The sequence below is a fragment of the Armigeres subalbatus genome, chromosome 2, assembly GCF_024139115.2.
Source record: "Armigeres subalbatus isolate Guangzhou_Male chromosome 2, GZ_Asu_2, whole genome shotgun sequence".
In the NCBI taxonomy this organism is placed as follows: domain Eukaryota; kingdom Metazoa; phylum Arthropoda; class Insecta; order Diptera; family Culicidae; genus Armigeres; species Armigeres subalbatus.
This window is the reverse complement of record NC_085140.1, coordinates 72928592-73072770: the sequence shown is the minus strand read 5'-3', so window position 1 is coordinate 73072770 and position 144179 is coordinate 72928592. Positions and strand designations below refer to the sequence as shown.

The window sequence follows — 144179 nt, the reverse complement described above, 5'->3', positions numbered from 1 at the left end:
TCCTTCTGTGGCCAACGACTCGGCACCGAGCAACTCTGTTCGCTGCGGGCTTACTGGTGCACTATGGTCCAGGATACAGATTTACGCGGAAAGATGCATTTTACTCCAAAACTATATTTTTTAGAAAAAACTGTTGTTCTACAAAATTGTTCGAAATAGTAAGGCCATTATTATGGTTCTACCGAAAAATAGGGTGGCCCATCATTAAAAAAAAATTAGAAAATATTTTTTTTATTTCTCGGAATATTGACATGTTATGTTCTACAAAGTTGTAGCGTAGCTTATTCCAATCAATTTCGCTAAAAAAATTTTATGTAGTTCTTAAGTTGGCTGATTTAGAGCAATTTTACCTAATTGGATTAGGGTGTACCTTAAAAAAACAGTATTTTTGATCTACTTTTTTTGTTTTAGATTTCTCGAAAAAGTCGTGTTCAGATGACTTTTAGAGCTCAAAAAAATGCAACTTTTGATGGGTAAATATGCTCAATATCTTTTTCCGATCAAAAGTTATAATCGTTTTTCTGTCAAAATTACATTTTTTTCATAAGTTGATATCTCCGGTTAGGGCAGACCAAAAAAATATTTTCACACGGCATTTGAAGGAGAAATTAATATTCTTTATTATGTCAAAAAATTGGGGATACGTTATTTTTTTATTTCAAGTTTTATCAATTTTACTTTCTTATAGCAGAACACGCGTTTTGAAAAGCCCCAAAAGTCTTTAGAACATGACATTCGTGAGAAATGAAAACTAAAAAATCTACAGCTTTAACACTTTTTATAAGTTTTATCATTATCATCGTATTGCAAGATTTTCGAGAAAAGATGCATTTTCGGTCTGAAGCATACTTTTAAGAAACAAAGTTTGTTCTACAAAGTTGTTCTGGATACTTGGGCCCTTATTATAGAGTTACCGAAAAATAGGGTGGGCCATTTTATAAAAATGTGAAATTTTTATTTTTTTTATTTTGCGGAATATTGACATAAACTCTTTTACAAAGTTGTAGCGCAGCTTTTTCCAATCAACTTTGCTATATAAACTTTTTGTGTAGCTCTCAAGCTCACTTGTTTAGAGTAAATTTACTTACCAGGATTAGGGTGTCCCTTAAAAAACAATATTTATGATCTGCTCATTTCAATTTTTATTTTTCACGTATGTCACCTTCTGAAGACTTTTGGGGCTTTTCAAAACGCTTATTTTGCTATAAGAATATCGTCTGTATCTTCTTCCGTTGTCGAGTTAAATCAATTTATTTGAAAAAACATGATTTTAGTAAAATTGGTTAAACTTGAGATAAAAAAATAACATATCCCAAATTTTTTGACACAATAAAGAATACAAGTTCCTCTTTCAGATGGCGTGTGAATATATTTTTTTTTGGTCTGCCCTAACCGGAGATATCAACTTATGAAAAAAATGTGATTTTGACAGAAAAACGATTATAACTTTTTATCGGAAAAAGAATTGACCATATTTACCAATAAAAAGATGCATTTTTTTGAGCTCTAAAAGTCACCTGAAGACGACTTTTTCGAGAATTATAAAACAAAAAAAGTAGATAAAAAATACTGTTTTTTTAGGTACACCCTAATCCAATGAGGTAAAATTGCTCTAAATCAGCCAAATCAAGAGCTACAGAAAAAGTTTTCTTAGCAATATTGATTGGAATAAGCTGCGCTACAACTTTGTAGAACATAACATGTCAATATTCCGAGAAATAAAAAAAAAAATTCTATTTTTTTTTATATGATGCGCCACCCTATTTTTCGATAGAACCATAATGATGGCCTTACTATTTCGAACAATTTTGTAGAACAAAATTTTTTTCTAAAAAATATAGTTTTGGCGTAAAATTCATCTTTCCGCGTAAATCTGTTTCCTGGACCATAGTGCGGTGGTATCGTCGCACAGTGGCGGAAAGCCGGACAAAACCCAAATTTTTTTTCGTGGTTTTCGTAAAGCCTCTTTTTTTTTAACATATATATTGAATGAGCTAGTTCCCAAATTGTTTGATTGTAGCATGTAAATTACATTTTTGGTGTCTTGTTGAAGTTTATTCCGTAAAGTGTCTCCCAAACAAATATGGGAATATTTTGGGAAAGATTCGAAAAGATCTGGTATTATGTATCAAAATCTATTTTTTTGTCTACTTTCCGGCGGTTAGTGTGGTGAATTGCGCATAGCTGCGCCAAAGCGGGAAATTGACTGGTGCAATGTTAGAATGAGGACGCTGTCTTTGTTCTAGATCCTGGGGCCTGGGCTTACGGAAGCCCTTGGATAACATAAAGTATGTCGGATAACCATTTTAGCCTCAAAATGAATTCAACGTTTCAAAATGGTGAAGTTTTGAACGCAATCTCAGGTTTTGTCCGAGATTTGTATGAGAGCCCGCCACTGTGCGCCGGGATGGCTTGAGGTATTTCTCGCTCCTTGCTTCGTTGCAACTTGACCAATAAGAAGGTCGATCGACTATCGGCGGAAACAATGCCGGATTAGTCCGACTACGGAACCAGTGAATGATGGCGGTTCTTGCTGGGGTTTTCAACCTAAAAACAGTAGGGCGTCCTTCTCTTGTTCCACACACTTTCTTCTCTACTCTTCAACTTCCAACTTTGGTAACTTTGTAACATCCGTTCGCTTCGAAATACTTTGGAATAATGACCGTATCCGAGGGCCATGACCTCTTTTTCCGTCCATGACTCGTCTCATAGTATCAACCCATTAGTGGCGTTGAGAAATTCCAGATGGCACAATTTCAGAAAGAATTCTTGAAGGGATCAAGGAAGGAATTAAGGAAGGAATTTCCGAAGGAGTTCCTTTAGAAATCTAGGAATTTCTTCACAAATTCTATTTGGAGTTTCTTCCTAGATTCATTTAGGAATTGCTTAGAAATGCATTCAGGAAACTCCTTCGGAAATTTTTTTGGGAATTCCTTCAAAAATTTCCATTGGAAATTCTTTAAAATATTCTTCTAGAAATTACTTTACGAATTCGTTTTGAATTTTTTTTTTAATGACTTCATGAATTCAATCAGTTTTATTAATCAAGAATTGATTCGGAAATTCTTTTTGCAACTTTTAGAAATTCCTACAAGAATTCCTCCACAAAATTCGCATGCAATTATTTTTAAAAATAATCTAGTACACATCTAGTACACACACAGAAAAAAATAATGAAAAATAAACAGCGCGTAAAACTTGACATGCGGAAATTTACGCTTCTACGCTGAAATGGCCCTCTTCCTAACAATATTGCTTACAACTTGTATGCAATATCGATGATTCACGTCAAATATTGTATATATTTAGTCTACTTCTCGTGTGGAGGTACGCGACGTTCCATTTATGTGCATGATTTTCAGCGTAAATTTCAGTGGATTTTTCTATCTGTGCACATTCAAGCCTGGATTTACAACACCAATACTTTACTCGACATTGGCTGACTTAAGGCTTCCCCAGACCTAAGCGATTTCATCGCCGCGACGGCGACAACTAGTCGCCGCGATTCTGGCGATAGCTGGGTCGCTGCAGGCAATGTTCTATTTACGCTTCCATACCAATGGCGACAGAATCGCTGTCGTCAAGTGATAGAATCGCGTCACGACTGTCGCGTCGCGTGTGTCTGGGGGAACCTTTAATCCTGAAAACTACCCATCATCAATTCTGACTTTGACTAATATCAACTAGACATTTCTCCATAGACTATGCGTAAGACCTCATTAACTATCATCCAATACCTCGGGAGAATTCTGAGAATGGTGCAAACTGGGGAAAACAGTAATTAATGTCTCTAGCTGATAAAATTAGACTCCATACAATAACGTCATCCCTACATGAATGATCATAATAATTTAGTAAATTATTTTGTAATAACTACCCACATTAAAATCATGTACATTATAACGGGGAAAAATGTATGCTATATCGAGTGACGTTATATCGAGTGTACGTTATATCGGGGGTACGTTATATCGAAGATTACCCGTGTTACGTGCGGCACATCAAATCAAGGTTGTTAACGTTCATTCAGTAATTTGCGTTCGATCATTTAGTAGTTTGTCAATAACACATTCCAGAAGCTGAATTTCAAAATATCTTGTATGGTGGACTTCTAGTACGAAGGTTTTTCTACAACTCTGCCTAATGGTTCGTTGTTTGAATTCCACTAGTAACGGAGTTATAGCTATAGTTTCAGTAACTTAGACTAAATGATAACAAAATTCCAATCATTTAGTTTGAGTTACTGCAACTAGCGCTCTAACTCCGTTATTAGTTGAATTCTAATAACGAACCATTAGTCAAAGTTGTAGAAAAACCTTCACACTAGAAGTCCACCATACAGCATATTTTGAAATTCAGCTTCTGGAAAGTGTTATTGACAAACTACTAAATGATCGAACGCAAATTACTGAATGATCGTTAACATCCTTGCATCAAATGTCATAATTTTGTGATCAGGATCTCGGAAGTGACCTACGGGAATTGGTATGGCCTAACCTGGCCACATTGACATGGCTCTAAGGCGTCCGGAATCCGCTCCCGGTAGACACCTTTTGCCACAATTCCAAAATTGAGTTGCGTCATATTATGTCATAATTTTGTTATCAACAGTTTGAAAGTAACTTCCGGGAATTGATATGTCCTAATCTGGTCACTTTGACATGGTTCTAGGGTATTCGGACTCCGGTCCTGGTTTACCACATTTGGCGAAAATTCCGATGATTTGCGACACATGATGTGTCATTACTGTGTGATAATTAGTTATAAAAGGACATCTTGGAATTTGAAGGACCCTACCTGCCCGGTCCCGGTGGATCATTTTTGCGAAAATTCCTAATATTACTTCCGGTATTTGATATGACCTAGCCAAACCACATTGCAATCGATTAACTACTAGCCCAAAACTATTATAAACCGGACCGAGAATTGAAATCGCCATTTTCAAAAAGTGGTCCTCCGGGTCCGGATTCCGGGTGCCCCAGGATCATGTCAATGTGGTCAGGTAAGGCCATATCAATTTCCGGAGGTCACATTCGAGCTTGAAAAAAAAAATAAAAATATATCAAAAAATTTTGAAATCAGCGTAACGCAATCTTGTCAGTTGGGTGCCCGCGAAGCAGCTGAAAAAAAAAGTTTTTTTTTTCCAAAAGTGTAAAATTTGTGTGATGGCCATCCGCCGTCTCCAGGCAGTCCAATTTCGAAAAACAAATTCTCCCCGCTGCAGTCGAATCCGAATCGGATAGGGGTTAAATCGTTTTTATTTCTCGATTGTATAACCAAATTGTGTTCTTGTGTACGTGAAAAGGAAGTGTCTCCTCTTTCTAAATAATTTTATTTGCTAATTATCTAATACATGCATTCATCTCTTAGACTAGGTGTTCCGTGTTTTCTTAACACTATCATCCTTATTTGCTATGTTACGCTTTTAGTTTATTATTAATACATTTCAATTGCCTCTGGCAGTTAGAATTTTTCCTCTGGTTGAATTGAACCATGTAGGAATTACAATGTTTTCAACTTAAACTAAACTTAACCTATTTTATACTAAGGGTACAAGGAGTTAATCGTTGCAATAGAAGATTGCAACGATTTTTGTCTAAAATTGGAAATTATTTTGTTGGACATTTGTTGCAATGTCTCAATATTAGAAATTCTATGAAGTTCATTGGTACTATACCACGGAGGCAACTTCAGAATCATTTTCAAAATTTTATTTTGAATCCTCTGGAGTGCCTTCTTTCTGGTATTGCAGCAACTAGCCCATATTGGCACAGCATACAACATGGCAGGTCTAAAATTTGTTTGTAAATCAAAAGTTTGTTCTTAAGACAAAGTTTTGATTTTCTGTTTATAAGTGGATATAGACACTTAATATATTTGTTGCATTTGGCTTGAAGGCCTTCAATGTGATTTTGAAAAGTTAATTTTTATCTAGCAGAAGTCCTAAATATTTAGCTTCGCTAGACCAATTAATTGGAACCCCATTCATAGTGACAATATGTCTGCTAGAAGGTTTCAAATAAGAAGCTCTCGACTTATGTGGGAAAATTATAAGCTGAGTTTTGGAAGCATTCGGGGAAATTTTCCATTTTTGCAAGTAAGTGGAGAAAATATCCAAACTTTTTGCAATCTACTACAAATGACACGAAGGCTTCGCCCTTTGGCTGAAAGGCCCGTGTCATCTGCAAACAAAGATTTTTGACCCTGGTGGTAAATCAGGTAAGTCAGAAGTAAAATGTTATACAATATGGGCCCCAGTATGCTGCCTTGGGGACACCAGCCCTTACAGGTAATCTATCAGATTTAGTATTCTGATAGTTTACCTGCAGCGAGCGATCTGATAAATAATTTTGGATCAGTTTAATGATGTACAGAGGAAAATTAAAATTCATCAATTTTACAATCAAACCTTCATGCCAAACACTGTCAAATGCTTTCTCTATATCAAGAAGAGCAACTCCAGTCGAATATCCTTCAGATTTGTTGAGCCGAATTAAGTTCGTAACTCTTAATAACTGATGAGTGGTTGAATGCCCATGGCGAAAACTAAATTGCTCATCAGCAAGAATTGTCATTAATATAAACCATCACTCTATTTAAAAAAAATCTTTTCAAACAGTTTGCTTATTGAAGAAAGCAAACTGATTGGGCGATAACTAGAAGCCTCAGCTGGATTTTTGTCCGACTTCAAAATTGGAACAACTTTGGCGTTTTTCCATTTATCTGGAAAGTATGCCAATTGAAAACATTTGTTAAATAAATTAACCAAAAACGATAAAGAGCTCTCAGGAAGTTTTTTGATAAGTATGTAGAAAATACCATCATCACCCGGGGCTTTCATATTTTTAAATTTTCTAGTAATAGATCTCACTTCATCCAAATTGGTTCCCAACGAAGGGTCAAAAACATTCTCTTGATTGAGAATGTGAAAAGGAAGTGTGATTCTTCGTTTTCGGTCTGAAATCGAATCGCGGAAGTGTCTGGTCCCGAGCCATCATTTTGTGGTAGTGAAAAGGGAGTAACATAGCAGGAAACGACGGGAAGGATGGTTAGGAAACCTCCTTCACTGTACAGTTCCTGCCTACTGGCCTATGTGCTTAACCTGGTGTTGCGATACTGCTAATGAAACACTGCGATTTTGCTAGCTGCTTGTCAGTTTCAAAGCTAAAATATATTTGTTCGTTGAGGCAATGAATTTATAATTTCTGATGTAATTATTTGTGTACTCACATTTCAGTGTAATTATAACTTTTATAATAGTCAATTTAGCAGTATGCTATATTATATCCTGGTATCAACTGTAAATTTATCAATCAGGAAGATCAAATTAATTACCAATTAAACTAATTTAATAAGGTTTAAACTCACTGAATTTCATATTAAGGAAGCATAAATTCATTTCACCGATATACTATTGCCAATTAGAATTCAAATCAACTTTCACTTTAACCACGAGATGTTCTTTATCAAATCTATTCTTATCAAATCTGCTTATCATTGACATTGACGTTTTCATGTCAGATATACATTCTCCAGAGTAAAGGTAGTGCGTGGTTACACACTTCTTCCTTGCCGACTCGCTGGTACAGTGGTGGTCGCAACATCCCCCGACCCGTGTGATCTAGGACTACCTTCTATATCTAACACTGCTATCTTTACTGCTGGCCTAATCAGCACTCCCTTTGCTGTTTTCACTTTCACCTTCCGCACTTGTCCGTCTGGAGCAGCGAACACCTCTACAATTCTTCCTTTTGGCCACTCGTGTCTATTCGCACTGCTATCAACAACGATCACCGTGTCACCAACTTGAATAGGTTTTACTGGTTCGAACCATTTAGCTCGCCTAGTTAAAACCGGCAGATATTCTCGAGTCCACCTGCGCCAGAACTCGTCGATCTTCCATTGCGCTAAGGCCCAACTATTTCTAAGAGTGCAGCGATACTCCAAAGGTTGCACTGCTGGTTGGATAACTCCTTGTGTTCCGTATAACATAAAATGGCTCGGTGTAAGAGCCTCTTGATCAGACGATTCGAGTGAGATGTAAGTTAGTGGTCGTGAGTTGACTAAAGACTCGGCCTCCAGAACAATTGTTGCAAAAGTCTCCTCGTTTGGATGCCGTTGTTTTTCCCCAATGGCCTGCATGGCCGTTTTAACCGAACGTACCATACGCTCCCACAGGCCACCCATGTGCGGGGCTGCGGGAGGATTGAAGATCCATTTAGTTCGAGCATTAGTGAAGGTACTGGCGCATTCTTCGTTAATCTTCTTTATCTCTGTCTTCAACTGCTTATTAGCGCCCACGAAGCACGTGCCATTATCGCTATACACCTCGAGAGGTGCGCCACGCCGGGCAATGAACCGTCTAAATGCCATGATGCACGAATTCGTCGACAAATTATGTACGATCTCCATATGGACTGCTCTAATGCTCAAACAGGTAAATAACGCTACCCAACGCTTAGATTGGCTTCGTCCCACCGATACTAATATAGGCCCGAAGTAATCGACTCCGACGTACGTAAACGGTTTGACGAAAGCAGTTAACCGAGCTCTAGGAAGCGGTGCCATTTGAGGGGTTCGTGGTATGGTCCTCAAGTTCTTACAATATTGACATCGATCCGCCACTTTCCTGATAATTCGTCGTAGAGCAGGGATGTAGAATCGTTGTCTCATGTCGTTGACCACAGTCTCATTATTAGCATGTAGTAAACGTCGGTGATAGCTGTCAGTAAGAAGGAAGGTCAGCATGTGATTTTTCGGCAAGATAATGGGATACTTAGCTTCATAGGGGACAAAAGGGGCAGCCCCTATTCGGCTTCCCATCCGAATTACTCCATACTGGTCCAGAAACGGCAACAATTTGTGTAACGAACTTGATTTGCTCACTAGTGGTTGGACTGCTCCGTCTCCACCGGTCATCATCAACTGGTATTCTACAGGAAATACTTCTTTCTGCACTTGCTTCCACAGCAACGTCTCTGCTTCAACAAATTCTTCAGATCCCAGCCACGCCTGACGAGGACCACCAATTTTCTTCCATATAATAACTGCTCTGCAAACATAGGCGGCTGCCCGAAGCAGTCGATTCCAATTCGAAAAGCGTCCCACGTCGATCACGGTATCTCGTATTGTTTCGTGATGAGTAAACACCTGACGTACATGTTCTTCTGCTGTCACTTGCGGCTTTGGTTGAATTGGCCACGATGACTCTGAATGGCGTAGAAACTTTGGTCCATTAAACCACGTACCATCGATATTGAAATCAGGCTCACCTTTCCATTTTGTCGCGTCGTCAATCACATTCAGTTTTGATGGTACATATCTCCATTCATTGACTTTGGTTAATGAAAGTATCTCAGAAACTCTGAATGCCACATATTGATGGTAGCGAAAACTGTCTGAGTGGAGCCAAGAAAGCACTGTTGAAGAGTCAGACCAAAATACTCTTCGTGTAATCGGTAATGTAAGAGCCTTGTATACGTGATCCATAAGTCGTGCTCCAATCAAAGCTGCCTGCAATTCCAATCTAGGAATCGAAACGGGTTTCAATGAGGCCACTTTGCTTTTAGAGATGATGAGGGAACATTGCACCCCTGACTCTCCTACGGTTCGTAAATAAATGGCGCACGCGTAAGCTTGCTGACTGGCATCAACGAAGGCGTGTAGCTCCGATGATCTGCACTTATCTGTACGTGTGCATCCTATAATGCACCAAGGGATGTGGATCTCGTGCAGGCGAAGAAGACAGAATTTCCACAAGTTCCACTTCTCTTGTAGTTGCTCCGGAATTTGTTCGTCCCAGTTTGTCCCAGCTCTCCAGATATGTTGCATTAATATTTTGCCATGTATGGTGACGTGGGCAATCAGGCCTAGGGGATCAAAAACGCTCATAATAATCCGAAGTACTTGTCGTTTCGTTGGAGTGTGAAGCTCGTCTCTCACGCTGGACACGTGTGAATTGGATGGACATTTGAACGTGAAGGTATCGAACTTAGGTAACCAGAACATTCCAAGAACGCGTTCAGAATCGGAATCCAAATTCAAATTTATGTTTTCAGTTCCCTGCTGCACTCCAAGACACCGCAGTACTGTCGGTGAATTTGAGACGAACTGCCGTATTTCAAAACCGCCATTCGCGTGTATGTACTTCACTTGATGCATTAGGTCGACCGCTTCTTCCACCGTATCCACACTATCGAGATAATCGTCGACATAGTGGTTATCTACTATGGCTTTGGATGCCCGTGGAAACTCTGCTCGAAACTCTTCCGCATTTATGTTCTTTACGAACTGGGCTATACATGGCGAGCAGGATGCACCGAATATTGCTACGTCCATAATATAAACTTGCGGCTGTTCGTCGGGCTGATTTCTCCACAAGAAGCGTAAGTATTGTTTATCGGCTGCTCTTATGGCAATTTGATGGAACATTTCTCGCAAGTCTCCACCGATTGCAATATTCCTCTCACGAAATCTTATCAGCACAGCCACGAGTGACACCATCATATCTGGACCTTTCAGCAGAAGGTCGTTGAAACTCAATCCTTGAACTGTTGCAGCCGCATCCCAAATGAGTCGGATTTTGTTTGGCTTTTTGGGATTTTGAACAACCCCCAAAGGCAAGTACCATGTATGTCGCTTGTCTACGGATTCCAACTCAAACTTGCTGGCACGATGAGCATAACCCTTCTGTACATATTCTTGAACCAAATCGCGCACTTTTTCATATAGATCCGCCTCGCGGAGCAGACGTTTTTCAAGACATTTTAAACGACGAAGTGCCATGTGAAAGGAGTCTGGGAGAGTTTGCTCGTCCAACCGCCACAAAAGACCTACTTCAAATCCTGTAGAAACTCGACAGGTAGTGTTGTGCAGAATTTGTAAAGCCCTTTTGTTCTCCTCTGTTTCAGGCTTGATTGTGACACATAATTCATCTATTTAATTCATCATTTACAGATCATGTAACGCAACGTTGTCTAGTTCTTCTCTTTCCTGTCCTACATGGACATACAACCGTTCCACTCCTTCCGGATTTAAGTGTTGCCCATAGATGCTCCACCCAAGCCTGGTTTTAACTGCAGCAAGACTTCCATGGAATCCATCTCTGGTTTTCATCGAACTAATCAACTTTACATTATCGACGCCAATGATGATGCGTGGTACGGCAGCCCAATAGTTTTTTATAGGAAGACCCTGAAGATAGGGATGTACTCCACACAGCTCCGTATAATTAAGCGTCTGCCTTGGTAGCTTGAGTTGACTAACGGTTTTCACGTCCTTCAATTGGTACTCCTGCTTTATTCCAGTCCCAGAAACCATCAGTTGTATTCTCTGAGATTTCAGCTCGGTCCTGCCAATATCTCCAGTCCAATGGATATGCAGTGGTTCTTCGGGTCCCTTCACTCCCAGATAGTCAGCAATCTCCGCTTCCATGATTGTAGATGATGAGCCGTCATCCAACAGTGCAAAAACTTGAATTGCTCGCCCGTTTCCATATAGAGTGATTGGAACATACCGCAACAATGTACAAGCTTTCATGAAATGGTGGTTCTGATGCACCGCATTGTTGGTAGTTTGGGTACCAGAAGAGTTGTTGAAGTGCAGCATTGTGTTGTGACGAAGTCGGCAATTCTCATATTCGCATTCTCGTTTAGAACGACATGGCCATGATTTGTGTGGTACAAGGCAAATACGACATAAACCTTTATCCCGAACGACTTTCCAACAACCATCTATGCCCAAGCTTTTGAACGAAATACAGTCTGCTATGCGATGACCCGTCTGCCTGCAGCAGGTACACGCTTTCATTGGTAGAAACTCAGCGGGAATAATATTCGGTAATTGAAGTTTGTTTTTTCTGCGTAGATGCGGAGTCAGTATGGTGAACAAATAATTTCTCTTTGTTAAGTCTCTCATGCTTGTTTCTTTCCTCCTTTACTTTAGTTCCGTAAGTGGGATCCACATGCAATGTAACGTCGCTAGCCATCGTCACCAAATCAGTCATGAATTCAGAAAATGTAGCTAAGCTCGCTTCCAGTCTATTTCTTTTGTAACTTGCCCATTCAAGTTTGAAGTTTGGTGGCAATCTATCCACTAATTCGTAGAGCAACATAGGATTTGAGAGATGTTTTTGCTGTCGAGCTATGACCATGTGTCCAACCAAATTTTGAACCGCCATACCAAACCTTATTAGTGTTTTAAGGACATAGTTGGAAGAGTACCACGATGGCAGTCAAGATGGCACCGGACCTTCCACGGGTCAACCCCACACCTAACGCACCCCTCTCCCACCAGCATTCGAATGCTTCGAACAGCATCGAACAAAACGTTTATTATTCAAGTTGCTAACCTGTTCGCAGCATATTTATTCACTTCCCGTGATAATGAACATGTTTATCCAAAGAGTCCTATGTATTTCGGCTCGAATAATATCATAAATCAGCAGTTCCGTGCCAAATTATTAGCCGTTCGCGATTTGGTGGGTTTATCACTGCACTTCACTTCTTCTCAAAGGGCACTGAAAATATCAAGTTTTTACTCACTTCTCCGCACATGAACACCCCGAAATGTTGATGGAATGCAAATTGAACATTAATTTTCGAGATCAGTCACTTGTTTAAACCGAAAACTTAATATAAACTGCTATTCTTGCCCGAAAAAAACGATTAAAAACTGATCGCGAAGCGAATGTAAACAACGGCGCCGGCAGCAGCAAACTAATAAACAGGGCGGTTCAAAAAATATTTTTTCTCCCATGATTTATAATTTGGATGTTATCCGATGGTTTGGGCTGGTTTGATTAGAGGCTTACCGTGCACAGGTCGTTTCAGGTTTGTATGACAGTTGATATGGAAAGGTTGAATTCAACATTATTCTGATTCTGGCACTCCGTCATTGGGCGATGGCAAGGGGAGAGACCATATGACTGGATAAAATATTCAAGAGCTTCAACTCCATAGACAATCCATATAGAATGGTCGTTCCAATAGTTGGGAGTCGATTTTAAGCGAGGTTGTGAATCTTTAGCATGATAATTAGGCTTCTCAGAAGGCATCAGTGAAACGTGCAATTCAACAAAATACCCAGAATTTGTTTGTGATATCTATCTATACACCAGGGGCAGATACAATACACAATCGCGCAAAGGGCAAATGCTTCATACAAAAAGTGTGACGTGGAGGTGAGTGGGGTATAAAATGCTATAAAATGTAATCAATGGATCTTTCCTGTGGTGCGGTTTTCGTTCAGTGAAGTCTCAGGAATGTTGCTTTCAGCTATGTGGGTTCTCTTTTCGCCAGCGTTTGGAGGGGAGGCACTGTAGCCAGTGTAATAAAAGGTTTAGTTTCTCATACTAGTTTTCATTCAAACTTGAACCGGCTTGCACTCAACCAGTTTTTGTTCAAATCGGTTCTTGGAGGACACTCGAAGCATGGGGCGGAATCGAGTGAGCGTGGTGGTGCTGGGACGTTTTTTGAACCACCCTACTAATATTCTTTGTTTTTTTTATAAATACGACACCAATACTACTACAGTATATGACAGTTTTTATTGTACCAATACTTTCAAAGCTTTGTTTTGGTACTCAACCCACCTTCACCTTAAGATCGTCTGGTCTAGGAGACGGAACACTCCGCAACTGCTTGAGCAAGGCGTTGATGATAACTTCTGGCCTTCCATACATTCGCTCCAGTGTGCTTATTACATATGGTACTGAATCGGGCATCAGTAGCTGACTGCGAACGGCTTTTAGCGCATGACCCCGTAAACAACGTTGCAATCGCGCCAAATTTTCTGCGTCGCTGTAGCCGCAAACATTGGTTCAATTTTGAAACGAGGAATAAAAAAGCGGCCAATCTTGGGGGTTCCCAGAAAAAGGAGGTAACTCTCGAGGAATAACTTGTCGGGCAGCAATTTGTACCGCATTGGGCCCCGAGGAAGCTAATCCGTTGTGTCGCCCCGACCCGTCTTGTGATAACATGGGCGGAACCACTGGTTGTAACTACATTCGGATGAGGATTTGCATTGGTCTGACCCATTTGCAGGCGATTCAGCATTGAATTCATCTGAAACAGCTCCTGGCTTTGTGGCTGATTGACTGAATACGAAGCCGATGATGAACAATTTGGAACATGGGATGTTGGTTGTGTCATACTTAAAGGCAATGTTGTCGGGTTAACGTCGTAATTCTGACTACTATATATGGCTCCTACCACCGGTTGTATTTGTGGAGTAGGATTCTGTAATCCATACAGATTTGCATTCACTCTCGGTGTTGTTGATGAATATGTGGTGGACACAATGTTACGTCCATACGATGATAATTGAGCAGAATGAGTTCCACCATACGACGATCACTCTGGTGGTCTTGCCAGAGATCCAAACTGCGGTTGCGAGTAAGTAGTTCTCCACATCGTCTCTCCACTGCTGGAGCGACTAGCCGACATCGATGTTTGCGCATGAGAGAACGTACTCGGTGCGTGTGACGAACAAGTTACTATGATGTTAGTGGTATCAACTCTTGACGAAGCACCTATCGTCGCCGTGGCTAATGACCAAGACGTACGATGTGACGGGACTGCGTCCACTGAACTCGTGTTTGGTTTTATTTTTGGATTGCTCCCGACGCATGCTTATTTACTACGAAGCTACTGTAAACTGGTGGTATAGACTCGGTTGGTATGAAACCCGATGCACTGTTCACATTGGTGTTGATCGTTATACTCGTTGGAAGTATGCTTGTCACTGAAGCATCGGTTTGTAACGGTTGGGATACTTCTGTTTCTTCCCAAGATGGCGTTGCCGATGTTTCTAGTATGACTGAGTGATTGTCAGACACTGTTGTAGTTGTTCAATGAACACTGTTTCTCCTGTCTCACCTAGCTTTTTTACCCACGACGCAGTATTCTGCTGAACTCCGTGTACTTCGCTTTCCTCACTCAACTGGTCCTTATCATTAAAGCCCGCTTGCAACAGCTCGTATTTCTTCTTCATCATATCCTCTTCAGCCTCCAATCTCATCCTCCGGAATCGTTCTTCCTCGTCTATTCTCTTCAGCCGCAGTTTATTTTCTTCTTCCAACTTTTTCAAGCTCAGCTGAAGAAGCGCAGATCGACGACTGCTTCCTGAGCCCTGTGAGCCCTTGCTTGATTTGTTCGATTTCCTCGATGCCAGAGAGATTATTTCATCTATATCAGTGCATTTTTTTCAAACGAAACTGCGATCCGGCCCTGATATCGAGTCGTCAACACCAGCACAACTGTAATGCACGTAGCTGTCGCAGCGATCACATTGCACTAAATTGTCCGCGGAATTCGGTCGATCACATAGAAAACACTGCCCAACGGTATCTTCTGGTGCATTCCGAGAATTTTCTTTCTGACTGTTCATCGTAATCCTACTGTACGATGAAATCTTTGAAGATTGTTGCGATACTGCTAATGAAACACTGCGATTTTGCTAGCTGCTTGTCAGCTTCAAAGCTAAAATATATTTGTTCGTTGAGGCAATGAATTTATACTTTCTGATGTAATTATTTGTGTACTCACATTTCAGTGTAATTATAACTTTTATAATAGTCAGTTTAGCAGTATGCTATATTATATCCTGGTATCAACTGTAAATTTATCAATCAGGAAGATCAAATTAATTACCAATTAAACTAATTTAATAAGGTTTCAACTCACTGAATTTCATATTAAGGAAGCATAAATTCATTTCACCGATATACTATTGCCAATTATAATTCAAATCAATTTCCACTTTAACCACGAGATGTTCTTTATCAAATCTATTCTTATCAAATCTGCTTATCATTGACATTGACGTTTTCATGTCAGATATACATTCTCCAGAGTAAAGGTAGTGCCTGGTTACACACTTCTTCCTTGCCGACTCGCTGGTGGTGGCGACAGTGGTGGTCGCAACACCTGGATTACAATATTTCCAAAAGGATGAGCACCGTAGTCGATTTACGGATGCTGCCAAGTACTGGCAAGCGTATTGGAACAGAAGTGCAACCGCGATTCACTCAAACATACTCCCGAAATCAATATCTTCCAAATAGTGATCCGATAGGCCTCCCTCAAACACTATGGAACGTGTACTATCAGAAAAACGTTCCGGCACTGAAGGAGGCACGCCTGGAGGACTTTCATGACCTTTTTTCATGGTGTATTTTCATAACATAAAAACACACATGTTTCTCGATATCATGACTAATTTTTCCACTTTTTGGTTCCGGATTTTTTCCCGTGCAGATGGTGCCAAAATCGGCACCTCCTGGAAGGCCCTTGGAACCTGCTATAAGGGTGGCAGTGGACTCTATCATTCTGTAAATGTTTCTGTAATCATTGCCTCGCAAAGCCATGAAGTTAGATACTCGTATTTGCATTATTCCAATCTGTTAGCATTTCATCATGTTCCCGGAACCGTTTTTACGGAAATGGCCATATCTCTGCGTAGTTTTGATGGATTCTCGATCTACAGCCACCATTGGTCGGCATATTAGTTCTAGTTTTTGGAGAGAGCATAAAACAGTATAAAAGTAAACGTCACATAAAATGACAAGCAGTGGAAAATGCATTTTGAATATACCCTCGGAAAACCCGGAACATCTCCGGTGACCAAGGACCAATCTCAGGTTTTGGGGACCGGGGTTTGTAAAGAGTGTCCGCTTCTGATGGTCCTGGTTTTATCAAAATCGGATTATTCTACGCGAAGTTATGTTGATTTGAATTTTGACATAATTTTACCTATCTCAACCTTTTTGTCTAACCCCTGTATGCCTTTCCCGCCCAAATGGGAACAACCTCAAGAAAAACAACGCACATCTACCCCGTTCAGAGATACAATGCTTATTCTAAGTACAGCTACGTATGAACAATCAATCTGCAATAAACTGTTGGATACAAACAAAGAAACACGTGCCTGTTTGCCAATCTCAAAGTGTAATGAACCACTCGTCCGTCTCTAGTCATAACAGCAACAACAACAACAAGAAGAAGACCATCAAGCTTTTACGACCACTCCTCCGTCCGATTGCCAAAGTTATATTTCTTCATTCTGTAGACGACAGACGCTTCAGTGAATAAAAAAAAAGTACGAACTTTAATATGCAAGTGACAGTGTTATCATTATATTTTACTACCTCACCTTAACCGGGCGATGAATCGTCGTCGCTTGTCCGCTCGGTCAAGCATCGTAGATCGCTATCGTATTGCGATCATGTTGGTGGTGCTGCTTCTGATGATGATGGTGATGATGATCATGACTTGGCCGACCCGGCGCTGATGGTGATGGCTCCTGCAGCGACCTGGCCGGAGTGCATTGCCTCTTTGGTTGGTTGTGCGAATCCAAACAGGTGTTTCCTCCTCCCATTATAGAGCTAAGGTGCCTCAACTTAGCGCGATGCCGGTAGCAGTTAGCAGCCAACGAATTCTGCACAATGCAACGCACACGGTGGCTTTCTATCGGAAGCGAATGAGTTTTAATTCAAGTCTTGGTACAAAACTTGGCCCGCAAAAGAAAAAGAGGTTTCACTCGGCCTCCGGCCACTGGACACCGTCTCAGCACCAGCTACTAAACTTCGGTGACGAATTGCGTTGTGCTGCAAAAGTGCACTGGATGCAATAAAACGAGATGTCCAATGGTCATTCGGTTGAAGTTCTGTTTTTATGGCTGGTTATAATGACATGTACACCGGGTTTCAAACGGCAAGCGGACATCGAGACAGGCTGGATTGCTGGTTAGCCATTAACTGAGGTCTGCTTAATGAGCAAAACGATCTCGAGGATCCGCTAATGCGAAACGATTCGGAGGCAGTATAACTTTGCGTGGGGTTTCGGGGCATTTGTCACATTTGATTGTGCACATGCAGATTTTACAACCCTTATTACAGGTAGTGTTTGTTTCCTGCCATTACGTTTACGTTAGGACTTCTAACACTATCGTTCTCTGACCATTACCAGCGCCAGCACTTGGCATCCAGGTGGAACGAACGCAATCATTTTACGTCAATTAAAGGCTTCTTAATGGTTGACGGGTCAGAAAAGTACGCCCGATTAATTAGTTTCCGAGACCTCTCTACTGCATGGTGTGGCATTCCGTGCGATCATCAATCCGTTTCGGAGATCCCAATCAGTTGATGACTAAATAACTCAGTCTCGTGCGACATAGGCAAGGGAAGGGAGACATCTTATTTTCTGATACCCAGATCTGAGCAGATAATTACTAACGATTTTGTTTCACCGTAACTGGCACTGGTGTGTCGTTGGGAGATTGTGGCCAGCACCTTACTATAATGGTGGGAATGTTTTCGATATTTATTTATTTTATTTTTTGAAGGGGTTTTCTCAATTTCTACTGTTTTTCGGCCAAACAAACCTTGATTATTCAAACTAGATGATCTACCATTCTTATGCTTCTTTTTTCTTTGCTTCAACGCAGCCATTTTCAAATTCAAACGCATTCTCAATAGTTTCAAAGTTCTATGATATCATAAGCAATAACCATTGAAGATCTATTCATGTTAACGATTTTTTTCTCAAAAGCTCTGAAAAATTCCAACTGACGTACTGAACTTCATAGAAAAAAATCGACAAAATGCACAGGTGAATAGATATAAAGAATACCGTAATCACGAAAAGACTATCGAGAGAGACATGCTGAGACATACTCAATTTTTATTTCTACAGCTCGGCAACAATCCGCACAGTCATGATATGCCGCCAAAAATGACGTTGATTTTCGGCAAATTATTGGTTTTCAGCAACTTTGACAGAAATCTCAGCAAAAAAAAACATGTTTGCCGGGGGGGGTGAAACAGCTGAGATCTCGGTAGAACAAATTAAGTTTGTAGGAACTTTTTTTTTCGAAAGGGCCTAATTGCTCTTAACCCTTATGCGGCCGGCGGGGTACCCGTGTTCTTTTTTCAAATTCAAGTGGTGATATTTCAATGAATTTTTATAGCTGAAAGCTGAAACTCGGTGACATCTAAGAACTCTATAAAATGTAGCATCTGTGAGAAAATTGGGGCCCTCCTTAGCCGTGTGGTAAGACGCGCGGCTACAAAGCAAGACCACGCTGAGGGTGGCTGGGTTCGATTCCCGGTGCCGGTCTAGGCAATTTTCGGATTGGAAATTGTCTCGACTTTCCTGGGCATAAAGTATCATCGTGTTAGCCTCATGATATACGAATGCAAAAATGGTAGACTGGCTTAGAAACCTCGCAGTTAATAACTGTGGAAGTGCTTAATGAACACTAAGCTGTGAGGCGGCTCTGTCCCAGTGTGGGGATGTAATGCCAATAAGAAGAAGAAGAAGTGAGAAAATTACGTTGATACAGTGAGGAGGGACGTGATGAGGGGCATCTGATTTTTTTTTACCACGTGGATGGCCGACAGGGTGCCCGTGTTCCCATAAATTGATATTTTCATAACTTTAACAATTTTCAACCGATCTGGATAATTTTGACAGTTTTGGAAACAGAAACTCATATACTTTATGCCCATTGTCAAGGTTTACAATTTTTGTCCATGGTTATACAAGAAATCTTTGAAGTAAGGCTTAAGAGTCTACACACGTAACCAAAGGACTATCAACCAGTTTCAAATATATTACATGCTCATTGCGCTTCTTAGAATAGTCGGTGTTCACAGTATATATTCTGGGTCTCCAAAAACCCCTGGAGTAAGGCCTAAGTCATCCAAAAAATCCCTGGAATAAGATCTTATGGACTGCTAACGTAACCAAAGGTCTATCGTGTAAATTCAAAAACGGTATATGCTCTTTATGGTGCTTAGCATATAATGCTTTCACAGTATATGTTCCGGGTATCCAATGATCTTTTCTTAAAACATGTTTGCATTCCAAGTAGTTTTTGTTGCTGTCATTGATTCCAGGTAGTCTACGAACTCCATACAGTCAAGGTCTTCAGATCAATCTCCGTAATGGAGGCAGTTAACGAAGAATAAAAAAGTTGCGCGACCCCTTCTTGGTATATGTTTGTATTCTAAGTAGTTCTTGTTGTTGTCGTGGGCTCCAGGTAGTCTAAGAACTCCATAGAGTCAAGATCTATGGATCAACCTCAGTAACGGAGGCAGCTATTGAAGAATAAACAAATAGTGTGGCCCCTTCTTGGTATTTAATTGTATTCCAAGTAGTTCTTGTTGTTGTCATTGGTTCCAGGTAGTCTACAAACTCCATAAATTCAAGGTCGGTGGATCAACCTCCGTGATGGAAGCAGTTATTGAAGGATAAACAAGTTGTGTGACCCCTTCTTGGTATATGTTTGAATTTCATGTAGTTCTTGTTGTTGTCGTGAGTTCCAGGTAGTCTACGAACTCCATACAGTCAAGATCTTCGGATCTATCTCCGTAATGGAGGCAGTTATTGAAGAATAAACAAGTTGCATGACCCCTTCTTGGTATATGTGTGTATTCCAAGTAGTTCTTGTTGTTGTCGAGGACTCCAGGTAGTCTACGAACTCCATACAGTCAAGGTCTTCGGATCAATCTCCGTAATGGAGGCAGTTATCGAAGAATAAACAAGTAGCGTGACCCTTTCTTGGTATATGTTTGTATTCCAAGTAGTTCTTGTTGTTGTCGTGAGCTCCAGGTAGTCTACGAACTCCACAGAGTCAAGGTCGGTGTATCAACCTCCGTAACGGATGCAGCTATTGAAGAACAACTGGGAGGGACAGAAGCTAGCGGTTTTCCTCCAATACCTTTTCCGAACTTAATCTATCACATGTTGTGCATATGCATAATCGAGTTTCAGACATAGTAATTAATTTCCACTCCGGGTGGATCAATACCCGGAATATAGGCAATTAACTTTGAATGTACTGAACTCGAAAGGCGATCTCTCTTCGCTTATGTGGTCGGGTTGGGATCTAACGACCAACTGGCACAATCTCACACAACCTTTCTTCATCGAGCGCCGTTGGTGATGAAGCAAGTGTGTAGGAGCCAGATAAATACTAAATACTCATCCTACTTGGTTGGCATTGTACAAAAACATATATGAGAGAGTTAGTTCTGAGAATGTATTGCGAGAGTTCAGCTACATGCCCGGTGCTGTGAATTTGGTTTCATCAGTACCCGCTAAGCTGCGGAGGACGACGGAGGTCCTTCGCAGCTTAGTAGGGAAAACACCTGTCTAGCGTACTGGTTTCGTGGGATCAAACCCTACCAAAGTTCTGTAGATCAATCTCCGTAATGGAGGCAGTTATCGAAGAATAAACAAGTGTAGTGACCCCATCTTGGTATATGTTTGTATTCCAAGTAGTTCTTATTGTTATCTTGAGCTCCAGGTAGTCTATGAAATAGAGTCAAGGTCGATGGATCAACCTACTTAATGGAGGCAGTTATTTGAAAATAAACAAGTTGTGAGACCCCTTCTTGGTATATGATTGTATTTTAAGTAGTTATTTTCATTGTCGTGGGCTCCGTAATGAAGGCAAGGCAAAATACGTGGATGGAATCCGTTTTTTTTTTGTCGTAGAGACTTACAAACTTATTAACAGGTACTCATAAATGATTCATAATAAGCTACAGGCAGTGAACGTTATTTCATGAAAATCTTCATTGTTTGCGGCAAATTGGGTCGAAAACTTGATAAAATCGGGTTAGGCAAAATCAGGGGTAGACAAAATCTGGGAGTGACAAAATCGTGTCAACCTCATCTGAGTACGCATTCCTAGTACAGTAGCCGTTCGATAACTGCAAAATGTTTACTTTTTACTGCAACGCACTCTAGACGTCAAACGGTTGTCAATCGACGTCAGATGCAATAAAAGTGCATCTAAATGTGCAGCGCAATGCTGCTGTCATTGAGTCTGACGTTTTGGGGGGCGCACTAATCGATACGGAGGCGGCGCACAACTGTCATTTTTGTTGATTTAGATTTACTGCGTCGCAGCATGCGTGAAATAATAAAAATTACAGTTGTGCGTTGCTTCCGTATCTAGTGGTGTGCCCCCGAAAACGCGAGCACTTTGAAACTTGGATTCCGTAAGGAGTGACCTTAAAGACCCTCTAGATATTCGTGTAAGCCTAGAAGTTTTACTCCATAAATTTCAAGGATGACCATTAGCATATGCCTTGAACGCATTTTATTTTAGGTTTTTCTTGGATGACCATCAACATATGCAATGAAAGCGCTCTTTTCTATGTACCACAAAGGGCATGCACCACTTTTGAAACAATCTAAAAGATCTCTGGTTACATGTGTAGTCCTGAAGGCCTTCTCCAGGGTTTTCTTGGATGACCATGAACATATGCAATGAAGGCGCCAGAGGACTTATCCGAGAGATTTCTTCGATAGCGCAGAACATATTTAGTGATCATATTTGATTTCAAGATGCGCAAAGAGCATGTACCACTTTTGAGACAAGTCCGTAGATCCATGGTTACGAGTGTAGACCTTAAGGCCTTACTCCAGAGATTTCTTGGATGACTTGGAACATATACTGTGAACGCATTCTATGCTAAGTACCACATAGAGCATGTACCGTATTTAAATTTGCATAATAGGCCTTTGGTTACGCGAGTAGATCTTTAGGCTTTACTCCAGAGATTTCTCGGATGGCTAAGACCTAATTTCAGGGATTTTTGCATTACCCGAAGCATATACTGTGAACACCTTCAATTCTAAGAAGCGCAAAGAGCTTGTAGCATATTTGAAATTGGTTGAATGGCCTTTGGTTACGCGTGTAGATTCTTAAGCCTTACTTCATAGATTTCTTGTATAACCATGGGCATAAGCTGTAAACCTTGACAATGGGCAAAAAGTAAATCATATGTTTCATACAAAAAGATCGACATACATGTATGAGGCCGGCTGAAAGTCGCAAACTTTTGCGTTCCGTAATCAATCTTCTTCTATTCACTATGGAATTAAAATAGAAAACGAGCATATATGACCTCACTTGAGAAGAGGGAAGATTTTTGGATGTTGATTGTCCAAACACAATTTAAGGTGGTCATACAAAAACATGACAGGATGATGATCAATTGGATAATTTCTTTGTTGGATGATCCATAAAATAGGTTACGATGGAATATAATCACGAGTAAGAAAATTTTCTTCATATTTTGTAAGGGTGTCCATTAGGGCAGTTCACATTTCAAAAATGTTCGAAAATTCCAACTCCCATATGTCTATTAGCATCATTTTGATAATATAGGAGTCCTGGCAAAATTTCAGGCAATTCGGTGGCCATTTAGGGGTGGCGCGAAGTCAATTTATGTTTATATGGAAATTTGTATGGGAAAAACTTAAAATTTATTCAAATCCCCCTACAACTCTTAAATCGTGATGAATTCAAATACACATCCCGAACCTCCATTTTTGGAATCTATTTGAGCTCAACCAGTGGGTAACTCATTAATTTTGATTTATATTTCCACTGCTACGTTGAGGCTAATTACACCATTTTAGCCATTTATCCCATATTCACACTGTCAATAGAACCGTTCAATCCACTCATTACTAATATGTTATCCGGAGGTCTCATTCACATAGATTCCAAAAAGGAAGGTTGGGAATATTTATTTGAATACATCACGATTTGACAGTTGTAGGGAGACTTGAATAAATTTAAAGTTTTTCCCATACAAATTTCCATATAAACATAAATTGACTTCGCGCCACCCCTAAATGGCCACCGAATTGCCTGAAATTTTGCCAGGACTCCTATATTATCAAAATGATGCTAATAGACATATGGGAGTTGGAATTTTTGAAAAATTTTGAAATTTGAACTGCCCTAGTGTCCATCCATACTGCCCCATGGGGGTGTCCAATCTGCCCCGCTACCTTCCCGAGAGTAGTGAAAAATCAACTATTACAAAATCGTCTTATTAGATTGAAATTGCCTTATTTTGATATGATTCAGAACAGAACTGGTAGTTAACGAGTAATAGTATCATGCAATTGCTAGAAATCCGAATTATATTCAATTTAAATTACCTAATATTGATTAAAACCTTAGGGTGTCCATATTGCCCCTTGTTCCCCTATCCACCTCTGAAATGGATCAGCCAATGATCGGATTCGCTATAGAACCTTTGATAGCTCGTGCTGATTGTATTGCGGATACATTCTGCCCATCTATAGGACGATATGGAGTATGCTTATGCAATTAATTTTAAAGTGAAATAAGAATTTTAACAGAATTATATCCATTAAGTGCCTATCACGAGAAGAATTGCAAACTGAATAAAACTGTTCATATTCGGAGGCATACGCTTCACGACCAATGAATTTGAAACCGCTTCCATAACCTGCTTCTTCTGTTACTAAAGCTCTATTTGTTGCCTAACAGTTGGGCCAATAACAATATTAAAAAAAAAACATTTTGTCATCCCCCCCCCCTTCAGATTTTTTTGTCTTAAAATAAGATTTTGAGGGGGCGACAAAAAAAATCGAATAATTTCGAGGATTTTCAAAACATTCTTCAACAAATCCGAGGAAATTTTAAATTTTTATTTTTTTTATTATCCATCGCTACTCCCGGTCACCCTCGACCTTTCGGAGACCAGTAGGAAATAATTTAAATTAAATCTAGACCAACATTTGAAACGGGCGTAACAGCCAAAATTTATTCCTTCTGATTCTTCGTCTACATACATAGCTACATATGTGGACAAAGAATCAAAAGGAATAAATTTTGGCTGTTACGCTCTTTTCAAATGTTGGTCTAGAAATATTTGTAACAGCCTTTTTTGAAACTTAATTTAAATTGCGTAAGCAATTCAACAAACTTTCCGCGGAAAAATTTAAAATTTCTTTTCGTTTCGAAAAATTTTGAATTAAATAGACCTTAATTTCGTATCGTTTCGTAGTCTCTAAAATAAATCTTTATTTCGTTTCGTTTCGTTTCGAATCAACATATACATTTTAAATTTCGTTTCGTTAGGAAAAAGTGTATTATCGCATACCCTTGGATATGACAAAGGACTGATTTTGGGGACTGTTCTTTATGCTAAATGCCTTTAAAAAAGGATCAATTGTGGAGATCACCATTTTTGATGATGCATTCCAACTGTGTGGAAAATATGGCCCCCAACCTAAAATTAGTAAGAACGAAGTTTCGTTTCCTCGATGGAAGCTGTTTATCCGATTCTATTTTTTCGCATTTATACACTCTGTGATCTGTTTCTCAATAGAGAGGATGTACCGGTTTGTCTTTGTATTAGGCTGTCTGGCCTTAGGTCAAACATAATACTGCAATAGCCAGAAAATTTCAACTCTCTGGCAGAATATTACATAGGCTCCTTCTTCATTCCTTTTTCCTCTCTTCTTTATTGCTGTCGTCTACCTCCCTTCTAATTTATTAATTTTTCCTTCTATCTTCTCTCTTCTTCTTTGTTTTTTACATTCTTTCTTATTTCTTCTATCTTCCTCCTCTCCTTTATTTTTTATGTCTTATTCGGCCAAATGTCCTATTCGGCCAAATATCCTATTCGGCCAAATGTCTTATTCGGCCAAATGTCCTATTCGGCTAAATGTCCTATTCGACCAAATGTCCTATTCAGCCAAATGTCCTATTCGACTAAATGTCCTATTCGGCCAAATATTCTATTCGGCCAAATGTCCTATTCGGCCAAATGTCCTATTCAGCCAAATGTCCTATTCAGCCAAATGTCCTGTTCGGCCAAATGTCCTTCTCAGCTAAACGCCCTATTCGGTCAAATGTCTTATACGGCCTAATGTCCTAATGGAGCTAAAATATGAAGAAAGGAGAAGGAATGAAAAATAAGCAAAAAGGAAGAAGCTAGAAGTAAGAAAGTGAATTGAAAATAAAAATAGAAAGATGGAAATAAGGAAGAAGGAAGGAAAACGAAGAACGAATAAAAACCCAGATTAATCCACCTAGCGGCGATGATGCCTTTCTCGTGCATCGTAAAATGTACTGAAAAAATCACCTAGGAAAGGTCAAAAAAGCACTTTAGGGGGATAGATCGCATATTTTCTATCATTTTGCATGTTTTTGCATTAATTACTATGCATTCCCACCATTCTTGAAAAAAAATTTTTTTTTCGATTTTGAATTTTTTTTTCCAAGGGGGACCCTTGGGAAAAAAAACAATGATTTTTCAATAATTCCGAAATGCAATGTCCGATCAGGCCAATTTTCAATAGCAAACAATGGGACCGCATTCCCCGTCGAATGCGACTTGTTGCGAGTAAATCGGGTAATGCTAAGTTCCAAAAAGTGTGTCTACAAAATTTGTACACATACACACATACACACACACACACATACATACACGTTATGTCGGTTCCGGTCACCATCCAACGCCAACACATTCACCTGGCCATAGCAACAGCGAACACCCAGAACCAGCCCATAGCAAGCGCGGAGCCGTAAACGATGAGCCACGCAAAATTCCACAAGCCGTGGGAACAAAGGTTGCATCGGAATCACGCCACCCGGAGGATTGCGGAATCAGCAGATTTAATTAATAAAAGTGATCGATAAACGAGTGACAAGTTTAGTTTTTAGTGTGACATTGTAGAATTCAGTTTAATTTAGTGAATAAATTATTTTTTTATAAAGTCTCGGCGAATCAACGCTTAGCTGGCGCAGTCTACGGAAAAAAGTGGAAATTAAGTGCATCGAAAAGTGTTCGGAGTAACGAAACCCAACTTAGCAAAGTTCAGTGCGAACAACTGGTACATCGGGAAACCATCGGCGAGGGCATATCGTTGAGTTGCATGTATCCAGAGCGAAGGCGGATCCACTTATAGAACCAACCCCCAGGAAGATCTACACTCACCTAAAACTCCAGGAGGATGCTGATTATCCTACTGTAAGTAATCATTAAAACATTTTTACAAGTGCTTATTATAAAGTGATCTATTAGTGAGATTATTTGAGCGAAAGGGCATATTGAGCTCGAATACAATCTTCCCTAATTTACCTCGACAAGTGCACAAATTGAACACGCTCATAAGTGAAATAACGGTGCGGGGAAACAAGCTAACAGGTATCATATCATTCGTGTGTGCATTATTCGTTGCTCAGTGAAAGCTTAGGAAATACAACACCATGACAGACACCCAGGGCAATCAAAATTCAATCACCCCAGAACAGCTGATTGCGCAAGTGCAACAGCTAACCAACATCCAAGCAGAACTCGTTTCAACAATTAATGATTTGAAAAGAAGGCAAATAATCCTTTCACAAACTTCCACATACCCGACCAAATTAAAATTATTTCCGAATTCAATGGAAATAGAAAAGAAGCCATCGCGTGGATTAAGGACACGCAAGAGGCACTAGATCAATTTGAAGAGTTCGAACTAGAACCTTCATACAAGCACATAATCCGTGCAGTAAAATCTAAAATAGTGGGAGAAGCAAGAGAAGTGCTGATAGCTTCGGGAAACCCCTCAGAATGGGAGGAGATCAAAGAAATTCTTCTAAACGCATTCGGCGATAAAAGGGACATCACGTCCCATTTGCAATCATTATTTTACGTAAAACAAGGAAAAAAATCACTTAGTGAATATTTCCAAAAAGTCAAAGCCATTGATACGGCAATTAAAACCACAGCCGTCCAGATGGACGACTATAAAGGCTCAATCGAAGCGGTGAACAAGCTTATTAGCTTAATCACCTTAACTAGGTACATTGACGGACTCAATGGGGAAAACCTAGCTATGTATGTCAGAAGCTACCGACCAAAATCCTTGGAGGAAGCTCATGACATATAGAAAATGGAAACTCGGCAAGTCTCATCTAGCTCATCGGGATTTAACACAAACACAAAATACCAGAACAGAAATGAGAACCCAAAAATTCAGAATACTAATAATCACAATACTCAGAATCCAAACCAACAGAAACCAAACTCTGGAAAATTCAGGAAATTCAATAATCATGATGAAGATGTTTCGATGAAATCCCACATTTCAAAAATGCAAGTCAATAATCATGAAATAAAACATAGTAAACATCTAGATGAGCATGACGAAGAACCGGATGCAGTCGAAAACGAAGCCAACACATCTAAAATCGAATCGGATGATGATGACTATTTCGTTGGAGACGAGATAAATTTTCAGATAGCCGGTTGCAGAAAAACAAAGGGATGAATAACTTCATTCCATATATTACAATACAAACTACGAAGGGCGAAATGAAATTTCTGATAGATACTGGTGCTAACAAAATTACATATCCCTGAACATGTAAACTTGGAAAACGCAAAGAACGAAGAATGTCTCAAAGTGGTAAATATTAACGGTACTTTCAAAATCAATAAATCTGTCTCGTTTGACCCATTCTCAACAAAGAAAAAGTTGAAATTTTACGTATTTAAATTCCATCAGTTCTTCGACGGACTGATTGATATGAATCCTGCGCGATTTAAACGCACAGTTAGACATTGGAAAAACAAACTAAAAATTGGAAGGAAAACTATCGAATTGAAAAGAGGTTCCCTGAAACACAAAAATTAATCTTAATGAACAAGAAGTCCAGTTCATTAAAATTAAAACAGAAAATGATGGGGATTTTATTATAGGAGAGGAAAGGAACATGGGAAATTTTTCTATCTTGCCAGGTATTTACAATAGTAGAAGGAATTCCGCTTTCGTAGCCGTAAAGAACCCCAACAAGACAAACTTAGAAATCAACATCAATGAAATCAGTTTCAATAATAATGACTTCACAGAAATTGAACAGCCGGAAAACACAAAGAGAAACAAATTTAAAATACAAGATGACTCATTAAACAAACCAGAGAAAGAGGCTTTAGAAAAAATCATTTCGGATAACTCAGAGATCTTATACTTTGAAGATGAGAAACTGTCATTCACTCATCAGATTAAACATAAGATCAGAACAGTCGATAACATTCCGATTCATACCAAATCGTACCGCTATCCACAAGTATTTGAAACTGAAGTGCAAAAACAGGTACAACAGATGTTGAGGGACGGGATTATTAAGGAATCTATATCGCCCTATACATCACCTGTTTGGGTAGTCCCTAAGAAAGCTGACGCATCAGGGGTCAAAAAGTTTAGATTAGTCATCGACTATCGCAAACTTAATGATAAAACAATTTCCGATAGATATCCAATACCGGAGATATCGGAAATATTAGACAAGCTTGGTAGAGCAACATATATTTCTACCATTGATCTAGTATCTGGATTCCATCAAATTCAACTAGATAAAAAGACTTCGAAAAACGGCTTTTTCTGTGAATTCGGGAAAATACGAATTCACCAGAATGCCCTTCGGCCTAAAAAACGCCCCAGCGACGTTTCAAAGGGTCATGGACTCCGTTCTTAGGGAATTTATTGGGGTATGTTGTCTCGTTTACATGGACGACATAATAATTTTCTCAAGTTCGTTCGAAGAGCACGTGAAGGATATTCGAAAGATACTTCAAAAATTAAAGGAAGCATGTTTGAAAATACAGTTGGACAAGTGTTACTTCTTTAGACCAGAAGTCCAATTTTTGGGTCATACCGTTACAAAACAGGGAGTCAAACCGAACAGTGATAAAATCGAGGTGATAAAAAAATTGGCCCATTCCGAAAACTGAAAAGGAATTAAAACAATTTCTTGGAACCATTGGTTACTATCGCCGCTTTATTAAAGACTTCGCGAAGATGGTAAAACCTCTCACACAACTACTGCGGAACGATACAGACTTCAAGTTCACTGCAAAAGAAACCCAATGCTTCGAAAATGTAAATCCTTCTGATTATGGACCCTATTTTGGCCTACCCTGATTTTGAGAAGGAATTTATTTTGACGACAGATGCAAGCGATTTTGCGATCGGAGCAGTCCTATCACAAGGACAAATTGGCAAAGACCGCCCTATTGCCTATGCATCTAGAACACTTAGCAAAGCCGAAGAAAATTATTGTACCACGGAGAAGGAACTCTTAGCCATCATATGGGCGGTAAAACATTTCCGGCCCTATCTTTACGGGCGACGTTTTAAGTTAATTACCGATCATCAGCCATTAATATATTCCATGACAAGTGCTAACCAAAAATTATACGTTGGAAAATAGACCTCAGTGAATTCGACTTCGAAACAATTTACAAACCTGGACGAGAGAACGTCGTAGCAGACGCCCTTTCAAGAATTAAGCAGACCGACCTCAACGCCAACAACCAGAGTAATACAGAGGACGAACACGACGAAAACAACAGTGACGGAGAGACTGTACACTCAGCAGATACTAGCGACGACCATTACATTTGGACGACAGAGAAACCGACTAACATGTTTAGAACACAACTGATATTCAAAATCCATTCACAAGAACTCGACTTTCACGAACAGATTTTTCCCAAATACCACAGATTCACAATCTCAAGACCAGACTTCAACGAAGAAAACATTGTCGAAATTCTCAAAGAAAAACTTAACCCAAACGGAACTAATTGCATTTACTGTCCCATACCATTAACCCAGATCATCCAAGAAACATACCGAAAACACTTTTCTCACAGCAAAATTTTCAAGATCTATATTTCACAGGTACTCTTACAAGATGTTAGACTCCCGGAGGAGCAGGACGAAATTGTGCGGAAAGTCCACGAGTACGCACATAGAGGAACAAAAGAAAATAAACAACAAATCCTTTTGAACTATTTCTTTCCGGAAATCGACAAAAGCTCAAAATTTACATTAGCAACTGTCCTATCTGCAAGAAATGCAAGTACGACAGAAAGCCCCCAAAATTAATTCAAAGAACCAACAACACGATTCGACCATTTCAAAAATACATATCGACATATTTTCATAAAAGGCAAAAAAATGTTAACAGTAGTGGACGCTTTTTCAAAATTCGCAAATGTGATCGCTCTGGAAACCAGAACAATTATTGATCTGAAAAGGGCAATCACAGAGCATATTCGGGTTTTCGGTAGACCAGATGTTATAGTTTGCGACCAAGAACCTGGTTTTACTTCTATCGATTTCATAGGCTTCTTACAAGACTTAAATATAGAGATACACCACGCAAGTTGCAGTAACTCGAACGGAATAGTGGAGCGTTTTCACTCCACGTTAATAGAACTTTTTCGGACATTAAACCACAGACACAAAGATTTGGAACTACATGACAGAATGAATATCTTGGTAGACATCTATAATAATACAGTCCATTCAGCTACAGGGTACAAACCAAGACAAGTTATCTTTAACCACCAAAACCAGACTAACGCTGACGATATTTTTCAAAACTACAAGAAGACACAATCAGCTATTTTGGTAATGATGGAAAAAAGGAAAATCATTACCAGAACAGTTGGTAAACGGTAAAGACGTATACATCAAGGTTACACAACGTATCACAAAAGACAAAGAACCTTTTAAGACCTCACGAGTGCAAGAAAATAACGACCTCACTTATAAAGATTCATTTGGAATAAAAATTCACAAAAAACGAATTAAGAGATAAATTTTCTTGAACTCCTTTCAGACTTATACCACTGACTACAGCGACGACCTTTCACGATGTATCAACAAGAAATGGACTACTGACAATCAAATTAGACACTGCCAGAATACGAGTAGGCTATGAGAGACTTATCCACAAAGTTGATTTAGAACACATCAGGCAAAACATCGAATATATAGAGAATCTTGCCACTAAACTTAATATCACAGACCACTTAGAACAAACCTTTCAATTCAAGATTAGGAAAGCATATGAGAAAATGAATAGTTTTTACCCTAGAAGACACAAAAGAGGACTTGTAAACGCTCTAGGAAAAGTAGTTAAATTCGTAGCCGGCAACCCGGATCAGGACGATTTAGATTTAATCAACCAAAACTTTGAAATTCAGGATCAAGTCAACAACAAAATTATAGAAAACCAAGCGAAACAAATCAGAATAAATAACTTGCTTCAATCAACAGTTAACAAGGTTTCCAAAACACTAAGGTCAATTTCTATCAAAATAGATGAAGATAATTCAAGAGTTAGCAGAGATTTAGAACAGATCAACCTTATTTTAAATCTAGATATTTTGATTAAGACATTAGAAGATCTGGAGGAACAGTTAGTTTTTTTCGAAATCTAATCACTTGAACAAAAACATTCTTAGTCCAAAAGATAAAGAGTATATTTGGAAGTTCTTAGAAAATCAACAAATCAACATGAAATTCGAAGACGAAATGTATAGGCTTGTTTTATCGATCGCCTCTTTACAAAACAACCATATAATCATAATCATCAAAATTCCTATCATCGAGCAGAAGCAGTACAGACTGATGCAACTGGAACCCATCAACACAAACGGAACACGAATCGATACAAACATCCGCTATGTGGCCTATCATCAACACACATTTTACGAGCAGAAGGAAAAGTGCTTCATCTGCGACAATACTAATCCAGTAAACGACGATTGCGTATTCAACATACTCACTAACCGGAAAGCCAAATGTTCAACATACAATCAACCGGAGCAACCAATCATCAAAGAAATCAGCCTAGGAACCATACTGATCGACACAGACACAACAATATACATAGAAGATTCATGCGGGATTCACGTCTAGTATCAACACCAACAATCATCGAAACAGGTAACTGCACAGTTACAGTGCAGAACTTCACATTTAAAAGCAACCCCAAACCTACCGACCAACAAGAATTTTTACACCAATTTTTGGAAAAGAGATATTATTAACCAAGCAAAATACGGACGTAAAAGAACTGCATCTGATGAATCTCAACAGTTTGGAAGAGATCAGAAGGCTTAAATTTCACATAATTAGCTCACAGACAATTGGAGGAGTGCTCATTGTCCTCCTCGTTTCGATAACCCTAATCATTTTCTGCATTCGCAGATACAGAAGTCAACCTTGTACCAAAGATGAGGATACAACCACTTTACACATATCTTGTAGCAATTCAGGTTCGGCGAACGGAAAATTAACAGACAAAACGGTTAATCAACAAAAGGACAACCCATCTAGTTTGGCCAACCTATTCTTTCCGGCCAAATTCACATTCACCGATGACTCTTTGAGGTCAACCGAGGACGCCTGACACTTAGGGGGGAGACGTTATGTCGGTTCCGGTCACCATCCAACGCCAACACATTCACCTGGCCATAGCAACAGCGAACACCCAGAACCAGCCCATAGCAAGCGCGGAGCCGTAAACGATGAGCCACGCAAAATTCCACAAGCCGTGGGAACAAAGGTTGCATCGGAATCACGCCACCCGGAGGATTGCGGAATCAGCAGATTTAATTAATAAAAGTGATCGATAAACGAGTGACAAGTTTAGTTTTTAGTGTGACATTGTAGAATTCAGTTTAATTTAGTGAATAAATTATTTTTTTATAAAGTCTCGGCGAATCAACGCTTAGCTTACATATACAGACATAATCTTAATTCGTCGAGCTGAGTCGTTTGGTATATAACACTGTGGCCAAGTCTTCTACCAAAAGTTTGGTTATGGAGTGAAATTATAGCCTTTACGTATACTTAGTATACGAGAAAGGCAAAAAGGAACATGGAACAAATGAGAAGAAAATGAAGAAAAAGGATGAAGGACAAAAAAGAAGGAAAACCCTAATAAATCCAGTAAGCAGTGTGAATGCCTTTCTCGTGCGGTATTAAAAGTAACTCGTACAAAAAAAAATCAAAAAAGCACTGTTAGATGAAAAGGCTTATTACACATAACATAAGTGGATCTTCGAACAAAATCCAATCCAAAAGTTGACCCCCTTTCGATGAGCCAAAACTGTTATAATTGGGAACGGGAACATCGTTCTGTCATTTTCCAGTGTAAACAAATACCATATGATCAGAAAATTATAACACTTTTTTCCAAGACTACAAAGAGCAAGATCTGTAGCCAAAGTATAATGATATTTATTTTTCTATCATCAATTTTTTACATTGTTTTTAAAAATGATGGATTGCATCCAGAAGAAGGTCCCTCCCATGCTGTTACTAACCAATTTATATTTGATGAATACTAATTTGATTTATTTGTAAAGTAAACTTCTATTTTCAGGCGATTTTTGCTGAAATGTTCGTCTTTTATCCATTTCAACTTATTTATCATACGAAAATAAAATTCCTCTAAAATTGATATAATATTTTCGAGTCAGCAAATCTAGATTTTATTCAACATGTGTTAAAAAGTATATTCCTTAGAACTGTCCTACATTGGGAACGAATCTTTATATACGCAGTCTTCGGTTTTTCCAAAGGATGACGAGGGATACACCAATGTTTGTCTACGATGCGTAACAATCAAAATAGACAACAACAAAATAGATAGATTAGAAGCAACATTATAAATTATCAATCGTACGAAAGCAAACTCGCTTATCATAATGCAGGAGAGCATCGCAACTGTGAGGTGATTCCAATTTGGATATCATATTAAATGAAAATGTGATGATTCAACATTGAAATCAAATTATCTTTATTATGCCATGAAGCACGTAATTTGAATAGGTTATTACGATGTACGATATTAATGTCATCTCTTTTCATGGCATTATTTTCATTATTAGAACATAGCTTTTGGGTTGATAGTATTCCGAATTCTCTATACCAAAAGTAGAGCTGTTCAACGACATGTAAAAACGAAACAGAAAACACCAAAACTGTGCATTGAACATTTAACTGAGGGTAAATCCAGGTGAGGCATCACCTTTTTAAAAATCAATATTTCTTCAAAATAATCCGATAAATTAAACTCTACTTGTTGTTATTGATAGTTTAAGGAAACATAGTGTAGAAGACTTTTGAAAGACAAAAAGTCGGTTACATGCATGTTAGAAAAAAGTCAAATTCGGGTGCGCTGCCACACTACTGGGAGAGACAGCACACATGGGAAATGTTTGAGAAATGCGGATAATAAATATGCTCATAGCAATGAATGAGCATTTGATAGGTTTTCGAATAAAAACATAATATTTCATGAAATAATTAATATTGAGCGTCTCAGGGGAAAATGTTACAAGGTTAAAATACTTCAAACTTCCATTTAGAAATGAATATAGCGGAAGTAAATGGAAGTTCGAAGTATTTTAACCTTGCATAATATTTCAACCAAACATCAAACAAATTCATCGTTTACTGGTTAAGAGCCCGTGCGCGGCGTACGAATGGATTTTGTTCGAGTTATCAGTTACATACCCTAAACTCCTTTCTTTTCTACTTTAATATTGTTTACCCCAATCTCCAATTAATTATAAAAAATTAATTTCAGCTCCTAAACACCCAACGCCACTAGGAAAAATCTTGTGTATAATTGCAACGCGAATCGTATTCAGATATACAATATAAGTCGCGTGACCCCTTGTTAGATCAAATACTGTTATACTATCTTCTGACGTTTCGATGTTCCGTATAACAAATAAAAAGTGTTATAAGGGTACAACTTTTGCTACCCCAGTTACACATATGTTATGTGCTTATTATCTACACATTAAGTTGTTGTCATCCCAAACAGAGCGTTAATGAATAAAGCTTAAAATGAATGATTAAATTTCTTATGATTAAACCATTCAACTCTATGATTAAAGATTATGATTAATGATTTATCCATTTTTGACAATGATTAATGATTATGATTAACGATTAAAATAATTTTTGACAATGATTAACGATTATGATTAAAGAATAAAACGATTGAAGTATGATTAACGATTACCGATCGTGATTAAATGTTGACACAATATGTGTATGATTAATGATTAACGATCGATATGATTAATGAATAATGATTATGAATAAATAAATTGATCGATTTGCATAGTGATCAATAATAAAGTAACCTTTCTACCAAATTATGTTATTAAAGGTTTAAAAATTGTATGATTATGATTAAAGAATAATGAATAAAAGCAATGTATGCAATGATTAAAATAGATGATTAATGAATAAACTCAAAACAATCATGAATACGATTAGTGATTAATGATTAAATGCAAAAATATATGAATAACGATTAGTGATTAATGATTAAATCGCATTTTTTGTATGATTATGATTAATGAATAATGATTAAATAACCCATTATTCATTAATCATGATTAAATCTATGATTAATCACTAATGCTCTGATCCCAAAGAACTCCGTCGAACGTAACTTGTTGTGAGTAAATCGGATTAGTGCAAAATAAAATTACCTAAATACGTTTTAAAATCAGTATTTTTACCATAACTTTAGATCGCGTGATCCGATCCAACTAATTTTTATCAAAAAAAGTGAGGCAGAACTCCCTGTTAATTGCAACTTGTTGCGATCAAATCATTTGAAGGTTAGTTACTCAAAAACAGGCTACACTATTTAACGCGTTTTTGTTGTAAAAAAAATGTCAGGCCATAACTTTTGATTCCATAGTCCGATGCAGTAATTTTCAATAGAAAACAATTGAACAGAATTCCTCGTCGAATGCAACTTGTTGCGAGTTAAGGATAAGTGCCTGTAAATAGGCGCAAACACAGACATCACCCCAATTCATCAAACTGAGCCGCTTGGTTTATAAAACTATGGGTTTTCTATAAAAAGATTGGTATATATAGCACTATGGGTCTCCGGGCCTCTTATAAAAAGTTTGTTTTTGGAGCGAACACAAGAATATGGAAGAAAAAAGAAAGCAGAATAACGAGAAAGGCAAAAATGAGAGGTTCAAGAATTATCATTAATATTTATTTTCTCAGTCTGAAGCCGGAGTGGCATGTCCAGCTTGATCCATGGCTGCACGTGGACGTGGCCACGCAGTCTACGGAGGGTCCGCCAATCGTCTGAAACAAGGTTTTCCGGCAAAGCTTATAAGGCTGATTCATGTGACGCTGGATATATTCAAATCGAGCGTCGGAATATCTGGCAAGACATCCGATTCGTTCGTAACGTTAGTTGGCTTGAAGCAGGACGCTGCGCTCCGTACAGCGTGTTTTTGTCTAAACACTTTTATTAAAGCATACTGAATGACTGTTTTCCCTCTTAAATGAAACTTATTTACATGAACATGGATAAGATACATTTTTCATACATTAATTACTTTACACCCCCTTGATTTATTTCAATGTCGGCTTTTGGTTTCCCCCGGTACATGAGACTTTCCCTTTTATTTTAAGAAGAGTGAAAATCCAAGAGAACTCTAGAAACATTTTCCGTGAGACTTCAGGAGAAATTAACAAGAAAATAAAAAAGAATACTCCGTAAAACACTAAAACAAACCGAATCAGCTGAATTCCAAAATCAAAACAAAATTCCAAAAAGAATACATGAATCATCTGAATTGTTTCCCTCATCTCATTCATTCACATTAACAATTCGCATTCAGGACAACAATTAAGCTTTATTGCAACATATCTATCGTGACTTTTTAAAAAAGACCTCATTCAAACACCTTTGCCAAACTCACAATGCATATTTTTAACACAAAAAAATACCACTTGACCGACCCCAAAAGGTGTGAATACCTGCCAAGGGTTGCAATTGCTGCAACACCAAGTACCTACCAGCAATGTCTCACAACCAACAACACCACACTGGGTAGATTGGTTGGGCCGGTTGGGTCGGTTCAGTTCAAGCTCATATCTTGACGGGCTGCCATGTCCATAAAAGGAAGATTAGTGCACTGGCGCGGATCGCCGCACTGACTGCCGGGAGGCGCAGCGGAGCAACGCGGCGTGACACTCAAGAAAGGTACAAAAGCCAACTTCATTTGGGCGGTCGTCGTCGTCGTCGCCGTTGATCGAATGGCCCGGGCCGCGCGCCGATCTCGTGAAGGTGTAAAGTGCATGCTGCCATGTGCAAGTGCAAGTGCAAAGTGGCATGGGAGATACAACAACATGGATTGGGAGGACAAGATAAAAGTGTGTCACATTTGGCGACAACGGGCAACGAACGGCCGCAGTAATAGCATAGAGCAGCCGTTTTTTCGCGCTAGGTCTGGGCGCGACTAGTGCAGTAGGACAGCTGTTTGGGTGGCTCGTTGGCGGGTGTGAGATTATGTTTTACTATGAGCAAAACAGGTGTAAAGTTCGATATTGGACATGGTTTTCATTTTGAAGTGGGACGCGTTAGCCCTGGGACTAAATAGGTACTGCAGGTGCTGATAAGTATGTTAAGAAACGAGCCGATAGTTTTCTTCTTTATTGAAAACAGTTTGTGTTTAAGTAATAACATTTTAATCGAAGTTTGTGAAGAAGTCATTACTTTGACAGCTGCTCTAAACTAAGACTATTAAATATAAATTGTTCGTAAAAATAAAACAGCCATTGGTGTTCGTCGAACTTTTATAAACTATACGCTAAATAAAAATCCCTTCTTAACGTAAATTGGATATTTTATTACCGTACTTCATGTGGTAAAAATATTTGATAGTATGGGACAATTTTTTCGACTTGCTTGGGTATAATAGTACATTGTTAGCAGCATGATATTTATGCTTCCGTGTTTCATTGTAACTTGACTTGAGATCTTTGCAGTTAATCCTTATGATTATGTTTTATGAAAATAATGAGGCTACAATGTCTCCTCTGTGAGAGGGCATCAAATCATAACTAGTAGTGGTAATGATGCCTTTCTTGTGCATTATTACGTAATGATAAAAGCAAATGGTTATATATTATCGGACGGGTCTTCTTTTGCCAAATATGATCCTAATTTGACAAGCTTATGAAAAAAATGATAGGGGAAATGATCCAACATTTTCTAATGCAATTAGACAAGAGGTCTTAGATCTGACACTGTGCAACGGTGCGATTTATGAAAGAATTGCAAACTGGCATGTCTCCAAGGAAACATCATTGTCAGATCATAGACATATTGTGTTTGAATGGAGTTAGGGAAAACAATCATCAACTTCATTTAGAAACGCTAGAAAAACGAACTGGGAGCAATATGAGCAATATTTAAATTCAGACCCATTTACAAAAGGAGGAAAGATTGATTTAATTCAAGAACTGGAATGTTTTTCCCAAAAGGTTAATGATAAGATTTAATAATTCTTTCTACAACAGTGTCCTACGAAACAGTCGTCCTCTAACAGGGACGTTCCGTGGTGGAACTCAAAATTGGAGAAACTGCGGAAGACTTCTCGTAAACTTTTTAATAAAGCAAAAAGAACCTCGAATTGGACTCCGTATAGGAGTGCACTTACTGAGTACAATAACGAAATAAGAAAATCCAAAAGAAGATCTTGGGTTCAAACGTGTGAAAATATTAGCAATACTCCAGAAGTCGCGAGACTTCAGAGGGCACTTGCAAAAGATCATACTAATGAACTAGGGAATCTGAAAAAAAGGATGGATTTTCCACACAAACTTCTGGTGAAACATTAAAGTTGATTATGGAAACCCATTTTCCTGGATCGATTATGTGTGTAGACCCAACAACAAGTGGTTCGTTTGAAAGTCAAAGATGTTCAGCAAGAACAACTAAAATGTCTGATGATGCGAAAAATGTTGCACAAACCTTGGCTGACGATATCTTTACGAAAGCCAGGGTAGAGAATGCAGTGAGATCTGCCGGACCGGACGGAATAATTCCAGCAATGCTTCAAAACGGAGAATCAGTGCTGATTCCGCCGTTAATTGAGATTTTCAAGGCAAGTCTAAGACTCAATTATATTCCATCTTCATGGAGAAAAGTAAAAGTTATCTTCATACCAAAAGTAGGAAAGCGAGATAAGACGCATCCTAAATCATTCAGGCCCATTAGTTTTTCATCAGTTCTGTTGAAAACTATGGAAAAGGTGTTGAGTGATTATATCAACTCAAATTACATAATCAAACATCCACTGTCTTAGTTCCAGTTTGCTTACCAGTCCGGTAAGTCAACAATTACGGCACTTCATTTCATACAGTGGTATCTAAAAAGGAAAAAGCGCTTTCGGTAAAAGAAAAAGCACTTTGTTCTTTCTTGTACATTGAAGGAGCTTTCGATAACGCTTCTTATTCGTCAATGGATCGTGCCATGAAGAAAAGAAACTTCGACACGAACATTATCAAATGGATTCACACCATGCTTGCAAAAAGAGAAATCTCTTCAGAGCTGGGAAGCTCGTCTCTTACAGTATGGGCAACAAAAGGTTGCCCTCAAGGAGGGGTCCTCTCACCACTAATGTGGTCCTTAGTTGTAGACGATCTTCTAGGAAGCTTAGAAGAAAAAGTTTCGAGGTTGTAGGCTTTGCTGACGATATTTTAATCATAGTTAGGGGGAAATTCGACAATATCATTTCCGAAAGATTGCAATGGGCTCTAAATTTTAACCAATCGTGGTGTATTCAGGAAGGCCTAAGCATTAATCCGTCAAAAATTGTAATTGTACCATTCACTAGAAGAAGGAAACATGATCTAAAAGCTCTTAAGCTTGGAGGACTAGAAGTTCAGCTTAGTGAACAGGTCAAATACCTGGGAGTCATTCTGGATTCTATGTAAACTAAACTGGAATGCTCATATTGAGTGTGCGATCGGAAAGGCAACTAGTGCCTTCTGGATATGCTCTTAAACATTTGGAAGAAAATGGGGCTTAAGACCAAAAATGATAAAGTGGATCTATACTTTCATTATTCGTCCAAAACTGACATATGCTGCTCTTGTATGGTGGCCAAAAATAAAAGAGGCTATTGCACAGAAGAAGCTGACAAAACTGCAAAGGTTAGTGTCCATTGCTATAACGGGTCAGGCGATTTAGTGGGCCAGTGAGTATCTCACAAAATTTCCAATATGGGCCAGTGATGAATATTAGTGGAGACTGGATGAAACCTGTGGAGAACTATGACATTCCTTATAACATACGTGAGCCATCACGTATGGACTGGGAAGTCGGAGGTCCCACTGTTCGAGACGGTTCCATAAAATTCTACACAGATGGCTCAAAAATAGGAACAAAAACGGGAGCAGGAATCTTCGGCCCTGGGATATCGATCTCAGTGGCAATGGGAAACTATCCAACGGTGTTCCAAGCGGAGATTTTTGCTATAATGAAATGTGCTAATATCTGTGTAGAGAGGAAATATAGATATGCAAATATTTGTATCTTCACAGATAGTCAAGCGGCACTCAAAGCATTGAGTAGCTTTAAATGTACATCAAAACTTGTCTGGGACTGCATTCTTTCATTGCGAAAAGTGTGCCAAGAGAACTTCGTAAATTTGTACTGGGTTCCAGGACACTGAGGCATTGAAGGTAATGAAAAGGCAGACGAGCTTGCAAAACGAGGTTCGAACACACAGTTTATTGGCCCAGAACCTTTCTGCGGTATATCATACTGTACTATAAAAATGGAATTGAAATCCTGGGAAGCACAAAGGTTGATGACCAACTGGTTGGTTGCCGAAAAGTGTGCTCAATCAAAGAGATTTATAATTCCCAATGTTAAAGTAACCGAAAATCTCTTGGAGCTCAGCAAGAGAGCTCTTTGCACCTTCACTGGCCTAATAACCGGACACTGCCCGAGCAAATATCACTTGAAAAATATTGGCCAGATTCAGAATGATATCTGTCGTTTCTGTAACATGGAACGTGAAACCTCGGAACATCTGCAGTTGTGATGCATTGTACAAGGGTAGATCTAAATTTCTAAATAGTGGCCTCATGCAACCAGGAGTTATTTGGACTACAAATCCTGGAAAGGTAGTGGGTTTTATTAACTCAATTATACCGAACTGAGAAAAGACGCGTCTTAGGTTGTTTACTTGACAAATGGTGATCAACCTAAAAGATGCGAATACATAGTTAAGAGTAATCAGGGGTATACCACAAAAGTTCAACTCAATGGACGCAGTGGTTCTACGCCCCAACAAAAAAAATCGCCATCCAGGACATAATTTGAGACACGGATGATGGCTTTCTAGATTTAATCTCATGAGCAGTTTTCTTAAAAATCTCCAGTATTAGCCCTCAAAGCTAAAAATAATGGATTACCCTCCTGAACTCCGGGGACAAAATTTTGTTTGTTTAATAGATTAAGACCGCTTGATAAATCATTCTTCGAAAAAAAAATCCTAGCAGGTTTTCGTGAGGGTCTATCAACGACGGATCAGTATTTATCAAACTGATTAGACTGAAATATGCAACATTTGATGGTATTTAATTAAGTCCTAATCGGGTTACAGACGTAGTGGCAACCTAAATGTGTGACATAAAGATGGATTGAGGAAGGATGATGCGTTTTAGAATTCTATGTTCAAATAAATCTACATATGTGATCAGTCAGACCTTCCAATGGAGCGGCATTATCATCACATGGTCTCATATGCTCCTGTGTCCATTGTAGACGACATCAACCTGGTTGGAATCGATCGTAGGGTTGGTGAATGCTCTAAATGTGTAAAACGGCGAGGATAAGCTTGATCATTCAATTTACCAATACAAAATACATGGTTGCGAGCAGAGAAACAATTAAGTCTAGTTCTTGACGGGGTGTTTGAAGTAGTGAAGTAGTTTAAAGAATTTAATTACCATCGATCGCTTGTGACATGCAACAGTGTGACACTGACGCTTCCCGTGGTCGTGACCAGTCCCGTAACATACAGGTAAGAAAAATGGCTCTGAATTTCCGGAAATTTCTTCCAATTTCGAAATTTCCCGGAAATTCGTCAGACCTGCCACAAAAATATGTTCTGAATTTTCCGAACAACTTTCTCTGAATTTCCCAAGCTTTTTTTTCTATTTGCACAGTAGAACAGTAGAACAATTACTCCACCGTATTCTTTGTCGAACAAACAACAACGAAGGACGCGACCAGGCTTTACACTAATAACCCAGTCAACATTTTGGTACCTATAACCAGGGCTGACAATAGTCATTCTCGTCGTATGAAGAAAGCGAAAAAAATTTAGTCTTCGTCATAACATTGCACGACGCAACACCTATTCGTTTTCTTCGCGCCGCATGCGTACCACGACGATAGTCGCGCAGCCAAAAGTTATGACGATTTTCGTCGTCACTTCTTCACACAATTGATTGCACGTCATTATAGACGGACTGGTTAAAAACATAATAGCGTCTCAAATTAACAAATAGTAGGAAATTTGGTAACATAAATGTATCGATAACATTCATAACGCTTTCATACGTTGCTTCAAATTCATTATTACAAAGAATTAGTAAAAATCTTCGCATGGCAGCTGCCGCTTGAAGAATAACGGTATGAAGTCTTCGTTCTTCGATGTCGTCAGGACGATTTGGTTACACGACGAAAGTTAACGTCGTGCGCGTTATTGACGATGTGTAGAGTAGCAGTGAAGACAATGCAACTCGTCGCTACTGTGGCATTTCGTGCTATGACGATGACGATTGTCAGCCCTGCCTATAACTCATGATACAGGTTATTATATAAGAACCAACTTTATCGTATATAATGCACAGATTGGCTATATACGTACCAAAGTGGAGGCGATATAGGTACATACGAGTTTTATTTCACGATTTTTCCCAACATCATACTAATAGTATTACGATTAAACATTAAAACATATAAAAAAAAATTTACCATCACCAAATCTTGAGCCTGCGATCTTCGGATCTGCAGGCGGATACTCTACCACCGCACCGTAGTGTACATTTTGAAAGGAATCGAATTTTTGTCCAACATAAACAACACAATTTAAATCTTAACAACTGCTTGAATCTTCTACAAGCCATTTGGACTAAAGTGATTTCGACTATTCACATAGACATTCATTCGCACTGATATAAGATATTGCAAGGAATATAAGTCATTACGAGTTTTTATTCACACAATAACGATTGATTTTCACTTTGGTAAAAATTATCGTATACGATGCATTCAATACAACATTTTTCGACAATAATCTGACAAAGTTTAATATGCAATGCGATTTAGATCTTTGATGGATCCCAATGCGACTTTATTTGCTGTTTGTTATACGATATGTGGTTTACTGGGAAGGATCGATAAGAGTCCAAACGGGGTCGCACATTTGAAGATCTTGCCAAATTGGTTCCTTAACGAATTCCTACGGAAGTTCCTCCAGGAATTCCTCCGGAAGTTCCTCCAGGAATTCCTATGAAAGCTCCTCCAGGAATTCCTCCGGAAGTTCCCTCAGGAGTTCTTCTGGAAGTGCTTCCAGCGATTACGCTAAAGGTTCTCCCAGAAATTCCTCCGGAAGTTCCTCCAGGAATTCCTCCGGAAGTTCCTCCAGGAATTCCTCCGGAAGTTCCTCCAGGAGTTCCTCCGGAAGTTCCTCCAGAAATTCTTCGGGCAGTTCCTCCAGGAATTCCTCCGAAAGTTCCTCCAGGAATTCCTCCGGAAGTTCCTCCAGGAATTCCTCCGGAAGTTCCTCCAGGAATTCCTCCGGAAGTTCCTCCAGGAATTCCTCCGGAAGTTCCTCCAGGAATTCCTCCGGAAGTTCCTCCAGGAATTCCTCCGGAAGTTCCTCCAGGAATTCCTCCGGAAGTTCCTCCAGGAATTCCTCCGGAAGTTCCTCCAGGAATTCCTCCGGAAGTTCCTCCAGGAATTCCTCCGGAAGTTCCTCCAGGAATGCCTCCGGAAGTTCCTCCAGGAATTCCTCCGGAAGTTCCTCCAGGAATTCCTCCGGAAGTTCCTCCAGGAATTTCTCCGGAAGTTCCTCCAGGAATTCCTCCGGAAGTTCCTCCAGGAATTTCTCCGGAAGTTCCTCCAGGAATTCCTCCGGAAGTTCCTCCAGGAATTCCTCCGGAAGTTCCTCCAGGAATTCCTCCGGAAGTTCCTCCAGGAATTCCTCGGAAGTTCCTCCAGGAATTCCTCCGGAAGTTCCTCCAGGAATTCCTCCGGAAGTTCCTCCAGGAATTCCTCCGGAAGTTCCTCCAGGAATTCCTCCGGAAGTTCCTCCAGGAATTCCTCCGGAAGTTCCTCCAGGAATTCCTCCGGAAGTTCCTCCAGGAATTCCTCCGGAAGTTCCTCCAGGAATTCCTCCGGAAGTTCCTCCAGGAATTCCTCCGGAAGTTCCTCCAGGAATTCCTCCGGAAGTTCCTCCAGGAATTCCTCCGGAAGTTCCTCCAGGAATTCCTCCGGAAGTTCCTCCAGGAATTCCTCCGGAAGTTCCTCCAGGAATTCCTCCGGAAGTTCCTCCAGGAATTCTTCCGGAAGTTCCTCCAGGAATTCCTCCGGAAGTTCCTCCAGGAATTCCTCCGGAAGTTCCTCCAGGAATTCCTCCGGAAGTTCCTCCAGGAATTCCTCCGGAAGTTCCTCCAGGAATTCCTCCGGAAGTTCCTCCAGGAATTCCTCCGGAAGTTCCTCCAGGAATTCCTCCGGAAGTTCCTCCAGGAATTCCTCCGGAAGTTCCTCCAGGAATTCCTCCGGAAGTTCCTCCAGGAATTCCTCCGGAAGTTCCTCCAGGAATTCCTCCGGAAGTTCCTCCAGGAATTCCTCCGGAAGTTCCTCCAGGAATTCCTCCGGAAGTTCCTCCAGGAATTCCTCCGGAAGTTCCTCCAGGAATTCCTCCGGAAGTTCTTCCAGGAATTCCTCCGGAAGTTCCTCCAGGAATTCCTCCGGAAGTTCCTCCAGGAATTCCTCCGGAAGTTCCTCCAGGAATTCTTCCGGAAGTTCCTCCAGGAATTCCTCCGGAAGTTCCTCCAGGAATTCCTCCGGAAGTTCCTCCAGGAATTCCTCTGGTAGTTCCTCCTGGAATTCCTCCGGAAGTTCCTCCTGGAATTCCTCCGGAAGTTCCTACAGGAATTCCTCCGGAAGTTCCTACAGGAATTCCTCCGGAAGTTCCTCCAGAAATTCCTCCGGAAGTTCCTCCAGAAATTCCTCCGGAAGTTCCTCCAAGAATTCCTCCGGATGTTCCTCCAAGAATTCCTCCGCAAGTTCCTCCAGGAATTCCTCCGGAAGTTCCTCCAGGTATTATTCCGGAAGTTCCGCCAGGAATTCCTCCGGAAGTTCCGCCAGGAATTCCTCCGGAAGTTCCGCCAGGAATTCCTCCGGAAGTTCCTCCAGGAACCCCTCCGGAATTTCCTACAGGAATTCCTCCGGAAGTTCCTCCTGAAATTCCTCCGGAAGTTCTTCCAGGAATTCCTCCGAAAATTCCTCCCCGAGAAGCACAAGTCAAGCAAATCTTGTTGCAGCAACTGGAATGCGACTAAATCTGGTAACATATGAGTTGCAGTAACCTATATATAATATGTGAGCTGCTAGGCTCCAGGAACTCCTCCGGAAGTTCCTTCCCCCGGCAGGAACTCCTCCGGAAGTTCCACCAGAAACTCCTCCAGAAGTTCCACCAGGAACTCCTCCGGAAGCTCATCCAGGAACTCCTCAGGAAGTTCCTCCAGGTTTTCCTCCGGAAGTTCCGCCAGGAACTCCTCCGGAAGTTCCGCCAGGAAGTCCTCCGGAAGTTCATCCAGGAACTCCTCAGGAAGTTCCTCCAGGAACTCCTCCGGAAGTTCCTCCAGGAACTCCTCCGGAAGTTCCTCCAGGAACTCCTCCGGAAGTTCCTCCAGGAGCTCCTCCGGAAGTTCCTCCGGGAACTTCACCGGAAGTTCCTCCGGGAACTTCTCCGGATGTTCCTCCGGGAACTTCTCCGGAAGTTCCTCCGGGAACTTGTCAGGAAGTTCCTCCGGGAACTTGTCCGGAAGTTCCTCCGGGAACTTCACCGGAAGTTCCTCCGGGAACTTCACCGGAAGTTCCTCCGGGAACTTCACCGGAAGTTCCTCCGGGAACTTCACCGGAAGTTCCTCCGGGAACTTCACCGGAAGTTCCTCCGGGAACTTCACCGGAAGTTCCTCCAGGAACTTCACCAGAAGTTCCTCCGGGAACTTCTCGGAAGTTCCTCCGAACTTCTCCGGAAGTTCCTCCGGAACTTCTCCGAAGTTCCTCCGCGAACTTCTCCGGAAGTTTCTCCGGGAACTTCTCCGGAAGTTCTTCCGGGAACTTCTCCGGAAGTTCCTCCGGGAGTTCCTCCGGGAACTTCTCCGGAAGTTCCTCCGGGAACTTCTCCGGAAGTTCCTCCGGGAACTTCTCCGGAAGTTCCTCCGGGAACTTCTCCGGAAGTTCCTCCGGGAACTTCTCCGCAAGTTCCTCCGAGAACTTTTCCGGAAGTTCCCCCGGGAACTTCTCCGGAAGTTCCTCCGGGAACTTCTCCGGAAGTTCCTCCGGGAACTTCTCCGGAAGTTCCTCCGGGAACTTCTCCGGAAGTATCGCATCCGGAAGTACCGCATAACTTTTAAGGAATTGAATATCTGATAACCTGAACTCATGAACGTTTCGTATGATCTTCCATGCATTGAAAAGCAGGATAAAATGTTTTGCATATCTTGACAGGGTCTGTTGAGAAGAATTTTGATTGACATTGCTAACGTTTCGATCCGGGAGTTCGTATCTTCATCAGAGCTCAAAATTAATCAACATTTGTAGTGGAGTGTTAGTGACACGACGGGCTGTCAAATGGGTTGGGATAAACTGCACTAGCCTCATTTGCTTCAGCACCATTAACAAGATGATATGTTGGTGGTGAATGGTGCGTAGTAACTTACTATGTAGTGAACCTCATTTTTTCCCCTACCATTGAACTAGTTAAAGTTTCAATCCTGCTACTAGCTACTTCCTACTTGATTAGGACTCAGTTTTTTTACGAGGGATACGTACCTCGTAAAAAACAGTATGTAAAAAAATAAAAATAATGCCAATAATTTTCGGATTTTGGAAAATGTCCTTGCGTTAATGAAAATTTTGCATTATTAACCTTCCGGGACTCGCACCGTTGTGAAAAGTACAACACCTTCGAAAACAGCACGATTGTCATTCACAAGAGTGGCAGGAATGCGTGGGTGATCCAGGACTAAGCGAGTTCCGGAAGGGTTTTTTTTCTATTTATTGGAAGCTTGATTTTTTTGGAACTTTAATATTTTAAATTCCTCGTTTTTGGGGAAAGATGAAATTTTTGGAGGAACTACTGGAGGATCTTTCGAAAAACTTCTTGACGGATGTTTGGAAAAGCTTGTGTAAGAATTCCTGGAGGTATTTCCGGAATAATCTCCTGTGGAGCTTTCGAAAAAAAATCCTCGAAGAATTCCCGAATGAGTTCTTGAAGGAATTTTTCAAGAAACTGCGAAGAAAGTCCAGGAGGAACTTCTGGAAGAATTCCTGGAAGAACTTCCGCAGTAATTCCTTTGAGGAAGCTCCGAAAGAATACCTTTGAGGAACTTCCGGAGGAACTTCGGGTTCCTCAAATAAATTTCTTCAGTGATTCCTGAAAGGAATTCCTTCAGAAACTCTTCAAAGGAATTCCTACGCAAGTTTTTCAAATGAATTCCTCCATAAGTTAATCAGAGGAATCAATCCGGAAGTTCCTTAAAGTAGTTCTCTCGAAAGTTCTTCAAAGGAATTCCTCCGGAAATTCTACAAAAAAATTCGTTCGGAAGCTTCTCGGAGGAATTCCTCAAGTCTTGTTAATTTTATGTTGGGAACTGCACAGCTGTGTAGAACAAGTTTAAATGCATCATCAGAACCAGTGCTCCCCGCGTTTGGAGCTTTTTAAAAGAAATTTATCATGGGGTATGGCCTCCCGAATCAGTTTTTTATCATGACAGCTTGCGAAAAAAAAGTCTCTCACGGTATGCTACGTATGGCGTTTTTTTTAACTATTCATAAGATTATGAGAAGTTTGATGTGCCGGAAAGCTTATTTATTTCTTGGTTCTATGTTTTGTACCGGAAATTCCGGGCTTCCGGAACCTTTCTCGTGGCCATCGCATGGCCATTACCACACTTCAAAAAAAAATTATGGCGTTTCTTGAACTTTTCATAAGATAATGAACAGTTTGAGGTGTCGGAAGGCTGATTTATTTGGTGGTTCTATGTTTGCAATTTGTTGTTCCAGGTTTCCGGAACCTATTCGGTGGCCATCCGAAGTCCAACTTCTGTCTATAGAGCTTTTGTTTTTATACATTCATATTGACCAATAAATTTACATACTAAAACACTTAGCATTGCGCAAAAAATTTCGATTTGCTAAAAAAAATGACTCATGCCACACTTCAAATTTTCCCCCTCTAAAAGAGGCTGCCACCCAATCACGCGTCGGCGCATTTTGCCCAGCACTATGAAGCCGATCCCCAGCTCGTTGGCGGAGCCACAGCTTTGGTAGAAGCTAGCCGTGATTCTTTATTCGTCGCCTGGGTCTTTGCCGATTATAACGAATCGTATCATCTCTTATTTCGTTCGTAATTTGTGGTTTTACATGCGGCTTATTGGGCCCGCGCAAACCTCCTGTCTTGTTAGAGGGCTGACGTATCAGGTCTGTTTAGTGTTCCACCTGACACCAGGACTTGAGCTTGTGCGCTTTGCGTGGCACACGGTCGCTTTGGCGAAGCCTGCTTGCGGATACATGCAGCTTTTTATAGAAGTTTAACAGGTCCCACTGTTAAACCCCATCACACTGGGACAGAGTCGCCTCGCAGCTTAGTGTTCATTCAGCACTTCTACAGTTATTAACTGCGAGGTTTCTTAGCCAAGGTACCATTTTTGCATTCGTATATCATGAGGCGACGATACTTTTATGCCCAGAGAAATCGAGACAATTTTCAATCCGAAAATTGCCTAGAACGGCACCGGGAATCGAACCCAGCCACCCTCAGCATGGTCTTGCTTTGTGGTCCACTCCTAGAAATAAATTAGATAAATTAAATGTATAAATTTAATGAAAGGTGGTTCGACCAACTCAATAATTTAGAATCGATTGTTACTAAACACTTGTTAATAATTCAGTTTAGAAGCTGAATTTCAAAATGTGCTTTATGATGGACTATTAACGCGATGTTTTATCTGCAAATCGATTATTCGTTCAACACATTCACAAATTACTAAATGCTCGAAACCACCCTTGTCAAGAATGATCTTTTGGAGAAATACATGTTCCCAAGATTCGGAATCAGTATCCGCGTGAAAAATATTGAACAGAGAGGGACCAATGCAAATGTGATGCCAAAATATGTTGGTGGTTGCACACTTTTGAGGTTCTAGTGGAGGATTGCCAAAAAAAGTCGCTTACGTAAATTCTTGATAGAAAAGGGGGAGAAAGACCTGTCATTTTCAACTGTCCATACAAAACTTTATTTTTATAAAACCAGTCTTACAACTTACGGAAAAGGGTAAAAAATCCTAACATAATTAATGTCACGCCTAACTCAACTTAAATTACAGCACCACAAAATTCGGTATTTACTAGTTCCAGTATACCATAATATATATTTTTAAAGCATATAAAGCTAGACTAGAAATTCCTATGTTGAAAAAAAAAATATGAAGATATTTTCTAGCATAAATTGATTTCTGAAATAATTCAATATGCCAAGTACAATCTTTCCCTTCAACGGCGTGAAGCTCAGGGCTGTATAAAAATTCACAACTGAACGAAGCCAAGAAACACACTTTTGGTATCAATCTCAACATTAAATTTCTATGAACTAGAAACATTCCTGTTCTCATCACATCCTAGATCAATCCCCTCTAGGATATCATCTTCTTCTGTTCCCAACTGTTTCCACTCAGCTTGGTACCGATTCCGTCCACCATACCCATTGGCAGCACCTCTCTAGGTGAGAACTAATCGCCACCGCACTTTCAACCACAGTTGCGCTATCATCCGCCAGAGGCAGCACCAGCCAGTTCTCATCGTTAAATTTGTCAGTCCGCTTTGCTGTACTCTCCTCGTGCGCAAAATCCCACTGGATTCCCCTCCTTACTACCGAAACCCGCACCCTTCGCGTAACCCTCTGCCGCTCTGCAGTAAACACAGGTAATTTTGTCACCGACCATCGACGCAATTGCACAGTTCGACGACAACGACGGGGTGATAGTGGGCGTGGTCAACACTAAACAGCGTATGCAATCAACAATGCGATGGTGTGCGCTGCCTAGTGGAGTGCAGTGAAGCGCTGCGCCCTTCCTTCAAATACAGCACAACACGGTCATATATGTTAGCGATAGGCGGAAGAGGGGTTCAGCATTTGCATCAACAGCAACGGCTGGTTGAAGAGCGGAAGGGTGCACGTGTGTAGTTGTTTGTTGTGCTGCCGCTGAATGGCTGTAGTGCTGAGTTTGACAGTGCGGAACGATCCGTCAACGACGCGTCGCGTTGTCATGGCCTTCTTCGATGATTTTGATACCGACGGTGGTGGTTGCTCGCGAGGATAGGGGGTGTGAAAGATTGCAGCGAGCGTTGGAAAATAAACAGCACAGCGGGGAGCTTCTCGAACGAGCGCGGGGAGCTTGAACGTATGTGTGTGTATGTGTGAGAGTGTGTGTTGGGTTGTTCGGGATGGTGCAGTCAGAGTCAGCGTTGAGCGCGAGGACGATGATGTGCACTGCGAGGAGGAAGTGATGGCGCGGTGTAGTGTGACTAGAAAAATAAGAACCAAGTAGCGTGTCATGAGTGAGTGCTTGGATCTGTTCTTGTTTTTTTATAGCCAGTAATCATGCTGATTCCTGGCGAGATATCGCGTTGCTTGGACGGAGAAAGACAAAAAAAAGTATAGTGAGTTGCGAAATAAACATGCGCGGGATGGAGTTCTTTCCTTGTTTGCTTTCAAGGGGAAGAGTGAGCATCATCCCGTGTAACTCGAAAGCGGGGGTGGCGTAAGCGGTCCGTCAGTCGAGCGGTCGAGGTACAGCTAGATGACAAATACAGCACCAAGGCGGGTGCCAGTACATCACCAGAAGTCCTTGCGAAACGAATCGTTCGGCGGAGCTGCCCGTGGACTGTGTGCACCGGGACTAGAGAAAGACAAATCGGTTCCAAGCATGTGAGGAACGAAGTGCGAATGTCGTGAGTCAAGCAAAGTTGGCAAAATTAGTGACAATTGCGGGAACTTCTTCTTTTGCTTGCAAATTTGTCATCACAAAAAGTGGCACATTTCGTGGAGGTCTGGGCAGAACTGGCGCCACCTGCACACGCGTTGGACAACTGTCGCCATCCGGTGGAGAAAGTAGCAAGCTCCGCTCCTTCCGCACAAGAAGAAGTCAGAGTGTGTCTTATTTGGAGAACGGTGGCCGCCCGGCCGGTCGGGTGGCTGTGATAAGACAGCTGTTGTGGTGTGTCAAGTGAAAGCGAGTCCAACCTTGTCTCGTCTCGAATGTTTGTTGTCGATATGATTCATATGTGAGACGCTTGATCAACGCCGCTTCGTGTGAAGGCTCTAATGGTGGGCACGTGTGAGTGATTTTCCAGCGCAGCGGCGATAAGCGACCGATGGCTACTGTCGAGTGTGCAGAGTCTCTGATAAGAGCGCAGCAGCGGCTTCGGAAGGTCTGTTCTGACAAGTGAATGACTTGTTAAAGTGACAACAAAGCACAGTAACTGCCGGCTTTGGAGGCTTTCACAGCAGAGGAGGAGCAAGGTGGGTTGATACTTTTTTTCTGTTTGCTTGGAGGCGTGAGTGGAAGGGGGAGTTTAATCACTGTGATTGAAAATAAATATGATTTTATGGGACTGATAACAGTGGAGGGGTGTACCTCTGCAAAGGTTACCTGGCTAGGTGTCAAGTGATTTGTGTGACTTGTCGATGATGCAGCACCAGTTTTCGATACTCGGCAGAGCAATGACTAACGGAAAACGACCATCAACTGATAAGAAATGGGTGATTGGAGCTTTGGAGATTTTGAAGTCTAAACAAACCAGATGATTAGAGGCAAATGGATTTGTACTGCTTCTTGGAAATGTATTGCGTTTTAAAGTATATCCTGTTTGAGGTTACCCATTGATGATTGTTTTCGTGGGTGATTTTTATGGGCTTGTTTTTTTATTGCTTATGATAAGCAAATATTTTGATACGAGCGGTTATCATCGTCGTTTATCGCATTTAAACGATCTCTCGCTTGTTTGAAATCAAAATTGTAAGGAAATAACCGATGAATCCCCTTTCCAATTTTGACGCTCGTAGAGACATCTGCTTATCTCATGTTGATTTTTTTTTCCCGGACGCTAGAAATGATCGCAAATGTGCTACATATGATAGGTCTTCTACATGTAATCTGTAAAAAAAAAATTACGTGCTGCCTGTTTCAAATATTACCGTTGAACTATTTTTTTCCGTTCCTCATGAAAACTTGACATACAATTAAACCTTAACTATGACCAGGAGGTCGACCCAATAGGAATAAAGGCCGGATTGGAAATTTAATTCGAAAACTTTGAATTTGGCATTCTACCACGAATTCTACGTAATTCTACCTAGTCACGCAAATTTTAAGTTTCTTTTTTCATTCGTGGATTGCCTTTTTTTATGCTCCTTGCCTGTCAAAACAGATCTAAAAAATATCGGAAAAAGAAAGAAAAGTCTGAAGGGAACAGCACATGGCAGACTTGTCAGTTTTGACAGATTTTACTATTGAAATGGGTGTGAAGGTGAAAATTGCGATTTTTAAGACTGTTCAAGAAACGACTATTTCCAAACGATACAATAAAATTTGTCGAAAAAATATGCTCTAATGCTCTGTAAAACTATGCGTGAAATAAAAATAAAATTTTGAAAAATCTCCCAAATAACGTAATTTTTTTCACACTTACAAATAGACTCGCAAATAGATAAATAAAATTAAAAACAATAAAGAGCAGCTTTCAACGAATATGTGAAGTTTTGTGGGATTAAATTTAAATTAATTAAATATCTGGTTTGTGTTGGTCTTGGTAATGAAAACAATATGGTGCTTAACAAATTTTGAGGAAGATGGAGATTGAACAAAAAAAAATCTAAAAATAAATATCTCGATAGCCTTCTCAATACTTGATACTTGATAAGCTGAAGCTCCACCACAATAATCCTACGTCGATCCGTGTATCCATTTCCACTGGACTTGATTCGATTTTGGGGCCATCCGCTTCCAGTCGGCCTGAATGGTTAGCGCCGTCAGATTCTCTGCAAAAAGCCATCAACACGATCTAATATGAAGCGAACAGCTTCTTCCGGGTTCCCTATTGAATATTATTCTCGCCAAACACTCTCCCAGTGTACGAGCAACGTGCTCAGCCCAACGTAGTTTGCCGTGGTGTATAAGCTGGTCGAGGGAGCAGCATTGTCTCGTAGTTTGTCGTAAATAAGAACATTCACTCACAACTATTTCGTCTGGTGATTAATTATTTTAGAGCGTCTTAAGGAAAATGTTACATATTTATAAGACTCCACAATTCTTTCATTTACTTGCACTAAAATCATAGTGGAAGTAAATGGAAGAATGTAAAGTCTTGTAGCTGTCTTTTTTCTGAAACAAATTTGGACGATAAAATAAAATTGTGTCTAGAGTTACGGCATGTTTATTTTATTTATTTACTAGCAGACCCGACGAACTTCGTTTCGCCTAAAATTGATTTATACTCTGATTAGTTTTTGAGTTATGCAGAAATTTCTGTTTCATTTGTATGGGAGCCTCCCTTTCCAAAGGTGGGAGGGGTCTCGAACCATCTTAAGAACCTTCCCGGACCCTAAAAACCTCTGCATACAAATTTTACACTGATCGGTTCAATAGTTTTGGAGTCTATAAGGTTCAGACAGACAGAAATTTATTTTTATGTATATAGATTTATTTATTGACACCGTTTTCGTTTAAACTATCGTCAGTCTGAAGTTAATTAATAAACCTACTTATTCTCCCTTTGAAAACATGTTTGGGCCAGGGTGGTCTAACCGGTAGTACCGAAACCGGTAATACCGGTATTACCGGCCAATTTTGAGTACCGAAAATTCCGGTATTAGAAATGGCAAAATACCGGTATTTTCGGTATGTCAAATTTTACTATCTGTTTAAAAAATCACGAATAGTTTTCAGCTACATATATCAGCTAAAGACCCACCGTGCAACAACCACTTAGCCAAGTGCGTGAAGTGCTCAAAAGTAATTAAGGCTCCAGCACAAGCGGAATTAAAACTCATCAAATATTGCATAACATTATCCTGACTTCAACATTATTAACTTCAACCAAATTCCAAAAACCCACGACGGGATTACACAAAAAGTTTACGGGAAAATACTTCGAAGAATAATAGAATCGATGGATGCGGAATACTGTGTTACATTTCTGGAGCAAGATTTGACGGAGTTCAACCGAGACAAAAAATGACTGATCGATTTGAAGCTTTAATCCAAATTCAAATTAAGTGAGGATGATTTTTTAGCGGTAGGTGAAACAATTTAAGCTTTCGAACCTTTTCAAACTGCAGTGAGACTACAGACTGCAGTTGACATGGCACTCCAATTTATTTGTAGCAATTATGAAATCAAGCCACAGAAATTGCTGCTAACTTATTCGATGCTTTCAAAGAACGAATCTAAGAGAGACTTTTTTGAATAATTCTGCTGAAAAGCACTTTCTGGCACTTTCTTCAAAACATCCAAAGCCACTTTGATAACGCAAACGGAGGATCTTGAAGCGTTGATTTCTTTGCTGATGCTACCGTCGAAACTGGGAAAACGACCACACCTGACGAACGGTACGAAATAGTTGTCTCGATGGATGATTTTTCATCGGATAATGAACAACTCGTGAAGAGACTGCTGCAGAGCAAAACACTTGCGTTGCCGGTGATAACTACGTTGACGCCAGGATTCAGGCCAAGTACTTGACACTGATTTTCAACGCTGTTGAACCCATTTGTCCAACTTCGGTTGAACCAGAGAGGGCATTCTCATCAGCTGGCAATATTGCCAACAAAATCCGATGCGGATTGGAAGATGAAACGCTCAGTATGATATGTCTACTTAAGTTTCACTTTGTTCATCTCATTAGCAATGATTTTAATTTTTGAAGTTTGTCAAGAAATATTGTTTTCCCCCAAAAATACAAATCAAAAGTTTTTATTCTATTTCTGAAATTTTCACAAATACCGGTATTATACCGGTATTACCGGTATTTACTCCACCAAATACCGAATTCCGGTATTTTAGAATAAAGGACAATACCGACCACCCAAGTGGGCATACTACATTTAAAGAATGGATAATCGAATCAAGAATCTATTTTTCATCGTTCTTATTATTGTTTGTTCATCCTGATCCAATGTACAATATTTAAAAAAAAAAGGCTTCCGCTGTAACAAATGTCAAATATTCTTCCCTCATTAGGACATTGCCGATATTGCATTTGGGGATGCCGGACCGGGAATTGAACCCACCCACCCTCAGCACGATCTTGCTTTGTGGCCGCGCGTCTTACCGCACGGCTAATAAAAGCACCATGTCAAATATTAGTATGGCTGAAATATTCTTTCCCAAAATAGTTGACCCTGAGTCTGTATTTCGGAGATATATTTTCTCCCACAACCCTATACCATGGAAATGACCAGCTTAGACAATAAATATCGACGTTTCCAGAAAACCATCCGAAAAAGGCCGGGAGCTTAAATAAAATCGATGTATTTTATCTTCAAACCGTTGTATCTCAGAAGCGACAGCACTTGGAAAAATCGAATTGATAAAAACGTAAAAATAATATTTTAACCATTTTAGAATAACCAATTTAGTTTGAAAATTATAACTTTGTTGTCTATCATTTCTCCATTATGACCCATAGTGCAAAATAATACATATATTATCTGCATCTGAAAATCGATTTTAGAGTTTTAGTTTCAATGTTTGAAAAATTGCTTTTTTTTTCCACAGGGTGTATTTTTTTCACATAGCCCTATTGATTTACCTAAAACTTTGCCGAACATTTCGAAACGATTGGACATGCCGTTTTCGAGTTACTGGAAGTGTTCAAGGTGTTTTTGCTTAGGCAAATTATGTTTTTGTTCATAAAGAATGGATACACAAAATTTCAGGGAAATCAAAAAATACAAATAAAAATCGACCTTCGATTTCACAGAGCTCTTTTATTTACAATTTCGGCGAGCAATCATCACAAAAACCACACACCTGCACTGCAAAAAAAACGAGAAATTGTTATCACCCATCCAAACGTTTTACTATTCCCGAACACGATTTTTTTGCGAATTTATAAGTGAGTGAGCATCCTTTTACTTGTAATATTTAGTGAAAATTATGTTATCGTGTTAGCCTTATGATATACGAATGTAAAAATGGTAATTCGGCTTAGAAACCTCGCAGTTAATAACTGTGGAAGTGCTTAATGAACACTAAGCTGCGACACTAAGGGCGACAGTATCCCAGTGAGGGATGTAAGTCAATAAGAAGAAGAAGAAACCCTGGTCAATTATAAGCAAGATTTTGCTTAAGAAGTATGTTTTTGAAATTATTGTAGGAAACATTGCTTCAGTCATCATAAATAAATATGTATAAAATAAAAGATTCCGTTTGAACTTTAGTCCATTCAACCTCAGAAGCTTTTAGAAGTTTGTATGCATCGTAGCTATCCACTTCCAGGAAATCGTATGATTATCTACAGGGTGTCTGCAAATTATCCGTACAACAAAATAGGTTTACAATTATTTTTTTAAATGAATTAAAAAACCAACATGCATGTGTAATGCATATGTTATTATAATAGGGTTGCATGAAACAAGCTGCATTTAATCATATCAAAATGACCACCATATCCTAAGTTAAACGTCTTTGAACGTGTCAAGAAATTATCCCGATGGCTGCACGTTATCATATCGATACTCTTGAGATAATTCTGATAACTATAAGATGATTTCGAGTTTCAGTGACGTATTCGGTGCTCTGTTGGTTCTTGTTTTCAAGATGGGCCGAATGATGAATTTGCTTCAAATCCGGTGAGTTGGAAGGTCTTGTCTTTGTTTTCAAAAATCCTGGAAAAAGCATCCACAAATACTAATAGTCCTTATTGCCTTTTATCCAAAACCAAGTATTGCCAGAAAATACATTTGTTATAACTTGCTGAGCTGTAGAACCGACAGAACTACTGAGTGAGTCTATTATTACTTTTTTTTGAACATGTACGTCCAAGTTTGGAAGATGATATTAGCATTTCCATATCATTGTAAATCGTTTAACTTCACGTAGAAGTAACACACACGAAATCATTAATTTAGTGTACTACCCTTGGTGGGGGCATCCATCAATTAAGCTGTTATTGGTCGACGGTACAGCAGCAGTGCCTTTCTCTGCTTTGTTCTCTCCGAGGCAGCCAAGTTGGTTGCGACGAGACGGACGCAATGAGAAAACAGAACTGTGCAATAAAATCCTATTCGACTAAATGCTGATGTCATATTAGAAATTTGGGGACAGTACTCGTCGATAGCAAATCCTTCCGCACGCGATGGCATATGAGCAAGTCAAACCACCTTCCTTTTGCCAGTGGAGATATATCAGCTTCCACACTGATATTCTTCCTTCCCCCTTCATACGGGAGCTTGGCAGAAGGAAGGTCGTGCGATATGTGCCATCACAAATATTGCCCTCCGCTCGCTTTCAAATCGACTTCTATAAAAACATTCTTCATGCCTGCCGTATCCTAACGGAACTATCAATTCTATACCTTCGCCTCTAATGCTATCATGAACATGTACGTCCAAGTTTGGAAGATGATATTAGCATTTCCATATCATTGTTACTTTTTTTTGCGTTTTAGAAGCAAACTGCCAAAACCTGTACGGATAATTTGCAGACACCCTGTACTTATCTTTTAAGGAATTCATAAAAGGGGATTGCACCAGATTTCGGACTCAATGTTGTTCAATTTGTTTGCTGTTTGTTTGTTTGTTTTCAAATCATTCAGACTGATAACTCTTCATTACTATGATAACATTCTTTTAAACTTTTTCAAACTCATTTTTCAGGCTAATGAGAGTTCAACACTATGATTACAAACTTCTTTCAAACATTCCTTTTGCCTTTCTCACATGCTAAGTATGAGTAAGGGCTAAAGATCCTCTCCAAAAACATTTTGTAGGAAGCCCTCAGACCCATAGTGTTATTTACCAATCGATTTAATTCGACGAATTGAGGTACTGTCAGTAGTAGTATGTGTGTTTGTGTGAGCGAGTGTGTACACCTAAAAAAACAATCTTTCAGTTTTTGTATAAAATATTGGCATATAGGGGAAATGTTCCGATCTCCATCTCACTGTACATATATCCATCTCATCGCTAAACAAAGAAATACGGCACCAAATTCGTCGCTTCTTTTTGTCAACATGCGTGCTCACTGCTGAAAAAAATCACAAAAATAATAAACAAACCGAATTCCTTATCATTGCTTTGTTTTTGATGGGATGGAAATAGGAGCTATGAGATGAATTGGCGAACCGTTCCCCTATAATTCTGCAAGATTTGATTACAAAGAATGTAAGCTTTTCATACAGATACTGTATTGAAATAATACAAAATTATTAGAATACAATGGTTGTACTCGTTCGGAACGTTCTTCTTCCCTATTATGGAACCCCAACATATTCCTATAATGGATACTCTCGAGTTTATTTTTTATAGAATTGTAAAAAATCATTTAATTTAACTTTCCACAGCATTTCCAATGCATGTAATCAAATCATAGGACTGTAAGGTAGGTTCTCCCGATGGAATTCCATAGCAAAATGTTTACATTGTTGTAATAATGCAAAAATGACAGGAGGGGTCCACTATTGGGCACTTTACCCTATTTTTAAATTATTTTGGTGTATGAATGCGTCATTTTATCTACGTATCAATCCACTTTGCAATTATGAATTCTGATATTCTGAAGTTTCTGTTTGGCTGAAGAAGCATTTCTGCGAGATCCTCGTCCTCTATAGTTTATTACCTCTATTGTTCGTATAGTTACATTCCGTCGCTGACTCGCCAATCGTGTTTTTTCTCCTCCTTCATCCTCATTGTGCTGACATAGACCATGCAAACTATTAGTCCTTTCTTCGCAAACCAGATTCGATAAGCTTTATTTTTGAACCACATTGTTTGGAGATGGACACAGTTTCCGTTTGTTCTGAACGTTGTCATTGACTCAGAGTCTAACTCAACTGCATACTTTTGAATTACTTCATTTCTCGTTTTTCCATTTATGATTGCTCGGAGCAATTTGCTCCGCTTTTACAGACATTTGTCATTTTTGAAAACTTTAGGCTTCCAATGAGAATCCTCTTTGGCTCTCGAACGGAACCATTTTGGCTTTTTAAATGAAATCCTTTGGGCTTTCGTATGGAATCCTTTTGGACTTCCGGGCGGACCCTGAACGCAATTCTATTTGGGTTCCGAGCAGAATTCTCTTGGGTTTCCAAACGGAATCCTTTTTTGATTCCTTTCGGAAGCCCAAAAGATTACATTCAGAAGCCCAAAAGAATTCCGTTTAGAAGTTCAAAAGAAGTCCGTTCGTAAGCCCAAAAGATCTCCGTTCTAAAGCCTTAAGCTATCAGTACACTGTTTGTCATAATGACAAATATTTGTCAAGTGAGTCAGTCTGATATCCATGTCGTTTGCTAATCTGTCTGATAGATATCAGGATTAACTTGACAAATATTTGTCATTATGACAACGGAGGACTGCGTGCTTTAAAGACGTTCGTTTCGTGCTTTTAGATTTTCGCTCGATATTGTGTGGGCTTCCTAATGTAATACCACTGGGATTACAAACGCAATTTCTTTTGATATTCTGTTCAATTTTTTTTTCTTTCGAAAGGATTCTTGTTGGACTTGCAAACAAAATTATTGTGGGTTACGAACAGCATCCTTTTGGGTTTCCGAACGGAATCCTTTTGGACTTTCGAAAGGAATACATTTTTACTTCCGATTGGAGCCTTCTGGACATCTGAATGGAATCTTTTTCGCGCGCTACGAACAGAATCATTTCGGGATTTCGAACGGAAATCGTTAGCCCAAAAGCTGTTTCGTTCTTTGGGACTTCCGAAAGGAATTCTTCTATGCGTCTGATCGTTTCTAACCAGAATTCTCCTAGGCTTCCGAACAGAATTATTTAGTGCTTCCGGATGGAATTCTTTTGAAATTCCTACCAGAATCTTGTAGGGCTTCCGGACAAATTTCTTTGATTTCCAAACGGAATTTCAAAAGGAATACTTTAGCACTTCCTTGTGGATCATTCTGGACTTCTGAATGGAATCTTTTTCTACTTCTGCATAGGGAACACCAAACAGAATGTTTTAGGAAATCCGAACAGATTCTAATCGATCTGTCTAAGCAGTGGCACATGGCGCTACTATTCTTATACTGCCGTAATCTGAGAAAGTGACGTTAGCGCTAAATTACAACATGCATGTTTGCCATTTTTCTGTTAAAGAGCTCAATGAGTACTACTCGTTAACACCTGGGTGGTGCGGATAGAATCGATTTGATTGTCAAACTGAAGCCAAAAATTTCTATTGTGCTGGAGCCAAACATTGAAGATTGTGGTTATGTTCGTTTCTGATTTAATATTGAGAAGAATTGTTATTATTTGGAGAAAAACCCAGATTAATCCACCTAGCAGTGATGATGCCTTTCTCGTGCATTATAAAATATATTGAAAAAATCACATTAGAAAGGTCAAAAAAGCTCTTTGGGGGAATAGATCACATTGTTTCGATCATTTTTAATATTTTTGCCTTGCCACCATTCAAAAAAAAAATGTTCTTTGAATTTTCAAGGGGGACCTTTGGGGAAAAACAATGATTTTTCAATAATTCCGGAAAGCAATGATCGGGCCCATTTCCAATAGCAAACAATTCCCCGTCGAATGCAACTTGTTGCGAGTAAATCGGATAATTCTAAGTTCTAAAAAGTGTGCCTACAAAATTTGTTCACATACACACACACATACACAAAAAAAAAACAGACGTCACCTCAGTTTGTCGAGCTGAGTCGATCGGTATATAACACTATGGGTTTCCGGGCCTTCTATCAAGTTTTTTTTAGCAATCATATAGCCTTTCGGTACAACTTTGTTGTACGAGAAAGGAAAAAATGCATATGTTACAAATATGCGATCGTGTGATAGTACAATGATTAGCGATAGTAAATACAATGATTAGCGCAACGGCGCGTTTTGAAAAATACATATGGATTAACTTTTCAGACGCGTTGCTGCGCCTACAATTGTTTTAGGGCTGATTCCCACGTAGTGTTTTTTCACCAATGCAATATTAAAGTTCAATAAAACTAGTTGTATGTCATACATTGATTTTGCATCCCTTTGTGTAATAATTGTACAAGTACATTTGTGAAAATGAAACCAACAATTCACATAAATATAAATGAAAAAAGCCGCATAATATGGAAATAAGGAGGTGTATGAAAATGAACGTTATGTTCAAATCACCCATATGCCCAAACTACACCATCATTCCACACAAACCAAAAAGCAGTTAGCCGTAATGACATGCCTCTTCTTTCCTTCCAAAGCATGAAACAAAATGGCAGCAAACGTAACGAGCGCACGAGAAAGCATGTACGTAGGTATGCGATTTTTATTTCCAACGATGAAACTTTTACAGCTGTGTTGATGCGAGCGGATAAAGTCATCAGCTTCGGGTCTCTAGCGCGTGTGTGTTCGTCCATTAGCTTTCGTGTTCCACATTTGAAGCTTTGGAAAACTTTGCTGGAGAGGTTAGCATCATCAATAAAGCACGAAAGAAGCAACACAAACATTCATGCTGTCAGTTATATACACGGTGCGAAATTCATTCACCGTATGCGGAAATGCTACACCCTTAATTTGTTTTACTCAATATTGTGCGGTTACTTCCTAAGTTTTTTAAGTTTATTAAAGTGTTGTTTTAATCTCCAGATTATGTTCAACACCGTACTTGCTAAATGGACACGGTCGGTTAAAGTAGCTGTTCCTTAAATAGTTCTTTAAAGTAGTCGCTAGATTATTCGCTGTTGGTTTGAGCGAGACAGAGTATATGTGAAAAAAAATTAACCAGCAATCTGCGGTGGATTGTTCGAAATGAACGTTTATCAGCAATGGACTTTCTGTTGTACTATAGATCTCGCATAATTTATCAAAGGACCTAAGTCACATTTTTCATGAATTAATTTGAGTACTGCAATCAACAGAACAACATGAAAGCTATTGATTGCAGTATTCAAATTAATTCATGAAAAAAAAATGTTACTTACGTCCTTTTGAAAAGTTAAGCGAGAATTCATGAAAAAAAATTACTAATGTCCTTTTGAAAAGTTATGCGGGAAATGTAATAAAATGCGTAAAGCCAAAAAAGAACTTTTTGGGAACTTGCAAGTGTTCTGATTGTTTAAGTTGACTTTTTGTAAATTTATTGGTCAATATTTAAGAAGTGCTGTAAAAAGTACTTAGTTTTTCCAAATTTGATTCAGACTATCTTTTGAAAAGGGTCAAACTTGTTTTTACTGATCTTTTCAAATGGATATAATCGAAAAACGACCCTTCCTACAAAAAAGTGTTGTATGGGTGACTATCGCAAAATCAGTCAAAATTTCTAATAAAACTTTTTGAAAAACTCAAAATTGAACCCTACACTAAAAATAATCGATTTAAAAAATAAAAGTCGATTTGCAAAAAAACGCCCTTTTCGACTTGAACGAAATTTTGTCACAAGATAGGTGATTATGTTCCTACCAACCGTCCATACATCGTAAGCTGGGCACTTTGAAGGGAAAAAAATTTTTCTGACAAAAACTTTTTCTTGACGGAATTGATTTTTTCAGTGTCTTTAAGGGGTGGATTTAACATATGTATACATATATACTCATATTAAGTATTCCTGTACAGTCAGGCAGAGTACAATGTTTTGGTCGTAACTGGTCGCAACTAAAGAAGCTAATAATGGAATATAATATTTTTTTGAAGATATAAACCCTTTTTAGTGTTACTCTTAATTTAAAACAAACTATATTTAGTGCCTAAATTAGACAATGTATCCTAAACCTAGATTTGCTTGGTGTTCTATAACGATGGCTTTCATTGGTTTAGTTTCAGATGAAAATACACTGAAAATAATTCTGACAAGAAAAAGTTTTTGTTAGAAAAACTTTTTTTCCTTAAGAGTGCCCAGCTTGCGATGTATGGACGGTTGGTAGGGAACATAATCACCTATCTTGAGTCAAAATTTCATTTAAATAAAAAAGGGCGTTTTTTTAAATATAAAATAAAATAAATAAAATAAAAAATAAAATTTTTAAACTGATTTTTTTCAGTGTAGGGCTCAATTTGGATTGTTTCCGATATTTTCACTAGAAAGTTTGACTGATTTTGCGATGGTCACCCATACAACACTTTTTTGTGGGATGCGTCGTTTTTCTATTATATCCATTTGAAAATATTAGCAAAAAAATTTCAGCTCTTTTCAAAGGATAGTCTAGATTAAATTTGGAAAAACATTTTTGTTTTCATTTCGGATCATCTGGTGATTTTTCATTTCTCATTTTTCATTTCTTACTTCTTACTTTTCACTCCTCACTTCGCACTTCTCACGTCTCACTTTTCACTTCTCACTGCTCACATCGGCCCATAGGGGAAAGAAATGGCAGAAATGACGCTTAACTTTTAAAAAGAACATATGTCACCTTTTATTCATGAATTAATTTGTGTACTGCAATCAAAAGCTATCATATTGGTCTGTTGATCGCAATATTAAAATTCATTCATGAAAATATGTTTCTTAGGTCATTTTGAAAAAATAAACGAGAATTTTCAGTGTATACATGAAATCTTAAAATAGGTACTTTTTAACTCATTAACAATAAGTTTTTTCTTCCGTGTAAGCTGTGTATTCTATGCTGTCAGTGTGCCGGTTTCGAATAAATTGTGTCTTGGGAGAACATAAGTTAAACGAATTACTATCCTAAATCTATTTTTAAAAAATAACTTTATTCACTGTCCTAATCCTAAGCAAATTATAAAATGACTATCTAAGTCCTAAGCTAATTGCAAACTAAACGTGCGCATTCCGATGGCTGCTGATATTTATAGATGGTGAAATGTATGTTGTATGTTTTGATTCGATAATGATAATTATCGATTGTTGATGTTTGGTCTCCGTGTGGCTCGATGATATCGTTGACTGGATCGTGTATCGGGTCGGCGTGTTTTGGTTTTGCAGTTGTTTTGAATTGGCGGTAACTGTGTTTTAGATTGGTGGTAACTCATAACCTAGAAAATCGATAGCTTATTTGTTACGAAATAATGATGTCTCATAACTCTTTGAATATTTACTATTTTTTGAGAAGCGCCATCATTATGAAACTCAATAGTGAACAAGAAGAAAACATTCCCCATCGAATGCAACTTGTTGTAGCAAAATCGATTCAGGTTTAGTACTAGAAAAATTGGCTAATGTTTCAATGTGCACACACATACGCACACACACACACACACGGACACACACACGGACACACATACGGACAGACAGACATTTGCTCAGTTTGTCGAGCTGAATCGAATGGTATATAATACTATGGGTCTACAAGCGCTCTATAAAAAGTACGTTTTGGGAGTGAAATGAAAGCCTTTCTGGTACAACTTTGTTGTACGAGAAAGGCAAAAATGTTCTTTGAATTTTCAAGGGGGACCTTTGGGGAAAAACAATGATTTTTCAATAATTCCGGAAAGCAATGATCGGGCCCATTTCCAATAGCAAACAATTCCCCGTCGAATGCAACTTGTTGCGAGTAAATCGGATAATTCTAAGTTCTAAAAAGTGTGCCTACAAAATTTGTTCACATACACACACACATACACAAAAAAAACAGACGTCACCTCAGTTTGTCGAGCTGAGTCGATCGGTATATAACACTATGGGTTTCCGGGCCTTCTATCAAGTTTTTTTTAGCAATCATATAGCCTTTCGGTACAACTTTGTTGTACGAGAAAGGAAAAAATGCATATGTTACAAATATGCGATCGTGTGATAGTACAATGATTAGCGATAGTAAATACAATGATTAGCGCAACGGCGCGTTTTGAAAAATACATATGGATTAACTTTTCAGACGCGTTGCTGCGCCTACAATTGTTTTAGGGCTGATTCCCACGTAGTGTTTTTTCACCAATGCAATATTAAAGTTCAATAAAACTAGTTGTATGTCATACATTGATTTTGCATCCCTTTGTGTAATAATTGTACAAGTACATTTGTGAAAATGAAACCAACAATTCACATAAATATAAATGAAAAAGCCGCATAATATGGAAATAAGGAGGTGTATGAAAATGAACGTTATGTTCAAATCACCCATATGCCCAAACTACACCATCATTCCACACAAACCAAAAAGCAGTTAGCCGTAATGACATGCCTCTTCTTTCCTTCCAAAGCATGAAACAAAATGGCAGCAAACGTAACGAGCGCACGAGAAAGCATGTACGTAGGTATGCGATTTTTATTTCCAACGATGAAACTTTTACAGCTGTGTTGATGCGAGCGGATAAAGTCATCAGCTTCGGGTCTCTAGCGCGTGTGTGTTCGTCCATTAGCTTTCGTGTTCCACATTTGAAGCTTTGGAAAACTTTGCTGGAGAGGTTAGCATCATCAATAAAGCACGAAAGAAGCAACACAAACATTCATGCTGTCAGTTATATACACGGTGCGAAATTCATTCACCGCATGCGGAAATGCTACACCCTTAATTTGTTTTACTCAATATTGTGCGGTTACTTCCTAAGTTTTTTTTTTTAAGTTTATTAAAGTGTTGTTTTAATCTCCAGATTATGTTCAACACCGTACTTGCTAAATGGACACGGTCGGTTAAAGTAGCTGTTCCTTAAATAGTTCTTTAAAGTAGTCGCTAGATTATTCGCTGTTGGTTTGAGCGAGACAGAGTATATGTCAAAAAAAAAATTAACCAGCAATCTGCGGTGGATTGTTCGAAATGAACGTTTATCAGCAATGGACTTTCTGTTGTACTATAGATCTCGCATAATTTATCAAAGGACCTAAGTAACATTTTTCATGAATTAATTTGAGTACTGCAATGAACAGAACAACATGAAAGCTATTGATTGCAGTATTCAAATTAATTCATGAAAAAATGTTACTTACGTCCTTTGAAAAGTTAAGCGAGAATTCATGAAAAAAAATTACTAATGTCCTTTTGAAAAGTTATGCGGGAAATGTAATAAAATGCGTAAAGCCAAAAAAGAACTTTTTGGGAACTTGCAAGTGTTCTGATTGTTTAAGTTGACTTTTTGTAAATTTATTGGTCAATATTTAAGAAGTGCTGTAAAAAGTACTTAGTTTTTCCAAATTTGATTCAGACTATCTTTTGAAAAGGGTCAAACTTGTTTTTACTGATCTTTTCAAATGGATATAATCGAAAAACGACCCTTCCTACAAAAAAGTGTTGTATGGGTGACTATCGCAAAATCAGTCAAAATTTCTAATAAAACTTTTTGAAAAACTCAAAATTGAACCCTACACTAAAAATAATCGATTTAAAAAAATAAAAGTCGATTTGCAAAAAAAAACGCCCTTTTCGACTTGAACGAAATTTTGTCACAAGATAGGTGATTATGTTCCCTACCAACCGTCCATACATCGTAAGCTGGGCACTTTGAAGGGAAAAAAATTTTTCTGACAAAAACTTTTTCTTGACGGAATTGATTTTTTCAGTGTCTTTAAGGGGTGGATTTAACATATGTATACATATATACTCATATTAAGTATTCCTGTACAGTCAGGCAGAGTACAATGTTTTGGTCGTAACTGGTCGCAACTAAAGAAGCTAATAATGGAATATAATATTTTTTTGAAGATATAAACCCCTTTTTAATGTTACTCTTAATTTAAAAACAAACTATATTTAGTGACTAAATTAGACAATGTATCATAAAAATAGATTTGCTTGGGGTTCTATAACGATGGCTTTCATTGGTTTAGTTTCAGATGAAAATACACTGAAAATAATTCCGACAAGAAAAGTTTTTGTTAGAAAAACTTTTTTCCTTAAGAGTGCCCAGCTTGCGATGTATGGACGGTTGGTAGGAACATAATCACCTATCTTGAGTCAAAATTTCATTTAAATAAAAAGGGCGTTTTTTAAATATAAAATAAAATAAATAAAATAAAAAATAAAATTTTTAAACTGATTTTTTCAGTGTAGGGCTCAATTTGGATTGTTTCCGATATTTTCACTAAAAAGTTTGACTGATTTTGCGATGGTCACCCATACAACACTTTTTTGTGGGATGCGTCGTTTTCTATTATATCCATTTGAAAATATTAGCAAAAAAATTTCAGCTCTTTTCAAAGGATAGTCTAGATTAAATTTGGAAAAACATTTTGTTTTCATTTCGGATCATCTGGTGATTTTTCATTTCTCATTTTCATTTCTTACTTCTTACTTTTCACTCCTCACTTCGCACTTCTCACGTCTCACTTTTCACTTCTCACTGCTCACATCGGCCCATAGGGAAAGAAATGGCAGAAATGACGCTTAACTTTTAAAAGAACATATGTCACCTTTTATTCATGAATTAATTTGTGTACTGCAATCAAAAGCTATCATATTGGTCTGTTGATCGCAATATTAAAATTCATTCATGAAAATATGTTTCTTAGGTCATTTTGAAAAAATAAACGAGAATTTTCAGTGTATACATGAAATCTTAAAATAGGTACTTTTTAACTCATTAACAATAAGTTTTTTCTTCCGTGTAAGCTGTGTATTCTATGCTGTCAGTGTGCCGGTTTCGAATAAATTGTGTCTTGGGAGAACATAACCTAGAAAATCGATAGCTTATTTGTTACGAAATAATGATGTCTCATAACTCTTTGAATATTTACTATGTTTTGAGAAGCGCCATCATTATGAAACTCAATAGTGAACAAGAAGAAAACATTCCCCATCGAATGCAACTTGTTGTAGCAAAATCGATTCAGGTTTAGTACTAGAAAAATTGGCTAATGTTTCAATGTGCACACACATACGCACACACACACACACGGACACACACACGGACAGACAGACATTTGCTCAGTTTGTCGAGCTGAATCGAATGGTATATAATACTATGGGTCTACAAGCGCTCTATAAAAAGTACGTTTTGGGAGTGAAATGAAAGCCTTTCTGGTACAACTTTGTTGTACGAGAAAGGCAAAAATAAAAATAAACTTTGTTTGAGTTTTGTATTCTTTGTAATAAATATTCTCACATTATATTTCAAGTGAAAATTAGTAGGAATGCAACTAAAAAGCACGAAATTTCTTGCGATTCAGCAGCTGATTGGAGCATGAATGTATGTAAACAATCGTTAAGTCATGTAGAGTCTAGCGCATTTGTGCGCCCTCGTGCAGCGTGGAAAGAGAAATTCGAAGAGCGGGAAATGTTTGACAGCCAAGTAACTGCAAAATAATTTTGTTTATGGGAGTGATTTCAAAATATCCCTCTACTCGCTTGAGCGCAGAAAAGCGGCTCTATCCGCAGCACCCAGGTTAACACCATTTTTGGAAAATGGCGAATACGTCACTTTTTCAGATTACGGCAGTATAGGACTCCAATCTCTTCTTTCATAGAACTCATTTGTTTGGCAGAATGCAAGATATTTGATTCGGGCATTTACTCGATTTGCTTGGTTTTCGGCAAGATATCATCCATTCTTTGAGAGATGCATTCGCCCGGGAGAAGGCAAAATAGGACATAGTTCCCTTTTTTCAATTCGGGTATTGACTCGGTTTGAGAAATGTGAATATATGTTCCCTTCTTTGAGGGATGCATCTTTCCGGAAGAAGACAGGAAAGAATATGATTTTTTTCAAATCGGGCATTTGCTCCGTTTAGGGGAACAGAGAATATGATTCCTTCTTTCAACTCGGGCATTGGCTCGATTTAAGGAAAGGGCAAATCTTATCCTTTTTTTTAAATCATACATTTGCTCGGCTTTATGCAAGAGGAAGATTTGAACTCTTATTTGGAGCAGGCACCAGAGGATATGGCGGTGACGTGTAGTAGCAGTGCATGAAATAGCCTAATAGAGCATAATGGTTCCTTCAACGTAGTCTGAAACAGAAATAACAACTGATGTTGAAAACCGTTTGGAAGACATTATGGTTGTAAATAATCTACCGACCCACAGCCAGAAATGCTAAAATGCTGATCGAACCATCTTTGAAGAAATCCATTCCATTTGAACCATCTCTTTTGATCGCGATCATGCCTTTGATCGTGTGAGTGAAAATTTCCCTCTGGGTGTGATGCGGAACATTCGTTTGGATCCCAACTATATTCAGCATTTTGGGAAGATTATGTCTACGTCAATCACTTGCCCTCTTATCAATGAAAATCTCACTCCTTGTTTTCAAATCCAACGCTTCATCCGCCTTTTTCTATGTTTTCTTCTTGAAAAACTGCATACTATATGTATAAGAGTCTAATAGTGGTAAGGGACGTTCGCTAAGTAGATGCTATAAAGCAAACATTTCTGAATTTTAGTCGTTGCAGAGGATCCCTATTGAACTATGGTGCGCCTCTAGATCAGCAGAACCGTATAGGTAGTCGAATATGTCAGTACGCTTCCATGATCTCCAGCGCCATAACTTAAGGACAAGCATTATAGAATCCAAACTTAAAAGTACTCGCATTTTCAAGGGCACACCACTAAATACGGAAGCAACGCACAACTGTCATTTTTAATATTTCAGCTTTGCTGCGTCGGGAATAATAAAAAAAACAGTTGTACGTTGCTCCCGTATTGAGTGGTGTGCCCTAGAGAACACGAGTACTTTCCAATTTAGATTCCATAAGGATTGTCCTTAAGAAAATTTACTAGAAAACTAAAGAGCTTACCAAGCAGAAGACATACCCGACACTTAAGTAATTAATTATTTACATAAATTTTATTTTGAATGTCAACGATTTCTCTCTAGATGCGTTAGAATTTGTTTTGAATTGCTCACAAATGTAAATTGTAGATGAGACTTATTGTTTGAAGTCCTCATAAACGTTTTAAAAAAACTACTTAATTCACCGAGTAGTGATACTGCCTTTCTCGCGTTTAGCCTATACACCAACCTTATAGGCGGGTTCGATCGTGTTGGTGCTGGGCACGCCAGCTAGTCCGGGAGAACGCGAAGTGCAGAAAATAAATTGGCGCGGGAGCGGTCGTGTTGTAGAGGCTTATTGAACGAAACATATTGATTTCGCGTTGGGTTGATTTGAAACACGGTTGTCGTCTTCGTGTCTTTAAAATGGGGAAGGGTCGTTTGACCGAAACCCATTCTGCCGAAACCAGTTTGGCCAAATGCGATTAGACCGAACAAACCATTAGGCGGAAACCCATCTGGCCGAAAGTCATCTAGCGGAAAGGTCATCCGGACGAATAGGTGATTTGGTCGGAAGGGCCATGTGGACGAAAGGGTCATTTGGCAGAAAGGGTCGTTTGACCGATTAAGACATTTGGCCGAATAGGACATTTGGCAGAAGAAGAGTGAGAGAAATGAGGAGTGAGAAGTGAGACGTCTCACTACTCACTCCTCATTTCTCACTTCTCTTGGCCGAAAGGGTAATTTGGAAGAATAGGACATTTGGCCGATTAGGACATTTGGCCGAATAGGACATTTGTCGGAATACGACATTTAGTCAAATAGGAGATTTGGCAGAATAGATCATTTGAAAAGTGAGAAGTGAAACGTCTGTGAAAAGTTAGAAACGCGAAGTGAGTAGTGAAACATCTCACTACTCACTTCGCGCTTCTCTCGTTTTACAGTGAGAAGTGAGAAATGAGGATTAAGTAGTGAGACGTCTCACTTTTCACTCCTCATTTCTCTTTTCTCACTGTAAAGTGAGTAGTGTGAAGTGGATAGTAAGACGTCTCACTACTCACTTCGCGCTTCTCACTTTTTACAGTGAGAAGTGAGAAATGTGAAGTGAGAAGTGAGACGTCTCACTTTTCACACCCTATTTCTCACTTTCAAATGACCTATTCGGCCTAATGACCCTTTCGCCCAAACGACACTTTCAGCCAAATAACCCTTTCGACCTAACAGCCCTTTCCCTTTTGAAAATAACTTTGCTCATAATAAATATTTAGTCGCTTTCAAAGGTGATTTCCCACGAATCAACCTTCTCAACCAATCAACTATTCCACTCTCGTGGCACTCAAGGAGATGCAGAGGATTCCTCGGTCTCTTGTAACAATGAGTGTCTAAATAATTTTCCGTGGCAGGCTTCGTTAATACTCTTGTAGTAATGACACCGCAAATCATGTACATTAAGTATAGCTTTCACATCCCAAGACTACGCAATTGGTGAGCTATTTACACTGGCCGGCAGAATTAACTTTGGAACTCTTTTTTTTACAAAATAGTTTATTAAAACCTCATTGGTTGCCAGTAAACCGATTTTGATGAAAATCTCACCAAAAAAATCATTGTATCAATTACCGCAAAACTTGTTTACGCCGTGAATCGGGTATGGTAATATTCAAGTTAAATCTGAGCTCTGGTCAAATTTTCAGCAAAATCGGTTCACGGAAAACCGAGATCTAGAGTTGATCATTTTGCATGAAAAGGTCAAGTGGGCACTTCTTTAAGCCGACCATTTTCTTCACAATTTTTAAACGCAATGGCCGATTGTGATCAACTAGAGTTTTCCTTCTGTCGAATGCAACTTGTTGTGAGGAAATCGGTTAATGATTACTTTATGAAAAATTGCTTAATATTTTTCCTGATTTTTTTGTGTGCACACACATACACACGGACAGACAGACATTTACTTAGTTCGTCGAGCTGAGTTTCACACTTTGGGTCTTGGTGGCTTCCGTAAAAAGATCATTTTTGGAGTGCGACTTTTTTGTACGAGAATGGTAAAAAGGTGTGTAGCAAAGATCTCTCTTTGTTTCTGACGATAGTGTTTTTGATAGTTTTTAGCAATGTTGCTCTGCTAGATCTGACTTGCGATTCAACGTTATTTTCTGATTTAATTTTTCAATGCATGAATTAGTTTAGCAAATTGTAAAGCACCCCAATTGTATACATCTTTCTTAATAAAACTTATTCCAGACTGATTCGATCTCGCCGACTTTGCCTTGAACATCCACTGTACGCAAGGCTGATCTAACATTCTAAGATGTTGAGATTGATGTTGAACTTGCCCATATAGCAATCTTCCATCAGCAATCTAATTTTATCTTCGATACTTCGGTTCTAACAATACTTTTGTACATATTAAACATTCTTTATTTATTGTTTCGTGGCATAGGATAATAACATATTCAATAATAAACCATCTTTCCCAGTAGCAGATAAATATCAGGAATGCTAATAGTAGTAGCTAAAATTCATGTGAAATAGTGAAGTGTAGACTTCCTCGACTTGTATTCAAGTTTTTAGTAACTTTTGTGTCGCTCAATGATTGTGTTCACATAAAAAAAGTTTACTATCCCTCAATAGCTTTTCTTAACATTACAATATTTAGCTTGTTAATTCCTCATGATCCTTCCAAGCTACATGGCCATAAAATCACGATTATGCTTGTGAATAACAACAATGGCCAATGAATAAGTCATTAAGCGACCATTTCTCCAGATCAGGCATGATACTACAACAATTACACATTTACACCGAAAAATATGTAAAGGTTTAATCCGCTGCATAAGCCCTAAATTATTGAAACTAAAAGTAAATACCTGCGTTCACGAGGAGACCCCATTGGCAACAGCTGCTTCGCCCAGCATCGCACCAATTTTTGACGAGTCATCTTGCACTCATCAGAAAAAGTACAAATTATATATGGGTTGGGTAGTAGCTAGTCAACAACACCAGGAAAGAAAAAAAGTTCAGCCAAATCTAAATCAAGTAAACTGGTTGGACCGGTTCCGCGCTCCTCGGCGCAGTCCACCAACCAACCCTCCGGATCAGCCACCGACTCCGATGATGGAGGGCCTCCGATGCATTAGTTTTGGCACCATCATAACCGACCGAATTTCGGACGCAGTAGGCACGTACGCAGATGAACGGATTTTCCTTCCTAGTTTCGTTTTCCTGCGCCACGTGCCAAAAATTGAGGCCCGCTTGTGCAGCCGTCCGTCTGACGATTGGCCGAACCCATGCGAGTGAGTAAAATGGAGTTTGACAGATTTGTCGAGATATTTTTTTTGGAACCGAACTGACAAATCTGCATCGCTTCAAGGCCGGCAACGGCTAGCCTCTGCTGTGGACTAGGATGGAGATGTGCGAGTGGGCTCAAATCGCGTTTTTTATTCTTTCGCCGTCGCGGAGATAACCTCTCCGATCCCGCGGGTGAGTCCGATGAGCATTGATGCGGGACGGGGCCGAGCGATCGGTTCGTGGACGCAACAAGCGCGCGAGGCGAACCCGGCCGTGAGGCGGCAATGCGTCGAACGAAAGAGCGGAAAGAATTGATGAAACCAGTTTATTTCTGCTGATTTCATGCTTGTTTTATTTTAATGGTGATTATCATTTTTCAAAAAAAATATTTATGCTAGCGTACGGTGGTGGTGGAGGTTGAGGCGCGGGAAGCGAAGCCCGCGCAGATAAACGCTGGCGAATGCTGCGCTGAGCGAGTCGACGACGACGTTACGAGCGAAAAGAGCTCGCAAATTTTGCGGAGTATTTGGACCGGGAATTCGTGTAATGTTTTTGCACCGCCGTTCGGCAGAACTGGAATTTCGGAAGGGACCGCAACTATGTCGACTATTCCGTGGTCGGTTGCGCCGTACGGTGACCGTCGTTATCGTCGCTGAGCCGTGCCGTGCCGGGCGAATCCGAAGAATTTCCTCCGGTTCGCGCGATCCGAGCAAGAAACTCTGATCGAATCGTCGCGGTGCTCCTCCTCGCCGTGGCAGGGTTCATTTATTTCAATTAACCTCCGCATTCGCTTCGCTCGAGCTATTCGGCTATTATAGCGATGGTCGTCGCGAAGATCGTAGCAAGGTCTATGCAAGTCGATGTTCTAGCGGGATCGCCAGTCCGCAATTACAAGAAGCATTTCATTACCAATATTACTAAAAATTTTATCAGTCTTGAGCCATCTGGAGACCCCTCGCATGGACGCCTGATGGTTTTGAGAATGGATCTCCTAAAAAAAGTAAATCGTCAATCCATATGCTCATCCGAAAATTATGTAGAAGGGCGCACGCTTCGCCTAATTATAGCTCTGAGGCGCAAACCTGGTGGAAACCTCCTGCTGGAGCGACTCGCCGGCAAAGTCCGATCGATAATACTTTTCCTCGCTTAAAACAAATTCTTGAACTTGAGAGGGAAAAATGGTTTCACCATCGCCACCGTATGAGAACTGGCGAAGATTGAGGCCGTTGCTGCAGCACAGTTGTTGCAATTTTTATCATAATTTTAATAGGATTTAATTAGCTTGTAACGTGCGCGCTGGACTAAATCAAACTTCTGCTATTCCGGTTTTGCCTCTCTTGGGAGGTTCCTCACAATGCAATGATGACGATGGAAGAACAGGAGTAAAATGAAGAGAATCAACAACAGTTGGGTGGAAGGTTTTCTTTGTATGCCTTGCTAAATGGGAAAGAATGAAATTTTAAAAGGGGTCATCGAACTGACCTCGCTTGTGCAACCTGCTGGCAACACTTTTCGTTGCCTTTCACGTGTAGCTCATGTCACATGAGTCATGTGCGGCGTGATTTAACAGCTGACTGTAACTGTGTCACATCGTCAGTTACCGATGCATTTCGATTATTGTTTCCCAAGTTGTAAAAGGGGTGATGTAGGGAACGATACAAATGAGATAGAAAACCAAAAGGGATGTATGTTAATTCGACATAAAAGAATACAGTGCAGAATAAAGAGATGACTTCTGAAACGTATACACAGTGGCCGTAGCAATAAAAAATTACAATTGCTGTTTTTCCAGATTGGCCTAACATTTTACCGGGATTAAACGAACATCGGGTGAATTTTTGTCTAGTTTTTTTTCGATTTTAAAAAATATTCGAGGGTCAAAAAATATGGGTTCTTCGGGAATCAGAATTGAATCAGAATCTGTACCACTTGGTCGAAAGGCATTTAGTTGAACGATATTTCATAAAATGACATTTGGTCGAAACGGGACTGTGTCAAAGGAACATTATATCGAATGGTCATTTCATCGAAATTAAGCTTTCGGTTAACTATTAACGAATTATTTATTTTCGACGAAATGTCCATTCGACTAAACGTCCTACGTCCGAAATGTCATTTGATCTAACGTCATTCGACCAAACGAAATGTCCCAAAACCGTCGAATCTTCATAATCTGAGAACTTTGAAAAGCATTTTGTTTAAATGATGAGATCTATAGTCTAGCGGTCACCGACCGTCTGACTATATATCGAGCGCCAGCGTTGCTTAAGCACGAGCGATTGGACCAAACATTCGTCTGAATTTAAACCAAAGTCACTGCCGCACTTTTTGATTTTTAAATAATCAAAGGCCTTGCAAAATACGAATTTCCTAAGAAAGGTGGGTCATTGAACAGGTCCTCAATAAATGAATAAGACAACAAAACGAGATTACATTTCATTTCGTTTTGTTATCTAAGTCAATTTCATAGGCTCAGTTGGCTTAAGAAAAACCTTACGGAGCTGACAGCAAAAATAATATAAATATTACATCAAATAATAAAAATTATTAATAATATGATTCCCTGACGCATTTCTTTTTAGGGCGTGTTGTCGAACTTTTAGCTGTTTTATTTGCTTGATTTATTTGGGGTCAACTTTCCCAAAGAATCTATATTTTTTTAAGCTCCTAACTATTTCAAAAATTGAAAACAAAACCGCGCTGAAAAAGTTTTAGCTGAAAAAGTACTGCACGTGTGAACTAGACATAAAAAATGTCCTGATGTTGGTCCAAATCTAAAATTTAAAAAATAACGCCTTTTTCGATTTTTTGCTTTAACTTTTAAAAAAAATGCTTAACATATGGGTTCTTTTGGAAAGTTGACCTTAAATATATTTAAAAAAAATTAATGTAAAGATCAATTTCGCTCTGAGTTTGGTCCAACATCAGACTAATTCTCAAGCCCGGATAACACTGAATTTAGTTTTATTTCGTTTGAAGTTCATTGAAAAAGTTTGCCCCAATCACTCAAATAAGACGAAAAGGTCAATAAAACAAGATATCTTGTTCAAGTGGTTCTGTACCGTTTGACAGCCTTCCTTTGAGAATTTTTTCATTCACGAACGCAATCGTATTTCATGTGCGTCAGGCCTTAGAAATCGCACTACTTGACTTGTCGAAATAATGCATCTTCCACCACAAATCCCACTCGTCGTCATCCATCCAATCCCCATATGTGTCACCTTGACAGCCGGTCGTTTTCGTATCTAATAAACCTGCGAGCGCAATTAATTTTGGCCGGAGTAGATGCACCGGGCGCAATCAAAGCGCGCGCTCATGCATTTGCCAAATGTCATCCGCGCAAGACATCCCCGTCGGCCATGATTCGGTGCGCAATACTTTGTCGGAGTCGCCCCGGCTTTTGCTCGGCATCGCATCGTCTTTTAATCTTCAATTAATTACACGTCCAAAAAGTCGTCACCGCGCGTCATCAGTCGGTTCAAATGTGTGCCATTATTATTCGCTGGAAGCGATTGCAGCGCTCTGGACTGTTTTGCCGCCAAGAAACCGTTGTCGCAACACTTTTATGGGAGCGGTTTCCGCAAAGATGATTTCTGGCCGTACAGCATCGGCGGCAGTGGTGGCGGCATCGTAAAAGTTAATCAGCGAGGTCAACGATCTGCGCTCAACAAATTCAGAAAAGTATTGAACGAAGCTGACAATACTCTGCACAACCCAAACAAAGTAACACAATTCACTTCGCCAGTCCGCCAAATGTTCCACAAACACATTTTGCATTGAATAAGCAATTCACCCATAATTAACCGAGCATTTGCACTTTTCACGGAACGCAAACAACAACAACTGTCACCCTGACAGTTGACGTTTGCGTGTGACATTCGCCCGTTAATTACGGCTAAATGACTTCCCGCTTCGACTGGCGTTGGACTTAATTCGACCACGACCTCGAAACTGTTGCTTCCCGCTCAGGAAAACACCATAAAATCCTTCTGACAACAAAAACAACAATAACAGCAACAAAACTTCTCGCTGAAAAGCAAAAAAAATCATCAATTAGTCCAGTGTTGGAGATTTTCGCAACCGCAAACACGACGACGACGACGACCGAAAACCGCCAAATTTACACCACCGCCGCCTTCGATCTGGGTTTGTGTGTTTGGCCCGGAGCCGAGGGGGCAATGAATGCTAATTAGCATAATTATCACGACTTTTACGGGGTACGACTTCGTGTGCGTGATGCGTTCTGCGACAACGTCACCCAGTGCGTGCCGGAATCGGCACAGAGTATTGCCATTTTCGCAGCCGGTTTCTCCGCTGAAAATTTGACCCGTATTCGGGTGAATAATTAGTAAATTTAATATGAATAATTTAGTTCGCACTGACGGTGGATGGGGCGTGGGTATCGAGGGAAGCAATCCTGTTTTTAAACCGCTGCTGTGGATAATCGATGCGAGGCGGGTTGGGGGAGATTTTGGAACTTCCATTTTCTGTCGGACCGGGGTGTGGGGCAAATCTACACGAGTTGGTACGGTGAGCGAACTGGGAAGGGTTGGCGTGTGATTCGGTAGGGCGAGGAGACATCTCGATATGTGGAAAAATCCCTCACACACGATTTCTGCCACGACGACGACGACGCGCAAATGCGGATGAAGTCATACAAGTTCTACTCTCCAAACGCCTACGGGCCCTTCTCTGTGTCGTTCTCGCACTCTTCTCTCACCGAACAACAGTCTCGAACATGTGCGAGACTTGACTACTCACACTCGCAATCGACCGACCCCTCCAACGCGTCGCGTACGGGCACGACAACGCCACCACCATCTGCGATCGAAGTTGATAGAGCGCAGGCGCTCCTTCGTGTACAGACACGACGTGTAGTCACGTACGAACGGTCCCCTATCCGTACACGACGTCGTGTAGCGACACAAGCGCACACCAACGCAACCCAAACCCCACGTTCGCTGGATTGCCTTCACTTCGAGCGCGCTCCGGCAAGTGCCTGCACGCCTTCTCGCTCTATCGCCTTATCGTTCATATTTGTTTCGCGTTCGCGCCCACCACCTACCTGCCTTCCGCGACTCCCTCCCACCGTGTGTGCCAACAGAGTGCTTGATTGTATGGGTGTTTGATTGCCAGCCGAGTGAGTTGGCGGCGGCAGTCGGTGGCCGCCACCGTCGTCACAAAACAGCATTTTAACAGAAATTTTCCTTTTCATTCGTTCGCAGACATTCGCACCGTGTGGACGGTTTCTGGTTGGAGCTTGGATCGCGTGTGCAAGAATCACCGCACTTCTGTCGGAACGCAGCGCTGGTGGCGGTAGTGATGGCTAGAAAGAGAGCGCCGAGTCGACCCCCGGACCCCGTCGAACCGGACTGTGTGTGGTGGAGCCTTTCGTGCAGTCAACGTCGTTTTTGCTCTGGCAGTTGCTCGGTGGAGCGCAGCAAGTGTGGATCGCGGAACAGAACCACCATCAAGAACTCTACTCCTAGCCCGTGCCTGCCTGGTTACAACACACGAAACTGTGTGCAAAACGTCACATCGCTGCCGTCACTGTTTGGCAAAAAAGGGTGGAAACAGTGAAAAATAAGCAAACCAATAAGAATATGAGTGTTGGAACAACGTGCAATAGTCGGCGGCCGAATCGAAGAAAACATAATCGTGAAACTCGTGAGCTTCTGTCGTTTGACAATCATAAACGTGAACGGCACAGAGAAAAAAAAACCTTCGTGAAAACGACTGCTGAAAGAACGCGTGAAAATGACAATCAATCTTGTGCAAATCGATCAAAGTGTGCCTTGTGTTCTGTGATAATTTCGGTGTGCACCCCGCCTTCTGGGATTAACCAAAACGAGACGTTCCAGTTCCGTACTTTGACAACTGAGACCACCAAAAATCCAGCAAAGCGATTCACGGAGGAGACACTCGAACTGGTAAGAATTATTCCCCGTAATCGAGCAGGTGACTGCACGGAAATTTTCCATCCCTGTCAAACGATCAAAATCAACCCCGCCAACGAACCTGTCACTGAATCAAAAGAATGAAAAGAAAAGATGCAACATTTAAAGTTTTCACCTGTCATGCCGACCACTACGAGAACGATGTGGTCGCCCGGGCGAAAGGTGTTCCGGGTTCACAAAAGAAGGGAACAAGATCAAAATTGACACCTTTTTGGTCGATCGGTGGGAGACAATGCAAGGAAGCAGTAGAAGACGACTGCAAAAGTCGGCGGCTTCTTGAGTTTAACAACAGAAAAAAAATAAATAAAAATAAGCGGATCCCTCGGAACGGGGACGAAAACTCAAAGTGTGTGCGCGCGCGAGGGAAAGGTGAAAGTAATTTCGAGTGCGGTTTGTTGAGGTTCCCCCGGCCATATGCACTGGACGACGATGACGACGACGACGAGTGGTTCGAAAAATTCGGTGCTCGTCGAACTCGAGGGATTTTTTTTTCTTGACGGGGGGAAGGAAGAAGTGTACCGAGTGGCGGGGCGGGGAAATAGTGATGAGCGCTAACGATGTGAGGCTAATTGTTGGCGGCAGTTGTGGTCAACTTTGAGGATTTTTGGTTCGGAAAATTCGTTGTCGTTTTACGGGACGAACGACGAGTTAAATGGGCGAGAAAAACTGTTTGTTGGGTGGACGGTCAAATGCCGACGGTGTTTTTTTAGTTTTGTGCATAATGTGTGTTAGGTAATGGTGCCCCGAAAGTCAACTTTTTTTTAGTATTGACAGAAATTAATAATTGTCAATTGACATGAAGTCGTTTATTATTCACAAATTACAATAGTTATTGAAAAAACATACATTTTGGAGAAATGTTGGAAGCTAGACGGAATTTTCTGGAAGCATGTGAGCATAACCGTTATGTTGTCCAGTCCCAAACTTTATTTTGTTTCTTGGGTGCAACAATCTCTTACAGGGATTATACACTAAAGAGCTCAGCAGAATAGATACGTTTGGGTACGTTTTGACAGTTTCCCATGACTACGAAGCAATACCATGTTTGAGGCTGGGTTCGATTCCCGGGCCGGTCTAGAACATTATCGAATTGGAAAATTTCTCTACTTCTCTGGGCATAACTGCATCATCGTGTTAACCTTATGATATACGAATGCAAAAATAATAACTCGGCTAACAAACCTTGCAGTTAACAACTGTGGAAGTGCTTAATGAACACTAAGTTGCGAGGTGGCAATGTCCAAGTGGGTGATGTAAAGCTAATGGAAAGAAGAATAAGATTTTTTGCTTTTCTTTTCAAGTCTTTCTTACTTCTGCAATGTGTTCTTTGAACTTGACATCTGAAGATATGTGGGTTCGGCCTACATCAATCCTTAATTAAAACATTTACTTTGTACTTTGTAAAACACAACCATGCCTTAAGTTGGTTATATCGTCAAGAATTTATTGAATCAATGCCCAATTTCCTTAGTCATAGATCTTTTCGATGACGTGTGGATCATAGAAGACCGGAACTCTCACCAGAGTGTCAGCGTTGTCTGTTGCTTCCGGCTTTGTGTTCGTTCCTACTTTTTAAGGAAAATAATTTTAAATTTCTGTAAAAGATCTTCCAGATCTCTCTTTGTGGTCTCCAGTTAGCCTTGCGTGCAAAGACGTAGGAATGCCAATCCGGAGATGGCGAGCTCTATTCGACACCCTGGGCATAATATATCCATCGTACTTGACACACAATATACATACTCATGCATTTGCGGGCTGTTAATTCTTACAATTAACAACTGTGGAAATGCCAATAGAACACCAAGTTGAAAAGCAGGCCAAGTTCCAGTTGGAATGTAGAGCCACAGAAGAAGAAGAAGATCTTCCAGGTCATCAACTCAGAATAAATTTTAATGCTCCAACCTTTTCTGAATATTTATACAGAAATTCTGTCGAAAATGTTTACAGAAGTTTTCTTCAAATAGCTTCGTAAACTAACAAAGTTCCTAAACTAAGATCTCTGAGGTGGGCCGGAAGTTGATCTGAAATACTTCTTCGGGTTTTTAAAGAAAATTACCTCTAAGATTTAGTCAACAATTTGTTTAGAAACGAGTTTTAATAATTTCAATGGAGTGCCTCCAGCATTTGCTACAGATCATGTTTTATCATTGTTATTAAGAACTGTAATAAAAATTAAACTTTTTATACCAGACACAAAATCGTCAACATATCACATTTCGACGGACAGAGCACACACACAAACGTGAAATACACACCGGAATGTCGAAAAAAGACGCAATACGGAAATGCTAACATAATAATCCAAACACAGACGTACATGTTTATAACAGAATTAGAGGCGAAAGCTCAGAATGTTCCGTTAGGATACGGCAGGCATAAAGCTTTTTTTATATAGAAGTAGATTTGAAAGCAAATCAACAATACATTTATGCCCTGGGGAGTCGAGAAAATCCAGCCACCATAGTCTTGCTTTGTAGCCGCGCATCTTACCGCACAGCTAAGGAGGGCCCCTATGATAAATGATGAAGATTTGAAAACGAGTGGATGGCAATTTTTGTGACGATATAAATCTAACGACTTCATTCTGTCAAACTCCCATATGAAGATGAAGGAAAAAGTATCAGTGTGGAAGCTGATATTTCTCCACTGGCTTAACCTGTTTTTTTATGGAATGAAAGGACACTAGCCGTTATCTGGGAGGGAGAAACAGATACGAAAAATGTGTGTGTCAAGCCAAGCCGAAATCAAGCTGTAAGTGTGAGCCGAAAACGAAAGGGCCCATTCCCAAATTACATAACGCTTTAGGGGGTGGGAGGGAGTCTGTCCGAGCGTTACGGCCGATACAAATTTTAGAACCCTTCCATACAAAACACGTTACGAGGGGGTGGGTGGGGGTTGAAAATTGTCTATTTTAGCGTTATGTAATTTGTGAATGAACCCAAACTCTAGGCAAGAAAATTTTTGAAAGCAATATAACAACAATAACACGCAAAACAGAATTTAGTCATTTCATGTGGCGCCTATGTTGATTGTTTTTTTCTTGTTGAAAATTCACTTGTTGCATGACGACAGTATATACTTAATTTGAAGTGTAGTATCAAGAGCTCCCTCCCAGGCCGTTATCATCCCATAAATTAAAAAAAAATCCAAAATAAAACACTTCCGTGTGGCTGAAAGATCGATCTGATGTTGGCTCAAAATCAGACGAAAGTCAGACAAATTTTTGATATTCCGCATAAAATATTTGAAGGCTTATCGAAACTTTTTTGCTATTCGGGCGGACGTTATTTTGTAAACAAACATTCTTCTATCAATTCCGCTGAATGCAAGCATTTTTCTGCAAAACTAATGGGCCAAACACAATTGATACGTTTGCGTGCATTTTGACAGTTTTCCCATGGGAAAACTCTCCTATCTGATAGCGGAAATCTTGTTTTGTTTTGTTTTGTCGAATTCAAATCGTAGTTGTCTCAGGGAAAGGTTGATTTAGCAGGAATTTGCTTTCCAATGTTTGGTTAAAATATTATAACACCAACATTTCAAAGTCCCGATATAAGCTCTTTGAAAAATTTTGTCTATAAATAAACGTTCTCCTCCATTAAATTCTTCTCAAATTACATCGACTGATCCACCAGTCTTTAAGAACTATAAAAGTGGATCTAAAATCTGAGAATTTTTTTTCATAACTTCTAAATCTTACAGGAACTTTTAAAAATTGTATCTTGAAAATGCATTATCTTTGCTTCTCAGAACTGTGTAGAACAGTAAATGATTCTGAAGTCACTATTAGACTCAATAAAACGCTTGTACTTATTTCTTTAAGGTTTTTACCTTTGTGAATTAATCCATCACTTCCAGCAGAGAATTTATAAAATGCATGGATCATCAATCGGAACTGCTAATGAACTATGGACCTTCTTCTAGGATCGCTACAACAGTTTATTTCAGTACCCCTATTTTGTCCTCTATCTGATAGCTCTATTATTAAAAAAGCGAATTTAAAGTAGGTCTGAAAAAGTTTTCCAGAAATTTGTTCTAAGAATCTTACGCTTTCCTGAAAGGGTGAGTAATCATTTTATTTTCCTAGGAGAAGTTGGATTAAACGCTTAACTATGTCCCATGATAGTGGATGGCAGTAAACATGTAACTTATTTTTTTCATCTCTTCAAGAGACGCAACCAGGAATGTTTTTTTTTGTAAGAATGTTGAGCCTTCAAAACAGAAAGATGATTCCGAAACAGTTTGCTAGTCGTCGTTTAACCGTGACGGGTACATTACATTGTAAATGGTTCTTGCATCATACTCAGTGTTAAATTGTGTTAAACTTATTATATAATGTTTTTTTGCTTTGAACTAAGGCTGTGAACCATTCCACCGATTCATTTAACTTTTAGTTAAAATTCGACAGTTCGATGGTTATTTCGCCGTGGTTAAAAATAACCCTGCTCCGGAGCATGGTTAGATTTGACAGTTCGATAGTTAAACTTTGTTCGCGAGAAAATTGGCGCCAAATCCATTTCGTTCCGAATAACTATCAATCTGTCAAAACTCAAATGGGTCGGCTTCGGAGTAAAATTTTAACCACGATGGGAAAATAACCATCGGAGTGTCAAATTTTAACTAAAAGTTAAACGAATCAGTGGAATGGTTCACATCCTAAGTAAGGCAAAAGATTAGATGACTCCTTTTCCCAAAAGACACATTTTCCTGATTTACTGTTTTTGTTTAGTTGTGTTTAAACTTCATGATTTTACAAAACAATGCATTGTTTCATAGCTTTCCACATCGAGTTATGTTTTTGTTTCAATTAAAACATTTTTAGTAACGTTTGAAGTTCGAGTAATCACATGACCTGTGTTGACTCAATCTAGAAAATATCCGGATTTTGGCCGATGTGACCAAGAAATCCTAAACATACCATCACAATACCATTCTCATCATTGCAATTGTGTATTCGCAAAGTTGGATTATGTCGAACAATTCCCCTTGAGCAATTTTCAATACCGGTTCATTCAGTTGAGCTTGGTAACTTGGTGTTTTGGGGATTGGCATTGAAGCAGATCTATGAGTTGATCTATGATATACGCTTCCACAGTCCAGTGACCTCATCATCGGTTATATTGATCTTGACATGGAGTCGGGTTTCGTGAAAATTGTGCAGAGTGATTTTATTAATTTGAGGAGAAAACGTTCCCTCTTCTACACGCAAAAAAAGTGTTCATGAATTCGTGAACTAACGAGTTCACGGTGTATTTTTTCGGGAACAACAGTCACGGATTCGGGAATACAGTCACGTTTTCTGGAACGTTCTGGAAAACGTGACTGGTGTTCCCGAATCCATGAATTAAATCACGGTGTATTTTTGCTGGTTTTCAAATTCGGGAACGTTTTTTTTGCGTGTACATAGCCTGTTTGAACCAATTTTACAGAAGTTTCTTAGCGCAGTAAGCCAGTTGAAATATTCGTCTTTATTCTAGCATTGGTAAGTTCCTGCTGCTATAGGAGTTTCTCAACTGATTTTTAACAATATGGGCGGTTCTTCCTGGTGAAGCCTTTGAAGACACAAGCTTCGCAGAGCACTCTGCGTGGTATGGGACAATCAGCAAGATCTTGTTCTGCTCCACAATTAAACACCAGAGTAAAAAGTCCTGGCCTTGTCGTTTGTTGCTTCCAAATACCTTCGAGAGGGCTAAGAACATACCAACTAAGGCATTTCGGCAATCGTACCACATATTTTATTTTTAAGAACTCGACTATATCTGTGAGCCCCTGTTTCATGGCTTGAAAGGGGTTTTTGACCTGCAAATGAAGTTGCTGGAACGAATCGCTTTTTTGTTACCGCGTTCGGTAGACTTTCGGCGTCATAGTGTCGAAACTCATGTTTGAGCCATGAGCTAGAAGTAAGTTTGGATTCCAGTACGCTGTATACCAGCTCAATGCCTTGCCATCGAAAAATATATGAATCAAACAAATCATCAGTTGACGTATATTCGGATATGGCCAACAACTGTTGAATCTGAGTCAGTAAATCATTCCAACAGAAACCCTGATAGTTTACTTCTTATTTTATTTGTTTATGAATGGTTTTTGACACTATCATAGTACCTCCTTAAAAATCGGGCCAATTTACTCGCAGCAGCAGCAGCAATTACTTGTGGAGCTTCCTGGTACTCTACGAACGGATTAATGCTATTGGAAGCTTTGCGGGTGGAGAAGATCTCTTCATACCTTTATTTATCCCACTGATTTGTGTTGATAGAGCCTTAAGCATGTTTCCTATAACTGTCATAGCTTGATTAAATTGCTCCACTATGTCACATTGAGGTTGTTTAGAAAATGCGCCTAATGAGCATCTCGTTCGGGCCAGGATTGCTTGTGGTACCATTTCTCTTGCAGTTTGATCAAGAAGCTTGCCCTCACTCTCGGCTTCCGGTTCAGATTCCGTGGAAAGGGCATCGTTTGACCAGAAGTGTCTAACGGGCTTTGAAAAGCTCCGCCGGTTCTCCGATAGCGTGATTCTTAATTACGGCGGATCGATGACCTATGGAAAAACAGCCGAACGTTGTACTTGTTCTTGATTTGCATATTGCCGCACCTTGGAAGCTGATAGTGCGTTTATTCAACCAAAAATAGTCTTCAACAGCTAATGAAACTAGCTTATTCAGCTTGAAATGCTTGTAGACAATTCTTGCCAGTTATTGTTCGAGTTTCATGAAGAAATAAGTACACGGATCTAAGTCAATCTCTGGATTCTAAACAAGTTGAATAATAAAATCGTGACCTTTTCTTTCATATCTCAATACTTGCCATATGTTGTATCCTACGTCGTTTACAGCGCAATTCGTCACAATCAAGCTCCCCGGGAGACAGATGGTCTACCCGCTACCCGTAAGAAGGTTGAATCCCGAACACTTGGACACAGACACGCCAGGTGACATGGTTCGGAAAGTGGATAACAATGGGTCGTGGGAAGTATTTAGAGCATTTATCTTAGGACAACAATCCTAAACAACTGACCATGAACCGTTATGTCCTTCAACAAAATTATTCGCGAAGTGTTCCCGTTAATCACTACTAGTATCGGGTCTTCACCAGCGGACCAACAAAAAATTCAGCACCTAATGTGACTATAGTGGAATTGAGAGATTTCTTGCTGTCCCGAAATGGGATAGCCTAGACCCCAAGAAAGAATTTTCCAACGGTGGTATTTTATTTCGCTATCAAAGGGGTAGCTAGACCTCGGACTACTCGCCGAAAGCACTGTCTTCACGAGTATCGCCAGAAAGCTGATCTGGATACTGGCATGAAAACGATCTTGTTCTTCCTCGTCGAAAATAAAATCGCCTAGTTGATGACTACCGTAAACGATAGTCGATAGTCGTGAGCCAGCACAATGGTTGTTACCGGCAAACCATAAGTAACTTTGGGTGACGGAGCACACGGTAAGCTCACTTAGCGGAGTTCTGACACTCCCCATGGGGGTACATATTAGGAAATCGCTTTCCTATGGTCTTTTGAATGTAACACGAGCTTTCTCTGAATAACTCTGCGAAAGAGTATACAAATTGAGAAAAAATACCGCCTTTGGTAATTCATTTTCCGAATTTTCACCAGTTGAAAGTTAGTTTATCCAGTTTTCCGTGAGTTTGATCAGAATGCTCGGAGCGGTGGGTGCAGTTGACCTTCTCAAACGTCAAATCAGAGACTGATCCGCAGGCAAGTTGGCGGCCATTGCCACTCGCGGAAAACTGGATGGTTTCGATTAATCACAAATTACCGAAGAATCTTCAATTTAAAACAGCACTTTCTGTCAAATTTACCGACATTTCGGTATCATTTACCGAAAAATCTGTTGGGAGATTTACCGAAAATTTGTAATTTTCAGTTTTTCGATCGGTATTAGGAAAAAAATCTCAACAGGAATTTTTTTTTTTGACATCGTTTCACAATTTTACCATATTTACATTTATGACAGACTTGATTTTTCCGAAGAACCTGCTCCTAAATGTCGTCTTCACCATATGTGGGTGTGCTCATTCTATCCCTCACTGGCTGGTAGTGATGTTTTAGAAAAAGCTGACAGTACATATTACAGACAGATTTAGTCCAGAAGTTAGAAGGTGCTACCTCAGCTTCAGCTCGAGTAGCACATTTCAGACTCCCTGGTACTTCATGACCAGTACGAGATCACTTTTGCGTACAATAAGCCCCGCCTGTTTATGCTACCATTATCAACTGGATGAAGGATCTATTAACAAACTTTCGGATTTATAAATCCGGCACGTACATATATAGTTTTTAAAATGATATTAAAGTACAAACTAACAAATCGAAACAATTTCACCAAGTCACAGCAAATCCAGAGGACCACGTGGACATGTTAACTAGTAGAAATTGCGAAGCCAATTCCCGTCCAAATCTCGGAGTTCTGCTGGCAACAATTGTAATTCCAAACAAACGGTGCGGAGTTTCACAATTGACACTACTTTATACCACGGGCCAAAAAATCAATGACTCGTCGCGAAACTCATAAAAAATTAAAATTCAGGGAGAGAACGCGTTGCGAAAAAACATGACATGCGGTCTCAAGCGCGGCACACTACGATCATTCTCGTCTCATGCTTCATCATGTCTCAATAACAGTAGTTTTCCGAAATACTTCCACGTTCTTCGATCACATACCTTCTCGTACTTCAGCTTCTTGGTCTTGCCATTTTACTACTTGCTAGTCGGTCCAAAATACTGAAAATTAAAAAATAAAACCAGAATAATCCACCTAGCGGTGATGGTACCTTTCTCATGTATTATAAAATGTAACGAAAAAAGCACATAAGATCAGAATTGCACTTTAGGGAAATAGATTCAGTTATTTCCACCAATTTACATTCATTTTAATGTATTGCATCAGTTTAAAAAAAAACCCTTGGAAAACATGAAGAATGAATTGTTTTATTATTAACTCCGAAACACAATGGCAGATTAGGCCAATTTTAGATAGCAAAAAATTAGAAAGGAATGTGTTCCAAGATAATTCTGTTCCAAGAAAATCGAATAAGGCTAAGTACAAAAATGTGTGTCTCACATTTTTTTGTACACCCACACATGCATACATACACAAGGCAAAAATTAAATAATTTCAGGTGATATTTTGTTATTGCATAACCGCAGGAATGCAATTCTGCGGAAATTCCTCTATAGTTTTCAATTCGTTTCATCACGTGGGAAATTCTGTTGAAAACGAACTGGTTGCTGATGCTGGGCAAACAATATGGCTTTCGTCAAAACCGACGCTGTCTTGTTTTTTGTATTTACTGAATTTCGGTAATGAGCTGCATATTTTACAGATGCATCAGCTACTTTATCAACTAAAGCCTGTTCTACAGCGCATTTACAAAATTATCAATAAATAATTTCACAGTGGTCGGTAAACTCCAGTAAAAGTACCGAAACACTTGTAAACTTGTGAATTGACGATCTTTTTGTTGAATTATTTGACCGAACTCAGATTCTCTGTTTAAGTGTTCAGTTCACTTCCTTTAATAAAGAATTAAAAAAAAAATCAGTTCACTTCTACACTGAGGAGACTGCTTGTGGTTGTAAGATTTGCTTACGATCAGACTTTCCATAAGCATTGAACTATGACATCTTACTGTTTATTCAATACTAGCAGACCCGACGACTTTGTTCGCTTAAATATGATTTATTCTCTGAATTTATTTTACAATTTATTTAGAAGACAAATAATGAATCGATTCTTCAGGGGAGGGGTCTCGGTTACCATAGAAACAATTCCTTGTCTTCAAAAGCCTCCAACCATCAAATTTTATACTATTGGTTTGATCGATTCTTTTTAAATCATTTGTATGGGAGCCACCCTTTTCAGAAGGGGGCTTGCAGAAACTCCAGATTTGGTTCCAGATTGCCAGATTTGGTTCCATTTGCTTAAGTTATAACGAAATTTTTGTTTAATTTGTATGGGAGGGGAGAAGGGGAGAAGGGTCTCGAACCATCTTCAGAACCTTTCCCGGCAGTAAAAACCTCCGCAAATAAATTTTCACGACGATCAGTTCAGTAGTTTCCGAGTCTATGAGGGTCATAGAGACAGAAGCTTTGGTGTCTTGTGTTATGAACTTATTATTCTACTTCTTCTTTTTCTTCTTCTTCTTCTTCTTATTGGTATTACATCCCTACACTGGGACAGAGCCGCCTCGCAGTGTTCATTAAGCGCTTCCACAGTTAATAACTGCGAGGTTTCTAAGCCAAGTTACCATTTTTGCATTCGTATATTATGAGGCTAAACACGATGATACTTTTATGCCTAGGGATGTCAAGACAATTTCCAATACGAGAATTGCCTAGACCGGCACCGGGAATCGAACCCAGCCACCCTCAGCATGATCATGCTTTGTAGCCGCGCGTCTAAGGAGGGCCCTTCATGAACACACGCCTCATAATCACAACTTCCATGGTTCGAAACCGGGTACCAATTTTTTCAAAAAAAAAAAACTGATAATATTGCATAGGACATACAACTTAGGCTTACCTTACTCAGGTATCCTTTGGGAGGACATGTCCTCCTTTTTCAGACAATGTTCTCCCGTCCTCCTTTGAGCCAAATGTGTCCTCCTTTTGACGAAAGGACATCACACATTTATTATGTTTCACAAACGACTGCCGCAAAATAATCTTCAAATCTTTAGAGTGAACGCATCTATCAGCTTAAGATTCTTTAGACACTCTGAAAACCATTTCCTACAAGTCAATGGATTGCACAGTTGCATTGACGAGACATTGCTAGAAACTTGAGGTGAATCGGAACGAACTTCGTAAAAAAATCACAGAGTTTATTATTTTAATTATTTTGTTTCGTTTTGATGAGTTAAAAAATGAAATAAAACGACAACCCGCGGAGTTCCGAAGTAAATTTTAGCCGTTACTCCAATTGGTCGTCTGAATGGTTCCGAGTTGGCAATTGTACATTAGTTAGACTAAAAATCGGTCTCTGCAGCATTGTAAAAGCAAAACCAGTACAGCACCATGCTTTGACTATTTTTTTCGTCCTAGAGACTTACGTCCAGGGTTGGGAAAAATCAAATTTTCGAAAAATCGAGAATGATCAAACTCACCCGCGATTTTACTTTTAAATTATCAAGTGATTAAAACTCGCCACCGATTAAGAATCGTTTGAAAATCGTATCTTGATTTGAAGCATTTACCGTTACATTTTAAACTCTTTTTCCTCACTAGCATGAAGCTATAACGCCAAATAGAAGATATAACGGGACTGTTAACAATTCGCTATTATTAGTGAAGATTAATGATTAAATGAAAATTCTGTGTTTATTATCGTTTGAGTACAAAATTTGAGAAGTTGTCGCCGTTGACAACTCGCCTACTGTTTTCACGTGAGAAGTTTTCACATGAAAATTGCAATCATGATCGTCTGATAATGATTAAGCACAACACTGCTTACGTCTTTATCCATGTTATTTACATCCTTCGGAGGGACACTTGGTGACCTTCCAGAGCTAATTTCTAGTCACTTCATAGGCTCTGATCTAGCTCTTAGATTTCTGTACCAATGGTTGGAAAAGGTGGCTTTGTAGGACAAATAAAAAAATACTTTTTTAGGATTTTTTAGGAGCTTCCGAAGGATTAATTATTGCGTACCTATGGTCAAAGAATGGTCCTTGCGTTGTACAAAAATATATCGATATTTTGTTTAGTTTTGTTTTTAATCAGCATTCGACATGAAAAAAGTTTGGTATTATATACCGCTGTTGAAGAATTCTTTCAGAAAATCTGACAAATATTGTAAAAAATAGGATAATATAATGTTGAGAACATTTACATAAAATCAAATGTCCTCTTTTTAGAAAAAATCTGGTAAGCCTAATACAACTAGAGAATCCTATGAAAATCAATACATCGCAAAGTTCTTCATCGCATCATGCCATCTATCTTCAAATCACTGTTCTACGATATTTCTCCACACATTTTTCCATATGAACTTCCAATGAATTTAATACCGTCCACTCGTTAACTGATTCTGTTGAAATTTTGAGCATCAAGGCATCAAATGGAATAGAATACACAGATAGAAAAATCCACTGAAATTTATGCTATCAATCATGCACATAAATGGAACGTCATTATTAGCGTAATTCCACGACGGATATAGCCTAAATGTATACAATATTTGACGTGAATCGTCTATATTGCATGCAAGTTGTAAGCAATCTTGTTAGGAAGAGGGCCATTTCAGCGACGAATAGCGTAAATTTCCGCATGGCAAGTTTTACGCGCTGTTTTCTTTTCATTATTTTTTTCTGTGTAAGAAAGCGGCCCATCAAAAAATTGAAAAGATGTTTTTGAGCCACCTTAATCTGCAGTATTCGAATAATCATTAGATGACATTTCTGCACTCAAAAACGAAAATGCCTGATTTTGATACAATTCTATATAAAAATCTTATAAAACTTGTACAAAATTTAAACTTGTACGAAATTCTTGACTTTTTACGAGTGTTGTGTAAAACTCTTACAATTTGGTATGCCTTTTTTTACTATTATTGTATACAAATATCTTTTTTGTATTTTTTATTGAAATTCTTTACTTGCCAAGATTTTATACCGAATTGTTTCGTTTGTTCATTGAAGTTGCGTTGACGTGTTGTGATTGGAACGACGTGTATGGTAAGAGGCCCCACAACGCTTCCCCACCCAGAGGCCAAACGTCTTTTGTTCTTTTACACATATTTACCGTGATGGGATGGCCGTAACAAAACTAGACTTAACCAGATCAGGCAAAACGCCCTAGTGGGACTAACCTGCAATATACAACGCATCTCCACGCATTCGCCGACGCATTGTACTTTGTTCCCTAGTAAAAATGCGTTTTGTTTCAGGAATTTTTGCCTGAAATGGCCTGATGAGAATAACCTTTTCCATTTTTAATAGGAATTTATTTTCCCGTGCTTTGTTCTTAACTTGTTCAAAAGTTTTTTGATCTAGCCAAGCTTGGACCTAGCTTGTGACCTTTGTTTGTCGGAAGTGGTCTCAGCATGCCCGCAGATGTCTAAAGTTTTTTGACGTAGGGCTACGTCTATGTTGTCTACACTGGAGTACACTTTGCGATTGCAAAAATCGAAAAGCGTCACAAAAATAGGATAGACTTTAGACGTGAATATCTTAGTTGTTTGTTGATGGATCTTCGAATTTCATTGACCATTCGATCGAGGAAGAATCAACACTTCCGATTTCAGCATATCAAAAACTGTTTTGGGCTGTACTTAGAATTGTTTTTTGTTTTTGTTTTCTATTAGTTGGCTTCTTGAGAATATCGTTAGCAGTCTTAGTTTGCTCGTGTTTGTATAACATTTGCTGATACCTCAATATTGATCAAGAAATAAATGGTTATGTTGCTCTGATCGCGTCCGATCTCGCCGATGTGACCATTTTCAGTGATCTTGCACCCACCCAGTTGGAAAGTCTCCTATCATTGAATTAAAAATTAGATTCTTCTCGATGTGATCAGCTAGTTCTGGCTTAGGAAAACCACTAAACCCACTCGGAATCGAACCAACCGGTTCCATGGGGAAACTTTCCACCCCTTCTCCTCCCTAATCGGCCCAACAACAGTCCCACACTGCGCTGGTAGCGGCCATTTTTATGGTAATTCAGCGATAAATTTAAGCCCAAACAATCAACCGTAGTGGCAACAGGCAAAATCTCTTCGGGCACGTCCAAATCAGAGGCTGTTGCTGGTGCCGTCGTCCGCCGTACGAAGAAAACAACGATTATGGATTCAACATCACCACAATTTATATGTTAATTCGGGACATCACTTGGCTAATTTATGCCACTCGGTCGGGCCTAGCTAGACCCGAGAGCCCGAAACGTTCATTTCACCGGTTCGATCGCTTCAACATCAACAACAACAACAGTTGTTTTGGGTTGTACTTGGGCTCTACTAATTTTGAAGAGATCCGCGCGGCTTAACGCCAGCTTTCATAATTACCCATTAATAGGTTAAAAAAGTTGCGTTAAACACGGTGCTGCTGGGCGAGAATACCGTCGAACGGCATCGACACTTGTTGAACTTCACTTTACTTCAATCTCAAGGACACTCGTGTCGCCGTCGTCATCGCCGTTGCCTTATACGACCAATCCTCTTTTTTTATTTGCGGTTTTCTGTCGGGTTTGTTGGCCGGAAAGAAGGCGCGGGGCGAGTCACATTCTAAACATGAAACCCTACGCGAGAACGACCTCGGCAGCTTCGGGACTTCTCTAAGCGTTGGTCGCCGTCATCGTCGTCCGTTGATCGGGTTGTGAACTCCGAAGAAAAAAAAAAGAATCAACGAAAAGAACTCAGCCTCAGCCTCAAAACCTCTTCTTGGTTTTTTGGGAAAGAGTGAGTTGGTTTCTGTTTGAGCAGTAAGAACAGCACCAACCACACGAGAAGAAAGATTGCTTTGGAAATAACACAGAAGGAAACGGCGAAGACGAAGACGACGAGCAAGAAGTGGATGATGAAAAAATGTAATAAAATCCACTTGGTCCGGTCTCTTGCCGCTTCTCTGTATCTCGACTCCGACCGAAGGCGCGTATTCTTGTGGAGTATTTATTTTTTGTGTGTCTAACCCCTCGCCGCCGGTCCGGGCAAGGGGTACGCAAACGCTGGCTGCGGTAGAAAACGGCTTAAATTTCTTCCCGCAGTCTTCGAGGGCTTCACAGGCTTTTAAATAAGAGGGAACAGGCAACCTCCCCTTCGCGGCCGTCTCGCCGCCGCCACTCTCGGCAGTGGTGGTCTTCTTTGTGCTTTTGGTCTTCGTTATGCCGATATGGGATTCCTCCCGCCGAGAATCTCCGACAGCTCCAAACTCGACGGAACAACGCTCAAATATGACGCGCAGTCTGCTGAAGGCGTTTCGATTTTTGAACTCCGAATGTGGAAAAATACGCCAATTTTTGACAAATCGCTCTTTAATAGAAATGGTCCAGCCGGGCAACGACTGGCAGATGTTCGATTTGGGATGAGAATTAATCGCTGCTCCCCTTGCTGTTTACTGCGCTAGTGGTGGCGACCCTGGCGAGCGTGGTATGGCTTCCAGCGAGTGGAACAGTAAAACAAACACCGCACTCCCGCACCAGCCAGCCGGCAGCAAACAGACAAGATAGTGCTGATCGACGAGGCAGCCGGCAACTCTACGGCTTCTCCAAGGGGCAATACAGCACTCTCCGAATTAATCTTAATTAAAATTAAATTAAATAATAATAGACCACTGTGAGTTTGCTGGCGGAAGGCCGCCATCGTCGTATTTTGAGCTCACTATCATAGACAGCAACCGCATCCGTGGCCAATATTCCGTGTCTTAACCCTCACATACTGCAGTCAAAAACACATGTTCCCTGCCTCCCCGGCCAAGAACGAGCTACAATTTATTGGTGTACTGCAATCAATTTCATTGATACTGAACAGCGCGCGTTCGCCTACTCCTAAGAAGATGCCTTCATCTGGGCCGGATCGAGCACGACCTCTCTTCTCCTCAAAAGAGAAGCCCCCACTATATCGCATTTACCTACGTGTGTTGCGATTTTTCCGGCTCCGAGTTCCGCCAAGTTGTCGTCCGGCCCTGGCCTAGACATAGACAAGACACTTATCAGTTAACTCGGTCTAGTTAGTTCCTCCATCTGACTTTATTGCCCGTCCTCGGAAGATGGGTGCGGGGCGACCTAATCTTGTCGAACCACTCCACCAACCGGAGTAAATTATTATGTTACACACAAAATATTGTTATTGATAACAATCGAAATACGATAAATACGACTCCGCCGGACTGGGAAATCGTCGTCGTCGTCGACGACGAAGACGGACTTTGTTGGCTCGTTGTCTACTGCACGTTCGACTGCTGCGCGCTGATGCTGCTGTGAGCCTGAAATCTATACACTCCTGCTCCCCCTTCCGCTTCCGTACCCAATGCCTTGATAATGAAATTAAATAGGAAAATAATTTAATGACTTGTTTCGGCGCTGCTCTCGTCTGGGATGGTTCGTTTGCGCGGCATCATGAACAGTGTTTTCGATTACTCGCTGTCTCTCTCTCTCGAGCCGGCCTTCGACCCCGACCGCGCGACCGAGACCCGAAAACAGGCCGTCAGGCCAGTCGACGAGGATTGATGATTAATGTTGTTGCCATGGGTAGTCGCTTCTTGTAGGAAAGTTTCATTCTTTTTTTACGCTGCAGTAATCTGACTTTGAAACATGGGTTGGTTGATTTTCGCGGAACAATAATCGAACTCGATTGCATCTTGAGGCGATACAAATGCGACTTGCAACTGCAGTAAGGCACCTGTCGATGTAAAGATGAACCTCAAAATAGGTATTTAACCTTCGATCAGTTGAATCCAGAGATAGGTTTTGTTGAGGCGATAACAAAAAGCTTTGCCGGCTTGACCAAACAAATAATCTGGCAAAGTGACGCATTTGGCTTTGTGCTAAAATTAGTGTTAACGAAAAGTTTGACTGAGCTGATTAAGCTAAAAACAGACATTTGAAGGAGCTTTTGGTTTTCATTCGAATTTCCTTCGGAAATTCATTCAAATTACCACCGGAAATTCATTCGATTTGTTAAGAAAATTATGTTCAGCTTTTTAGTGGAATGTCTTCACTTACCATAAGACGAGTTTATACAATCCCATTTAATTCCACCACTTAATTGTACCTTTACAGATACGTATTTCGACCTTAACAATAAAGTCGTCTTCAGTGTCTCGTACTTGACTCGACTTGACTAAAGTCGAGTCAAGTACGAGACACTGAAGACGACCTTACTGTTAAGGTCGAAATAAGTAGGTCGAAATTTAAAAATGGAATTGTATAAACTCGTCTTATGACATGTGCATTCATTCGAATTTCCATCAGAGATTCATTCAAGTTTTCATCGGAAATTCATTCGAATTTCCATCGGAAATTCATTCGAATTTCCATCGAAAATTCATTCGAATTTCCATCAGAGATTCATTCGAATTTCCATCGAAAATTCATTCGAATTTCCATCGGAAATTCATTCGAATTTCCATCGAAAATTAATTCGAATTTCCATCGGAAATTCATTCATATTTCCATCGGAAATTCATTCGAATTTCCATCGGAAATTCATTCAAATTTCCATCGGAAATTCATTCGAATTTCCATCGGAAATTCATTCGAATTTCCATCGGGAATTCATTCGAATTTCCATCGGAAATTTATTCGAATTTCCAGAGGAAATTCATTCGAATTTCCTTGAAGAATTCATTAGAATTTCCAAAGGAAATTCATTCAAATTTCCATGGGAAATTCATTAAAATTTCCATGGGAAATTCATTTCATTTCAATTCATTCGAATTTCCATGGGAAATTCATTCGAATTTCCATGGGAAATTCATTCGAATTTCCATGAGAAATTCATTCGAATTTCCATGGGAAATTCATTCGAATTTCCATGGGAAATTCATTCGAATTTCCATGGGAAATTCATTCGAATTTCCATGGGAAATTCATTCGAATTTCCATGGGAAATTCATTCGAATTTCCATAGGAAATTCATTCGAATTTCCATCGGAAGTTCATTCGAATTTCCATCGGAAGTTCATTCGACTTCTCATCGGAAATTCATTCGAATTTCAATCGGAGATTCATTCGAATTCCCGTTGGATTTTCATTCGAATTTCCATTGGAATTTCATTCGAATTTCCATCGGAAATTCATTCGAATTTCCATCGGAAATTCATTCGAATTTCCATCGGAAATTCATTCAATTTCCATCGGAAATTCATTCGAATTTCCATCGGAAATTCATTCAATTTCCATCGAAATTCATTCAATTTCCATCGGAAATTCATTCAATTTCCATCGGAAATTCATTCGAATTTCCATCGGAAATTCATTCAATTTCCATCGGAAATTCATTCAATTTCCATCGGAAATTTATTCAATTTCCATCGGAAATTCATTCTAATTTCCATCGGAAATTCATTCGAATATCCATCGGAACTTCATTCGAATATCCATCGGAAATTCATTCGAATTTCCATCGGAAATTCACTCGTCTTATGACATGTGCATTCATTCGAATTTCCATCAGAGATTCATTCAAGTTTTCATCGGAAATTCATTCGAATTTCCATCGGAAATTTATTCGAATTTCCATCGGAAATTCATTCTAATTTCCATCGGAAATTCATTCGAATATCCATCGGAAATTCATTCGAATTTCCAACGGAAATTCATTCGAATTTCCAACGGAAATTCATTCGAATTTCCAACGGAAATTCATTCGAATTTCCAACGGAAATTCATTCGAATTTCCAACGGAAATTCATTCGAATTTCCATCGGAAATTCATTCGAATTTCCATCGGAAATTCATTCGAATTTCCATCGAAAATTCATTCGAATTTCCATCGGAAATTCATTCGAATTTCCATCGAAAATTCATTCGAATTTCCATCGGAAATTCATTCGAATTTCCATCGGAAATTCATTCGAATTTCCAAAGGAAATTCATTCGAATTTCCAAAGGAAATTTATTCGAATTTCCAAAGGAAATTTATTCGAATTTCCAAAGGAAATTTATTCGAATTTCCAAAGGAAATTCATTCGAATTTCCAAAGGAAATTCATTCGAATTTCCAAAGGAAATTCATTCGAATTTCCAAAGGAAATTCATTCGAATTTCCAAAGGAAATTCGTTCGAATTTCCAAAGGAAATTCGTTCGAATTTCCAAAGGAAATTCGTTCGAATTTCCAAAGGAAATTCGTTCGAATTTCCAAAGGAAATTCGTTCGAATTTCCAAAGGAAATTCGTTCGAATTTCCAAAGGAAATTCGTTCGAATTTCCAAAGGAAATTCATTCGAATTTCCAAAGGAAATTCATTCGATTTCCAAAGAAATTCATTCAATTTCCAAAGGAAATTCATTCAATTTCAAAGGAAATTCATTCAATTTCCAAAGGAAATTCATTCGAATTTCCAAAGGAAATTCATTCAATTTCAAAGGAAATTCATTCAATTTCCAAAGGAAATTCATTCAATTCAAAGGAAATTCATTCAATTTCAAAGGAAATTCATTCAATTTCAAAGGAAATTCATTCAATTTCAAAGGAAATTCATTCCAATTTCCAAAGGAAATTCATTCAATTTCAAAGAAATTCATTCGAATTCAAAGGAAATTCATTCAATTTCAAAGGAAATTCATTCGAATTTCAGGAAATTCATTCAATTTCCAAAGGAAATTCATTCAATTCAAAGGAAATTCATTCAATTCAAAGGAAATTCATTCAATTTCAAAGGAAATTCATTCGAATTCAAAGGAAATTCATTCGAATTTCCAAAGGAAATTCATTCAATTTCAAAGGAAATTCATTCGAATTCAAAGGAAATTCATTCGAATTTCCAAAGGAAATTCATTCAATTTCAAAGGAAATTCATTCAATTTCAAAGGAAATTCATTCGAATTCAAAAGGAAATTCATTCGAATTCAAAGGAAATTCATTCGAATTCAAAGAAATTCATTCAATTCAATGGAAATTCATTCAATTCAATGAAATTCATTCGAATTTCAATGGAAATTCATTCAATTTCAATGGAAATTCATTCCAATTCAATGGAAATTCATTCAATTTCCAAAGGAAATTCATTCAATTTCAAAGGAAATTCATTCAATTTCAAAAGGAGATTCATTCGAATTTCCAAAAGAAATTTATTCGCATTTTCAAAGGAAATTCATTCAATTCAAAGGAAATTCATTCGAATTCAAAGGAAATTCATTCGAATTCAAAGAAATTCATTCGAATTATCAAACGGAAATTCATTCGAATTTTGAAAAGGAAATTCATTCCAATTTTCAAAGGAAATTCATTCAATTTCAAAGGAAATGCATTCGAATTTCCAACGAATTCATTCGAATTCCATTCCAACGTGAATTCATTCGAATTTCCAACGGAAATTCATTCTAATTCTCAACGGAAATTCATTAGAATATTCAACGGAAATTCATTCGAAGATCCAACGGAAATTCATTCGAATTTCCAAACGGAAGTTTTTTTTTCATTCGAATTTTTGAACGGAAATTCATTCGAATTTCCAAACGCAAATCCATTCAAATTTCCAAACGGAAATTCATTCGAATTTCCAAACGGAAATTCATTCGAATTTCCAAACGGAAATTCATTCGAATATTCAAACGAAAATTCATTAGAATTTCCAACGTAAGTTCTTTCGACTTGCCAACGGTAATTCTTTTGACTTTCCAACGGAAATTTATTCGAAAAAATGCATCCCAATTCCCATTTTCAACCAAGTCGGCACTGTTCAAACGTATCTGAATGAGAACAACGTCAGACACGTCTACAATTCAATATTTTGAAAAGCGTATGCGAGAAAAATGATGTATGAAAAGTTGCTGATATATTTGTATTTCACGCACATACTCACGGACATATAAACGTTTGCCCAGTTTGTCGAGCTGAGCCGATTGGGGATATATAATACGAGTCTCCGAGCTTCCTAAAAAAAGTTCCTTTCTGGGTGTGTCGAAGCGAAAAAGCATGCCAGGGAATACTAACCGATACCCTATTCAAAGAATACCTTCAAGTAATAACAAGCCGATAACAGAACACTGTAGTGGATTTCAAGTAAGAAACGGAATCCGTAGATGTTGGTACAAATAATTATAGTGGGAAAAATTGTTATTGTGATCTAATAATTGTTAAGAACCTCCTCAGACAACTTACGCTGTTCACAACCGATTCAAGTAATTTAACTAATTTATTTTTATTTTTTCCTTTTTTCAGGACACTACTCGACCCCTAATCATAAATCATCGTTTTAAATGGTAAGATCTCACCCTTCCGTGCCATCTCAATACAACATTCGCCAACTCGTAAACAAGACAAACTTTTTCAAAAGCCTCATCCCATCTCATTAGCGGATTCCTATTTCTCATTTGTCTACTTAAGACCACACTTAAAGCCCCCGAAAAAAAGAAACTGTTTTCCATTTTCGGGCTCCGAAGAATGCCAAAGTAGTGTGAATAAATGAAAAATGCCTAGATAAATTAATTAGATAAGCATATTTCTTCGCTGGCCCGTGCGTCGCCGTTTCCTCTTTCTCCTAATGCGGCAATAAAGCTGCTGATGGTGTCCGTTGTATGCAAATTAGCTGCTTTACTGCGCCCAAAACGCGTACATTCCTTCGCACCTTGCCGCGCTCCAAAGACGCATTCGTTCGCCATGTGTTGAATCTTCGTTTTCCTCCGTAATCGAAGATACGTTCGGCAAGGGGTCAACGCGCCCATCCCGTCACCCCGTGAAACGCATTGAAAATTAATGATTTACGTTCCTGCCCGGGCCGTAGGTCCATCGCGAAACAAACGTGGCCGCACCGCGGGCGGACCATAGAACACGGTTGACAGTTCAATAGAAAGAAAATATTTTTATTATTCATATTTTGTCATTCTCGGGATATACGCAAAAGCATCGTCGGAGAATCAATTTTCGTCGCTTTTGACAGTCACGAACGGGGACAGGGGGCTGAACGTTGTGCCGCGCATAGCAAGTGGTCCGCGATAGCCGTCGTCGCCGTCGTCGTAGTTTCGAAGAAGTGCTAATTTGAAACGACTGACTAACCAGAGGATCCCGCGTGGTTTGAATGCCGATACTGTTCGCTCGATTGTGCGGCCGAACGGCGCGAAGTGTTGGAAACTGCCAATTTAGCGCACAATTTATGGTGCGGAGTGAAGGCGGCGGGGGCGGCCTGTCAAATGCAAGCAAGTTTCACGCTTCGACGAGAATATTTCTAATGCAAACAGTCGAGGAAAAAACGCAAGCTCTCTAGGAGAAAGGCGCGCATTCTCTGCGTCGGCCGTGGTTGTCGTGCAGCGTGAAGACGAGTGTAAACAGACAATGAGACCTGTTCAACGTGCGATGCGATGCGGGCGTGTGGAATGGGCAAGGCGAGTTGTGACGGGAGACACTCATACTCGAAATTTTAAAAGTAAATATTTTCTTTTCCCTGGGTGCCCGCGACTAGTCGAGGGGCACTCGAACGCGGGAATGCACGCACGACTGGACGGCCGGACGGAAGAGACGTGCTGTCACTTGTTACCGTCATCGTTCGGAGTATTGTTATCGTCATCAGCGCGCATTTTACACACACCTAGCGCAGGGAGAGACCATGGGCGTAAATTAATAAACAAACAGGAGACTTCGATGTTTATTTGGTTTGGTGTTTCTCTCTTGCCGCCTATCCCCTTGTTTACCGTTGGATTTGGTCGCAACTTCACCTTGCGACCTTCTCGAACGCAGCGAGGTTTGACAGGTTGCCGAGTTTGACGGCACTACTGTCCGGTTGCTGCACCGGATCTCATCGCTTCGAGGATAATTTGGAATATAATTTTTCAACACTTCAAATTTCCCGTAATGCAATCATTAGCACGAGGTGGAAATGCCGGAGGAGCAATGAAAATGGCTCACAAGAAGCAGAAAACGATAGATCCACCAGCAGACGAGAAACCGATCCGAACCCCCTGAAGGGATTTCGGAAGGAAGCGAATTGCTGTGGAGAAAAAAAACGCACACCATGCAGATGTTGGTTGGCTGATTTGCTTCGGCACGGTTTGGAGCGGTTGCTAACCGTGCGAGCTCCTTCGGCGGCTATTATTTATTGAATTGTGAATGCGAAACAGAGATCACGAGCAAAACAACGGCAGCGGTATTTCGCGCGCGCTGCATGCATTGCATAGTGACTCACTTCGCGAGAAGCCCTAAAGGCCAACAAGCTCTCGCTGTATGCGCCGAATCGGAGCAAACAACCTATTATTTAGATTTATCTACTGTTAACCTTCGAAATCGACTCTACGGCTTACGGTTACAGACAGGCATTCCCCTTTTACTAGTTTTTTTTATTCCAGAACAAACGGAACGACACAGAAAGGGAAACACACCTTTTGTACGAATATTCGAAAGTCAACAGGAGCCCGTAGCAGGGAGCGACTCACGCGAGCTTCAGAACGCTGTTGCCTAACATGCCCTTTCCGATCCGTCGTCCAAGATACGCCGATACTTCAATTGCCGAAAATTCATTTCCTTCATATGCGTTTTTGCGCTCGAACAGAATAATGATAGCTGCGCGACCGCCGAAAACATATGTACCCAGTCAGATGGAAGCGCGTTCCTGAGAATAATTGGATTTATTACCTTCGGTCCCGCGGCAGTTTTCGGCTTTTTCTTCGAGTTTTATGCTCCACTTGAACGGCGATCTGCACTCAATTGCGCCAACAAATTCACCAATTGCTCTGGACAAGTTGTAAACAAAGCCGTCTGTCAGAAGTGTCCCTCGTTCGACCGTCGTCGCGTCGGCACGAGGGGTACGACAAGTGCGTTCTATTTTTGTGTCACCGCGTCGCTGTCGTTTCGACATTCATAACCAAACCGGATGCCAGATTCAAACGGCGGCGACGACGACGACGGCTGGTGGCTCGTCGCGTCCAATCTTATCAGCAGGACGAAATCTTTCCACGGCCCGTCGTCGGCATAAAATATGAGAAACCCCCGCAAAATGTTAATGATCGAAACAATATAATAAATGTGCCCCAACCAAACCGTCAGAGTTCGGGCCGGTTCCAGACCGTGGCTAGTTCTCTCGGTTGCCTATTTTGAACCATCCCGTGTGGCGGGCGGCGCGCGGGAGGATGAAAAGAACCGATGCCGCTCGGGCCGTAGTTGGACACGATTATCGGATGCATAAATTACCTCTTCGGTAGGGCTTGTCTCGGCAGCGCGGCGGTTCAGGTTGCCACCGCGGACGCTACGGCGGCGGTGGGTTATTCAACCGTGACGGCGCAGCCCGGAATCCGTGACAGTTACAATCCGGAAAGGTGCAACGTGTCAAAATTCCTGCAGAGTTTTTGTTGCTCGATGCAGTCGTATTCGGGCCCCGTTCGGGAATAGATGCATCTAATTTCCCGACCGATTAGCATCACAATGGCCGAAGTTTACGGCTGGATTTTCTGTTTAGGCCATTCATTTTTTTTTGTATCTGTTTGATTTTTTCGTTTTTATTTATGTGACGGCAGCACCTTTCCCGGATTTCTCTGGGGTTCTGCTGGAATCGCCCGTCGAGAAAGTTATGTACCCCTGTGGAAAATATTCAAATCGAGTCGGCAGACGACACTAAGCATGGAATATACGGTGCCTGTATGTTTACGATTCAGCACACATTCCGTTTGTCGTCGTCGTCGCTGTTGGGTTGGATTGGAAGGAATCCACTTAACATATTTACCCCCTTGAACCGGCCACGATCTGTCAAAAGAAACGCTTCACATGAGTATTGTGCGCCGCGTTGAGCAAAGGAAAGAGAAAAGAGAGTGCTCTTATTATTGCTCTGACAGCAGAAGCGTTTGTTATTCAAATCGAAGCAGGTCGTGCGACCGAGCTCCCGCTTGCTTTGATGGATCCTAATTTATTCAAATTTTCGGGATTGAACGATTTTCCCACGATGATCCGGTGCATTTGGCACACCTGGACCGAGTCACTGTCGTTGAGTGTCTCGATTTTAAGCGTGGGAATTTCTTAATTGATTCAATCCTTACAGCTGTGGCATTATGGTTCGACAGTTGGAAACGAGTGATGAACGCATGCACGAAGCCACTTTAAATTGGTCATTTCCCGATTAAAGTTGCGATGAAAAAAACATCTTGAAATCATCACACGGTACGCGACGAGTTCCCAGAAATCATTCCGTTCGGGAATGCACCGACCGTCCGTTAAAGGGGAGCGAAACTCATGATCCCCACCATCCGATGAGACCGTTGCGATTTCTGGGAAATCTGCACGCACACTTGTCGAACAACTCATGATTCGTTTTCGCTCCATCTCCCGTCCAGTCGTTGACTGCTCATCCGTCAATTTCCGAGGAAACAACACACACCGTTTCTCGTTCAGTTGATGAATTCCTTATATTTATGAGCTGCAGCCGTTCATGTTTTTTTTTCTTTTTTCTTCGGAAAACATGCCGACTTGTTCTCGGATCTTACTCCGTTGTTAATGAGGTCATTAAAACGTTGCTACAGACTGATTGTCGGACGGTTTGTGCATGAGGGAGTAGCTTGCGGATCAACAGCTGGTGACAGTTCTGAGAAGCCGACCATTCTCCGACTCTCCGTTGTCTACGCTACGCTATCTCAGTAGGCCAAATATGGCGGCATTCGTCGCCTACTTCGGCGTCCACGACGAGGGGATCACCGATAACGATCATTCCTGTCTGTGCCCTGACAGAGAAAAATTAAGACAATTCCGTTCGTAAGTGTGTGTTATCCTTCCTAATGAATCGCCATTAGCTGCAGGGATCATGACTAGTCAAATATCCACACGAACTGGAAATTCGAGGGGTGCACCCCTGATCGCTATCTCTAATCCATTTTCGGGCGTCCAGTCACGACGACCGACCGAAATCGGACGCAGGTCCTTCGTCCGTTCAAGGATAAAAAACAAAACATGAACACAAACGCGCACCCCCGAAGACATGCATGTGCCTGATGGAAGCGGGTGTCCGCACATTTCGGTTGCTCCCTCTGTCGGTATTTTCGCTAATTTCCTTCCACCGATCTAATCGGAATACCCCCTCCAGACATTGATTGCGCGCCGAGAAAAACATTTTCCCTTCGTTTTCGTCGTTGTTGTCGGGGCCCAAATAATGACAGGCACAGGAGGCAGAATTTTTCCTTTTTTGGAGCCAAAGCCTTTCGGCATGTTTGTGCGCTGGCCTGCTTTGTTTCCACCGTCGACCCATCACCACCAACGTTTACGGAAACGAGGTCAGTTTCGTTCCGCAGCTTTCGGAGGACTGATTTTCAAACAGCAGCCGCGCCGCCGACCGACACCGTTTTGTATTTTTCTTTTTTCGAGGTTGTTGACGCGTCGCGTCGCTGCCGAAAGCCTCCTCTGTAGATGGCTTTCCATTTACGTAACGAGTTTAATCGCGCTCAACTTTTTCGACCGGCTGTATTACACACATCTATCTATTTGGGAGTTCGGGTTCTATTATCCAACTGCACTGGTGAAGCCGTCGGAGGAAAGCGGGCGAGCGGGGACACAAGTCGCGAACCGAGTCTACAGGCAGAAAATTACGTGGTATGCTTCAATTGCGAGGTAATTCTTTCCGTTCGTTTCCTTTCAGCACGGTCGGTCGATATTATGCATAATCATGCTCTCGGGTTTTCTCCCGGTTCTCGAAAATCTACTTCTACACTGGGTGGAGACGTGCGGAAAAGGTCAGCGCCAAGGGGCGCGCGCGGAGTTACTACTACACTATTTCTTTTCATGCTGCCATTCTGCGTCCCCCCGAGTCTCGCCGCACCACCATGCGCCGTAACTTTTTCTTTAGTAACAGCAGACTCTATTTTGACGGCAACAACGGCTTCGCGGCGAGGCGGCTTATCTCTCAATTCAATTGAATTCAATTGATCGATTTTCCTTTCAGGCGGCTCGGAGGTGGCGGCAGGCGCTGTTGCATGGAAGAACCTCCCGTCCGGCATCCCACATTTCCGCTCCCTCCGAACTGGTCGGAGTCGGATAACAGAAGCCGCCTGACCGCCGTGCATGTTATGAGAAATCATCTTTTTCCATAAATTGCATGCTACGCGAACTCTTCCGCATGTGCTCCGCCTCTGTCTCTCCCTAAATATAAACGTCAAATCACTTATGGTGTCTCGGCCCCCTCGGGGGCTTTATGACTGGTTATGACGTCATCGGCACGTCATCCGAAACAGCCGCACGGCTCACGCGCTGTCGAGGTGTGGCCCGGCGTGTGGTTCCATATGATTTGAATTATGTGATGATCGGCGCTGGACACGATACGACCCGGCTGCACCGCAATCATCGTTATTATTAACTGGACGAGCGAGTGGTTCGGCTGATAGGGCGAGGAGGTGTTTCCGATAACAATCTTTTGGCTTTAAGCCCATCTAAAACGTTGGTGAACTGAATAAGGCATAGCGTTTACATTTTCTTCACACCAATCTCTTCATAATGGTTGAGTGTTCTTCAATTTTGAGCGCATTTTCCCTCCCAGCAATTTATAATCAATAAAAAGTAATATATTTTAGTAATTTTACAATCTGTCTGGAAATTCATCTTGAGCATGTATTCAACTAGATAAAAACTTTGGTTACAAGTCGAAATGTCTTTTTAATTTAATGGCATTCATTTGCTAGTCCCCCTTCTAAATACTTAGTTGATTCCCTACGGAATCTTTAGTGGATTCCGTTTGGAATCCTTACTGGATTCCGTTTGGAATCCTTACTGGATTCCGTTTGGAATCCTTACTGGATTTCGTTTGGAATCCTTACTGGATTCCGTTTGGAATCCTTACTGGATTCCGTTTGGAATCCTTACTGGATTCCGTTTGGAATCCTTACTGGATTCCGTTTGGAATCCTTACTGGATTCCGTTTGGAATCCTCACTGGATTCCGTTTGGAATCCTCACTGGATTCTGTTTGGAATCCTTACTGGATTCTGTTTGGAATCCTTACTGGATTCCGTTTGGAATCCTTACTGGATTCCGTTTGGAATCCTTACTGGATTCCGTTCGGAATCCTTACTGGAATTAGTTTGGAATCCTTACTGGATTCCGTTTGGAATCCTTACTGGATTCCGTTTGGAATCCTTACTGGATATCGTTTGGAATCCTTACTGGATTCCGTTTGGAATCCTCACTGGATTCCGTTTGGAATCTTTACTGGATTTCGTTTGGAATCCTTACTGGATTCCTTACTGATTCCGTTTGGAATCCTTACTGGATTCCGTTTGGAATCCTTACTGGATTCCGTTTGGAATCCTTACTGGATTCCGTTTGGAATCCTTACTGGATTCCGTTTGGAATCCTTACTGGATTCCGTTTGGAATCCTTACTGGATTCCGTTTGGAATCCTTGCTGGATTCCCTTCGGAATCCTTGCTGGATTCCCTTCGGAATCCTTGCTGGATTCCCTTCGGAATCCTTGCTGGATTCCCTTCGGAATCCTTGCTGGATTCCCTTCGGAATCCTTGCTGGATTCCCTTCGGAATCCTTGCTGGATTCCCTTCGGAATCCTTGCTGGATTCCCTTCGGAATCCTCAGTGGAATCTTTTCGTTATCCTCATTAGATTAGGACGTTAGGCATACAATGCTCCAAAGAACAGCCCATGACTTAAAGAAGGCAGAGTTATGCCTAACGTCCATTATGCGTAACGTGCTTTGCTTACCGTCCTTATGCCTAACGTCCATTATGCCTAACGTCGCAAGCCCAGTTGCACTTCCATTTCATCGATTGACAATGTTTGAGCGGCCAATACACATTCGAGTGAAGTGACTTCGAATTGACCAAACCGGGTTCAAACCCGGGTGTAATCCACGCTGAACGTCACCAGTAAGGGGTCCCACAATGCACCGTGCCCCCACTACGCCAACTCTACCTACGGAAACCCGAAACTCACTAATCAGCTCGGCCGAATCTCCAATTAATTTATTCAAATCGGACTGCTTGCGACCGGTTCCATAAACTGCGCCGATCTGCATAAACTCCCCGCTCTGGAGAAGGCAGTTTGGTGTTTGTGGGACGCAATGTCGCTGAAGGGGTCCAACAGCCACCGCCGCAGCACACAGCAGCCTCGGCATTGTCTTTCCTCATTTACGAACCGAAAATTAATTTCACCCAAGACAAAAACTGGTTCCCTCGAGGGGTCGCTCCGCGCCGCTCCAAACCGATCCGGTAGGATCCAAGTTCAAAATCGATTTAATTTCATCCGCCTCATCGTGCTCGGGACGGACGGGATCGGTCGGGTTCAGCCCCTCGCATCGGAGCTCAGCGCAAGTGAACGGCCAACCAACACGTACCCAAACCAGAAGGGAAAATCGTGTTGCACGAATCTTATGAATTTATGAGGTAGTTTTCGGGATGGAGTTAATTTTTCTCCGACTCGCCGAGATGGTTCCCGACGAAAAAGCAAATATTTTGAAAGCTCCTAAAAATCTTGCTGCCCGGAGTCGCGCCGTAGCCAAAGCAAGTGGAGCCAGTTCGTGCCCTTCGCGGTTCTTGCCGGAGAGTTGATTGCTCCAAGATTGGAGTCTGTTCTTCACGTGTCGCCGCTGCTTCCCTTCCGCGTTGCCTCAGCGCTGTTGAGGTTTTTTGTTTTGGAATTTCATCATGATGATGATGATGATCGCGTAGTCGACGGTTGTTGTTATTTCAGCAATAAAACCTCGAAACATTGCGACCGTGGAAGCGGGCGGAGTTACGAAAATCGATCATCTTGCGGAGGGCCAAACAATGCATTAGCAGATACGTACGAAGGGCGGTCCAATGAATCTGGGAAATAATCAAAAGCTTGTTTGTAATCGAACGGGTAAATGTTAATTAATGGATTTTTTAATTATTTTTCAATAACGGCAGAGTGTGTGAAAAACAAGAAGCTGATGTCCATTAGAGGGGCACGACTGCATGGCAACGTGCTGACGACGGGAGTAGCTCATTAGTTTCATTTTGTTTTTCATTCATCACACGGCTCTCTAAAAATATCGAGCGCCAAGCCTCACGCACTGTTTTCTGCATCTGCTTCGCCCCGAATAGTACGCATTTACGACGAATGAGTTGGCACCCGTTCAAAAAACGGCGAGCATGACTTTTAACATGGCAGATCCTGTCCCGTACGCCGAAAAATTGTGAAATGTCAAAGAGGCCTGCCGGTGAGGGGTCCGCCAATGTATAACCGGTTTCTTTCAACGTGGAGTGATGACAATTCTTATCTTCGGCGAATGTCGCTGCAGCAAACGAAGATAAATCACTTTCTAAATGAAGAAACCCGGGTTGATTGATTTGCATTCCGTTTCATTGGGTCTCAGTTGAGCAAAGACACAATGAATTAGTCTTAATTAATTTGTGATAGCTTCCCGCTCGTCGCCCGAATCAGGAACAAGTTTCAGTCCCATTGTTTTCGCTCCCACGCGTCGTCTGGAAAGGAATCGGAAAATAACTCAATTATCATTTGTTACCCCGTTTAACCAAATTTCTTGGCATCTTCGGCTGTTCATCAGTTGTCTCACCCTCTGGCGGCATGCATCGAATGAAACAAAACAACGACGATGACTCACGGATCGTAAATCAAAGTGCAGCTGGGGGTCTCCTCTGCTACTGCTGCGTCGTCTGCCCTATGTCGTTCTCTCTGCCAGATTCAGAAACAATCGAAAGTCGAACACGAGAGTAAACAAATTAGGAACTGAGCACAGCTGGTGGGCCCGACCCTGCGGTTGCATTTTAGACATTGACATTCGATTCGGGGCTGGAGGTCCCTTTAATAACCGTATAGTCCAATATCTTCTCCTTGAACAACTGACACGTCACCGTAACGACCGAGCTCAACCACTGTACTTTATTTTCAAATGGCATTTGGCCAGAAACTCATCACATTGTAGCTGAAGCGCGTCCCAATCGGCCGTGTGAGCAATCCATCACGATCTAGTTACCCGTTGCTGCTGTTATTGCCGCGGTGACGTCCGCTTTGGCAGCCATCTGCGCCGGCCAGCTCGGACCAACCTAAAATTATCATTTTTATTAACCGAAACGAAGCGCAGTTGTCAACTGGCACAGAAAGGCCACTGCAACCCTGCAATTATGGGGCCATTGGCGTGCAGGAATGCTCCCGGTTCGACCGATATTTAGTTTTGTGCCAGCAAGACAGAAATTTGATGCGCACACCACCTTACGTGTACGACGACCGACGATAGACGCGGCCTTCTGCGTCCGCCGTGAAAAAAACGTGGTTCAGCTCCGGAAACACTGGAGCGCATCACGCGCACTGCGAGCAAACCAGTGTTCGTCCCTGCAGTTCAGTGGCCTCTGATGCGGTCGTGCACGCGGCGCAAAATATGATGATGAATTTGAAAACGTTTTCATCGCAATCCGCCAAGTAACGACACGACTTTTTGGCCACAGGCAGGCCTCCGTTACCAGTCCATGGAAATGCCTTTCGTCTTTTGCCGCTCGGCACTGCTCACGTCGACCACGCAGTTGATGCTGCTGACGACGACGACGATGGTTGTTGTAAAGAGAAGAAACCAGTAGCAATATTTTACGGATTGTTTTCGCGCTGTCGGTTTAGCGCACGGTTTCGGTGTGATCTGCGCGGTGCAGCCCGATATATGGCGGAACCAATCATTGCAGATCATTGCGCAAATTGTGTTGCTGTGGAGGTTGCACTTTGGGGGTGATTCAAATGTGAAGTCCACTCATTACCCCCTCTACCTCGCTTGTTTGGCATACCAAGTATATGCGCACTGTCATGCAACCCTGACTCTTGAACTTCGGATGTTATTTCTTGACATCTAAACATGGACCTTCACGAGTGTGCTGTGCTGCGGATTATTGTTTCAAGAGTGCACAAAAGTAAGATCATGACTAAAATTGTCAAAATTCAATCATAAAGATATTGGCAAACGACAAGATTAAGATATTCATGAACGATATTCACGTTCTAGCAATTTCATAAGTAGGTAGAAAAATACATGTAGAATATCTCCAGAACATCCTGAATCACAATTCGATGAGTGCCCTAATTGCATAAACTTTCGTTGATTAATCCGGAGTGCACAGACTTAAAATTTTCTCAGTCGCAGCCCTCGTCGTGCATATTTTTAGTTGATTCAAATACATTACTTTGCAGAACTGTTGATGGCTCAATCTCCTACGAGGGAACAGTAAGAGGCCAAGTTTTCCTATACGACGAAGGTGGTGTGAATGGAAATTGATTTATGGTTTATGGCCGAACATGTGGCGAGTCCGCTGAAGAGTGATGCATTATAGGACGGGTTGAGCCGTATGAGAGAGAAGGTGTTGATCCATTGCATTGTTTCGCCGAGCTGCGGCAATTGAAAGATGGCTTTCAACAGCGGGGATGATTTTTTATCAAGATCTTCCATTTGGAATTGATGATGATTTTTTTCATCGCGCTTAAGTATCGCAAACCCAGATTAAGAAATTTTCAATAGGATAACATTCAACACGAGTACTTCTTGAATCCCAAATGCGATTCTGATTGGATTCTTTCCGCAATCTTAGTTATATTAGCTTTGGAATCTTCGTTAGATTTCCTTTGATTTCCTCATTGCATTTCCTTCGGAATCTTCGATCGACTTACTCCGAAAACCGCGTTGGATTTTTTTTTCGAAATCCTCGTTGAATTCTTTTCATAATCCTCATTTTAATTTTCTTCGTTGGAATCCATCAAGAAGATTCTTTGAAACCTCTTGAGAATTTGCATTGAATACTCGTTGGAAATCGTCCGCAATCTTCGTCAAATCCGTTCGGAATCTTCGTCAGGATTTCTTATCTGAATCCCTTCGAAATCCCAAGTGGATTCCCTACGGCATCCCAAATAGATTACCTTCGGCATCCCAAAAATGTTCCCCCAAGAACCCCAAGTGAATTCCCTTTGGGATCCCAAGTACATTCCCTTCGGAATCCCAACTAGATTCCCTTCGGAATCCCAACTAGATTCCCTTCGGAATCCCAAGTGGATTCGCTTCGGAATCCCAAGTGGATTCCCTTCGGAATCCCAAGCGGATTTCCTTCGGAATCCCAAGCGGATTCCCTTCGGAATCCCAAGCGGATTCCCTTCGGAATCCCAAGCGGATTCCCTTCGGAATCTCAAGCGGATTCCCTTCGGAATCCCAAGCGGATTCCCTTTGGAATCCCAAGCGGATTCCCTTCGTAATCCCAAGCGGATTCCCTTCGTAATCCCAAGCGGATTCCCTTCAGAATCCCAAGCGGATTCTCTTTGGAATCCCAAGCGGATTCCCTTTGGAATCCTAAGCGGAATCCCAAGTGGATTCCCTTCGGAATCCCAAGTGGATTCCCTTCGGAATCCCAAGTGGATTCCCTTCGGAATCCCAAGTGGATTCCTTCGAATCCCAAGTGATTCCTTCGAATCCTAAGTGGATTCCCTTCGGAATCCCAAGGAATCCCAATCGGATTCCTTCGAATCCCAAGCGGATTCCCTTCGAATCCCAAGCGATTCCTTCGAATCCCAAGCGGATTCCCTCCGGAATCCCAAGCGGATTCCCTCCAGAATCCCAAGCGGATTCCCTCCGGAATCCCAAGCGGATTCTCTTCGTAATCCCAAGCGGATTTCCTTCGGAATCCCAAGCGGATTTCCTTCGGAATCCCAAGCGGATTTCCTTCGGAATCCCAAGCGGATTTCCTTCGGAATCCCAAGCGGATTCCCTTCGGAATCCCAAGCGGATTCCCTTCGGAATCCCAAGCGGATTCCCTCCGGAATCCCAAGCGGATTCCCTTCGTAATCCCAAGCGGATTCCCTTCGTAATCCCAAGCGGATTCCCTTCAGAATCCCAAGCGGATTCTCTTTGGAATCCCAAGTGGATTCCCTTCGGAATCCCAAGTGGATTCCCCTCGGAATCCCAAGTGGATTCCCCTCGGAATCCCAAGTGGATTCCCTTCGGAATCCCAAGTGGATTCCCTTCGGAATCCCAAGTGGATTCCCTTCGGAATCCCAAGTGGATTCCCTTCGGAATCCCAAGTGGATTCCCTTCGGAATCCCAAGTGGATTCCCTTCGGAATCCCAAGTGGATTCCCTTCGGAATCCCAAGTGGATTCCCTTCGGAATCCCAAGCGGATTCCTTTCGGAATCCCAAGCGGATTCCCTTCGGAATCCCAAGCGGATTCCCTTCGGAATCCCAAGCGGATTCCCTTCGGAATCCCAAGCGGATTCCCTTCGGAATCCCAAGCGGATTCCCTTCGGAATCCCAAGCGGATTCCCTTCGGAATCCCAAGCGGATTCCCTTCGTAAGTGGAATCCTAAGTGGATTTTCTTCGGAATCCCAAGCGGATTACCTTCGGAATCCCAAGCGGATTCCCTTCGGAATCCCTAGTGGATTCCCTTCGGAATCCCAAGTGGATTCCCTTCGGAATCCCAAGTGGATTCCCTTCGGAATCCCAAGTCAATCCCCTTCGAAATCCCAAGTGTAATCCCTTCGGAATCCCAAGTGGATTCCCTTCGGAATCCCAAGTGGATTCCCTTCGGAATCCCAAGTGGATTCCCTTCGGAATCCCAAGTGGATTCCCTTCGGAATCCCAAGTGGATTCCCTTCGAATCCCAACTGGATTCCCTTCGGATTCCCAACTGGATTCCTTACGAAGTGGATTCCTTTCGGAATCTCAACTTGATTCCCTTCGGAATCCTAACTGGATTCCTTTTGGAATCCCAACTGTATTCCCAAGCTGATTTACTTTCGCAATCCTAAGTAGATTCGCTAAAGAATCCCAAGTGGATTCTTTTCCGAAGCTGCGTCTGATTATCATCGTAATCCTCAATGGGTTTGTCAAGGAATATCATCAAAAGAATCGATCGAACCAATGAAACGAGATGTGAATTTCAACTGGAAAGGTTTATTACCTCGAATCATCCGAGAACCTGTACCACGGCATCCATTTCCCAAATGAACCCGCCAATATTTCAACCACACTTTATCGATGCATCCAAATTTATTTCGAATCGGGAAAAATCTCCAAGTCGAATTTTGCCATTCTTTCGTGCCGCTATTTATCGCAACGACCACTGCATTTCTGGTTCGATTCGAGTCCCAATGGGGATCCTTATCGCAACCCTGGGAGCTACCGAGGGAACTGAATTAAAAGAAAAAGAAAATAAAGCTTCGAGCAAAATGAAGTAGCCAGAAAAATGTCAAAGACCGAAACGGTCATTACTGCGGGTCCATGTGTCTGCGTTCTCCGGGGCAACAACAACAACAACAACAACGGGTTGGAAGAAGATTGAAACAAATTCGCAAAGGAAGGCAAAACGAGAGAACAACAAAAACTCTTTCGCGAGCAACGGGATCAATAATAAAAATAATAAAAGCAGCCGTGGCAGTTGGAGCAGTAGGCCATGCTACTGCTATATGGTCCGATGCCAAGATGAAGCTGCATCAAGGAAAAGGCTACGGCTACAATGAGACGACCGAGAAGTAGGTACAGTAGGCCGTCATCGTGGACAAGAGAGCAAACCGCTAGGTCTTGAACGTTTCGTTTACGCTCAGTTGAATAAATCATAAAAATAAAATCTTTAATAAATTCTGACATAATTTCAGTGCGGTTGGTGGTGCAATGTTTTTTTTTGTTGTTGTTGGCTGCTGTTGGTTAAAAGGAAAAGGTTGTTTTGCGTTCGTGTAGATGTTTATCGAAAGGATGGATGAGTGCCATTGCGCGGGTTGATGGACGACCCCCCTTGGTGCGGTTGAGTCATGCGGGGGATGATACATGAATTTTGACAGTTGGGTAACGAGGGGTGAATGCGTGTCTTGACTAGGTCAAGGAAATCTGTTGATTTTTTTTTCTGAAACTCAACTTATCTAACGTCTTTTGTTCTCCATCTATTTCAGATCTGATGTTGGCCATGGATTGTCGAACAGGTACGTCCCGAAAATAAAAACACTCGATCGAAGCTTACAAAACTTTATTTACGTTTCACTCCCAAAGACGATAAAATCTTACAAACAATTTACGACTGCACGGAACGCTTTGCTTGATCCGCAGCACAACGCACGAACAAAGACAAACTTTGCCATATCTCCGGTCCGGTACTGCAGCAGCTCGTGCTCCTACTCTTAACTCGGCTCGGTGATGGAGAAACTTTTTCATTTCTCGGCAACAAACTTATTGTTTATTCAAACTCTCACGCATATGTTTTTCGTTGCACGAACCGAACCGCCACCTACTCGCGTCATGCAGCAGCAGCAGCCAAACTTTCCAAACATGGGTTGTCTATTAGATGGAATAGGGCCAACCCCTGCTCCCCCGCAAACTGTCAGTACTCAGTTTGTCCTATAAACCGCGTTGCCTCACGACTCGACCACATGTTTGTATTTTAATTCTTTGATTATTATTATATTTCAGTTTAATTCTACTTTTTTATTGTTATTACACAACTGTCTCCCCCGCCATCACCACCAGCTCGGAAGACGGCAAACGATCATTGACCGTTTCGAAAATGGAATAGTTTACCAAAAAACTTTTGCTTTTACGATTGTTTGAAGTTGTTTCTCCCTTGCCTCATCCTCTTACTTCGGCCCTGGCAGCACCCTACACGTTTAATATTTACACTCGTTTTGGCGTTTTGTTTACGCAGCGTTCTCAGCCGCGTGAGGATTGTTTCATCTCTTCTTTTTGGGACGACGATTAGAGCCCTGAAGACGGAGAGCTGGCCGTACGTATATTAAATGTAAATATCGAATAAGTGCTTCGGCTCACTTCTCCAAAATGTAAATATTTTGCTCGCGAGTGCTGCTCTGCTGCGACGTACGCTTAGTTGGTGAGAACGTTCGATTTTCTACTCGAAAGGGTTCAGCCCCGGTCACACTGCCGCTACAGACGCTCGAGCTCGGTACGCAGCCGGTTACGCGCAGTGTGCAATGCAACTGTCAAGCGTGCTCCAGCCAAATTGCTTTACAATTGCGGCCGTCCATTATTGCCTTTTTCGACGAAGAAAAGGAACCGACCGCAAAAGGAAACTCGCCAACCGCAACACAATGGAACGATTCGATTAATACATTTTAATTTCTTTATGTTTTTATTATCGATTATTAATAAAGAGCATCGAACAGCAGGAGGGATCCGGCTTGGTCTCGGTGTCGTCGTTTACCGGGACGAGACCTTCGATCTTTCCTTTTGTACTCGTTCAGTGGCTGCAGCGACTCCTAAAGTGTGCCGGAGTACGACGACGACAATCAGCATTATCCTCCGCCATCGAGACCCGGCGACACGTAAACAATTGTATCAATGACAGTTTACGACTGTAGCGAAAAAGGAAAAAAAAAATGGAAAGAAAGGCACAACGGAGTGGTTTCCTTTTTCTGCTTCAAGTGACGACCCCCGGCAGGAGGTCCCACTCTTGCAATTTGCTCATTGCGTTATTTGTTCTGTTTTCGGGTCCTCGGGGTCATTGCTACTGTTTTGTTTGTTTTTGGGATTTGTCTTGTCGTCGTTCGTTTAGGAGTGGGTCGTTAACCTCCCGGAGCCAGAGTGATTGAGAAGGAAACTATAAATCACGAATTCCGTCCCCCGAAGGAACGACGGGCGGACGCACATAAATTTATCGATTTTTGACCTCGGTTTGGCAGGTAGATGTGATATTTTGCACGACGCAAAAGCATAAATTTTGTGTAATACACGAGGCGGTCTTCTCGTTTCCATATCAAAAACCAGTTTCTTTACCATCCCAGACGCTCGTCAACGAGCTTCTTTTCAGGTTAGATTCAGGTTTTTGCCCGCCTTGAACAGGTTTATGATTTGCGAAGTGCTCGAGAGAATCTCTTCACGTCCGCACTAAATTGACATCGTCGTAGGCTGAGTTGTTTTGATATTTTCGCAAGTAGGGGAGTGGTTTATTTACATTTTTATTACCGATTGTCAGACTCTTCCAGGCACGGAGATGCTTTAACGTGGAGCTTGTGAGACGGAGACGGTGTCGCGACACGCATATCTTAGCAGTCAGCCAAGATATCTGCTTGTTTTAATTAACAGATTAACAGATCGACAGTTGACAGATTGACAGAAGTGCAAATCACACATTTTGCATTGTTTGTACTTACCCTTGGCACGTATCCAACAAATTTCGTATACTTACCGAAAGACAATTAACGCTTCGAGTGAGAGCAAAACCATAAGGAAGTCCCGAACTTGTACAAATTCCTTTACATAGTCGAAACATTTCACACATCAATCAACGCAGCTGTCACTGGATTCGCTTGTTGACAGCTGGGAAACCTCAAAACAAGCAAAATTACAACAGCTACGACAATGACGCTTCAACGCTTGCTGTGTTTGCGCTACCCAATCCTAGATTCTAGGTCTTCCCACACACAAATCACGGCTCGTACGAGTGAAGAGTATCGATTTCATCTCAGCCAAATTGAAGGACAGCTGTGGGCGAAAGGATGACTTCCTGGGGGTACTGAATGAAAACTGACACCGCATAATACCATGCTTGAGCTCATGAGATTGTCAATCCCATTCCGTCGCGTTGCGTCGCTGAGCTCCTAAATATCCCACATGATGAAATTTTTCGTCAAGAGGGATCATTTACCGCAGAAGAAAAAAAACCTGTTCAATAAATTTAACTGCTTTAATCCATTCTTCGATTAGTTTCTTTGGATTCCACTCGCAATCACTCGAGCCTACGGCATTTTGTTTTCGTTATTCCAACAAAATTTACGAGTCTTTCTCAAACTATAAAAGATTCAAATTTACTCTCGACGTGCCCAGATAAACCCACCGACTGGAACCGGGACCCGTGGAGATCTCTAATCGGTTGCCTCACGTCATTAAAATTCAATAACACGAAACCACTCCGGGTTGTTCCGAGCGTCGTTTAACATGGTTTCCTTCTTTTTTCTCTGGTTACTCAACGTGGCACGGTGATTAGGGTTCTACTAGTAGAAAACGGGAAAAGGAAACTGATAATCTCCCAACGTTGCCCGTGCATGGGGGCTAATTTTTTATAAGAATTTATACGCTCCTCAAACTGTGCGGTGTGTGCCTTTTCCTCTGTTCTCGAGCGCGGAGAAAGCCTCGGCTGTCGAGCGTCAGTCGAATCCAAAGATATATTGGTCGAGACTAATTTGAATTTGGCTCTCGCGGCTCTGCCCGCACACCAAATTTCCCCGCACACAATCAATTTCGAACAATTTTTGAATAATAAAAGAAACTTTGTAAAAGCCGGGAACTTTCATCCAGCGTCACGCAACTTCGACCCGACCGACCCCGGCGCGATAACAATAACAAAGCGTATACGTACGAGGGGCTTTCCGAGCATGAAAACATGGCTGGTATGCCCGTTTCGTGTCGTGGAGATAACAACAATAACAACGCACCCAACGTTCCGTCGTAAATTATAGTCCGAACTGGTGACGAGGAAAGGTTCCTTCGGTTATAATGACTGACCAGCGCGCACCGATCGGATCGCGACCCGACCTGATAATGGCACGTTCTGGTGCGTGAAATGCGATACCCCCTCGTCTGATGTTTCGGTTGCGGCGGGTGGTGCTGTTGCGATGCGATGACCCGTTTGTCAAAACCGCAAAATTCCACCCGCCCCGCGCCGGCTTTAAAATGTGTGCCTCCAGCTTGGTGACACGAGGGCACCCCCACCATACTGACTGGTCGGTGTTGGTCGAAAAGATTACGTTCCGCAGTTCTATAACTCGCAGAAGGCAGCAGGGTGCGGGATAATGCCGTCAAGTAGGGCTAATCCGAATGGAATTGCTTTCCCTCGCAGTGCGGTTGGCCCAGTTACCTTGAAGACGGCAGAAACAGCGTCATCGATGTTTGCGCTATCCGAGGCCAGGGATTAGGGCCATTTCGGGTGAACGAAAGAAGGAAATCGATAACACGACCAACTGGTGATGGTCAGGCATGAAGTGAATGTCTTTAATGAAATGAAATAGAATGGTTTGGCCGGTTTGGCGCAAATATCCAGGTCAATCTGTTTAATATTGAAAAGGAAACCCAGTTAAGTTTGAAGAAATGAATTTGAGAATCAGGCATTGGTTGTTGGTCAGAAATTATTTGATATACCAGGAATTCTCGTATTTTGAATACAGTAGGGGCCCTCATTAGCCGCGCGGCTACAAAGCAAGACCATGCTGGGGGTGGCTGGGTTCATTTCCCGGTGCTGGTCTAGACCATTTTCGGATTGCAAATTGTCTCGACTTCCCTGGGCATAAAAGTATCATCGTGTTAGCCTCATGATATACGAATGCAAAAATGGTAACTTGGCTTAGAAACCTTGCAGTTAATAACTGTGTAAAGTGCTTTATGAACACTAAGTTGTGAGGCGGCTCTGTCCCAGTGTGGGGATGTAATGCCAATAAGAAGAAGAAGAAGAAGAACAGCCCAACTAAACTGTTGATTGAAAATTCAACACTATAAGATTGGCTGTTGAATTTTGATTTTTCAGTTGAAACTATTTCCAACGATGCTGGACTGTGATGCCGACGAGCGCATACAATTTTTCAGAGTAATTGATTGGCCATGTGATAAAATACTTTGATTAGCTCTGTGAAATCAATGTTCAGATGCTGTACTGAAATTACGATCACTAAACGTAAGTAATGAGCTGCTCGATGTTTCTATTTCATGTTACCATATTTGCATTCGTATTTCCAATAGCCTTACCCAACCAGGCATCGAACCCAGTTATCTTGAACACGGTCTTGCTTTGTAGCCACGCATCTATACAATAGCCGGCAATATACAATATCCATAATATCTAATCCAACTCTATTATAGTCCTTGAGGAAATCCTTCAACAAAAATCATTCAAATTTCCGCGACAGAGTCGTTAGAATTTGAATAAAATAAATAGTATAAGAAGTATACAGAATAAAAAGTCTCACGAATTTTCACGAGAAATTCATACAAACTTCCCTGACAACTTCGTTCGAATTTCTTCGGGTAGAGGTTTGAATAAGTGTGCATTACTTTATTTGATGCTGGGTACCTTGCGTCGACGCGGCGTTCACGCAGCTAAAAAACCGCTACGTGGACATCTACTCTAAGCGGAACATTGCCAGCAGCAATCGAACGATAGAATAGCGAGGACTAGCTGTCGCCGTCCCTGCTATGAAATCGCTTAGGTCTAAGGGAGCCTTAATTCGTCAATCTTTCCTCGGGAAATTCGTTGGAATTCTCACTGGAAATACTTATGCCAAAATCGTTAACATTTTTAAGTGAAATTCATTCGAATTTCCACAAGAAATTTATTACTTTTCTCAAGATTTTTTTAAAAATTCCATAGGAAATTCGTGAATATTCTCAGGAAAAAAACGTTTGATATTTCACGGGAAATGTCGTTGCAATTTCCACAAAAAAATTGCAGGAATCCATACAGATTTCATGAACGTCCATGGAATATTTCCCTTGATTCACTGAAAGCTATTCTAAGCTTCCCAAGAAGCTTTCCGAGCTTTCCTGGTTGAGCTTCTCAGGAGCCTATTCCGAGCTTCATAGAATGACTTCTACATTTTCCTTACTTTCAAGAGTTCATCTGGAGTCCTTTTCAAGCTTCCTAGCATTCTTTTTCGAGCTTCCCTAAAAGCTTCTCCTTGAAGATTTTCCGGTTTTTTATTAAAAGCTTTTCAAAGCTTCTCTGGAACTTTGCTGGAGCCTTTTCCATGCTTCCCTGATGTCTTTTTCGGGCATACCTGGAAGCTTTTTCGAGCTTTCCTCGATGATTTTCCGAGCTTCCTTGGAAGCTTTTCTGAAAGCTTATTGATATTCTGTGGAATCTTTTCCAAGCTTCCCAGGAAGCTTTCACGAGCTTCCCAGTTAGCTTTTTCGAGCCTTTCCGAGCTTCTCTGTAATGTTTCTGAGCCTTTCTGGAAGATTTTTCGAGCTTCACAAGAAACTTCTTTGAAAGCTATTGCGGTCACCAAGCTCTTCAGGAAGTTTTCCCGAACTTTGTAGAAAGCTTCTCCATCCTTCCTTATAAACTGTTCTGACGTTTCCTGAAAGCTTTTTCGTCCTTTTCTGGAAGCTATCCAGAGCTTTCCAAAATGTTTTCCGAGCTTTTATCGATGCCGATGAGTCTTTTCTGAGCTTCCATGGAAGCTTTTCTGAAAACTCGCCGAGATTCTGTGGAAGCTTTTACGAGCTTCCCACGAAGCATTCACGAGCTCCCCAGTTAGCTTTTTCGAGCTTCACAGGAAGCTTTTCCGAGCTTTCCTGGAAGTTTTAACGAGCTTCTTTTGAAACTTTTCCAAGATTTCCTTGAAGCCTTTCCGGGCCGCTCTGGAAGCGTTTTAGAGCTTTCCAAATTTTTTTCCGGGCTTTTATCGAGGCTCTTCGCGGCACTTATCGAGGCTTCCCTAAAAGCTTTTCCGACTTTCATAAAAGCATTTCCGAGCTTTCCTTGAAGCTTTTTCGTTTTTTCTTGAAAACTTTTCCAAGTTTCCTTGAAAGCTTTTCCATGCTTCTCTGGAGCTTTTTTCGGGCTTGCCAAGAAGCTTTTCCGTGCTTCCTTCGATGATTCCTGGAAGTTTTTCTGCAAGCTTACCGAGATTCCGTGAAACCTTTTCCGAGCTTCCCAGGAAGCTTTCTCGGGCTTCCCAGTTAGCTTTTTCGAGCTGTTCCGAGCTTCTCTGTAATGTTTTTATTGTCTTTATTTGAGAGGTTTTCAGCCATAGGCTGGCTCACCTCTTACTCTGTAATGTTTCTGAGCCTTTCTGGAAGCTTCACTGCAAACCTTTCCAAGCTTCAGTGGAAACTTTTCCGAGCTTCTTTTGAACATTTTCCGGGCTTTTCTGGAAGCTTTTCCAAGCTTCCCTGGAATATTTTCCAAGATTTCCTATTAGCTTCTCCTAGTTTCTCTTGTGGCTATTCCAAGCTTCCTTTGAAACTCTTCCGAGCTTCCCTGATAGCTTTTCCGAGTTTCTCTTGAAGCTGCCCGAGCTCCCCTGAGATTTTTCCCATTTTTTTAGGAAGCTTTTATGTCCTCCCTTGACAGCTGCTCCTATTTTCCTAGGAAGCTTTTCCTAGCTTCCCTGAAAACATTTTCTACCATCCCTGAGGGCTTTTCCTAGTTTCCCTGGAAGCTTTTCAGGGCTTCTCTGGAAGCTATAAGGAGCTTCCCAAGAAGCTTATCTGAAATCATTTCCGAGCTTCTCTGATTGTATTTTTGATCTTCCTAGAAAGCTTTTACGACCTTCCCTGGGTACTCTTTTTAGCTTCCCTGCGCCATACAGTTTTGTATGAGAACCAACTAAAATCTGTTTAAGAACTGGGCATATGCAAAATTAAAAGATTCTTATACAACAAATGTAAGCTCTCATACAAATATTTTTGAAAAGGCTTGCAAAATTGTAAGGTCTTATACATTATTTGCATAAGACTCTAGCAATTTATGCCCAGTTCTTATAGAGATTTTGGTACGTTCTTATACAGAACTGTAAGAAAATCTTACAATCACCGGTTGGGCGTGGAAGCTTTTCCGACCTTGAAGGACGTTGGTTTCTGTGCATCCCATGAAGCTTTCCAAAACTTTTTGGAAGATTTTTCAAACTTCCCAGAAAGTGTGTTCGATCTTACTTGATAGCATTTTCGATGTTTTCTGAAAGCTTTTTCGAGATTCCCAAGAAGCCTTCCGGAACTTTTCAGGAAGTTTTGAAGAAGCTTTCCTGAGTATTGTAGAAGCTTTTCCTAGCTTCCCTGGAAGCTTTTTGACCTTTTGAAGCTTTCCTGGCAGCTTTTCCGATGTACTTTGGAAGCCTCCTGGAAGCTTTTCCAACCTTGCCAGAAGTTTTTCCAACCTTTCCTGGAAGCTTTTTCTATCCTCCCAGTAAGTATTCTGGGCCTCCCAGAAAGCGTTCTCGAATTTTCCAGGAAGGTTTTCTTAGCTTCCCTGAAAGCTTTTTTGGGCTTCCCAGGAAGCTTCTTCAGTTTTCTGGAAGCTTTTCTGAGCTTCCCAGAAAGCTCTTCTAAGCTTCTCTGATCTACCCTCTAAGCTTTTCCGAGCTGGAAGCATTTCTGAGCACTCCTGGAGCCTTTTCCAAGTTTTTCCGATCTTTCCTGGAAGCTTTTTCGAGCTTCTTTAAAAGCTTTTTTGAGCTTCCTTGGAAAATTTTATGATTTTCCATGAAAGCTTTCCGGGGTGTTTTTCCTGGCTTTCGAGCTTCCCAGCAAGATTTTCCGAGTTTCTCTGTAAGTTTTTCCGTGCTTCCCAGGAGGCCTTTCTGCACAATTCCTGAAGCGCTTTCTACTGTATTCCGAGTGGTTCGTTCGAAATACTAAAATAGATAGGAATTTCCATTTGAAAATCATTTGAACTTCTACTAGAGAATAAACCTGATATAATTACCAAAACTCTGTATTATGAGATGAGCCTCAGTCAAAATCTACAAAGGGTTCTTTTCGAATATTTCTTTAACTTCACGTAATACGGGAAGCGTTAACAATCATCAAAACACCATCAATCATTTTTTTTACCTACAACATATATAACGGGTTTGGACGCGTGCTTACTCGTAATACGCATGCTGATACATTTACAGCTACATCGAACAACTGAAAACCTAAATTCACCACTTCAAAATTACAAGGTGATAAAGTAAAATGATACAAAAGATAAGAAAAATAACACGGTTTGTAGTGCCTCCGCCTCTCAGTGTCACCCTAATGAAATTATTTAATTTCTCAGCTTATCACGGCTTGGTTGACTGTACACTTCTAAGTTGCAGTACTGATTATTCGAGAAACAACAAAACACACAACTCATTGATTGAATAGTTTTGTTCGGACTAAATAAAAAGCAATTCTCGCTCTAAAATAACGGTGACAGCAATGCCTTCAGAGTCGGCTTAAGATTAAGAGAGTACAATTAGGTCAACATTTATGGCTACAAAGGACCGAGCTCTACTCTGCATCTCCATGATCGCCACTGGAATAGAAAGGATGGTCAGTTGAGGTCTCTATCGATCATCAGATCTTCCTGCATAATATATTTCCAACAATGTCATTAGGATGGTTTTAATGCTTCAGAATGTCTATCAAAGTTCCAAAAATAAAAACTCAGTGCGTTAACCACTTCTATTGCTCGGCGTAACTAGGAGGGCTATACCACCTCCATCTATTTTCTTTCTTTTGAGCTGCTAGTCAATACTCGAACAACTGTAGTCTCCAAGCTGGATGAGTCTCCAAGCTAAAGTTTTTCCGAATGTGACGATATTGTACTTCGTTTGGAACGCCGAGGAAGTAGTGCTCCTTGTACAGTAGCATGAAATGTTGAAGGAGAAAGATCGTGCACTCGAACAGTCACTGCTTCACTAATCAGATACATCGGGATCGTTGCTCGTGACTGATATTTCCAGAACTTGCTATACTTTACTAACATCAGGTCATAATGGAAAAAATTGATTCTCAATTTAATTGTGATTCACAATACACTAATTTCATTAAATCTATTTCATGTATTTTCTAGCTGCCAATTCATCGTGTCTCTAATAAAAAAATGCACCAATACGTCGTTTTTCGCTATTAGATGAAAAAAATCTCGATAAAGAGTAACAAGCCCAATAATTTGCATTTATTTCATTGTGATTAGATGAATATGGGAGGTAACTCTTTTATTTTAAAACAAATGTCACTACCAAAATCTTAGGGAGTGACGGGTGGGAGGGGAGACTTGGACCCTCCCTAGCCCCTAGTCTAAATACTTCGAAGCTTCTACATATATTACATTTTGTGGGCTTCATGGCCGGTTAGCGACGTCTATCGTCTAAACGCATATGCTGTGGAGTGTGGGTTCGATTCCCACCCTGGCAAGGAGGAAACGTTTCGTAAAGCGAAAAATCATTCACTGGTCCATTGGGTGTTGTGTGAATGTCCTGTCCGTTGTCTAATGCCAGGTGTAAACCCAAGTAACCACCAAGCATTAATTATTGCATGTAATCAATCACAGATCAGCATAATAAATGCTATTTGCATTAGATCAGTTTTAACGATATAAAGAAGCATTTATTCATCAACTGTCAAGCAACGATACAGTAGTTCAGCATCACGAATGCAGCGATGCATTATTTATGTTTTATTTCAACATTTCAAGATAATGAAGCTTTATTTCGGTCGTAAAAGGGCCTTTTTCCACTTTAAGTCAACTTTAATGGCTGTATTATTTGCAAGCATATATAGCTTCATGGTTACTTGGGAAGTGTTCAGTCTGTTCGATCTCTGGTGGAAGACGGTGATTCTGTCTGTTTTTTTATGACGTAACTAATTCTTCAGTAATTACTTCCAGAATTTCTTATAGTGTTCCTTCAAATAATTTATTTAGAGGTTTGCCCAAGACTTTTTCCGGGAGAAGTAGTCTCACTCATGCTTTTTTTCTCAAAGTTTGTTCTATGAAACGCCTTTCTAAAATTCATTCGAAGCTGGGTGGTGCGGATAGAATCGATTTGGTTGTCAAACTGAAGCCAAAATTTTCTATTGTGCCGGAGCCAAACATTGAAGATTGTGGTTATGTTCGTTTCTGATCTAATATTGAGAAGTATTGTTATTATTTTGGGAAAAAATAAAAATAAACTTTGTTTGAGTTTTGTATTCTTTGTAACAAATATTCTCACATTATATTTCGAGTTGAAAATTAGTGGGAATGCAACTAAAAAGCACTCGTTACGAAATTTCACGAGATTCAGCAGCTGATTGGAGCATGAATGTATGTAAACAATCGTAAAGTCATGTAGAGTCTAGCGCATTTGTGCGCCCTCATGCAGCGTGGAAAGAGAAATTCAAAGAGCGGGAAATGTTTGACAGCCAAGTAACTGCAAAATAATTTTGTTTATGGGAGTGATTTCAAAATATCCCTCTGCTCGCTTGAGCGCAGAAAAGCGACTCTATCCGCAGCACCCAGATTCGAAGTATTGCCCAAAAGCTTCTGCATGAAGTTCTTTAGAACATTGTCACAGTGTCTACATTCCTTATATTTTTTTAGAGTTTTCATGGTTTCATATTTTCCATTCGAGAAAATTCTCAAATTGTCAAACTATTGCCAATAACCAATGCAATAAACGACTAAAAATATCGTCGTACATTTCGTCTCTTTTTACTGTCTTGATTAATTTTTTTAATTATAAATAATATTATTAAATTTATTTATTCAAGGACAGCTATCCCTTAAGAAGTCATATGTTTGATGTCTCCAACAGTTTAATAAATTTAAATGAAAAGTCATAAGATTTCTGTGTGAAAAGGGCTGAAGAACTACTCTGATGTTTGTCTAAACCGGACCAAAGTTTTATTGCAGTCCTTTTATTTTGTTCATAATTTTAAAAATCGCCAGTGCTGCCTATAAAAATATGGCTTTTAAATGTGAATGAAATGAATACAATGATAAATTATTTCTTTCAAGTATCGCATCGGCTCAAGAAAACAGTTAAAAATTTCTCTAAAACTTTAAAAAAAATTACCATAATGTTTTTCGATATTTTCTTTACGATTGTCCTCGTTCAGAAATTAAACTGTTTTCATTTTTTATTTGGATGTATAAATCTGTTTCATCAGTCAATTTCCTAATATTGCATAATATCATTATAAATACAGACATATTTCAAGGCCTGGCAACCTTAATGGACATAGAGCATAAGCGGTAACATTTGAGAAAGTTCGCGAGAACATTTTTAACTTATTCATGGTCAGCTTCCCAAAGAAATATGCGTTCTTGACGAGACCAACAAATAATTTAAAGGTGCTGTTTTTTTATTTTGGTCTAACATTGGCTCGATTTTTGGCCCACTTCGTGTAAACTGATTCACAAATGCAGCATTTTTTCATATTTTGTTTTCGATTTTTTAAATAGTTGAAGACTGTACTCGATGAAAATGTGACACACAAACATTCTTTTTTAGTCGGACATTATCAATTTTTTTTAGAATAATCTACATTATTAACGAGAGGTTCTTACAATATTTGTTTTTTTTTTATTTCCTCTCCATGACTTAATGCCCACACCTTGTCCTTGAGTCCTTGACACTTATCATAAGGTTTCTTGCAATGGTGGTGCCGACTTCTTTTGATACAGGTATCTGGCAACCCCAATCCTACCCACTACGTTTGACAATAGTCAACATCTTTGAGTTTCCCATTGTTCTAAAAGATATTTTAGTTACTAAATAAAGATTGTCGCTTCGGTTCCCTTTGTTCTGCTGTCCGAAACATGTGTGGTACATACCTGTCAAATCGTATGGATTTTCCTCCTTTGACATTTAGCTCCCCTATCCTCGCCAGCAAAAGATGTTCCGGACAGCGACGACAGCGACAATCTTTATCTAGTAACTAAAATATCTTTTATTGTTCTATTGAAATTGGATTTCCCACTGACAATTCTATTTTGTAAACAAACCACTATTCCGAAGTGGTTTTTTCCATATAGACGTAATTATTTTTCATCATTTTTCAAGAACTTGTGCGAAAGTATGAATGCGAGGTGCTATTTCAACAAGAATATTGATGCCTTTAATAAATTTTAATATTTCAATGGGCACCAAGCGCTCTACTTCGCCAAAATATCACGATATTTAAAATACATTTTCAATGGCAGGTTTCAACGATTATGATTACGCCTTCGTATTAAATTAATCGATGATTTTGATGCTGTCATCAGAAACATGGCCGCTTCGCAGACCCCTGTTTTGATACTTCAACCCATTGTTTCTTCAAATGCAGCTTGTTCTCAAATATGTGTTTTACGAAGTTTGACCTTCATAATGGCACAACACTTTTTCGCGTAGTTACAGGATGCACATGTCGGGCAAAATAACGTCTTGCCTCCGTGAGACCGCATTAAGAGCAGCATAGTCGCTTATGGGGGCAGTTTTTTCTCGGTAGATTTGCCCTGTGATTGCCTTGATGTAAGTCTCGCCGTCCATCACGGTGTCCCTCGTTTACGTACAGCTTCCTGGAGTCTGTTTTGGCTACCGTATTTTGTTTGTCGTTCCGGTTTGGTGCCTTTCTGACCTTGTAAACGTGAAGACCGACACATTTCATACCGTGAGATGATGATGATGATACTACCATCTGGTGTAGCAAGGCAAATGTCAGTAGCACTGGTCATATCTGGCAAATGATTTGATCCTGTTTATATTATTGTTTGTATTTAATCAGATTCCTGTATGAAGGGCCAATATAGAATGCGGTAGACAAAGACGCTTATGCGAATCCAAAGGGTGAATCCTAGGAAGATGGGATAAAAGGAGGAGCACGTTTCATACCGGGAGGGACCGAAATCCGTCCACCTAGAAAGATAACAAAAAATTAAAGGAGGCTTGAGGTAACTAATATATGAATAATTTATCTCATCCTGTCCATACACTTGTCAGTAAGTCTTTTGGTCATTGAAATGAAATGTAGGCTTTGAAATTAAAATAACAAAAATTAAAAAAAAACCCTCACATTGCATATGCGGATTTCCAGGTGCCTTTCGTTCGCGTGTACATAATAACAGTTCGAAAAGTGATCAACGAGATATAAATCAAAGGAATCACTTTACAAGATGCGTTTTGAATTATTCACAGTGGTAGATTAATCAATCAATCTTAATTAATTCAAATATTTAGTTCAAAAATAACTGTACGGATTTTGATTCTTAGATTGGAAATCCCTCCACGGGGGACGGTTTTCGATTCAGGAGGTAGTTATTTTATTCATTATTTTATCACGTTTTATGTAGTTTAAAATGCACAAATGTGAAACACTTAAAAAAGAGGCCTTCGTGCACCTGTATCGACGAAGAACGTTTTATGTGCATATGGTTCGTATTTTCTATAGAGACTTACACATATACTGAAATGCTTAAATGTAGGATTTCGATGCCCCACGGTAGGGTAATAGACCCAATAGTGGAGGCAATAAGCACCCGCTATCACTATTTAGTCAATTACATCTGATCGATATTGTATTCAACTTACCTTGAGGGTTCATCCAAAAGTTCATTAACACTATTTTATGCGAAATATGATCCAACCGCTAGGGAATCTGTCACTGTTGCACTGTCATTTCTTCAATTATATTATGTTTCAATAGTTTCGGTATTTGTTTCCTTTGCGAATATCATTGTTTTCTTACGGGACTCACAACTATAGAAACATTACCGCAACTATTAGTGCAAAGGACAAAAATAAATAATGTATTTGAGGATAATTGGCCATTTTCGAGGATATTCCTAAGCTGTTTTCGCTTGCTTTGTTTAATGACAGTTCACCTAATTTATCAACAATGTGGGTTGCTACGTTTAATCTGTATATTATCTTAACAACTACACTACCGTAACTATAGGAGCACCCATGATTATCGGATTTTTTTTCTCCTAGTTTAATGTGACCAGATTTATGGGGAATGCCATTTTATCCTGTAAATTTCCAAACCAGTGACATAATACAGATAGGCGTCCGCGTTTCGCAGGACGTTTGCTGGTCACACACCCTAGTTGATTTTTTTTTTCCAAACAGCCAGATGGAAACCTCCGCCTTCTTCGTCACATCGCGGATCGAAAGATTCGGTCGACGCTTGAACAGATGCAAATTGCATCATGCAATAGGGACACGGCAGGTATTTTCGCCCATCGTCGTAGGGGCTAAAACCAACGAAAGCAACGTACATTTGCTAGAACTCCACTATAGCACAATGTTTCTCTTGAGCTTACGATTTGGTACGTATGAGTTTTACAAAAAGGCGTCTCTTTTATTGGTTTTCGAGACTATGACGAACAGACGAAAGACCTGCCGTGTCCCTACCTTCCTTGCCTTCTCCTTCAACACCCATGACACCGTTAAATGATGGATTTCCGGGTATTTCGCGATTCATCTGTGGGACGCAGTAAGATTTTCTACGACGACGACGCAAAACATTTTTTGACTGATCTGCTCTTGTTTTGATGCCATTCCAATAACCACATGACAGATAAATCTGTTAATATAAACATTACATACTCGAAGGCTGTTCACAAATTACGTTAAAAAGTTACTGGATGCTCTCGATTGTTTGAATTTAGACCGGGGATTTTTCGGTATTGCAGTCACTTAAACAATGAAAACGAAAATTTGTTTCTTTGTCCGACGTTTCAATGGGCTATGCCATCTTTTTTCAAAGTTTAGAAGGGAACGTTTTTCGTCTGGTGTTTTTTTAATGTTTAAAACAAACCACCTGACGAAAAACGTTCCCTCTTAACCTTTGAAAAAGATGGCAAGCCCATTGAAACGTCGGGCAGACAAACAAACTTTCGTTTTCATTGAATACAAAGCCGAAAAATCCCCAATGTTAAAATGTTACAAGCTAATGTGTCTCATTTTTATAGAGTACAGTCTATAGAGGCTTCCAAAAATATGGATTCCATTTGAAAGAAACATGAATATATCAAAGATTCGGCTAAGGCAATAAAACGAGTTAAAGTTTTCGACAGGAAGGCCAATTAATCGTAAACGCACGCATGCTCCATCGCAGCTAATCTAAAATGATTCTTTTATATTAGAAATTTGAACCTCTTCTATATTTTCGGATCGAAATAAGTTAATGCTAGAAAACCAAAGCAATACCATTCTACAGTTGAACCAAACCACTTGCTGATTTTATGACGAAACCACTGCTCCACTAGTGGAATGAATATTCATGACAAACGGCAACGATAACCGAACCCGGTAATGACTAATAGCCACCATCAGGTATTCCACACGCTATCAGACTCAGAAAACCCATTCAAATTCTCATTCGTCGACCGAGGCTGGCCGAGTGGTCACTTTGCAGGTGACCCTTTTGCGTAACGTCGCCAAGCTCGTGGACATGACTCACTGCTTGTCTGTTGAATAGAAGAAGTTTTCTTTCTCCTTCCGCTGTCTGAATGTAAATAGTGAAACGATCAAATTTTATTATTTTTATTATCAGTTATTTGCATTTTTTTTCGCAAATGATCATGTTGGATATGCTACTAAGTTTTAAGGAATTTTCGATTAGGGAATTCCCAATTAGGAATTCAAGTTTCTCTTTAAGAGCCTTGGACTTGGCTCCAAGATTAGACCGTTCACACTTTGAACTAACCGATTAAGACAACAAATTATGACGTTTGGTGAAACTCTAACTAAAGAAAACCCAATTATTGAACTTCTTTAGCGGCGGGCTATTTTCTGAACAATGATCATTGATACTCGTTCAAAAAATTGTCAATTTAATTTATGTTATCCGCGCACCTGTAAAGGCAGATTAAGAGCTTCCTCGAGCCAACGACGTGCTCGTGTAAGCCGATTGTCCTTACCCAAATATAAATGCAACAACCGTGCTCCACATTCACGTTTCATCCCGCGCATTAGCAATCGGCTGGTGTTTATTCATCAGCCGGGCGACTCTCGGGAGGCCCTCCCGCCTTTGAGCTCGCCATTACTCACCATAAGCAGGGTGTCACTTGTTAGTGGGACTGTGCGAAATGTCACAGGCAGGCCTAATTAATTAGGCAGACGTACGGCGGTTTGCACTTCGCCGCTGCCTATGATGGGTTGATTCATCGTTCCTAGCGCGGCGAATCGCGGAATCTACGCGCAACCGCGCCGTCATACCACAATACGACCTACGACGACGACGACGACGCCCCGGTACTCGTTCGTCTTCAAAGCGTATGCGATAATAATAGTTTTACTACGCGGCAGGCACTAGAATTTTGACGAGTAGAGTCCTTCATGTTTTCCCGTTAGGTTAGGTTCGTTCCTGACCGCATGTGCAGAGTCGTCAATGCAACACGGAACCGAGCTTCGGGCTGATAGTCGTCGGCGGAGAATAAATAATTCAACACGCTAACGATGGCCGCGCTGCTGAAACGGATGATAATGACGTGACGTACGTGTTCGCGGTTAGGTGAACCGCGCTGGTTCAGAGGTCAGGACACTCCGATTAAACCGTTTTTATGGGCCTATCAAAGCAGGCGCGGGCGTTCCCAGTCTCTGAGCTTGAAAAATGTACGAATTTTGGGATTTATTTTTTTGCAAGCGCAATGACGCGATGCAAAAAATGAATGATGGAAAAGGGGAAGCGTTGCACAAATGCTAGACTAGATTGTGCGAACAAACCGCTTTTTTCGCCTCCATCATGCGGAATAAGAGTGTATGTGCATTCATACCATCAACCCTGCTAAATTGGGAGGAAATGGTGGCGGAACACGATTGTGTGCAAAAATTCATTTCAAGGGAGCGAAAAAAAAGAGGAATGGTGAATTCGAAAATATGAAAAAATCCTGTCGCGTCCTCGTCAATGTGTGGTATGGTACAGAAAGTACCAATTTCAGACGACAAAATTCGCCTACGGAAAATCGATATTTTGCGACGGAAGTGCAGATGTGCATTGTTGGAATGCTGTGCTCGGGAACGCGCCGATATTTTCGCAGAACCTGATGTTCAGCGATTTAAATTCGACGACCGAAGTGACTGAATTTGATGTTTCAGCTTTCTGCGAATTTAAAGAAACCCATCGAAACAAAGTGCAGCGAGCGATTATGGGAATTACACGGCCCAATGATCGCATTCAAACGAAGTGAAGCGCAATAGACTTCGCGGCATTATCAGTGCCGATGGCGTTGTTGGTGGCGAGGTGACTAGATTCGCGCGGCGACCTTTTGCCACATCACTCCCAAGCATTCGCTATGATCATCGCACACCGTACGGAACGGTGCACCGCGAGCTTGTTTTCCGCCATATAAATATATTTATTGTTATTGATTTATAAATAATCGCACCCGGCGCGTAACGCGAGACCTCTGCGCTAAACTCCTCCGCGAGCAGCGTGAAGATCAGCGCACTAATTTATTGTTATTGCCGTATCTGCTGCAAAATTGCTTCCTTCGTTCCTTTACGACGACGCAGTGTGGCGACAACAAGGCAAGGGTGCAACGAGGGGTACTTCGCTTCGCGGCGTTAAGAAAGTCAAGCGAAGTGAGTGCAGTAATTCAATTATATTTGCAGCGTGCACTTGACGCACCGCGGCTGCACTTGATGTGCGCTGTTTTACAGCTTTTGTTGTTGTTATTGTTTCGATTTGATGTTGTTGATATCTGTCCATATGTGTTATGTGTGCCGATGTATGCTGCCATTAATTTGATATATTTGTTTACGCCTGCTGCACTCTCCTCTAATGACGGTTTTCGTTTTCTGTTCCCATTGCAGGTGCAACACGTGCGGTGATCTCATGTTTCGCAAGCTGACATCTGGCGGCCAGAGGATGACTGAAGGACCACGACGACAGCCAGCAGGGTGTAATTGACTTTGAAAGCGTTCAAATTCTCACTCCGCGCCCCACTCGTACGGCCAACGGGATATTGCGGGACTCAGGGTGTGGAGCGAGCTCTTGCCCCGTTACAAATTAAGTCATAAAGGGCAATAAAAGCAAAATTTATTATCCTCCACGCTTGCTCGCCCGTTGATGGCCTTTCAAACCCGAGCCCAAAATCGATTCTTGCCGGCTTGCTGGTTATGGCTGGTAGAGTGGGCCCTTTCCCTTCCGAAAGTGCGGTCATAAATAAGGCGGCGGTGGTGCCGATGACGACGAATTCTCTCACTCTCCATTACGCGCTTGGTCAGGAACGGGGGAAAAAAATTGTAAGCAATTTATGACCATAACTTCTATAAATTCGATACCCCCGCCCGGGCTCGTTTACGCCAAGAGCCCTCCTTCGCCAGCCGGACACCAGCTGATACGCGAGCAACATCAGCAAAGTACGTCTGTTTGCGAGAGTGTGTATGTATACGAATTTGTATTCGTGTGTGCAAAAAACGGAATTGCCGTGGCCCAAAAAGGGTGCGATATTGCCATAAATTGGTCCAACTGAACCCTCGCTCTGCTCACCTCACATTTCGAGTGAGCTTCATGGCGGTCACTTGAACGGCCATGTTCGAAACAGGCACGGACGGCACTGACCTGACCCGAGCAAGGAGATGCTGCTGCACCGTTGCGTTGGTTGCATTGTTGGGGTAGATAATAACTTCCGACTGAATGTCGGAATAAATATTTGCAGACCGCAATTCTAAATCAGTCTCTGCATCATTGGAATCGAGTTAGTGCTGCTGGTGTTGTTATTCACAAAACCGCATCAACCTAACTGGAGCTGGACATTGCGCGCAGGCCATCGGTTATTGTTGTTATTTGTGATTGATAATGATTTGGGGGCTAATTGAGTTTGGCTGATGGAACAATTTGTTTGTTCAGCCAACAGTCAGATCACTTCCGATTGCTGGTAGAATTGGACAATGTATCGCAATTCCTGGCTAATATTTCAAATTTCAAGGGAATAGAAGTAGCAATCTTAATTTGGCCTGTTTTTCTCTGATAAATTCATGGTTTGAAAATCGCTTAAATTAGTTTTAATAGATTTACCAATAGAAAGCAAAATTCAAAAGACAGACCCTAGAATAAAAATGTCATGAGAAAGGTTTAGAATAGTTGTTCAAAAAGGATATTTAAATGTAATTTGATGATTTGAATTCAAGTACATATTCTTTAAAAGAATCACCCTGTTAGAAAACTCCGAAGAGGATTTTTTTTCCAGAATTTCAATGATTTTTAGCTGTTCTAGGAAATTTCCATGTCAAGAATAAAGCATATTCTACCCAAACCTCGGATCTGTTAAGGATTTTCTCTGAACTAGTTTAGGATTCTGTGGAATATTTAATTCTGGATGCACTATGGATCCCCTCAGAATCCGATTCAAACTCCATCAGAATCCCTTTCGGATTCCGTCAGAATCCGTCTCAGATTCAGTCAGAATCCGTTTCGGATTCCGTCAGAATCCATTTCGGATTCCATCAGGATCCGTTTCGGATTCCATCAGAATCATTTCCGATTCCATCAGAATCCATTTCCGATTCCATCAGAATCCGTTTCCAATTCCATCAGAATCCATTTCAGATTCCATCAGAATTCGTTTCCGATTTCATTAGAATTTCATTTAGGATCCTATGAGAATTCGTCAGAATCCGTTCTGGATTCCATCAGAATCCGTTCTGGATTCCATTAGAATCCGTTTCGGATTCCGTCAAAATCCGTTTCGGATTCCATCTGAATCCGTTTCGGATTCCATCTGAATCCGTTTCGGATTCCATCAAAATCCGTTTCGGATTCCATCAGAATCCGTTTCGAATTCTGTCAGAATCCGTTTCGCATTCCGTCAGAATCCGTTTTGGATTCCGTCAGAATCCGTTTCGGATTCCATCTGAATCCGTTTCGGATTCCATCTGAATCCGTTTCGGATTCCATCAGAATCCGTTTCGGATTCCACCAGAATCCGTTTCGAATTCTGCCAGAATCCGTTTCGCATTCCGTCAGAATCCGTTTCGGATTCCGTCAGAATCCGTTGCGGATTTCGTTAGAATCCGTTTCGGATTCCGTCAGAATCCGTTTCGGATTCCATTAGAATCAGTTTCAGATTCCATTAGAATCAGTTTCAGATTTCATCAGAATCAGTTTCGGATTCCATCAGAATCCGTTTCGGATTCCATCAGAATCCGTTTCGGATTCCATCAGAATCCGTTTCGGATTCCATCAGAATCCGTTTCGAATTTCATCAGAATCCGTTTCGGATTCCATCAGAATCCGTTTCGGATTCCATCAGAATCCGTTTCGGATTCCATCAGAATCCGTTTCTGATTCCATCAGAATCCATTTCGGTTTCCATCAGAATCCGTTCCGGACTCCATCAGAATTCATTTCCGATTCCATCAGAATCAGTTACAGAATTCCTTTCTGATTTCATTAGAATCCGTTTCGAATTCCATCGGGATTCCGTTTAGGATTCCATCAAAATCCGTTTTGGATTCCATCCGAATCCGTTTCGAATTCCGTCAGAATCCATTTCGGATTCCGTCAGAATCCGTTTCGAATTCCGTCAGAATCCGTTTCGAATTCCGTCAGAATCCATTTCGGTTTCTGTCAGAATCCGTTTCAAATTCTGTCAGAATCCAGAATCTGAGTTCCGGAATCCGTTTCGGAATCCATCAGAATACGTTTTGGAATCCGTCAGAATCCGTTTTGGAGTCCAACAGAAACCGTTTTGGATTCCAACATAATTCGTTTCTGATTCCATCAGAATTCATTTCGGATTCCATCTGAAACCGTTTTGGATTCTGTCAGAATCTGTTTCGGATTCCATTAGAATCCGTTTGGAATTTCATCAGAAACCGTTTTGGACTCCACCTCAATCCGATTCGGATTCTATCTAAATCCGTTTCGGAATCCGTCAGAGTCCGTTTTGGAATCAGTTTCGGATTTCCGTCTGGATTCCGCTAGAATCCGTTTCGGATTCCATCAGAATCCGTTTCGGATTCCATCAGAATCCGTTTCGGATTCCATCAGAATCCGTTTCGGATTCCGTCAGAATCCGTTTCGGATTCCGTCAGAATCCGTTTCGGATTCCGTCAGAATCCGTTTCGGATTCCGTCAGAATCCGTTTCGGATTCCGTCAGAATCCGTTTCGGATTCCATCAGAATCCGTTTCGGATTCCATCAGAATCCGTTTCAGATTCCATCAGAATCCGTTTCGGATTCCATCAGAATCCGTTTCGGATTCCATCAGAATCCGTTTCGGATTCCATCAGAATCCGTTTCGGATTCCATCAGAATCCGTTTTGGATTCCATCAGAGTCCGTTTCGGATTCGGTCAGAATCCATTTCGGATTCCGTCAGAATCCGTCTTGGAATCCGTCCGTTTTGGATTCCACCAGAATTCGTTTCGGATTCCATCAGAATCCGTTTTGGATTCCATCAGAGTCCGTTTCGGATTCCATCAGAATTCGTTTCGGATTCCATCAGAATCCGTTTCGGATTCCATCAGAATCCGTTTCGGATTCCATCAGAATTCGTTTCGGATTCCATCAGAATCCGTTTCGGATTCCATCAGAATCCGTTTCGGATTCCATCAGAATCCGTTTTGGATTCCATCAGAGTCCGTTTCGGATTCCGTCAGAATCCATTTCGGATTCCGTCAGAATCCATTTCGGATTCCGTCAGAATCCATTTCGGATTCCATCAGAATCCGTTTCGGAATCCGTCAGAATCCGTTTCGGAATCCGTCAGAATCCGTTTCGCAATTCGTCAGAATCCGTCCGTTTTGGATTCCACCAGAATTCGTTTCGGATTCCATCAGAATCTATTTCGGATTTAATCTGAAACCGTTTTGAATTCTGTCAGAATCTGTTTCGGATTCCGTCAGAATCCGTCTGGAATTTCATCAGAATCCGTTTTGGACTCCACCTCAATCCGATTCGGATTCCATCTAAATCAGTTTCGGAATCCGCCAAAGTCCGTTATGGAATCCGTTTCGGATTTGCGTCTGGATTCCGCTAGAATTCGTTTCAGATTCCATCGGAATCCGTTTTTGATTTCGTCAGAATTCTTTTCGAGTTCCGTCAGAATCCGTTTTAGATTCCGTCAGAATCCGTTTCGGATTCCGTCAGAATCCGTTTCGGATTCCGTCAGAATTCGTTTCGGATTCCGTCAGAATTCGTTTCGGATTCCATCAGAATCCGTTTCAGATTCCATTAGAATCCGTATCGGATTCCATCAGAATCCGTTTCGGATTCCATCAGAATCCGTTTCGGATTCAATCAGAATCCGTTTCGGATTCAATCAGAATCCGTTTAGGATTCCATCAGAATCCGTTTCGGAGTCCAACAAAAACCGTTTCGAATCCGTTTCGGATTTTGTCAGAATCCGTTTCGGTTTCAGTCAAAATTCGTTTCGGATTCAGTCCGAATCCGTTTCGGATTCCATGAAAATCCGTTTAAGATTCTATCAGAATTCATTTCGGATTACATCAGAATCCGTTTCGGATTCCATCAGAATCCGTTTCGGATTCCATCAGAATCCGTTTCGGATTCCATCAGAATCCGTTTCGGATTCCATCAGAATCCGTTTCGGATTCCATCAGAATCCGTTTCGGATTCCATCAGAATCCGTGTCGGATTCTACAGAATCCGTGTCGGATTCCATCAGAATCCGTGTCGGATTCCATCAGAATCAGTGTCAGATTCCATCAGAATCCGTGTCGGATTCCATCAGAATCCGTGTCGGATTCCATCAGAATCCGTGTCGGATTCCATCAGAATCCGTGTCGGATTCCATCAGAATCCGTGTCGGATTCCATCAGAATCCGTGTCGGATTCCATCAGAATCCGTGTCGGATTCCATCAGAATCCGTGCCGGATTCCATCAGAATCCGTGTCGGATTCCATCAAAATCCGTGTCGGATTCCATCAGAATCCGTGTCGGATTCCATCAGAATCCGTGTCGGATTCCATCAGAATCCGTGTCGGATTCCATCAGAATCCGTGTCGGATTCCATCAGAATCCGTGTCGGATTCCATCAGAATCCGTGTCGGATTCCATCAGAATCCGTGTCGGATTCCATCAGAATCCGTGTCGGATTCCATCAGAATCCGTGTCGGATTCCATCAGAATCCGTGTCGGATTCCATCAGAATCCGTGTCGGATTCCATCAGAATCCGTGTCGGATTCCATCAGAATCCGTGTCGGATTCCATCAGAATCCGTGTCGGATTCCATCAGAATCCGTGTCGGATTCCATCAGAATCCGTGTCGGATTCCATCAGAATCCGTGTCGGATTCCATCAGAATCCGTGTCGGATTCCATCAGAATCCGTGTCGGATTCCATCAGAATCCGTGTCGGATTCCATCAGAGTCCATGTCGGATTCCATCAGAATCCGTGTCGGATTCCATCAGAATCCGTGTCGGATTCCATCAGAATCCGTGTCGGATTCCATCAGAATCCGTTTCGGATTCCATCAGAATCCGTGTCGGATTCCATCAGAATCCGTATCGGAATCCATTCATACCATCATCCATTTAACCATTATCTTGGGCAAGTCCTGATTTTTCTTAAATCCGTTCAATATGGCTTTTGGATGCAGTGCAAAATATTCTTTCTGGCTTAGCTTCCTCATGAATTCCATAATTCCCAACAACGAGGCCATTAGCATAGCACTCTCAACCCATTCAATTCCTAATCTCGTCGACTAATTCAGCTTCTTCCAAGCGTGGACGACGTACGTCAAGCGTGCCAGGTCCGCTGCTCTACTTATTCAACGAATTCAGCCTAAAGTGCAGCTTTCATGCTCGGCTGCCCGCTTGTCCAAGCATCCGCCTATCGTGCCATGTCGGCTTTCTGCTTTCCTTGACCCGGAGCGGAATTTTGACTCCCTTGTCTGTATAATCTTCTGCCTCGAAAATCACCTGCCATTAGGTGTGAAATCCGTAGCCTTACTAAGCGTCCAAATTACATTCCTCAGTTAACCGACGCGTCCACTTGTTGTCCGAAGCGCCGCCGTTTCCTCCCAAAATGCGTTGCTTCATCAATCGCCTTTGGAGATTCCTCCTCCAGTAAAAAAAAATATGCGACCCCCTTATAATTTCTAATCAAGCAACCGCGCGTCCGTCTCCGGATATTGGGAACGGGGGAACGAATCACCAGACCCTATAGACGACTTCTTTTGTAACTCATAAAAAATAACTATGGATGAGCTAATTGCGCGGTGTGATCAGGCGCCGGCACGGTCGACGAGTCTTCTGGCACGATCGCCACCACTCAAAAAACAAACACTTCTTCAAGAGCCGCCTCTTGTCGCCCGGCTGGGACGCGGTGTGGCGACGGCGGCGGCAGCAGCTCGAACCGAAAGAGATTGATGAGCTGATGAATTTAATGATCTCATCGTTGAATATTTCATATGAGTCGCCTCCCGGCTGCCTCGCTTCTTCGACCGCCTTTCGCTGATCATTATGCTGACTACACCCTGCCACTAATGCGGCTCTCTCGGCAACGTAAACAACTCAGTGACATCATTCGGTGACCTCTCCTTCGAAAGATGATCCTCGCGATGATGCCCACGCCGCAGCCCTATGCCGTTCCGAGTTTTTCCTCTATCTACGACGCAGTCCGAAGTGCACAGAGAAAAATAAATAAACAAGCGAAAAACAGGGAGGAGATAGTAATTACTCAATTACGAAGTCATCATCGCAACCACCGACCGTAGTGTTGGCAAGAGGACTGCCTGGTGGATGGAGGTCAACGACCCTCTCGCTGTCATAAGCGAGATGTCATTTCTAGAGGGGCGGGAGGGCGGTGTGGTACGGCGGCCGACGCCACCGAAGGAGATTTGGTTTCGTGACGGTAACCGTTTTATGGCAACAAAACGCCAGACGATGTCTAGCGGAGCCACGTGAGCAAGAAGGGATCACGCACGAATTCGGCCTTTGTTGCCTGTCGTGAGGTCGAAAGTTTTGCTTCGACTCCGGTTTGATACGAATAAATTATTGTTATGGCATTAATCAGGGTAACGAGATGAAAATTTCGGATTGCATGTCGACATTGAACCAGCCGAAGTGCAGAGGAACTTTCAGTAAAATTAGTCAATTTGTAGGCATTTGAGTTTTTTCTTTTCAAGTTTAGTTTTATGATCCTATAAATTGCTCGTTAAAACAAGCTCGTTGTTATGCTTTGACGTCATTGCCATTTAACATATTTACATTGCTAGACGGTAATGACAGCCATTAACTTACTAATGAAATAAACTCGAAAACACTGCTGGGAGACCAAGATAGGCTGGTTATTTTAAATTTCGTCTAATTAACAATAGTTTTCGCTCTGGTTGGCAAACTTGCGGGTCTGCATTTTTTGTATTTCAAATCTTAACATCCATAAAAATACTAATTCTACTTCTTTCTTTTTTGAGCCACTGTTTTTAAATCGCAATATCATTTTCACAAGTTTCTCGCTAATTGAAATTAAACAGTCTGCTCGGTTCTGCGATGCAGATAAAGCATTATTCACATTTGCTACAACTTTTACCACTTATCTGATCTGCGATCGCTTTCATCTCAATTATCGAATTGGTGTTCGAACACGTTTCGAGGTCCATCCATCAACGGAACTTTCCACGGCAGGCATTCGTTGGATCCGCTAATAGCAATTTGGTTCACGAGCGAACCAGTTACGTTACTCCGATGGTTAGTGTGCTCGCATGGACCCATCTACGACTAATTTGAGATGAATAATTTTCAGACTCGTGCTAATTCGACGCTCAGACTGCGGAGCGAGAGGCGTGCATTTTGGTCATATTATCGTCATTTTTTAGTATGTTCATCGTGAGTATATCGTTTTTCTTCTAATTTCAGCCTTGTGATAAACACCGGTCGCAACTCGTTTGAAAGTTGCTGCATCATCGTTTACCTCAAATAAGTCACCGACCGAGTGGAAAGTGTCGTGGACCTTTTCTTCAAGAGCCTGAAATACTGGTGATTGCCATTAGCGAGGTATAGAGTTCCTACGTTGCGAGTGCGAAATTTGTAGGAACTTCATACCGTGCTCTTGGCTAGCCGAAAATCAACAGCTGCGGAAAGATAAAATTCGTGGAGAAGAAGTGCAACAATCGATACAAAATCAACAGAAAGTGAATAAAATAGTTGTTACAGTGAGAATCAGTTATTTCAAATAAACCCGACCAGTAGATAGTATCACATTTACACCAGAATTTGTTGTGCTGTTATAGATTATTAACTTTCTCGTACAGCAAAGTTTTTTTTATGTTATTAAACATGCACCATTAGTACAGGTCGGACTCGAATATCCGGAGTATCGATTTTTTTTCACTCCGGACAGCGCCGTAGCGTGCGGTTGGCCAGGTTGGCCCTCGCCAAGGGCGCCAGCCTTTAGGGGGCGCCGAAATCAAGAATTACACTATGAGAATAATTATATTAGCTATGTGGTCGATTTAAAACAAATCAAATACAAAATCAAAGAAACTGACAGACCCACTCCATAGTTTGATTTTTCTCAACTGAATAGGTCTGATGCCGATTTCAGCCACCAACTGACTCACTCCAGACTTGATCCGACTAGGTACGATAGCGATTCCAAAAATCGTCCATCATCTAGAGCTGGGTTTCATTGTCCCAATTAGGTCACCATGTGTCTCTAAACCATTGACCTACCCAAGAAACCAAAAGTTCCTTTAAGAGTACGTTTTCGCTTAATCAGCTTCACTGAGCTGCTTAAGCAAAAAACGTACTCTCAAAGGAACTTGTGGTTACTTGGGTACCCACTCCAGCGCTAGTTTTTATTGATTTGAATTTAATTGACGCGACTAAATCCAGTAATTCGTTCAAACCACCGATTAAGCCACACCAGCTTTGGATTTCTCTTGATCCGAATAGGTCCAATGGTGCTTCCGATCATCAACCAATCACTCAACCAACCTAAAATCAAGATTCGACTCTGGACATGACCATAGACCACCTTTCTCCATGGATTTTTTTATTGGAATAATTCAAATAAGTCCGCTAGCGATTCCAGGTGTAAAACTACACCTTTTGGAGTTGAATATTATTGTCCCATTTGATTAGTAGTAAGACGATGGTATTTTCTAAATTTGAATTTATTTAATATTATTACATAAAATTAATAAAACATTTTCTTGTTAAACATGCTAAGCAGATTTCTGATCACTAGTGTTTTTCGAAAAAGTTTCATCAATAATACACAAAATGTAGCCAAAGGTTAAAAGATATTATGATGTCCATCCGAAATACATCATTTATTCTAGTACGTGGATCCACGCATTTTTTTAATTTTTTAATTTTTATTGTTTTATTATTTATTAGCATATTGACATTTATTTTTTAGAAATTTTATGGATCTTTACTACTTTAATCATATTGAACATAAGGTCATATGAGCTTACAAGAATCATAAAGAATTCATCAATTTCTATGAACTTCTTGCCTGGCTCTGTGAGGATCGTTAGTGGTTACATATTTTGCAAATAGGTAGGGTCGGTGTACCAATTGTCGCCATACATAAGAACAACTATTTTTTTTTAAAATAAGTAAAAGGCATGTGGGTGGACTTTATATATCAAGCGAAAGGTTTTACTTCCTGCTCCTTAGAACTGAAAACCACAATAAAATTTGATATTATCCTCAAAATTGATTAATCCATAATAGGAACGCATGCACCAGTTGTGGCACTATTCTGAATTTTGGTTCCTTATTTGGCAAATCCCATTATTTTCTTATGGGACTGGCCAAATAGGGACCACTAGTGCGACAACTGGTGCAAGGGACGTCAAAAATTAAGCAAAATCAATTTTTACAATTATGCTTTGCTTGTTTTGGAGGAAATCAAAGAAGTTATCGTGTCATATGAATATGCTTTATCGATATGCACTTGGTTTGCGGTGATTTGATTGGTCATTTGGCATATAAAGCACTAGTGCGACAACTGGTGCTATAGCCACAACTGGTACACCTAGCCTAGTCAAAAATTATCACGAAGTTTTAAAATGTCTCAGAGGTTTTTAGCAATCACATTGTTTCTGCACATGAGTTGTTATTTGAAGCACCTTTGAACAATTAAACATTTTGATCTTACCTTTTCAAAGTAAGATCAAAGTTTTTCTCTTGATATAAAATGCAAATATATTATTTTCCTTAGTAAGTAAGGGGCGCCTAATAAAGGTTTCGCCAAGGGCGCTGATACCCCACGCTACGGCTCTGACTCCGGATAATCAAATCCTCCGGATAATATAATCACTAGAAAAAAAAAAATCTGCAATTAAATACGTTACTTATGTTTTATTTTCTTTACAGTGGAGAAGTCAGAAATTATTCAGGAAAAACCTCGATTAATCCACCTAACGGTATCGGTGACTTTCTGGTGTACTATGGACTACTCCACTGTAACTTTTGAGTCCATAGTCCGGCCTCCCCAAGTTTGAAT

General features: G+C 40.7%; 1 long non-coding RNA gene across 1 annotated transcript; it reads left to right on the top strand.

Moving 5' to 3' along the window:
• The first annotated feature begins 51153 nt into the window (after positions 1-51153).
• On the top strand, positions 51154-141700 carry LOC134209077 (uncharacterized). Its single transcript, XR_009978718.1, has 6 exons — positions 51154-52315; positions 79063-79767; positions 100628-100668; positions 115263-115292; positions 133563-133994; positions 141578-141700. It is a non-coding gene; the product is annotated as an uncharacterized LOC134209077 (long non-coding RNA).
• Positions 141701-144179: the final 2479 nt, after the last annotated feature.